The sequence below is a fragment of the Anolis carolinensis genome, chromosome 1 (genome assembly GCF_035594765.1).
Source record: "Anolis carolinensis isolate JA03-04 chromosome 1, rAnoCar3.1.pri, whole genome shotgun sequence".
Classification (NCBI taxonomy): Eukaryota; Metazoa; Chordata; class Lepidosauria; order Squamata; family Dactyloidae; genus Anolis; species Anolis carolinensis.
The window spans coordinates 56407388-56551566 of NC_085841.1; the positions used below are offsets into that span (position 1 = coordinate 56407388).

Genomic DNA, 144179 nt, shown 5'->3' on the forward strand with positions numbered 1-144179 from the left:
AAAGGACTTTGGAGGACAGATCCTCTGTTTGAAAGGCTGTCCATTCCATGGCAGGATTAAAGATAAAGAATAGTTATCAGAAAGACTATTGTAATGAAAATATAAATATGTGAAAGAGTTGTTCCTTAAGGCAGATTTTGTATTTGAAATTCTTCAGGATCACTTTCATGACCATTGTTCAAATGAGAACTTTGGCATCATCAGTTTGCTGTCCAAGTTCATTATTGCTGAAGCACTGTTCCCTTACTTAGTTTACAACAGGGGTCCCCAAACTAAGGCCCGGGGGCCGGATGCGGCCCTCCGAGGTCATTTACCTGGCCCCCGCCCTCAGTTTTATAATATAATATATTGTATATACATATAATATTGATAATAATATTATAATGTAATACAATATAACACTAATAATAATACTATATAATAATATTAATTATATATTCTATATTACATATAATATTACTAATAATATTACAGTATAGTGGTATAGTTCAATATAGTAATATATAATGCTAATATTGTGCTATGCTAATAATATAATATATTGTATGTACATATAATTTGTAAGCCACTCTGAGTCCCCTTTGGGGTGAGAAGGGTGTGATACAAATGTAGTAAATAAATGCAGTAAATAAATAATAAATAAATTTTAGACTTAGGCTCACTCAAAGTCTGAAATGACTTGAAAGCACACAACAACAACAACAACAACAACCCTAATTAACTTGACTATCTCAATGGCCAGAAGCAGGGCCATACTTCCCATTGAAATCCCGATAAATGTATGTTGGTTAAAATTGTTTTTATTTTTAAATATTGTATTGTTCTTTCATTGTTGTTGTTGTTGTTGTTGTTGTTGTTGTTTTTGCACTACAAATAAGACATATGCAGTGTGCATCAGAATTTGTTTGTATTTTTTTTCAAATGATAATCCGGCCCCTCAACAGTCTGAAGGATTGTGGACCGGCCCTCGGCTTAAAAAGTTTGAGGACCCCTGGTTTACAATATGTCACAAGTAAACGTATTGTATTCTAAATAATGGCATCTACAGAGCAAATAACAGATTGTCAATGCAGTCCAGGGCATGCTTATTTCGAAGTAAATCACAATTTTCCTCAAGGAAAAAAAGTTTATAGCAGGCATAGGTAACATTTAGCATTTCAGACATTTGGAAAAAAAAAAACACTTGCTGTGCTTCCTTACTTTTGGTATACAGTAGAGTCGCACTTAACCAACACTCACTTATCCAACGTTCTGGATTATCCAACGCATTTTTGTAGTCAATGTTTTCAATACATTGTGATATTTTGGTGCTAAATACGTAAATACAGTAATTACTACATAGCATTACTGTATATTGAACTACTTTTTCTGTAAAATTTGTTGTACAACATGATGTTTTGGTGTTTAATTTGTAAAATCATAACCTAATTTGATGTTTAATAGGCTTTTCCTTAATGTCTCCTTATTATCCAACATATTCGCTTATCCAACGTTCTGCCAGCCCGTTTACGTTGGATAAGCGAGACTCTACTGTATATGATTCTAGTGCTTAGAAAAATTACTATTTTACTATAAGTCCCAGAATCCTCTAGGCAAATTGGAAACTGCTACACTGCAACAAAGCTTGAAGGACTCTGGAAGCTGTAGTCCCTGAAGCAACTTTTTCAAGTTCTAAAAATATCAGCATAATGTGTTGTAAATCAGTGCTACTCAGCATTCGCTTGGTAGTTTTTGTGTGTGTGGTGTGTTGTCAATGGGCACAAATGATCTCTTTGGCCTCTTTAAACAACAAACTCCAGAATTCCACCGATGATGATGATGATGATGATGATAAAGTTTATTTATATCCCACTTTTTCTCTCCATAAGGAGCAGCTAACATTAAAGGCATTACAGTACAATTTAAAATATACAAATATACAAATATTAAAACAATATTAAGCATCATTAGTATTAAATAACAGTGCTATAACAGTGTGACGGGGCTCCAAGTAATGGCTTCTGATAACCCCCACCCCCCAAGAGGAAGCATTTAGATTGGGCAAAGTTTGTCCATTTAACTTTCAATTGGTATATTAGGAGAATGATTTGACACCCCTCTGGCCTGTGAGCAAAGCTGCAACAAGGACTTGTGACAGGGCTCCTGCTTTGGATTGTCACAGCCTCAATTGCTGGAAGGAACGGAATGGAAACACCCTCCTCTTAGCACCCCAATCAGAAGCAATGGAAGTCCTTCTCCTGATTCAATTGCTGGCTGTTAATGTGGGCTAGGTTGACATTTATGTTATTGTACTAAATGTAGACCAGTTGTGGATCCATAACTCTAGCTTACAAATCTGTAAGTGCAGTACTGAATACTTATTTTTCCATCTGTTTACTTCTTCTTAGGCGATCCCTCGTAGTTCGAGGATGATGGTCCTCCATTTCTTGGAAGACGCCTGTGCGTGATTTTTTTTTAATGTGTGGAGGTCGGTGCACGGCCTGTCAACACACAGTCTTCACAGATTGAGGTCCCAGCAGTGGTGTGATTAACACAACGGGAGTGGCTTCTCAGTCTGTTGCAGCCTTCTTCTGCCTTCACAGCCCTTGTAACATTGTACCATGTTATCCTCCGCCTGCTCCACCGTTGAGGTCTTTGGGTCTTCGGATTGTCCTTGGTCTGGATCCTCCCCTGTGGCCATTCCTGGGAGTGTGTGACTCCAGTGGTTGTGCCCTCAGGTTCATTGGAACATGCAAGCCACCTCACCACGTCAAGGTGACAATCCATCGAGGGGGAGAACACAATGGGTAGAACACAAAACAGCAGATCACAAAACCAGATCACAGCAATTAGATTTTGACAAGGGTATTTTGGTGCAATTCTTTTTGCAGTTTTAAATTGCAGGATAGTTCACCTAAGACCTCATCACGTGGAAGTCCTTGATGCGGGGGACAGTGGGGGGGATCCATAGGGTAGCAGGGCAAATTGTGGGGTAGCAAGGCAAACCAGTCGCCCAGGGCCCCATACCGCCCATATCACCCACTTGCGTACCTTTCCAGCATGCTCCTGTGCTGTCCCCAGCACTTTAAATCTAAACACTGATAATTTCCTGTGTTCAGAAATTCCCATTGTAGACATTTTACCGACGAAGTGATCACGGAGCCCTACTGAAAGTAGCTGTATGTCACATGATGAGATCCGGCAGGCTCCGTGCTGCCTGCATCAGTGAAGTGTTCTATGGCAGGGAATTTTCCAGATGTGATGAGGTTCATACATACATTACATCAGATCCAAGTTAAATTTCCTGGCTATAACCCATTCTGCAAAAAGATTGTGTGATTACATTTGTATTTCAAATACCAAATAAAGATTTCTCAAAGAATGTTTAAGTTGCATCCGTAAAACACCGCTCTGTATTTGAAGAATGTGAGAATTCACATCTCATCAGCATCGCAATACATTTTTCATACTGTGTTTTTTTTCCTCCTCTCCCCCCCCCCCCCCCCCCATCCTAAATCAAGTGCTGGAATGCTCAATAGAATTTCATTTATTTGTCAGATCACGAAGTTCTAATAACATTTCTCAGCCTTAATAACACATCTGCTCTTAAAATGTGGTCTCTTGGTAATAGCTGGCTGAAAGTGTCTGAATTTAGGGATTATTTGAGACAACAGATTTCCTTCTATTTGGAATTGAATGAGGCATCTGCTCCCTCACCGTTGGCTTTGTGGGATATTCTCAAGGCAATCATAAAAGGGCAGATCATTTTGTACATTATAGGGAGGGAAAAAAGACCTCTGCTGGTAATTATGAGATTTGGAAGAGTATACTGGGGACTTGCAAAAATATGACTTAATGGTTTAAAAAACTGGTTACTTCATAGCCCCAATTTCAGAAAGAAGGTACAAATTCAGATTCATGAAAAATGGAGAACAGCAAGAAAGGAGAACATATCAAGGTAAGCAAGTGAAAAGAACAAGTGAGGACTGGACTCTATTTACATTGCATCACAGGAGGAGAAAAATCCTAAAGATGATTGACTCATTCTGGAATGAAGAGTTAGTCACAATTTCTTGGAAAATGAACAGGTTATCTGCAAATACTTGCTACAACTATGCATATTGAGTGTATGGTGAAGAGGTTTTAAAATAGTATTACACAGCTCAAAATTTTATGGAGTTGTCTATTTATTAAAATTGAAATTTGAAGACAAAACAAAAAGGAATCTCGAGACAATTTGGGAATCATGATTCAGAAAGGCAGTGAAAGAAATCATAATTTACTTTACTGATTTACAGTGTTTAATCAAAGCCTTTCCTGTTAGCTTCCAAACTAATGACTAATTCCTACTTTCATTCCTGTACTATGGCTGGAAGGAGGCAAGGCAATTGAGGTATGGTCTACACATGTAGTAGGGAGAACCAGTTGAGTCTTAAATGAACAAAGTGAATGGTTTCCCTTGTAAATTACACATATGAGGGCGCTTCCGGACAGTGCCAAAATGCGGATTTTAAAGGGGGGGATAAAAAAACCCGAGACCTCAGAGTACCGGGCTTTCTTCCCCCATCATCATCATAGCGCTTCTGTGTCTCAGGATAAAACGGAGGGCTGTCACGCCCAGGGCAACGAGAGCACTAAGAACCGACACACAGAGGCCAAAAACTATCTAATATCTTTATTAAGGAAATATATAAGAATAATAAAAACAAGTAGGAAATATAGTCCAATAAAAGACCTTTCAGGAAAGGTTAGAAATAGTCCAAAATTATATTGTCCAATATTTTATATTAGAGTCCAAAGTTGCAAATCCAAACCGAAACACACTCTATTTGCAAGCAATAGAGTGGGGAAGCGTCCAACTTCTCTCCAAAGTTCAAAGTAAGTCCACAGCAAGAACTGGAAATAAGGCTTGATACTAGGAACAAGGTCCAAGGCTGGAAACAAGGCAAGATAGTTCTTGAATACTTGGCTAGACAAGGCAAGGCAAAGGAACTGGAGTTGTGGACTTTGCGAAGGCTCGAGGTTGATCTGTTGACTCCACACGGAATTCTTCATGTCGGGCACTTTTAACTCAGTCTCATTTCTTTGCAAAGCAGGTGTCCTGAGCTTCCTTTCCCAAGGGAAAGGAGAGCGAAACACATCTCCCTCCAGATGCGTTCCTCCCTAGAATTTCCCAGGGGAACATGGCTAATTAATGTCTTGGTTAGCTGCTAATCTCAAGCTCCTCCGAACCTGCTCTTTCTCACCCCTGCCCGCCGCATAGAACTGTTTCCTAGGAAAAGGAGGGGAAGCAGTGGGAAAGGCCCGTTCAAGGTCTTCCGTAATGGGCTCTCGGGTAGAATCATCAACAACAGGCATCTGGAAAGATTCCGGCTCTTGCTGAGCCGGCAAAAATCCCCTGCTTTCGTCCTCATCAGCCACAATGGCGCCGGGATCAGGACTCCATGGTCCATGAGACATCACAAGGGCAGGAGGGAACATCTGAAAGAATTTTTTTTTAAAATCACTCAATGATGAGCTGATATTCATATACACACTTATTTATTTATTTATTTACATTATTTCTATTCCGCCCTTCTCACCCTGAAGGGGACTTAGGACGGATCACAATGTACATATACATGGAAAACATTCAATGCCATTAGACAAACGATATATATAGACAACCACATATAGACAGACACAGAGGCAAATTAACATTCCAGCTTCTGGCTTTTCATGAGGGTATGCTCGAATCTGGACACAGGGGGAGCTGCTGCTTCATCATCCACTGCGACACTGAGTCCTTGATTGAGTATTTCCTCATTTTCCACACACTGCTGGAGATTTTATGGTGTCGTAAATTAGTTAAATTAGCCTCCCCGCATAAGCAGTACCTAAATTCCTACTTGACAGATGCAACTGTCTTTCAGCTACATAAGTCAACAGCAAGCTGGCCTATTAATCATCAGGAGCTTACCCTGACCTGGGTTGACTTTGAACTCATGACCTCTCAGTCAGTAGTGGCTACTAACCAGCTGCACCTCAGCCTGGTTCTTGTGAATATCTCAATGTAAAAACATAAATATTCCCATGTGCACATAGAAGCATCAGTGGGAATTTTTAAAATATATATATATAGATATACCAGATTTCCCTCTTTTCCCAATCTATTTAATATTATAAAGATTAAAATACTTTCACAGACCTCTAATAGCTTTTGCTTCTCCTCTCTTTAAACCATCTGAAAATTAGCTGTGCCTTCGTAAAAACCCAAACAACTGACTCCCCCCCCACACCATTTAACCCATTCTCTCTTGGATTATAGCTACTCTGGGTGCTTCCAGACTTCACTTAAATGCATGCAAAAGCGAGTTTAAGAAACACAGTCCTCAGTCCCAATACACACCGGACCCATACCTGGAAAGACCCGGATCCCTATTCTGTCCCGGTCATCCCCCTTTAGGTAAATACACTTGAACACTGTTGACTATGTGATGGGGAACCTGGTCAGGGGAATGGAATCACAATAGACCACTGCAACTTCACCTCCCCGCCACCCAGGCCTTGCCTGCTGCAGCACAGAGAATCCTAGTGAGCATAGCTGAGAAATTAACCCCCTAGTCTCATCCAGCCAGGTCTCTGTGATACAAACCAGGTCAGCATGCTTATCCAGAATCCTAGATGGCAGTAGTTTTCCCATTTACTAACCTGGTAATCAACAGCAGCATTTTCAACCTAGGGTATTGTTCCCCAGGTTATCCAGGTTATTGGATATAGAAAACAGTTTGTGGGCAATGAGCACTCTATTTCACTCCCCCTTTTGTTGGTGCTGAATCTGTCTCCCCCTTCTGCATCTCCTCCTGCCCTGTATGACTCCAATGTCTGTCCCGCAAATTGGGAAACTCCCTTCATCCTTAGAAAAACACATCTTTCCTGTATGGGGCAGTCCACCAGATGATAAATAAAACCTTATATAAATCAGCCAAGCAGGCGGGCAGGCAGCAGTAGCAAAAGTAGCTATTCTTCAGAAGGCATTGACTCTCTCCGCCCTGGTAGACTCCAACAGCTGGGGTAGATGGCACTGGCTGGCAGAATCTATTGAGCCAGGGCAAGTGATGGGCCTGAGTCTGGGAAGGGGCAGGAACAATTGATCTTCCCTCCACAGCCCCACACTGGAGACCCTCTGGAGGCCTCTAGAGAGAACGCCCCCTCCCCACGCTGCAGCCCAGTCAGGCAAAGCAGTAACGCTGAACGCAAAAATTCCAACCCCCTGGGCCAGCCCCACAACCAACCAGAGCAGGCCTCCACAGACTTTTGCTGCCCCCTTCCTCCAAGAGCTAGAGGCTAAATTGTTCCGGCAGGAGTTATAAAGGAGCCACACCCAGTTTTCTGGCTAAGATGGACCAAAGCAGAAGTCCCCAAAAGTAGGGCAGAAGGTAGACAAGCAGAAACGCGGAGTATAAAACTTTAACTTTCTAGGCTGTATCTGCAACCAAGCACAGCAGGCTCTTGTAGGCTTTTGATGCTTTTTCTGCTGCTCTTTTCAGCTGAGAATTGAAAGCTGAGTTGTTCCAGCAGAAGTTATACAGGAGCCTCACCCAGTTTGCTGGCCAAGATGGTCCAAAGCAGAAGTTCTTATACGTTGCAAAGTAGTCAAAAGAATTAGGAAGAAGAATACTGAGAAGCACAACAAAGCAGCATGATTTCAAATGTACATAAAGATAGGCCACATTACACAGCTGTTATCATAATGACTAAAACATCACAGTGAATTCTTCTGTGTTATCCAATGTCAACCCTGTATTAGACTATTATAATTTACCTGGATAATTATGAATGTGTGTGTACATACATTCACACACATACATACATGTGGGAAGCCTCATCAAACCCAGTTACCAAATGTGGGATAGACATGGAGAACCTCTGACTCATAGTCTGAATATGGCCTATAGGGAAACCTTATGCATGTTGGTAGTTGCTCTCCATCTTCCTCCCCAAGTAGCGAAACACTGTTAACTTTGACAAATTCTATTGACATAAGATTACAGCTTTTCTGTCCTGTGGGTGTGCTTCCCTTCTTGCTGTATGTTAACGAAAGTGTCAAATGTTCCATCAAGAATGTGTGTGAATAAACAAAATTTTGCATATGTCTAAGGGGGTATCTTTCAACAAGAATGAAGAGACATCCATGCCAGAAATGAAAGTAGTCCTGCCCAGTGAGATTGTGTACCAGCACTGGGAAATAAGACTTGTGGGAGCAGCTCTATTCCCTCAGACATTAATTCGCTGCCTGGGTGTGTTGGCCGAAAAGGTTTTCTCAGCCTTGGTGTGGAACAAACAGTATTGCTATTTTTACATTCACAATGTTTCATCTTCTATGTAGGTTGCGTGGTCAAGCAGGCATTTCCATAATAACCTACATGTGCTATACTGACACAAGCAGAGGTTATTATAGACTATATTTTCCTAGACATCATTATATGAGAGGTATTATTTCACAGCTCATGATGTTCTACCATGTCTTGGTCATTCATTTATGTCAGGAACCACTTCCTGGATCTGCTGACAACATGTCTTTGCTCAGTGAAGCTATTCAACATGTTCCCGACCTGTTTGGTTGGAGGGATAGAGGAGAGGGATTTCATGTAATTTTTAAGTAAAGCTAAGAAAAATATTTCTTTGAGTAGCTGAAAAGTTAGACTTACCATGTATTATTCATTTCGGTCCTGGCAACAAAGTATTCGATGCTACAGAGATTGCCTCCCTGTTGACAAAGATGGACTATTTTCTGACAAGGTTAAGAAAATTATTGCTCTCTCGCTCTCTCTGATTTGCTGTAGTCACCCTGTTGATGTTGGACACTACTATCTGAGTAAGGTTAATACACAAGTTAACACTTATGTCCAAGGCTTTTTCTTCATGATTGCTTATTGGGAGATCTTGATATTAAACTGTCCCCCACTGGATTCTTTCCCCACTTCCTAACATAATGGCATACATTCACTGTTGTTGTGAAAGAGAGCTAATTAAACATAGCCTATACATCTGAATCCTAGAAGTAAGATTATCTTGTCATTTTGAATCCAGCAAAGAGTTTGAAAGATAAACCAACTATAAAAACTGAAACAATCACATGTCCATGTGACATCTAAAGCTACCTCCTCTTGAGCATATTGGTGTAATGTTTTGGGAAGACCTCTTGCCCTTTGACTATGCTTGTGCAGATATTGTTAGTTCATATGATGATACCTTGGCTACTGGTGCTACTGGAATGTCATTTTTAGAATATTACAACAAAACAAATGACAATACCAACAATTCTTGTTTCATGATAGAAGTTAACCCTTTGTGTATTATCCCAAACTCAAATGCTATTCCCATTTAAAAATTCTCAAGAGTTTGATAAGCAAAACAATTTGTCATTCTGTCAAGATCTATTCTAGATACATCTTGAAGATCAGATAGTTTCAAGAACATGTTAATTTTGCAGGTTCAGTTACAATCTTTGTTTACCGGTTATATGACCAACCATTTTTATTTGCTTCTCCATGTTCACATTTCTCATTTGGAGGAGAGTCCAGTTTATTTGAAATGTCAAAATGGCATGTAATGCCTAATCATGGTCTTGCTCACTTTAGCCTTTTTTTCGTGTCAGGAGCAACTTGAGAAACCGCAAGTCGCTTCTGGTGTTAGAGAATTGGCCGTCTGCAAGGACATTGCCCAGGGGATGCCCGGATGTTTTTTGATGTTTTTACCATCCTTGTGGGAGGCTTCTCTCATGTCCCCGCATGGAGCTGGAGCTGATAGAGGGAGCTCATCCACGCTCTCCCCAGGTTGGATTCAAACCTGGCAGCCTTCAGGTCAGCAACCCAACCTTCAAGTAATGAGGCTTTAACCCACTATGCCATCGGGGGCTCCACTTTAGCCTGAAACGACCCATTATCTGCACAATCTGCTGGAAAACCTTTGTCAAAGCAGTCCTTCTGAGTCTAGATTTTTTAAAAAAAATTTTTTGCAAGGGGGACTTGCTGGAAGTCAGACTGGCTCCACGTAACTGATCAACTGCTGGAGACATATATCATTCTTTTCAAGCACTTTTGTAAAGTTGGGTATTTTCCTATTTGTTTAGGCATAATACGGACAATAACCTTCAAACATCAAAATGCATAGTGTTGCTTCTTCATGAATTTCATAGTAATCTCTGAAAACATATTGTTTTGTGACAGCTCAGATGCAATGGATTAGAAGCCATGGAGTCAACTCACAACTAATGACCCTACAAACATACCTAATTTCTCTTGGGCATATTAACTCTATGAAAGCAGATAAGGCCTTTGGAATATTTTCTAGCATCAGTAGTTCTTTAGAAATTATTCCACATCTAGTTGCCAGTTTAGAGACAGTAAGGGTAGTTAAGAATCCATTTAGTATGCATTATTCTGCTTGTGTTTATAAATGTCTAATTAAAATAGGTCATTTTGCTGTGCAGAGAGTTATGTCTGTTAACAAATTGTAGCAATTTGCAGTACAATATCTTTCTTAGACTATTTGACAAAAATAAAATAAAGATGGAGCCATTTATTTGTATATTTTTGGTTGCTATCTTCTGTGTTCCAGAACTTTCATTTCATTTCTTTCTCCAAAGAACCTCCAGGTATTTCGAGTGATGCAAAGGACTGCAACGCACCACATGGCTTGGCAAAAGATTTCCATAAAGTTCTGTCCTGTAGCCGTAGATACAAACTCAAGCTGGTCGCACACAGAACTCCGGCATATTCAGCCCACTACCCCTCGGCACAACCAAATGTTTCAGCAGCTGCCCTTTTGTCCTGTTTCTTAAATAAACAAAGAACAGATACAAATTAATGACCTAAATTTATGGCAAAGCACACTGCTTTCCCAGAGCTAACTGCCTTAAAAGAACAGATGTTAAAATAACATTTTGGATTTGCACAAATGCAAGTTAAATTTTGTGTGTGTGTGTGTGTGAACATGTAGATTTGGAATCATATACAAAAAATAACGTCTTAAAAATAAGTCTGCATCTGACTGTTACTATTACACCATGGAATGTGTAACCTTCACATCCTGATCCTAAGTGGTGTGTAAAAATTATTCAGCACATTGCATTTCATAACCATCCTCTCATCTCCTCTTAGATGTCTATGTTTTATCATCAATTTGGAAGAAGGACAAGAAGAATATTATAATTTTTCCACCTCATCCATCAGATGCTGTTAGAATTAGATCTGTAATATATATCCATATCCATATCTATATCTACACACACACACACACACACACACACATCCTTTTTGTACCATCCAAGAGGAGTCAGTCTTTAGTCAGGAAGAATGCATTATTGGTCAAATTTGCCAAGTCTTAAGTAAGCAGATTCTTACGAATGGTAATTATATTCAGGTGTGAAGAAATAATTAAAAGAGAGAAACCTTTAACAGAGACAGTGAGGAAATTTGATATAGGAAAAAAGATCAGATTTGTTAAAAAAAATCACATGGCTAGAAAAGTAGCATGCAGAGTTATATTAAAACAGGGAGCACTGTTATCAAAGAAAGCCATGATGGGCTGCTATCTGTGGACATGACCTAACTCTTCAAAACATCCCAAAGCCCTCTAATATTTTAGGTTGTCAGTTCCAAATTTGGGGTGCAGTGTTGCTGGATTACATGGAACTGTTATTCATTTAAATTAATGTATAGACCACCTTTCTTGTATCCTTAGGCAATTTAGTTAATAAACTAGTAAAAAATAATTACATATACAACACCAAATGCAGTTACTAAGAACTCCTCTTTAACCACCAAATGCAATATAAATGGCATCCAAATCCTTTGGGGGTAACCACCGCTGACAGGGAACTCTGGTGTGGGCTGGTCCATGAGGTCACAAAGAGTCGGAAGTGATTGATTGAATGAATAAACAACAACAAAAGTTTTTTAATTCTTCAAAAAACCTATGGCAAAAAGGGAGGAGCAACTTCACTCCATAGAGTAGGGAAGTGTGTGTTCCTCACTTCCCTGAGTGACAAGAAGTCCAAAGACAATGCTAGAAGATATAGATTCCCAAGGATGAGAAGAATCACTGTAGATTTAATTGTATTTTAGTAATATTCGTGTTTTTGAAATACCCAAGTGGAAGGTAGTAAATTCAATTCCTGAAGCAGCCAAGGCAAAGAGTAACTTTACATCAGAGTCAGAAATCATTCCAAGATGTTGCTGATTCTTCAGGTATTTCCCTCCATTTCTGCCCACATTCGAACAGTCAAAGTTTCTAGTTGTTTCTCTTTTTCTTTTCTAACCTCTTGTTGATGTCACATTCCCAAGGCTACAGAGAGATTCTTGATACTTGGGTGGAAGACCACCAACAAATATAAGATGCTGTAGGCTACATTTCAGAGGAAGGGACTGGCAAAACCATCTCTGAGTATTCCTTGCCTAAGAAAACCTTATGAAATACATAGGGTCACCATAAGTCAACAGGTGACTTGAAGGCACACACTCACACAACTTTGGAAGAGATCTTCTTGCATTCACAAATGACACAGCCTGAAGCCAGGTTAGCAAACTTCCAATCAACTTCAGCTGATACTTGTCATATACCAAGTTCTTTTTGTTTAAATCACAGCACTCCATTTCCCCTCTTCCCTTCTTCCGCAGTCTCATATACATTTTCTTGTCAAGCGTCTTGGCAGTCAGTTCCACGGCTTGCAAGATGGACTGAGAATTCCACAGGTGGACTGATTAGTGGGTGGCATTTTTTAGTTCTAACAAGCTGTTAGCATTATGTCTGTTTGCTTTAGGTACAGATGTGAAGTGATTTGACAGTCAGTTTCAGAAGTGTGTGAATTTTTTTAATGTCAAACTCCTCTTTATAAATACAGTCTCTTATCTGCCTGGCTGTCCATTGGAGGAGGGGCAGGGAGGCTCAATCTGGAAGTGCAGGGAAAAATCCAAATCATTTGTAAGTGACAAGATGGGCTTTGAATTGCCAGGCTCGGTGTGGAGGAAAGACGTAATCTGATTTAGGGACCCAGTTCTCATGACTAAAATCCCCCGGCAGATGCAAAAGATCTGTCTCTAGGAAGTCAATTTTCTGTTTGCTTCACACAACTAAGCTGAACACAAGGTTGCATAACAAAAGCCATAGATTTGCCGGCAAGTGTTGTTTGACAAGTGGAATTCTCTGTTGACTTGTTCGTTACATTTCCTCCTTTTGACAGAAACATTTGGAATGTGATTTTTCTTGCAGTTACTCTGAGCCGAAAATAACAACTCCAGAATCAACACTTTGGAGGTGGAAAGGTACAACAAAAACACTTACAGTCAGAGCAACATGGAGGATGTGAGTTGACATGCAGAATAACCACACATGGTATATGATTTATTGATTGCATCTTGTCATATGAAAGAGGCACTCTCAGATCTTGACATCATGCTTTCATGTGTCTCACAACTCCAGGGGGATTTTTAAAAAGTATTATCTGTACAAGTTGTTAGTTAATGGAAAAAGCAAAATTCCCTTTCCCATTGTGCAATACTATCTAGAATCCGATGAACCAACACCTGAATACAGGTAGACCACAATTTTGTTAAGAAACAGACTGGGGTCTTTAAGTATATACTAACAACATGATTTCCCCCAGTATAGGTAGTAAGATATGTGTAAAATTGGAATAATGTTCTTTACAGTCTTCACATATACATGGGTGAGCATTCCACTAGGAGCCTGGGAGACCAGGATTTGAATACTCCCTTGGCCATGGAAACCTATCAGTTACCCGTGGTCAAACCACACTCTCCCAGCATCAGAAGAAGGCAATGGCAAATCTGTTCTGAATGAATCCTGCCAAGAAAGCCCTATGATATGATTGCCATGAGTCTGAATTACCCAACAAGCTGATGGACAATTGTTTTTTGCTTTTCTAGAACAGATACAACAGTGGAGAAACATTTACATGAAATATCATGTATTATTCTCCAAAAGCCAAAGAGAAATGCAATGTTCTTAGCTCTTTAATATATATAATTGGTCTTCTGTATCCATGGATTTTGTGTCAACGGGCTAAACTTATCCATAATTTGAAAGTATTTCTCTTCAAAATCCCAAAAAGCACATCTTGATTTTGCCATTTTTATAAAGAACACCATTTTACTATATTGCTTTATACAATGGAACTTGAGTGTACATAGATTTCTGGATCCACAGAGGGTCCTGGAGCCAACCAATCAATGGCTCACTGTACAACTTTTGTGAACGAACTCTCTTTTCCTTACAATGCAGAGAAAGGTCATTCCACCAGAGCTGTCTACAAATTTCATTTAATACATTTATTTATTGTGTCAGAAGCAACTGGGAGGTACAGTTGCAATGTATTTAAAAACACAAAGTTTCAAACTTGGCATTATACTAAATGTCCTTTGAGCAGAAGCTGGCCACTTGGAAGGCCTCTGGTGTTGCTATAAGAAGGTCCTCCATTGTGCATGTGGCAGGACTTTGACTGCATTGTAGATGGATACTCTGCATTTAATCCATGGATACTCTGATGTGCTCAATGGTTTTCACATTGGTCAGAGAGATGGAGAAATATAATGGTGGGCAAATCTGCCAGCTTTTTATCAAGACAATAAAATTGGTTTCAAGCCAAGGATAGGATGATGTTTTTCAACAACCATCCAGGACAGGGGAAGAATCATAATTTCTTCCAGTTCTTCTTTAAATACAAAAAAAACCCACTTGTGGGACATATTTGTTAAGGCAATGAAGAAAGTTTTCACAATGCAGGCAATGGCAATAATACAGTATGTACGCTACCATCTGTACACATCCTCTGTTGATTGGAATTATTTTTCTGCAAGTAGTTGGAGTATAAATATATGAAGGAATATTCAAATTTCAGTTAATACAATCTCTTCTAATTCCAGAATGTCTATTACTACCAATAATGGAAAAACAAGAACACTGCTTCATGTAGGTAAAGGTAAAGGTTTTTCCCTGACATTAAGTCTAGTCATGTCTGGGAGTTAGTGCTCATTTCCATTTCTAAGCCGAAGAGCTGGCGTTATCCGTAGACATCTCCAAGGTCATGTAGCCGGCATGACTGCATGGAGCACCGTTACCTTCCCACTGGAGCAGTACCTATTGATCTACTCACTTTTGCATGTTTTCAAACTGTTAGGTTGGCATAAACTGGAGCTGACAGCGGGAGCTCACGCCACTCTCCAGTTTTGAACCGCCGACCTTTTGGTCAGCAAGTTCAGCAGCTCAGTGGTTTAACCCGCTGCGCCACTGGGGGCTCCTACTGTTCCATGTAGCCAACAAAATAAGATTTATTTATTTACATAATTATTCACTATAGCTGAAAAATGTATCCTCCCCTTAAGGTGATAGAACTCAGTGAGGACTTTGCTAGAAAGCAACAAGGCAGCATCCATTATCTATTCAAAGAAATTGTAATCCAGTATATAGTGACCTCCTCTCTCTGAATGTTGAAGCTGAACTAAAAAAGGAAATCCGAGGGTTTTTTCACGGATTGTGTTCCTCCGTCTCCTCCCTCCCCATTTTGAAAAGTGTTCCCCACACCTTTCGGCTACACTTTAAGTGTATCTAGGCTTTTGACTCTGAAGCAGTTTGGATCTAGTTCCTTTCCTTTTCTTTTTTAGCTTTAGTTTGACACTCCAATGAAGCTGTTAATTTGCTTTGGCTTTTTTTCTCCCTTTTACACTTATAAATAAAAACATTTGTTCCAATTTTTTTAAAAGTGTGAAAAGCTGCAGCAGAAGCCATCAATTAACACAAGCAGACAGGGCCAAAGTCCTTCCTTCCCTCTTCCTCCCCCACAGCACTGCAAAGATAACTCTGCTGCACTGAACCAACTTGGAAGCGGCTGCTCAGGAGGGCAGGTTACATTGGATGGTCCTATTATCCTTCCTTTGCATCTGCTGTTTCTTTCTTTTTTCTTTTTTTTTTGGGGGGGGGGGGGGGGAAGCAGCAAGATCAGTCCAAGACCAACAAAACAGTGCTTTCTAAGCAACTGCACTTCGAAGAAAAAGAATAAGAAAGAGAGTTTTTTTCCGTTCCTTTTTTGTTTCTTCCAAAGAGCCTTCCAAAACTGACCAAGGTTGGCCAGCTGTTGCCTGTATCTTTCCAAGTACCACTTTCCCTTTCTCCCATTTCCGAATTTGCAAAAAAGCAACCCCCTCTTTTTATTTTCCCTCTCATCTGCCACTTGGCTCAATTAGCCCAATCTTTTGAATTGTTAAAAGAATATTTTGTAAGACTGAGCATAAGTGCCAGACAATGGTGGTCTGCATTGAGTTTTAGAAGTAGGCTGGCATCCCACCTCTAACACCAAACGTGAGCATTACCTTGGGACCTAGTCTTCCATTTAAAATCACAGGAAGGGATACAGCTATGATATTCCACACTTGAAGCAGGAGGCGGTGACCTTCTGGAAATATGATTTCTTCCTTTGGAGAATATCTTCGTCATGTCTTCTAATCTTTTTATTATAACAATATAAAGAACTGGGCATGTTTAGCCTCAGAAGAGAAGGCTGAGAGGAGACATGATAGCCATGTATAAATATGTGAGGGGAAGTCATAGGGAGGAGGGAGCTAGCTTGTTTTCTGCTGCCCTGCAGACTAGGATGGGGAACAACGGCTTCAAACTACAGGAAAGGAGATTCCATGGAACATCAGGAAGAACTTCCTCACTGTGAGAGCTGTTCAGCAGTGGAACCCTCTGCCCCAGAGAGTGGTGGAGGCTCCTCCTTTGGAGGCTTTTAAGCAGAGGCTGGATGGCCATCTGTCGGGGGTGCTTTGAATATGATTTTCCTGCTTCTTGACAGGGGGTTGGACTGGATGGCCCATGAGGTCCATGATTCTATGATTCTATCAAAGGCCCAGGACAAGAGGTAGCTTAATAACAATAGCAGTACTTCTAAGCAGCACTCAGTAAAAATGTACAAAAATAACCAAGAATTATAAGAAAATCTCAACAGTGGACAACTATTATCTTGCTGGGCTGTCCTGATGTGTCATATTGAAGGCAGGAAGAATTATAACAATTCTTTCCATTACTGGAACCATTATTGGAATGTTTTGGTTTGGCAGTAATGAAAGGGTGAATGGTTTAGGATAGGAGTATAATCTGAGCTAAGACCCCTTCCTCAATGCTCATTCCAGATCCTACACTTAAGATCCATATCTCGATCAAACTATCCAGTCATTATGAAGCAGTGATGTGGATAGAAGATGCAATGTGTGGGTTCATAGCAGCTCAGGTACCAAGAGCTCATAAATACCCCTCTCTCCCAATCTTTATTTGGAGGAAAAATAATTTTTAAGCTCTGGGAGTGCCTCCCAGTTTAAGAAAAGCATAGTTAAAGCTCAGTTTCAGTAGCTAGATCTTCCTTGCCACTTTGTTATTGTCAAAATATGGAGAAAATTGTCCTGAAACACCGCAGTTACTCAAGCAACCTCTAGGAATGGTTTTTAGTCCGTGATACCACTGATCTATGAATATCATTTCCCAGAGAACTCTGGCAGAAACATCCCCATATATAGGCATTGCACTGATGACATCTCATAACCACCTTAGCTGTGAAATTTCCTCCACAGTACTGCCGTTCGGTGAGCTATGGCTAGTCCTGGTGACATGGGGTATGGCTAGCTGGAGAAGGAAGATAGCAAGACTGCCATGGAAAATATTTTTCATTTCCATGTTAGTCTTTTCCGCTGTAAATGCCAAGTTCATGCAGCTATATAACTGGCACAATTTTTGCAAAGCCTCCTGTAGAGTCACACCAGATTTACCCTCCAGGGCATAAGAGTTCATTTAAAATTGGCCTGTGTTTATATTAGCTTATGCACTCCCCGTATTGTGTGTGTGTGTGTGTGTGTGTGTGTGTCAGGGGAGGGCATTTATTTCAAGCACATGGAATATGTTAATCACTGGACCATTGCCATTTGCACTTTTCCAGCCCTCTCTGTTATTGCATCTGATCATATTTACTTGGCCAGTTAAATGCATTTTACTCTAAATCTCACAAAAAATATATGTTGCGCTTATAACTGTGGCACAAGCTAAATTGTGTTGAGAAGATAGGCTACCACAGTCTACGGAAGCATCTAACAAATTATCAAGTATACGCCTGTGGCATATATTTGCTTCATTTTGTTAGAGCTATTGTTCCTGTTAAATCTAGATCAGACTCAGGAATTATGCAATGTTTTGGACTTCAGATTCCAGAATCTCCGTTCACTGGCCAAGGCTTCTGGGAATTGAAGTCCAAATCACCTGAAAGACTAGAGTTTGGGTATCATCAGTCTAGATCAGTGGTTCCCAACCTTTGGGCCTCCAGGTATTTTGGATTTCAACTCCCAGAAATCCCAGCCAACTTACCAGCTGTTAGGAACTGTGGGAGCTGAAGTCTAAAACACCTGGAGGCCCAAAGGTTGGGAACCACTGGTCTAGATGGGCCTAGTGAAAAGATTCTTGCCTGGAAAAAAAGATTTATGAAGACTGAACTCAACTTAATGAAAACAGAGATCTCCCTTCTTACCTCGTCCAGTGTGTCCAAAATGCTGCTGGTACTAGAATTATATAAGGCCTTAAATTAAAGATGAACAACTGCACAAGGGTCGAAAGCCAATTTCCATCTTTATGACTCCCCAGAGGCCACACTCACATTTTCCAGGCCTTCTGTAAGTGACGTGACATCATTTCCAGCTATCATTTTCAGATTTTGGGCAATTTTGGAGCACATGGGGCTGGAAAGAGGGTTATAGGAGGGTGGGAGAGTTAAACTGGAGGGTTTTTTTTGGTTGGTTTGGACCATTTTGAGATAAAAACATCATTGGATAATCAGCCTAAATATTCATTTGGTGGACTTGGAGGTTCCCATGGGGCTTTGCGGTTTGCAAAAGTAGGATTCTGGGGCTGCATGCATTCCATGGCTCACATTTTTTCACTCCTTCTTTAAATCTTCTATCAAAATGAATATTATGTCACTCCAAAAACATGGAACCTATTATGGTAAAAGACATGAAATATAACCCATGAAATCAATATTCTGACATAGAGGTACAGAAACACTGCAGGAAAATATATCGGAATCTCCTTGACCTGTTGTCTCATGCTTACGGTTTAAAAAACGGTAAGCATGAGACAACAGGTCAAACTACTCTCTACCTCAAGCTGGGAAAGCACACAAGCTTCTTCTCTTATTAATACAAATTTATTTCAAACAACGCGTACACGAAAATACTTCAGCACTTCAAGGAGAATTTCAGTTTCATGTTAATTACTTTTGATGGTATTTGAAGTTATCTATGCCGTAATCTTCTCAAACTGTGAGATAGGGCAGGATCTGTGTTTCCTAACAGGTAGATTTGGAAACAAAAAGAAAGGGAGCATATTAAGAGTCCAACTAAAGTTTGGGATTATATTGGAATTTTAACCTAAACAGCTTAGATCCAGGTTCAGGCATTTGCCTAGGGTTGCCGTTCCCAAACCCTTTCGGTCATGAAACACCTCAGGAAAATTCTCCCCCCTGCAGAACAATAACTCTGTCCCTAAGCAATGTGAACCCACAAAGTCCTTCTTTCTTTCATCTACTCTTATTGGCCAAGTGTTTTATATCATGTTGTAGGTTTAGAAATAAAAGAAAAAAAACATTTTAAATATAACAAGTTTTTATTTTTGTGGAACAAGAAAATATTGGATATAACCACAAACATTTATTTTGGTACAGAAAAATCTTGGATTCACACCTAAAATGATGAAATTGTTTCATTTTTGTACTTAAAATAGTTTTGAAATTGGGCTTTATGTCCAACAGCTGAGTTTATAAATCCAGCTTACTCCAAAATTTGTTTCTGGTGTTAGTTTAAGCTAAAATGTCACATTCACATGGCTAGGGGAGCATTGCTTAGATAGCCCTCCCTGTGCCGTCCGCCGGACAATAAAAAACTATAAAACTGAAACGTGCTGTCCTTTATCCGGGCGAACTGCAAATCCCTATAAGCTGTCCTATAGATATTGAACGACTGAGTCTGGATAACTTCAAAAAAGGATGTTTATTCATACAAGGTTGTAAACCTGGCACAGATCTTAAAGTTGCAGAAAATGAAACAAATTTCTATAGGTTTTAGGTACAGAATTATCCCTGGTTCCAGAAAGCAAAGGTGATTATAAAACCACTATACCCTAATCACGCTGCCTATATTAGAAGGAGAAACTCTTTCCTTCCCTATCTTTACAGCAAAGATTAGTTCTAGAAGCGACAGAATAACCCTGCTCCTCTAACTAGATTTCCTATTCCAGATCAATATAATTCAATACTTATCTAATTTGGATAGGCTTAGATTGGCCTGGTTTTGAGGATGATTTGTCCCAGTTAGCCTTGCACAGCTCCAGCACGTTGGAAGACTATAGCCAGAATGAAGCTCCAAAATGGAGACTAGACCCTGGTAAAAAGGGCGGTCCTAAGATGTTGCATTCTTTGACCAATCACTGCAAAGAAAACTGCAGCCAGCTCTTGCAGATTCCAAGCCACTTTTCCTAGGCTTTTGCAGCCAGAGGCTCAAACAAAATGTAAAGGAGGGAAAACAAACAAACGACCAATAGGTAAGGCAAACCATCGTCCTGGGGGACGGAACACTCCCCAATGGTCATTAAGTGACACAGATTCGAATTTTGTTTTTAATGAAGAGGTACATTGATTTTCAGTAAGTTTGGTGCAGACTTTTATGAAAGATTAAACAAATTTTTGCAGAATTCCCAGATTGCTAGGCTTCTGCGGAACGAATTTTGGGAATTACTGGTCTAGAGGACTATAGTATAATTCTACTGGTGAATTATCATGTGAACTGGATAAAGTTATACCCAGACTTCCCAATATTTCTAGTTAATTCTCACTATGCTACCCCATATCCTATCTCCATCTGTCTGATTAACACTCTTTACGAATCTGCAGATTTATTCCCAAGCCCTTATCTTATATCAAGTTATTTATACATGTTAACTGATGCCTCCAAGATATTTTCAGTATTAGAAATATCCACAGGAGTTTCCAAGAAATAATGGAAATCTGTATAATACAGTTTAATTGTTTAGATTTTTTAGAGCTATGTTTTACCAAAAAAAATGCTAAAAAGAGGCAAATTACGGGTCTAGTAATAATTGGTGCGTGGCGTGTGGGCAGTGGAAGATAACCCAGAATGCTTCTGATTTTCTGGAAAGGGAACTAAAGTGCTATTTGAATTTAGGAGAACTTCCTCTCCTAAAAGATGTATCCACAAAGTTTTAACTAAATCTGGAATGTGGCAAGCTGAGAAAATAATGTTAGCAGACAGAGAAGCCAAAACAAACCTTTTCATGGAACACCTCATTCTCTTGAAATGAAAATACTGCCAATTTATTACCTTCCCCACTAGCTGGATGTGCATCAGAAAATTCTTAATCTTCAAAAGGTTGCTATAAAACAAGAATGGAGAAAGAGTATCTCATGGATCAAATATGGCCTCAAGGCCATTTTGAGAGCCCCAAGCAAATCCCCAAATAATGCTGCCTTGGACACTAGGACATGGAGCAATGGATTAAAATTGCAGGAAAAAAGATTCCACCTACATACTTGGAAGAACTTCCTGAGAGTCAAAGCTGTTTGAAAGTGGAATATACTCCCTTGGAGTGTGGAGGAGTCCCCTTCTCTGGAGGGTTTTAAGCAGAGGCTGGATGGCCAGCAGTTGGGGGTGCTTTGGTTGTGTGTTCCTGCATGGCAGGGGATTAGACTGGATGGCCCTTGTGGTCTCTTCCAGCTATAAGATCACCACCAGCATCAGGAAAAATTAGAAGTTAGATCTGGTTTGCTGGGCAGATTTGTGCTGGGTATCACATTGGCCGTAGAATATACTACAAAACCATTGTTGCATAATGCATCTGACTGAACTTCCAAAGTCACTTTTCATCTTCGACAAGCAGACGAGTGGGATATAGTAAATTAAACCAACCAACAAATAAAAGATTTCAGCACTGAGATCCACAGGGGTCTTCTGGAGTTCTCTGTGTTTCTGCAATCATTTGCGTCTGTCTAGCTTTGGACAAGGGGAATTGTCCACCACTGCCTCTCATATTACAGCACAGAGTGACTGTATAAAGTGATTTTGGAGCATTTAAGTCAGGAGAGGTCATATGGCATTTCAAGTAGAGGATGGGAATACCAACTCCTACAGTGCTTGAAAAATCATATCCATAAAAGGGACATCTATGAGTGTAAATATCCCAACATGAATTCTAGAAATAGTCTGTCCTCTAAAAGCCACCAGTAGGCTCTTTTAGGACCTCATCACATGGAGGTCCTTTATGCAGGAAATCCGTAGGTCAGTGGGGGAAATCGTGGGGCAGTAAAGTGAATCTATTGCCCAGCACCCCACATCAGCCACATCACCTGCTTGCCCATGACCTGCTGGAAAGTGTACCTTTCTGGCTTGGTCCCGTAATGTCCCCAGTATTTCAGTCTGAACACAGGTAGTCTCCCATGTTCAAAGTTCCTCATTGCAGAACACTTTGCTGACGCAGCCAGTATAGAGACCCACTGGAAGTAGCTGTGCATCATGTTTTTAAAAAATAACAAATAACAAAGGTGATGTATACATTGTGTGTGTGTGTGTGTGTGTGTCCGAGTTCCGCTTATTCAACACTCCCCTGCTCGCTCACTCTCTCACTCACCTCGCCAGGTCCAGGTGCTGCCGGAACCCAGTCGGGTGAATGAGCGAGGGACAGAGGGCGGGCGAGTGAAGGAGGGTAGCAAAGGCCCTTGCTCACTCCTTCGCCAGGCTGGTCCCCGGTGCTGCCGGGACCCGGCATGGTGAAGGAGCTGAGGGACGGAGGGCAGGCAAGCGAAGGAGGGCGGCAGAGGCCCTCCCTCGCTTTCTCTCTCACTTACTCACCCACCAGGTCCTGGTGCTGCCGTCGCCGCTGCTGGGACCCAGCCTGGTGAGTGAGTGAGGGAGGGAAGGTGGCTGAGCGAGCACCCGCCCTGTTATCCATCAGTTTCGCTTATCCGTCAATCTGCCCGCAAGTTTATGATGGATAAGCGGGACTCTACTGTATGTATATATGTGTGTGTGTGTGTGTGTGTGTGTGTGTATCTCCAATTTAGCTAAGAAAGAAAGAAAAAAACTTCCATATATATTGTTTACACCTTATTAGTCCCGTTCTCATTCCCTACTTGTATCCATCCCTTCTCTACTGCTTTCCCCCTCCCTCTCCTGTTCAGCCCCCCTCTGTGTGCCATGTGATGAGATCTGACAGGCTCCATGATGGCTGCATCAGTGAAGTGTTTTACAATAGGGAAATTTGGCAATGTGATGAGATCTTTAGTCTTCTTCTATTTCCCATTGTGTCACTTATGGTAGGAATGTTGTGAATGGGATAACAGTTTTAAGCTCCTCGGGTGAACTGGAGAGGAAAATTCTTCAATGTCTTTTAAAACAATCACCCCACCCGCTCCCTCTGCAAGATAAGCTGAGTTTCTGATTAATACAAAACCAGGAGCTCATGAAAACCACATGGGTTCTTGGGAAAGAGACATGACGCTACTGAGAAAAGGTAGCTGCTGCGAACCTATTCCTGTTACAGATTACAAATGAGGACCAAGTAGGTAGTCCAGGGCCTATTCTTCTTGACTGATGAAAATTACTATCTACACATCAATGGGGGGAGGGTGGAGAGTAAAGGCATACAAGGGATAAGAAATCCACTGTTCATTAACATCCTTTTAGACTTAGTCGTGATTACAATATGTCAAGCCGAGAAGTGTTTAAGTAATCAAATAGATTCCTATGGTTAAGAAAGTCACCCAAACTCTGCTGAAATAATCCCTCATCGAGGTGTCTCAGAAATGACAGTTCGGAAATTAGTGTTCCTGAATAGATGAAAAGTACAATTGAACTGTGTTTGGACTGTTACGGGGAGAAAGTCTCATGATAACGACATGCTTCTTGCTCAAAGGAATGCTGTGCTGTGTTGACGTCCTCACGTAACCTTTGCCATATCCAGCAGCACATTTCTAATGAGAAGCAACAGACCACCAAGAAAGAGAGGACCTAATTCCAGCCACAGAGGTAACGTTGACAACTGTAGAGTATTCTCTGAAACCAAGAAAGTAATGTATTTTGTGAAATATATTAGATTGCACTAGATATGAACTTTGACTAAATAAGAAAGCTTTGATTTTTTCCCCTCTTGCTTTGAAACTTGGCCATCTGTCTGTGTTATCATGGTGCTTTGCTACAGAGCAAGCAATGGTGCAATTCTACAGAGCAAGAAATCCTATCCTTGAAACAAGGAAGCAGTAGCATTCAGATAAAAGACTGGCTTGGAAGTTACAAAAGATTAGAAGGTCCACATGCAGTGAGAAGGGCATCAAAGATCTTGCAGGGCTGGCTGTTTACATAAGATTACATCTTGCTCATGTTTTGTAAGCAGCCGAAAGCAATAGAACATGGAAGCAACATGGAAAAGGCATTGTTAACTTTGTTTACCAGCAAGTAGTGTGGCACTGAATGGAGTAAAAAATAAAACAAAGTGTGCAACATCATACATTATTATTTATATATTAAATAATAAGATTTTGTTAGGCAGGGAATACTCAAAAGTGGTTTTGCCAGTTCCTTCCTTTGAAAAATAGTGTATAGCATTAGTGGTATTCATTGGTGGTCTCCCATCTAAGTGCTAACCAGGGCTGACTTTGTCTAGCTTTCACGATCACAGTGGGATCTGATACTTTTAGCATATATAGGTGGACATTAAAATATTAAAATTAATTTAAAGATTATATGTGCGTGCGTATGTGCTTCAAGTAATCTGTTAATTTATGGAAGCCCCATGAATTTCACAGGTTTCTCTTAGGCAAGGAATACTCAGAGGTAGTTTGACTAGTTCCTTCTTCTGAAATGTAGCCTACCTTCTGTTGGCTGACAATCTCCTGTCCTTTATTATAAGATATCTGGGCAGCATAGAATATGAATAATTAATTTCCAGATTAAAAATTTAAATAATTTGAAGAAGAAAGCATTAGTAAAGGTAAAGGTTTTCCCTTGATATTAAATCTAGTCGTGTCCAACTATGGGGGTTGGTGCTTATCTCCATTTCTAAGCGTTGTCTGTAGACACCTCCAAGGTCATGTGGCCGGCATGACTGCATGGAGCATTATAAACATAATTACAGCAGTTTAAAATCATATAATGTATATTAGAAATAAATTACTCCCAGAAGGTTTTGGTAAAATGCTATGTTTTGGTTTGATACCTGAACGAAATCAATGTTGGTGCCAGTCAGACTTACAACAGGAAGGCATTCCACAGTCAAAGCCCCATAGATGAGAAAGGCTCTCCTGTGTCCTTATACTTTGTATGTCCTCTTTTGCAGATCGCATTTCTCAGCTAGATATATAGGGAAGGGTTCTCCTTCAGATACTGAGTTCCCAAGCCTTTTAGAGCTTTCAATTCCGTCATGAATAATTTGAATTCAGAGTGGAAGCAAATTGGCAGCTAGCATAGGTACTTTAAGACTGGCATTACATGTTGGTAGAAACACAAGTTGGAAATGTTACTTTCTAGACAACAATGATCAGCATTCTACCCATGTGGGTTGGATGGTTTTGGGAACGGTTGTCTCAAAAGTAATTTTTTCAAGCTCTGGACAACAAATTCTAATTAAGCATACTCTTTTTTCTTTTTCTTTTTGCTACTTGGATTATATCTTTTATATCTTGGCCCAGATAGAGTCCAAAGGTCATTATAAGCAGCAGACAAGTTTGATCAACTCACGAATAAATGTAATGTGCAATTGCTGACAATCATGGTTTATCCAGGAATGAAAGAAAAGTCTCTGGAAGTATTATGCCTTCGCTATTCTTTCTGTTTTGATTTTACCTATTATTCCCTGGTCTGTACCCAAACACTTGTATCCTGGAAACAATAACTATGTGTTAATGCCAACAACCATTTTAGCTAGTTCTGGACGGATATAGACTGTCAGTGAAGAAAGATGCATTTCATTTTGTAAAATACAGGGTTAATTTTATATGATCTGGGAAGAAGGATTAAAAGAAAACCTTTGATAATGCTGGGTAGCCCCAGGAAATACTTTAGGATAAGGAAAAAATAATGTGGTATGTACAGGAGCAAAATCTGGGAGTTTCAGATATTTTTTCCTGTCTGGAGAAGCTCTGAGATAAGATTGGTGCCTGATGCTGATCATTCAGATTACAACAGGACAGCAGATTGAAATATGAAGGGTACCAGAACTTTATAAGTGAGGACCTTGAAATGGATTCAGGAAGCAAGAGGAAGCCAATCTAGACCCCACAAGACTGATGGGAGATCTTTTTTTTTGGAAGACTTATTAATGTTCAGACATGGCAGGAATTTTGAAAAGACATGAGCTGGAATCCTCTGTAGATGAACATATGTTGGCAAGAATTAGAATTGGGCAGTTTCATAATGTCCATATCAAAGTGGTAATACACAAAGGGATCTGATGTTTATCAGGATGGATGCACAATAGGACCCAATACAGAATAGAACCAATGCAAAACAGGCTGATGCACAATGGTCCCAAGATGCATGTGAACCGATGCACAACAGGACTGAATATGCATCAGGATACTGGCTAAAGATTATCCCCTTATGCATTTCTGCAATTCACTAACAGGGTTTTGTACGCTACTAAACATATGCTAGATAGTTTTATACCATGCTATGTACTGTAAGTGGAGCCCCCAGTGGTGCAGCAGATTAAACCACTGAGCTGCTGAACTTGCCGACCAAAAGGTCAGCGGTTCAAATCTGGGGAGCAGGATGAGCTCCTGCTGTTAGCTCCAGCTTCTGCCAACCTAGCAGTTCAAAAACATGCTCCGGTGGGAATGTAATGGCGCTCCATTTAGTCATGCTGACCACATGACCTTGGAGGTGTCTACGGGCAACGCCGGCTCTTTGGCTTAAAAATAGAGATGAGCACCAACCCCCAGAGTCAGACACGACTAGACTTCATGTCAGAGGAAAACCTTTACCTTTACCTTATGTACTGTAAACCTTGAGATAACAGCCGCTATCTCCAATTTGTACAGTGTGGTATTTTGGTTATAACCATATTGCACAGAAGTCAGGGACATACTCATAAAATCACAGAGACCACAAGGGCTGTCAGGTCCAACCCAGTGTTGCACAGGAACATACAATAAAAGCATTCCCAACAGATGGCCACCCACCCTCATTAAAAACCTCCAAAGGAGGAGACTCTTTCAACTTCCACCAATTATTTGATTTCTCCCCTCCCCACAAATGTATGTTCACTAGGAGTTTCCATACAATCTTATGAATGGGCAGCAAAATACCCAGATGAAGTCTTCTTCACATCTGCCTATATGTGCATAGTTGACTCTGGGCAGGATGTGTATAAGGATGCCAGGCCTGTATTGACATTTTGATGACATATGGGAAGCTGCATTATATTTTATTCAGTGGTATGTGAATACAATGAGACCCCACTAACCATATTCTGTCCCGCTTTATGCAACTAGAATTAGATCAAGAAAGTCTTTAAGCATCATGCTGGTAGAGAGTGAATCCATCAGTTCGGCACAGCAAGGGAGCGAGCTTGAGCCCTGTTTCCTGAGTAATGAGGAAACATTCCCTCTGCCTTCCACTTTCAGAATGAGGGCAGCAGGAGGGCCTCCTTGGCTTTCAGCAATGTCATCACATAGGCCAATTTGATATGAGATTGTAACATCAATATAGTCACCATGTGGCTTCTGATTGGCCGGGAGCGTGCTCTGAAACAGCCTTTTCAAGCAAAAATAGGTACAGAGGTGGCAGTGGATTATGCACATAGTGACCGCAAAGAAATGTGAGAAAGAAAGATGACAAGAGTGAAAAGTAGAGTTTTTAAAATGGATCCTTAAGCACTAGAATAGGGGCGGGGGGGGGGGGGGGGGAGACAGTTGTTTTTGGATTCCAACATGTTTCAGCCCCAGCCAGGCGAAGGATAATGGGAACTGGAAAAAAGGCTTCCCATTCTTTTTTTCACACCTTCCCTCAAACCACTTTCACAGATATATATTAAAGATAAAACATCTAGTACAGCGGTAGTCATTATCCTTACTGTAACTAGTACTTAGCGTGTATCCTGATGACCGTTTGTTAAATGGTGGTATGTTGCATGCCAGTTTATTATACAAACAGTTTTTGTGCTGTGGTGAGGAGACACAAAGTGTTCAGATGAAATCTCCCCAAGGCAAGTATATCTTTTTTTTCTCCCTTACATAGTTTTAGAAGCCACTCTAAAGAAATAATTTTAATCCCATTGTGGGGTTTTGTGTTTATTGGCGAGACAGAAGACTCCCTGAGATAGCCAAGAAGAATAAACGCCTGTCAGCTCGTTTAACCCTCATGTGCCGTCTCCTACAGCCTTAAATGATACGGCAGCCTGGATGGTCTCAGTCAGAGTCCTTGTAAATGAAAGAGAAATCAGGGAAGAGAAAACGGAATCAAAGCTGATACTGCATTTATGGCACAAAGATTTCACTCTCCTTTTAATCCACTTCAATGTATATGTTTATAATATCTTCAATAATAATTATTAAATATAGAGGGGAAAAATACCTCCACACTTGGCTCCTAGTATAATTGTACTTCTAGTGAGAAGGAAGGAAAAATTCTGAAGTTTTGACAGCATGCCACATCCTCCTCCCCCAGCTTTTAACAGAATCAGCCTCCAGTGAAATAATCCAAGCTGTGTTCAAGAAGTTGGCAAGTGGGTCCAATTAAATGTGGTTTTAGTGTATTCTGGCATTTGCATATCTACTGTGCCAAGATGTAATGTCTGAAAAAAAAAGTCCTGCTTTTGTCCAGACACAGTCGAACAGATAATAGTGCATATTCAAAAATATGACATGAAAGCTTCAATCCTGAACACATTGACTGGGGAAACAATCCCATTGATACAGTCAGATGTACTTCTGAGGATGCGAGCTTAATATTCCACAAGAAGTCCCATTTATCCCATTCACAATTTTCATATGCTGCATACATTACATGTCAATCAATGAGATACGATAAACCAAGACACAAGTTCTAATTCTCCAGTTCATCTGTTTTGGAAAGCATATATCTAAGGATGTTTCAAAATTCTTTTGTAACCTGGTCCCATCATTATTGAATAAATTAATGCATGCCCTTTACAATACTCTTTGTTTGAGATGGTTATTTGTTCAGGATTTAGATACAATCACTATTGTTATGTGTGTTAAAAAGATGTCCATTTTCTCCTTGGAGAGTGACTTGTATAATCTTGATTTCTGTGCCACAGAGAACACATCTTTCATTCAACTATTGCCCAGTTAAATAAAGAATCTCATTAACTGTCCCCTTTTTAAAACATGAAAAGACAAAGCACACTATAATATCACTTCTGGAAATCAATGAAAAATTATCCAGCATTTCCACGAGCAAAAATATCATCTCCACAAGTGTGATCATTTGAAACGAATGCAGGTTCCCCACACACCGAATCCCCATACCTTTTATTAAATTAGCAGCGTATTAACAAGAGCAATTCCTCTGTAAAACTCCCCAACTCCAATCTGTGCAATGGAGCAGCTAATTTCTTTTGGACTGAGGCGATGGCATCAAGCTGCTTTTTCTCCCTGTTTAAGAATGAAACCTTCACCCAAACAAACAATTAAATAATCAACAAATAAGAATATTTAACCAAAAATAAACACAGGGAACAACCAGAAACTGAAAGGCTACAAATTAAATTCGCCCAGACACAAAAGAAGGTTGAGTCACACACTAAGCAAAGGAGAGTTGAAATGCATTCGTTTGTGTGTGCACGCAAGTGTGCTTAAATTGGCTACAACAGAAATACTGAATGAACGCACATTATGGTCAAGAGTCAGAATTTCTCGTGGACATTCATTTAATTAAATGCAACAGGTCAATTTCTTAATATGTTTTTAAAAGCAGATTGTATTTGCTAGTGTCTTCAGCTGATGGGAGGTTTGTTTCCATTAGACGCAGTGGTTCCCAATGTTTTGGTCCTTCAGTTGTTTTGGACTTCATCTCCCAAAAATCCCAGCAAGGTTACCAACTGTTAGGAATTGTGGGAGCTGAAATCCAAAACACCTGGAGGACCAAAGGTTTGGAACCACTGCTAGAGCGAAGAGAAAAGTCACTTTCCACACTCACCCATTCCCACGATCATTTGCTTACTTGGATAATTGATAATTCCTCAAAAACAGCTCATATGGATGACCAACCCATTGAGTTTATTGCAGGAGGGAGGCTTGAGACAGTAGTTCATTTGGCATAGAGTGCTGCAGGGGGCATGGGAATAAGTGGAAATAGTCCCCTTTTTTCACTGACAGCTGCTCCTACTTACTCATAGGAGGGACACCCCTTGATACAAGAAAGTAGGAGCTGACAACCATTTTTTAGTGCTTCAAGATACAAAGCTAATAATGCATTCTGTTTGGAAGTGTATAACTTGAGAAGGCAAGGAAAAAAGAAAAAACTGTTTTAAAACCAAATATGCTTTTTTTTTCATTAACAGATTTAAGACATGCAAAAGAAACCCTTCCCACAAAGCATCTTAAAATCGTGAGCCCTCCCCCCCTTTTTTTAAATTTTATTTAAGAAAACCGGGCTACCTGATGAACTTTGGCCTTAAAGGAACTACTTTTTTGAGCAAAATTTCATAATGGCAGATATGTATGCATCATATAATTATAAACATGGACAAGCACAGTGAAACACATGGCTAACAAAACTCCGTTGACTGATATTCGCCATAATTGAATCACAGATAGCTGCCTTCTGATTGGCAACCCTTTATAACATGAATTTCACACACACAGTCAAGTATGAATTGTCCAGTGGAATGTCTGGCCACTGGGGAAAGTTACACTGAAAGTGCTAGAGATGTACAAGAAACTTTTATTTTGTTATTCATTTTGATTTAGCTCATTAAAAAGATCTTTTGCTCATTCTTTTTTGTTGATTTATCTTGCTTGCTTAATTTTGGTTTTCCTAGTGGTGAGCTTGCCTGCAACAGAGTACATGTGAACAACCATTGCCTGATAGCTGCTAACTTTTACCCATCATGTCTTGCATGTTGTGCTATTCCAGCATATTATGAAGGCCATCTCCAGAAAATAAACAATTATAGAATGCCCAAAATAAGCATTCTGTGACAACAAAATACTAGCTACAGGAAGCAGCAGCTACTACTGAAGAGAGGTATAAACTGCAAATGAATGATGAACAGGTTAATGAAAGTGAAACCATTTGTTGCTTATGTCATTGGTTTTGGAACAAGTAAACATTGGACCAAATGGGCTGCTTCCTGTTGTTTACCCACAGTCTCTTACTTGCAAATACCCTAAGTACTAACACAATGGCATTGTATAGTCTTATGCCACCCTTCAGATGTTGTTTGAACTTTAACCCTGAGCAGCATTAGCCAGCATATCTAATAGTGAGGGATGCTGTGAGAGATAGTTTAACAGTCGCTGGAGGACAACAGGGTTCCTAGGTTTGCATTACCCTAATTGTATAGAGACCGCTTGACATAACCCAGGCTCCACTAGACCCCAGTATAACCTAAAATCTACCCTCTGGTGAAGGCTCTTGGTGCAACAGACAGCTGCAGAAAATCTGCTTGTGTATAGTGATGTTTTGCAAATGAATTACACTATGTAACAAAATTTGGAAAACAAATATATTCCTGGTTTGAAAGTGTTATTTCCTGTTTAAGCGTGTGGTACTTACATTGAAAGCAGTTGTTATACTCCAGAAATTTCGTTTTTGTGGCTGCCACAAACTATGTTGAATTGGTTGGGACTCTAAGAGATATTCATTGAAAAACTATAGCAAAATGTGCTGCATGATGTCCCGCAAAAACTACATTTTTGCAGTTTAATAAACTTTCCCCATGTTTTTATGATAAAACCAATTAAAGAGACATTTATAACCCAGGAACAAAAATTGTGTTACACAGTGTTATCAAACCCAGTTCATCATTAAATAAGGATATCAGGTGTAGAGTTTCTCTGTGCTCATGCCACATGTTCCTGAGCACAGCTTAAACTGGTCCATTTTTTATTTATTGTGTCAGAAACGAATAGAGAATATAGTTACAATGTATAGAAAAACCACAAAGTTAAAAACTTGGCATTATACCAAATTTCCTTTGACCAGAAGCTGGCCACTTGGAGTGCCTCTACTGTTGCTGTAAGGTCCTCCATTGTGCATGTGGCAGGGCTCAGACTGCATTGTAGTAAATGGTCTGTGGTTTGCTTTTCTTCACATTCGCATGTTGTGGATTTGTAGCCCCATTTCTTAAAGTTAGCTCTGCATGTCGTGGTGCCAGAGCAGTCTATTCAGTGCCTTCCAAGTCACCCAGTCTTTTGTGTGCCGGGGGGGGGGGGGTCTCATCTGGTATCAGCCAGTGATTGAGGTTCTGGATTTTAATGTGCCACTTTGGACTCACGCTTGCTGAGGTGTTCCTGCGAGTATCTCTGTAGAGCTTAGGAAGCTATTTCTTGATTTGAGGCATTGGCTTGCTGGCTAATATCTGAACAGAGGATACGCCAGAGATGTCAGTGCCTTGTTCCTTTCATTACAGAATGCTATTTCCCGATGGATGTCAGGTGGTGCAATATCAGCTAAACCTGTGGTTCTCAACCTTCCTAATGCCGTGACCCCTCAATACAGTTCCTCATGTTGTGGAGACGCCCAACCATAAAATTATTTTTTGTTGCTACTTCATAACTGTAATTTTGCTACTGTTATGAATCGTAATGTAAATATCTGATATGCAGGATGTATTTTCATTCACTGGACCAGATTTGGCACAAATACCCAATACGCCCAAATTTGAATACTGGTGGAGTTGAGAGGGGGAAAACTGATTTTGTCATTTGGCAGTTATAGTTGCTGGGATTTATAGTTAATTTACAATCAAAGAGCAGTCTTAACTCCACCAAGGATGGAATTGAACCAATCTTGGCACACAAAATTCCCATGAGCAACAGAAAATACTGGAAGGGTTTGGTGGGCACTGACCTTGAGTTTCGAAGTTTTCTGATGGTCTTTGGGGACCCCTTTGACACTCCCTTGTGACTCCCTCCCAGGGGTCCCAATCCCTAGATTGAGAAATGCTGGGCTAACCAGTATAACCTTTCCAGTGGTGTAGGGCGTAGACATCCTGTGATAATGCAGCATGCCTCATTAAGAGCCACATCCAGAGCTAGTCCATTATAGGGGCCATCAAAATACTAAATGGCGTCCCCAAGGCAAATGCGATGTAGATTGACCCAGGAAGAAAATTGAAATATCCTGCTGATCAGAAGAAACTGATATCCAAATACAAGAACTCTATTTTGATATTCTGGAGGTTTTTCATGCCATGCCTGGCATGCAGAGAGTAATTTTTCAGTTCTAGGATGCACTTTTTTTCCTAGATAAAAACCTCTAAAAATGGGGTGCATCTTAGAATTGCAGATGCAGCTTATGTATTTTTGTTGGTGGTCATGGTATTGAAATTAGAGTGTGTCTTACAATTGATGGTGTCTTGCAATTGAAGTAATACATTAGGTACTTTTATGTAGTAATCTCACACTTAGGCGAGCTCCACTCTACTTTTATTAAGAAAAGTGACATGTGCCTCCATCTGAATCAGGGGTGTACTAGTCACTTGGTTGGAAGAACCAGTGAGCTTGCCAGACATATGGCTACTCTTTAAGAATCCTCCAGATAAAATAGGGAATTGGTGCTCTCCTCTCCATTCCTTACATGGCTGTCTTGAGTATTAGGGACCATAACCACATATAAGTGTTCTTACAAAATGCAGTAGTCAGATTATCCTATCAGAAAAATTAGCATTTTGGCCCTGTCACCAAAGAAAATGTTAAGATGTGAATGATAAAAAGGCATCGCCTTCACGCCTTGATGGGAACATAGGAGACAACCTTCTTGGTTGCTGCTTCCAGGTTATGGGGATCTTTAACCCAGGGGACCAGACTGGCCCCCTCCATTAGAAAGCATAGACTTTTATTCGAACAAGCATTTTGTAGCTAAGTCGTAATGTGGAAAAAAGGAATGGGGTGGGCAAACTGCATTATTTGCAAATTGTGAGGTGTCCTGGACCCCATTCAGTAGAATGATGAGATATACAGTAGAGTCTCACTTATCCAACATAAACGGGCCAGCAGAATGTTGGATAAGCGAATATGTTGGATAATAAGGAGGCATTAAGGAAAAGCCTATTAAACATCAAATTAGGTTATGATTTTACAAATGAAGCACCAAAACATCATGTTAGACAACAAATTTGGCAGAAAAAGTAGTTCAATACGCAGTAATGCTATGTAGTAATTACTGTATTTATGAATTTAGCACCAAAATATCACGATGTATTGAAAACATTGACTACAAAAATGTGTTGGATAATCCAGAACGTTGGATAAGCGAGTGTTGGATAAGTGAGACTCTACTGTAAGTAAAACAAATAAACCCTAAAAACATAAGAGAAATTATCACTCAGCTGTGGGTTGGGATATAGTCGTTTCCTTTCTCTGTCAAGGTCAATAAGTATAGACTGTGAGATATTACACTGATGTAACTATATTCACATTGTTAGGGAACTAAATGAAGTTGACTCTCAGGATTAGCGGACTGTAGATTTGTTAAAATGCACCATAATGCACCAGAAGCCCCAGTCAGCATGGCTAAAGAGCAGGAATTATGGGATCTGAAGTCCCAACATCTGTAGGAACAAAGATTATGAGCTACCGCCATAAAGTGATGTTAAGCTTCTGAGCTCTCTAGACATCCCATGAATCTCTTTTTCATGAAAATAAATATTGCTATGGAGTAGGTGGCAAGAAGGCAGATTTAATGTAAAGAAATGGCAGGTTAAGCACCCCTCCACCCACAGTTGCTTTCTCTGAATGCATCTAAAAGAGCCCTTCAGGCAGCTACAGCTGCATGTATTTATGCTCAACCTTTAACAATGACTTGTAGGGATACCGTATCTTGTTATTTTATTTTCTCCTGTTATTTCAAGCATCTCTTTCTTGAGATTGCCTCTGTTCCAATTGCTGCCAGTTATAGAAACTGAACATAGGAGGGTACATCAGGAGTGGGAATGGTATGTCCCACCAGATGGCACTGAGCTGCAACTCCTAGCATTCTTCAGCACTCAATATGCTGGTTCCAATTGATGAGAGTTGCAGCACAATAACTGAAGAATTGCCAGTTCCCACTTCTGCAGTAAAGGCTTAAATAGGTCGTGTTCTTGTTGATATGACAAACCCAGGTTTCTAGGGAGAACATGTGAAAAGAATATATATTCCTGTTACCTGGAACTGCCTATCTTTAGCGAAATATCTCCATAGAATCTCTCTCTCTGTTACAAAGTAGATAACTTATGAGTCTGAATTGTATCCCCACTATATAATTACAGAATGCTTTGATCATACCTTCCTCAATGGGGTTACTTCCAAATATTTTGGACTAGAAACTCATAATGCTAATCATTGGCCATGCTGGCTGGAGCTTGCAGGAGATAAAGTCCAAAATATCTAGATAGGGCTGCACCAGGAAAGGCTGCCCCCAACAGATGATATCATTGTATTTTTTTTTTCCAAAGTGCATATCTATCTGTTTTGTGAATGATTAAGTCAATTACTTGGAAAGAATTTCTGTCACTACTGACATGGTTACTTGAAGCTCCATAAATAAGCTACTACTTTTAGCTGACTTGTAAAAATTTTGTTATATGCCACCTTAGGTCTCATTTTAGAAGACAAGCGGAATCTAGGAAAAAATAAATACTATGCAAAATAATCCATGTAATACTTAAGTAGAAAACACAGAATGTTTCAGACTGTATCTATTTATCTAACATACAGCATTTATGTTTTAATATATCAGAAGGAACCAATCTTTATTAAACTATAAATGTTAAAACTGCTTCTATAGATGATTGTTTATTGCATTGTATCTTTGCTATTTTTTCTTTGCGCGTAACACCACTATGACTAAAGCAAGAAATTAATTCACTTGAAAATCTGGTTTTGTCAGGGGGAAATAACCAAGGAATTCTTTCTCACTCTTAATAGTGAGTTGAAAAATAAAGAATGTAGCCATTAAAACAGTAGTATACTTAAATTATATCTCAAACCCATTCTCCCTTTAGTAGATTGCTATAAGCATCAACAGAAAATATATCAACTCAGTATTTATTGGTAAGCAACACTACAATAAAGTCCTTAAATGAGAATATAATTATTTGACAGGCATAGTCCACATAGAGTATATATTTATTTCTAATTGGAAGCCATAGCCATTCCGAAATGTCTTGATCTTTTAAACTGCTATACAGTTATCTTTGAATATGAGCCATCATTCTAGAATTAAGATTAAAATGATATGCAATGTCCAATCAGTTCATAAGCAGGAAAAGAAATAGCGTATACATTCAAAGTTATATTGCAATTACTCCAATGAAATAAAGATCATTTTAAGCATGTAAAAGTACTTTTCAGGTAACTAGTTTCTCCTAAAATGTTAAAATTATAGTTGTACTTCTTTCTTTGGATAATGCATATTCAATAGTCTTGGCTATAAAACATGGTTCTAAAATTTCTGAATGGTAAAAATGAAGATTTATCTCAGAATGAGGCCACTAAAACAAATGAGAATTTAATCAGTCAAGACTAAATACTATTCCATTAGTTTCAGTGGATCTACTCAAATTATGGCCGAGTTTAACACTAAAAATAGAAACAATTTAAGATGATGCAAAATGATTAAAAACAAGCTAACCTGCCTTTAGTGTCTGGCCATAAAAAATCAAGACATGTTTAATGATGAATGAAAGTGCTGCTAGGAGGTTTGAGGACATTTTGCGTAGAAATTTAGATTTTTAAATGGTGGAACTTGTTTTGGCTATGCCATTTCATGTAATTTAATAGCCAAGATAAGTTCCATCATTCAAAAAACTTTTTTCTTTTTAGCTAAGGTAAAGTATATTTTTTCTGTTCTTTAAATTAAAATGATAACCTGGAGTAAATGTTTCCATGACTGAAAAATGGATTTCATGCACTATTGTGTTATGATTAAAAGATGAGTCACATTAGTGCATACTTGTACACATGTACATTCTGAACTAAATAAATCCATAAATCATACAATCAAAATGTATTCATTATTGGAAAGCTTGTCTCTTTATGGTAAGAGATTATATTTTAAAGCATTACCTCATGTATTAACAGCACAATCCTATGCATGTCTACTCATAAGAAAATCTCACTAAGTTCATAGATACGTAGGTATAGGATTTTAAAGAAAATATCTCTCAGCTATAAATTTGTGCTGGAGCTCCATGCATCAAATGCTATACTAGTAATCCATTAAGATGGCTTCAAAATGGCTTGAATATTTGCAAATTTGTATTATAATTTTGCTTACATTCACAGAATAACTACATTAAATTTTGTGTGATCCTAGGGAGCCGTTACGTTTCTAAGAGCCAAAGAATTGTAATGAAGCAGGATTGAGAAGTGCTTTAAGACTTCACAACAAGATTTTATTGAATGCTGGCTGCTCTCCTTTGAGACATTTTTAGATGCTGATAACAAAGTTCAACTACCTCATGACTTAAGCATCTCACAGGTTAGTTTGCTCGCTAGAGAAAGGAGGATCTTCAGCATATCTCAGAATGTAAAACAGTAAAGACATAAATTAATCAAAGTACAATTCAAATAACATTTTCCTAACTTAAAATGGGAGGGGGTATCAAGGAATGAGAATTACACACAGATTTGCAACATTGATTGGTATGTCAGTATATTGATAAAACTTATACATCTCCATTATTCATTTGGCTTTTTACAGATATTATTCAAAACTAATTCCCATTGAGTTCAATAAGAATTTACTTATAGGTAAATGGGTGTAGATTGCATCCTAATGTGGAGGTGCAAATTTTGTTTGATAGCCACTTTTCAGCAGTCAAAAGCAATGGTTTTTTTCAAAGTGATAATGATAAAAATGGATAATCTTTTTTAAAAAAAATACCCACAGACAATCTGTCATCAGTAAGACCCTTTAACAGGTTTAGTTGGATTTTATCACTATAGAATGATCTTCTAGCTCTAGGCTTTAACCATACAGCATTCTTTTTGGCCCGGCAGTTGTAATGTAATGACAGAATATATGTTAACTTTTTATTAAAGATTTAAAGAAGGGGTTTTAGAATTGAAGTGCAAGTGCCAGTCTTGTTTTGTAAAGGAGCTACAACTGACAAAATGCATATGACAAATCTGAGGTTTGGCTCAGTGAAATTTACTAGCATTTACTATATCCTCTTATTCATCATTTATTACAGGGCAATTTTACACCAATATTTTATACATTCAATAAAAACAAACAATCATAGTTGAATTAGTAGTCTAAGAAAGCTTCATTAAGATGGGCCATGCATGCTTTGATGTTTAAAAGGTATTTATTGTATCCATTTAAATTTTGAAACAGTTTGATTTGTTCAGCTGTGAGTTGGCAGAACCATTATTTTAAAGGAGGAAAAATCAAGCATCTGAATATGTGCACTATTGTACATAAAAGCATTAAAACAGGATTTTGTGCCTTAAAAAATAAAAAGATAGGTGATGCAACAAAAAGAAGAAAAATTAGCTGTGTATTAAGCTGATAAAAAGTACATAACTTTTAATGCAACACTCTGTGTACCAAAGACTGCTTTGGCAGCCAAGTATATGTTTTAATTCAGCCAAAAAAAAATGAATCCGAGTGTACATCACGAACAGGTGAACAAATGCAGCTGCTACTAGGAAAAGCAAAGGAAGAGCATAGTACAGAGATTGTTTTTTCAATTACACAATAATTCTACAGTATCTGAAACCTGTTTCATCCTGCCTGACTGCTTAGCAATTTCTTGCTATCTTTTCCTAAATGTTGCTTGTGTATGCATCTCAGTTACCCCTGTACTAAAGTTTAAAATGCTACTTTTTAAACATTACAAGTAATGTGTATATGCTGCACATAAAATCAAGGCTTTGATGCTCAGTTGCAATTTATATGTTTTTAATATGAACAAAACAAGGTGAATTCACCAAGAGCCATTTCAAATAATCATCACATCCCAGTGAGGTTTTGCCACACGCTAAATGTGCTTTTAAGTTTATGGTCCTAAGATACCATGTGCCAGGATTTTATTTTGATATTTTGATATGGAAAGACTAATGAGAAAGGAAATAAATTGGCATTTACATAGCATTTATATACAATTGTATACATATCGATACATAAAGCTAAGCATTTCATTTTAATATTATAGCAGCTTACCCAAACTCACTTCAAATGAGATACTGAAGAACAGCATAGTCATTTTAATCACAACTTCTTACAGACTTTCAAAAATTCCGCATGGGTTCCTACAGCACTTTCAAATCTAATGGAGGGGGAAAAAACTAGTATTGTTAAGTTTATTGAAACTGTTACTATAAGTTAAAAACTCAACATTCCTTGACTGATATGTAATTTGCAAATACTCATGCCATAAAATATCTTAAAGTCCCAAAGATGTGGCTATGACTATACAAACCCTTGTGAAATCATACAATTCATAAAATGCAACTTTGTTAACTTATGTTGAAGCTATCTGGTCATATATTTGGAATACTAGACTGTGAGGTGCTAAGCTTTGTGAAACTGCATATAATCAAATGTTAAGAGATTTTTCTTTTGTTTTTCTATTATTATAATCTGAGACATAGCATAGGTTTTTTAAGGAGTTAAGACACTAATTAGGACCGTACCACCATTCATTAGTGTAATGGTCAAATATTAGAATAGATAACCAGTAAAATAGTTCTGTTTGAAATATTTATTTCGGAATGTTTATTTACCAATTACTCTGATGAATACAACCTTTTATACTCTCAGGCTAAAAATTTTATTTGCGCATAATTTGAGTGAAAACTATGAGCTAACTGATATTTCTGTTTGTAGATTCAAATTACTAATCAATCATTCCTTCAAACTGCCAGTTTTCCCCTAGTCTTGTCCAATCCTGCATTCTTGTTACTATAGATCTGTTACAAGGATTTAATGCTTAGCGCTATCACCGAACTTGGAATGGCGATGTATGATGAACACAATACTTTCTCTATTATCATCCAGTAGAGATTGTCTTAATTGATTGTAATGCACAAATGCCCCAGTGCTTTTTAGTATGGAACACCTTAGAACTAGAAACCACTTTTATTTTACAGCTACTCCATACAGCAAGCCGATAATTTAATAAAGCTATACAAATCTGTACAAAAAGGTAATACATTATCAAAAGGTAGGGCATTATCAAAAACACTCTGGAATTTCAATGTTTAATAAGGGGAGAAGACTACTAATTGATTTCTCAGTATGTATAATTTATTGCAGTTAGCACACAGTTTAAAAATTCACCAACACACCAATAGTACAAAACTAAACAGCGTTATAAGTTATTCCCCCTCCCTTTCAGGAAAATAAAACATACTATGATTGTCAAAGCTAGATGTCAGTCTAATTTTTAGAACCGAAAAAGAATGTGAAACTAAAGGGCACCCCCAAAAACAATCACTCACATTCACAAAAATAATAATTCAAAAGTAGTCCATTTTTCCAGACATTGATTGTCTTTTCTAAAATTAATAAAAAGAATGTATTTTAAAAACCTAGCAACTATTCAAGTAACTAAAAATAATGCTCCAAGGCCATTTTCACAGCTTTTTTTGTTTTAAATGCCATTACAGCCAAATTAACATACATTTGACCAAAGTATTTCCAAAACAGTCCAGCAATACACAATGGAGTTTTCCATTCAGTTTCTTAAGCACAAAAATAGGCTATGTTTACAGTAGTTAAGGCGATCAAATTCTAAACAAAGCAGAAAGAAGAAGAAAAACAATTTTCCATGCTACTCCCATAGACCTTATTTGTAAGTGCAAGACAGGAAAACAAACACTGTGCAAAACGCTCTTGCCCTGTGTGTTGATCATTAAAACCACACGTCAGGCCACAGTCTTTGCTGCTTGGATACACAGTTCACAAACCCTCCCCCAACTTTTCTCCCGTCGTTCCCCCACCCCACGTCAATCAAGGTTTTCTAGTCCTTTCAGCCTGGGGCTTTTTCACTCCATAGAATCTTTTCAAGGGGCGAAAAATGAATGACCTATTGTCAATTTGTGCATCAGGAATTCTAAAAATGCTCATATGGGTAATGTATGCATCAAAAGTTGGCGCTGGCATGAGTTCTGTGCAATCAGATTTTTTTTCCTTGATAAATGTACACTGCACATGCAAATCTCTAAGCCTGTTTGTAAACATTACTATCTTCCTTTACATAGCTAAAATCAACATGTAGCTTTTGTTCAACTTAAAGACAGTGGGCAATTAATTTAACTTATATAAAATAAAAAACAGTGCATTTATGTTCTTCATAACACCAATTTTTCCAGTGGTGTTTTTTTCCCTACAAAAAATTAAATAAGTTTAAAAACTCACTCATTAAAGTTATACAATGCAAACAAAGACAAAAATATACTGAAACGCATGCATTTCCGTAGCGTTAATATTTACTTTTCAAGACTCAATGGAGAGCATTAACACAACTTGTCAATTTCCTTGACACCCCCCCCCAGCCCATTTAATCAATTACAGTATACAACAGTAATTCACATTTTTAAATGCAGTTTGCAACTGTTGAAGTCGCAACATCCTTTTACATCCCAAGCATACCTTCACAGAGTCCCAGCAATTCCAGTGTATTTTCAAAAATCTGTGATGGTCATTTTTTTAAAAAAATTGGGAACTGTTGTAATCCACAAATTACAATAGTATCTCAACCACTTGTTTAAAAATAGATACTCCAGCATTTCAGAAATGTATCACTTGGGTCTAAAAGCATTCAGGTTTCCCACAGCTAGAAAAGTTGCATGCAGTTTTTAAAATGTAACCAAATTGATAAAACACTGGAAGGGAGTACTCTTTTCATTTTAATTGAAGTTTGAAATAATGCAGTGTTGCAAGTAAGGTTTAAATAAAACCTAAAATCACATTTGTTCATTTGCAGCTTTATTTAAAAGAAGTACTTATTTTTAGGGGAAATAGGGGTAAATTAATTAAATTTATTAGTCTTATTTCTATAGTTCATATTATCAGAGCACTAAATAGTGAAATGTTCATGCCGCCTTAAAGTGCATAAAACAAGCTAATGGCCAAACTTTCAATTCATGGAAACAAGACTGCTTTTAGACTGTACCACAACTATATAGATTTATATATATATATATTAATTATATATATAAAAATTCTATTTCCAAAGTTCTTGTGAGCTATCTTCTAGTGTCCAGTCTCTGACAGTAGGTAAGCTCAGTGCTTCGCTTTTGACAGACAACGAGTTCACCAACTCACAGTGAAACTTCCGAATATGTCTGTAAAGGTCTCCAGACTGTGTGAACCTGCGCTCACACCACTTACAAGCATGCGGCTTCTCCCGAGTGTGAACTACAGCATGGCGGCTCAGATTGTGGGAGTACTGGAAGCTCTTTCCACACTGGGTGCAAGTGTAGGGTTTTTCCCCTGAATGAGTCCTCTCGTGTCGTTTCAAGGTGTACATGCAAGAAAAAGTCTTACCACACAAGGAGCAGGTTGGGACATTGACATCAGTGGCAGGCTTGCTGCGGATCCCATCCTGCTCTCGAAAGTGCGTACTTAAATGTATCTGAAGAATGTGGGGACTAGGAAAGACTTTGTTGCAGAGGGGGCACATGAAAATCTGGCCTGCAGGGTTAAGTATGTTGGAGACATAAGGAAGCAGACTGCTGTCCATATTCCCTTCCACCTGAACCCTCTCATTCTCTGGAGTTATCATCTCATCGTCACTTGCTTTGTCCTCTCTATCTAGCTCCCTCAAAACAGAATCTTCCCTCATAGGAGCCAGATGGGCTGGCTCATACGGTACCCTGTTATTAGTGCTCACACTTTCTTTCACAGTGCTATGTTCCATGTCATAGTCATTAGTGCCAACATCACTCTCATCACAGGAAGCTTCTTTCTCCACCTTCACCTGTACCAGGTTGTTTCTAATCATGTCCTGTGGAGAAAAATAAGAATTGTTCAGATTCTCAACTCCGGAAAGGCTTGACTTGACAGACAAGTCCAGGACACAGTCAACATCTGCTGAATCCCTCATGGAGGTGACAGACCTCTGGGACAAAGACTCTGTTGAGCTGCAGGGGCTGGCTACTGTTTTTCCAGCTGCTGTTGCGTGTGTCTCTGCCTCTCCGCCACTCTGGGGAATGCCTGCTGAGTCCGAGGGCAATCTCATCCACATGTTCCCAGGCTCAGCCGCCAAGTCCCTTTTGCTAGGCAGAATGCTCAATTTTTCATCCTCCCCTTCATCTTCATCACTGGGTATATCTCCCGCAATGTGGCTGCTGCCATCGGAAAGGCTCTCTACTTTGTCTGAACAACTCGAAGCGTCTTCTTCCTTTTTAGTACTGTCTGCTTCTGTGGTGGCTTTTTCTTTCAGCTTCTTTTTACAGACTTTGACAATATCATACATGTGGAGATAACTGGCAGCTGCTAGCACATCTTCAATGGGCAAGTCTTTGAACTGGAGTTTCCCTTCATACATGAATTCAAGCAGGAGAGCGAAAGCTGGGGCTGTAACAATGTCGCTGTTCAGATGAACAATGTCTCTTTTGTCCAGCTGGTCCTTGTAAAATAGGTGGAAATACATGCTGCACGAAGCCAGTACAGCTCTATGTGCTCGGAACTGGGCATCTCCTACCAGAACGGTACAGTCACAAAGAAATCCCTGATGTCTCTGCTCACTCAAACACTGTAGTAAATGTCTACTATGGTCAGGAAACTCCATGCTGTCTTCATAACCTAGGAGCAAAAAAGATTTAGTTAAACATTAGAAGCAATCAATCACAAGCTTATATAAGATTACACTTGACAAGATTCCCATAAGATGTACCAATTTTAATGAACCATCTTAGTGGCATGCAACAATTTTGAACAGTCAACTTTTCATGACATTTCTCTTCAGCTATCTTTTGTGGTTTGCCGAGTTATATTAACAATGGTAAAGAAGTTGAAAAGGATTGGGGTAGTAAAATCAAGGATTCGACAAGTTAAATGTTAAAACACATCTTACTACACACAAAGGCAATAACATAGATAATCCTGTGAATATGGGATTAAAATTGTATTTAATTTATCAAAACAATGAAGGCTTATAAAATACTTTGTCAGAGATAAAGTGGCCTCATCAGCGAATGATTGCCTTTTCAGTATTCTTTGTCTGGCAAAATAAAATAAAATAAACAAACATCAAGACAAAACTTTGTGAGAATACACAAAAATGCAAACAAGTGCAATTATACAGAAGAGATTGCTCTTCTGTTAATGATTATATATATATGGAGAACATTTCAGTTGGTTGGCAGTAATCATGAAAAAATATTTCAGTAAGTTTTAGCACAATTTCCTTTCTCTTGTGGGAACTATTTTAATATTTTTATTTGTGTAATTGTATTCTTTAGAAGGATTTTTTAAAAATTGCTGAAATTTTCTAGATAAAAACTTTAAATATTTCCTCTTTTCTATTAGTTGAAATCAAAGTTGGGGTAAACTAGTTACACACAACAGCTGTGCCTTTGGACAAAGATATACGTTCCTGAAGTTACAATCCTATCCCAAGTATATTCTACAAAATACTACTGTCAGAATAAAGCAAGAAGATTTACAATACAATCACTTTAAGTGCCCCACAACCAACATCAATCCTAATCCTTAAGAGGGCTAAAAATAAAGATTGGAGGGCAGCTCACAAGGTAGCTGTGATCAAATTAGGAGGCTGAAAGGACAGAGAGGGACGAAGAAGGAAGCTTATAAACATCTGATCCAGCTGACTGTGGCCATATGGCAGCTGCTGCCCAGATAAAGAGATTAAGAATAGAGGAGTGCGATTACAGCTGTCTGGCCAATTCAGGCAGCTCAAATCTACAAGTTCTAAATTAGTCGTGAACACAGAAACCTTCCCTCAAACAATTCCTGTTGTACTAAATAAACTTCTTTAACACACACTGCTGAATCAAAAAGACAAAGAAAAAAAAGAAAAGAAAGGGAAAAACGAGAGGGACTAGCAAATTATCCCCAAGAGAGAAAGGATCCATAAGTTTAATATATACATGGTTTCTATTGTTTCCCCTCAAAAGAAGAGAAGTCTAAAGTTCAGTGATTTGAACTGCAAGCACAAAGTTTAATAGCAGTTATCATCATGCACAATATTCATATGTCCTGCTGTCTCTATCACACATGCCATTTATACCTCTTCGCTTCTTTCATCCTTAGGAAGCAGTACCATTAGAACGGCTGAAAATACTATATTGCGCCAATAATCCCAAACTACAATACTCAATGCTGAAGAGAACAAAAATAGGGGAACTGCATCATTTAAAATACTTCTGGTACAAGCAGACAGGAACTGAACAATGCACGCCTTCACTATTACCCCCCTTTCACTGTATTTTACTTATTTCTGTTAAACCTCATTAAACCAGGAATAGGATATTCTAACATTAAATAAACACCAAGAGAAAAATGCACTGTATAGCTAGCCTACTACTCTTCCTACCTTTAGCACACATAAACCTGATTAAGTCCTTTTGTCCGAGTCTTGCTGGCTCCAGGTCTGTTAGATCGGTGGAAAAAAGCAGACTAAGAGAGAGACAGATGCAAAGTGGAGATGATGTTAGAGAGGAATGAGATACCTTCCTTACACACAGATCTGCAAACACACTCACTCCCTGTCTGTGTGTTAGAATAAAAGGCTGAGGGATGGCAGGCTGTCAGCTGCTCTGACATCATGTTCAGATGGAAATGCTACCTCCAGCTGTGCTCCTTTTAATGCCATATGCTACTCCTCTACACTCCTGCCACCAGCTTTTTCTTAGGAGAACTTTTCTTGTCTGTTAGTATAAACAAAATACTTCAAAGTCTTTTTTCATAACTTTCTAACAGAGGAAAGTAAAAAACCCTTAAACATATGGGGCTTCACTGCATGTATAGTATAACAACCCTTCTGCCATAAGTTTGTAGAGCATTTTATACACTGTGAACTCCCTCAAGTCAAGATAATCAATTTTTACTGAAACCAGAGATTCGTTTTAAAAGAGATTTCCTGTTTGAATTCAGTACACAATTTCTTCGCTTCTACAGATTCAGACTTATTTTCTCTATCAGATCCAGTATGTACAGATATAAGTATACAAATATTAATATCTTGTCTAAAAACTTGAGTCATGTCTTTTAAAAACTCAGAACAATTGACTGCTTAGGAATTTATAAACAATAATGAACAATGGTCTTTCAAAAGACCAATTGTAAAATAAAAGAGGGCTTAAAAACTCAAACTGCACTGAAGATGTACTACCTGCAAACTTGTTGTTCCATGCAAGGCCAGGAATAATAACACACAGAGAGACACTTCTCCTCTGTTATATTTCATCCTCTGTCCTGCAATCCTATAGTTGAAGATAGTCGAGTAAAATGTATTTAAGTCTGTCTTAGGAAATATTCAAAACTATTTTTTGTGTTTCTTATTAAACAGAAGTACTATCATCTTCTTATTACTTCCTGTACTATGAATACATAAACAGAAGTCAGTCATGTAAATTACAAAGATGTAATCCCACTTTTTACCCAGAAGGAAAGTTTTCTAAGGGCAAAATAAGGTAAAACTAAGCAGCTGTTTAAAAACATTATAGTTAAGCTAACTTTATGCTAAGTTAAATAAGTTCTCCACTTTATGTGCTGATCACTTCCATTTAACTATAATAGCTATCAGCTAATTCAAGACCAATACCACAATACTTGGCAACATAAAAAATTTCTGAAGCGTGGACATGGTACACAAACTGGGAGTAAGTTGAACAATTTAACCTACAATGTATTTCCCCTTTGCTCTTCTTAAAGAGACACAAAGTTGAAGGCTCATCCAAATTATAATTTATTTTACACTGTAAAGGGCACAGGGAACAAATCAAGCACAGAAGAGAAAAGTGGGAGAAGAACAGCCGGAAAGAAGGAAACAACAGCCCAACACAGGAACTGTCCAGACCATGACCATAGGTGCTCAAGCAACAACAAAAGGAAAGCAGCTAGGAAAAAGATCAACAGGGGAGTCCTGGGAGGAGCAGAGCCCTCTCTTCACTCTCTTCAACCCCCTCCACAGCTGCATTACGCCCCACATCATTTCCCCTCCTCACCTTCAGAGCCACAAGACCAGAGACACTCACAGACTCCCTCTGCTCCTGCCACACACAAAGGACTCCCTCTCCGCTCCCCACATCTGCTCCTGATCCCAGCCCACGCCAGGCAAGCCCCCCTCTCCTTGCAAGAGAGGCTGCAAATTCAGAAGCCTGCCACACTCTCCCTGGTGAAAGAAAAGAAGGGGGCTGCTGTCTTCTGTCCTGAAATCACAACCTGTGCCCAATTCTTCCCCATTTCCTTCCCTGCTGCTAAGGGACACACACCTGCTCCCCATTAACCCTTCAGAGGCTCCTCTCCTCCCACCCATTTGACACCTGACCTCTCTTCCTGACCCCAATCCAATGCCAGTCCTAGAGAGCAGAGGAAGCAGAGCCCTTCCACTCCACCTGCTTGCCCCTCTCCCCTCACTGATCCCAACTCACTTTGGAGCCCCACTTCTTCCTCAAGCCCTCCTCCCCACACCAGTATACCCCTTAAGGAGCCCTCTCCCCCCTCAAAGGAAGACTCATCTCTCCGCTCTCCCACTTGTTAGCCCCTCATCCCAACTCACTTTAAGCCTGGGACCCTCTGAACACCTTGGAGCCCTCTTTCGTCCCCTCTCCCTTCAATGATCCCAGAATCCTTTATGCTTTCTATCCCTCAGCTTCACCCTCCATAAGATAAACTTTCTCCCTCTACCTGGTCTCTCCCCTCATTGATCAAAGTTCACTTTAAGCCAGGGAACCTCTTCTGGGCATCTGGGAGCCCCCTTTCTTCCTCTCTCCCTTGAAGTTAAGGGACCCCAACCCAATGCCAGTCCTAAGAGCAAGAGGAAGGGGAGCCCCTTAACTCCAAGAAGACCCCTTCTTGCCCCCCCCAAGCCTCTCCCAAACTGTTGCCCCCTTCCCTCATTGCTCCTAGCTTCCTTGAAGCCAAAGACCCAACTGGGAGCCCACTTTCCTTTCCTCTCTCTGCATGTACCCCAACTCATTTTATCCCAGCACACCTGGGAGCCCCTGCCTTATGCCCATCCCATAAGATACCCTCTCTCCCTCAACCCTCTCATCCCCCAGCTCCCTTGAAGCCAGCGACCCCGACGCAATGCCAATTTAGGGAGAGAGGAAGCGCTTCATGAAGCCCCCTCCTGCCCCTTCCTGGTCACCTCTTTCCCCTCATTGATCAAAGCTCACTTTAGCCCAGGGAGCCTCTCCGGGACACCTGGGAGCTGCCTTTCTTCCCCTCTCCCTTGAAGTCTAGGGACCCCAACTTAATGCCAGTCCTAGGAGCAAGAGGACTCCAAGGAGACCTTTCTTGTCCCCCAAGCCCCTTCCAACCTGTTGCTCCTAGAGCCCTTGAAGCCAAGGACCCCTTTTCTCCCCTCTTTCTGCATGTACCACAACTCACTTCATGTTGCATGTTATATGGGCACCCTGGAGTGCCTTTGTAAGCCGCCCCGAGTCCTTTCGGGGAGATGGTGGCGGGACATAAAGTTTATTATTATTAATTATTATTATTATTACAATCCCAGCTCACCTGAGAGCTCCTGCCTCTCTTCCCCTGCCTCATGCCCGCCCCATAAGAAACCCTCTCTCCCTCACAAGAAGACCCTCCCTCTCCTGTCCCGCAACTCCCTTGAAGCCAGAGACCCGAGGCAATGCCAATCTTAGGGGGAGAGAAACCCCCCCCCAAGACCCCCTCCCTCCTCACTCCTTCCAACCTGTTGGCCCCCTCCCCCCATTTATCCCGACTAACTTTGAGGCAGGGACCCTCGGAACTGCCTTCCGTGGACGCCTCACGGGGGCCTCCTCCCCCCTCACAAGGAGACCCTTCCCCTCAGGTTCCCTTCTCTCCCTCCTCGCCCAAGGCCAGCCCCGCTCCCCTCAGGGCTCCCAGCTCACTTTCAGCCTCGGCCTTCCCCATCGCAGAGGGTCCCTTTCCCCTCAAAAAAGCGCCCCCTGAACAAGGCCACCCTCCCCTTCAAGACCACCCCCGGCGAGCAACCTGCTGCTCCAGAAGCCACAGTCCCAGGACTCACACTCTGGAGGGCCCCACGTCCCAGCTGCCGCTTCCTCCTCCTCCTCTTCCTCCTCCGGCCGCCGCGGCCCCCTTCCGCCTCCCCTCCCTCCCTCCCTCTTTCCTTGGCCGGGCGCGTGAGGGAGTAAGTGCGCGCGGGACCTCCGGGAGGGGAGGGGGGAAACCGTTGAGGGGGGGCCTCCCGCGCGCTCTCAAAGGCGGCCCCCCCACAGAGCAGCAGAAGCAGCAACGGGCGAGCGCGAGGGCGAGGGGGGCGGGGAGCCAGGCGCACGCAGCGCGAGAGGGAGGGAGGGGGGAGGAGGCACGCGCGGCGGCGGCGGCGGCACAGACGGGGCCCAGGCTGCGGCAGCCAGATGTTTCCTCCCTCCTCTCCCCTCCCTCTCCCTGTTTCCCCCTTTCTCTTCCTTCCCCCGGCCCGCTTCCCTCCTGACTGACTGACAGCCAGGACGGCCCCCCGAGCGTTCCCGTCCAATCGGAAGGGGAGAGGGCTGCTGAGCGACAAGGCGAGACCGCCCAATGGGAAAGGGAGGAAGCCTAGGAAAACTCCAGGCTACGGCTAATCAGGGCTCTGGAGGGCGGGGCCAGCGAGGGGGCGGGGCCGGAGGAGGGGGCGGGGCCTGGGAGTCCCGGCTCAGCCAGCCCGCGCCTCCCTCCTTTCGCCTCCTCTTTCTCTTTCTTTCTTCCCGGGGCGCGGTGCATGCCGGGGGAATAGAGGTGCCCCAACTTCATTGGGTTCATGGGGTGCTGAAGAGAGGAGGGCTCTTTTGCGGCTTACCTTTTCTTCATGGGAGGGAGGGAGGAAGGGACCCACGCCTGCCTTTATTGGCGAGACACCTCCTTTCTTGCGGGGAGGTGGCCTTGCCCAGTTCAAAAAGAAAGTTCTTCAGAGCGATCTGTAGGACAGGGCAGTAAAGAAAGAACACCACTCAGAAAACAGGAATTCCAGACATGAATTGCTGTGAGTTTTCCGGGCTGTAGGGCCATGTTCCAGAAGCATTTTCTCCTGACGTTTCGCCCATATCTATGGCAGGCATCCTCAGAGGTTATGAGGTCTGTTGGAAACTAGGCAAGTGAGGGTCATATCTGTGGAATGCCCAGGGTTGGAGAAAAAACTCTTGTCTGCCTTAGGCCAGGTGCATGTTGCAATTGGCCACCTTGATTAGCATTGATTAGCCTTTCAGTTTCAAGGTCTGGATGTTTACTGCCTGAGGGAATCCTTTTGTGGCCCTGATTGAATCATGTCTGCTTTCAGAGTGCTGTTCTTTATTTACTGTCTTGATTTTAGAGTTTTTTTAATACTGGTCGCCAGATTTTGTTCATTTTCATGGTTTCCTCCTTTCTGTTGAAATTGTCCACATGCATGTGGATTTCAAGGGCTTCTCTGTGTAGTCTGACATGGTAGTTGTTAGAGTGGTCCAGCATTTCTGTGTCCTCAAATAATATGCTGTGTCCAGGTTGGTTCCTCAAGTGCCCTGCTATGGCTGACTTCTCTGATTGGATTAGTCTGCAGTGCCTTTCATGTTCCTTGATTCATGTTTGGGCAATGCTGCCTTTGGTGGTCCCTATGTAGACTTGTCCACAGCTGCATGGTATACGGTAGACTCCTGCAGAGGTGAGAGGATCCCTCTTGTCCTTTGCTGAACATAGCAGTTGTTGGATTTTCTTAGAGGGTCTGTAGATAGTTTGCAGGTTATGTTTCTTCATCAGCTTCCCTATGTGGTTCCCTTGATATATGGTAAGAACCCGTTTCCTCTGGGTCGATCTTTGTCTTTACTCTCGTGGCTTGTTCTTGGTCTTGCAACTCCTTTGATGTCTGCTCTACATTGACCTGTAGAGACCTGTAGTTCCCCTTGGAGGAGGTGGAATTCACATATTCTTTTTGCACGGTCTGCCAAGGCTTTAACTGTGCTTCTTTTTTTGACTTAGGTGTAAGTTGGAGTTTTTATGTAGGTATCTTTTCAATGTGTGTAGGTTTCCAGACATAAAACAATCAGGGCCAGTGATGCTGGTGTCAGAACTGCGTTAATTCTACAGTGTGGATCAGGCAAATGTTGGCCCTCCACCTGAAGGGCTAAAGTTTGCCTATACCTGGTGTGGGTGCACCCTTGGTTTGGGACTCTTTTTAGAGAGCAAAAGCAGGATATAAATTATTATTATTGTTGCTATTATTTGTTTTCTGCAGCTTATTGAAGCTTTGTTATTGGTGTACTTTCAAGTCTACTTATAGCAATCCCATGAATTTCTTAGCGTTTTCCTAGGTAAGGAATATTCAGAGCTTTTTGGCAGGGCAATGAATTGTTTTGTATCAAACAGGAACTTTCCATTTTTGATGCAGAACAATTCATTGCCCCTAATACTCAAAAGTTATTTTGTAACTTAACTGTAGCGGGGACATGAGAGAAGCCTCCCACAAGGATGGAAAAACATCAAAACATCCGGGCGTCCCCTGGGCAACGTCCTTGCAGACGGCCAATTCTCTCACTCCAGAAGCAACTCCGGTTGCTCCTGACACGAAAAAACAAAACAAAAACTTAACTGTGCTATAAATGCACCTCCAGTCAGGACTGTCTAATAATAACAACAACAACAACAACAACAACAACAACAACAACAACACTTTGGTGGTCTTAGCATGAGCAATCTTGATGTGATCCTTCATTACTTAGTCAAAACAGCCACAAAATGGTACTGATATTTTTCAGTAGCCTTGTTTAGTATTTGACCTTCTTGCTTTTCTTTCCACTGCTTGTGTGTTTACAGAAAGTTCATGCCAGTAGTCATTGGTGAATTTATTCTTGTTTTTAATCTGAACTTTAAAGGAGTTACTTGAGCAGCTGAATTGTTCCGGCAATATGATCGAGCACTCTCAACTGCTCGATCCAATCAAAAATGTATACTAAAGAGTGGATTTATCACCCCATTGACATAAAAGAATGTCTTCTAATAATGTTTGGTTTTTACAACACTTTATTATCTGTAGATGTCACTATTTTCTCCTCTTGTACTTTATGTGTATATGAGTTCAAGTTACCTTTTGAACTCTTATATTTAATAGGCCTTTCTTAGACAAGGCATTCTACAGCACCTCATATTTGTACTAAACAGAGTTGACACTGCATAGTTTCCAAGATCAGATGGGTTCTGATGCCTTTAAACTCAAGGCCTGTGGGCCAAATACAGCCCTCCATGTCATTTTATGTGGCTCTCCAGATACTGGACTACAACTCTTGTATTCTTCATCATTAGACATCTTGACTGGAGTTGATGGGAGTTGTGTTACAGTAACATCTGGAAGGCTGCAGCTTGTTCTGTTTAGTCAGGATAATAGGGTTTGGATTTAGACAAAAGCATGCGGATATGATGTCTTGATATAAAAATGTCCTTTACCCTTTCCCCAACCTCAGAGCCACAAATACTGTTGGGTTGCAATCCCCATTGTCCCCAGTACGCATGGCGGATAATCAAAAGTGATGGGAGTTGTCGTTTTCTAACATCTGGGGACCCAAACTGGGTAAAAATAGAACAAATCTTTCAGGCACCCCAAAAATGGAGCCTTTTGGGATGATGAAGTTCTAAAAAACCACAATGGCCTGGATGTGGCAGTATACACACAGTATGGCCCCCGTATTGTGTGTGTTAACACAATATTACAGTCATAGTATTAAAGACAAAGGCTTCAGATTCCATCTGATCTTGGAAACTTATCAGGTTCAGATCTGGTTAGTACTTGGATGGGAATCTACCAATGAATACCAGGTGCTGTGGGCTACATTTTCATAGGAAGCAACTGGCAAAATCACATTGGAGCATTCCCCATCTAAGAAAACCCAATGAAAGTCATAGGGTCACCATAAGTTGATTAGTGACTTGGAGACTTGTACAAGCACACATTAGGGATGAGAAGATAAGAGCTTCCTCTTTGAATTGTGCCAAAGCTAGCAGGTATCTTCTCCTCAGATGCCTAGATCAAGAAAATTGTCTTCTCTTTTCATATGTCCCAGAAAAAGGGTATTGCTATGGAAGTGTTATGTCTTGTCTGAATAATAATACAAAATAATATTTTGTATTTTTTACCTGCCTCTCTTCATGGGGCACCACATAATTAAAACACCATAGAATTAAAACTCATCACCATAAAATAAATATATTAAAATACATAGTGCAAAGATTAAAATACAATACAAACACATATATTAAAATACAAATAGAATGTACATTTAAAATTCACTGTTTAAAATTAACTGTGTAGGCTTGCCAGAAGAGATAGGTCTTCAGTCTTTCCTAAACTAAGTTTAGGGAGACAGCATCATTTATATTTTTTAATCTCAACATATTTACTGATCCAGATTGGAGAAATACACTGTTAAGATGTGAATGAAAAGAATGGAGAGCATCTTGAATTATAATAGATTTTCTTTCATAATAATAAATTTACAACCGTTCTCTACACAGTTGCACATGCTTAGGTTCCATTGAAGCATGAGTAAATGGTTTCAGTTGCAGTCACAGTGAAGTGGAAACACCTCACAACATAAAATTATAACTCTTAACATTAGTTTACTTTCTTCAGAACAGTTCTGATTTTTTGTGACCATGGTAACAAGTAAAAGCTCTGGGATTTTTGAAAAGACAAAAGAGGGGCAGCTGGACAATATTGGCTTGCCACTGCTATCATCATCTATGTGTCAATTCCCTTTTAAGTAATTCTTTATTTGTATATTTTCATTGGTTGTGCCATTAATATATCGATAATAGTGACATAATAATGTTCAAACCGATATGAAGATAAGCCAAGAGCTAATAGATATGTTAGCAATGGAAAAGGATTTTGGGACAAGGTGCAGAGGGCATGGGGGAGAAATGTTTTCTGCTTCCCAGACTTCAATTCCTGATTTTTAAGTTTTAATTAGAATTTGTTCTCATGCACAGCCTTTAAAATAGTGACAATAGTTGAAAACAATATTTAAAATTAGTTACATGTAGTTTTTTTTAAAAAAAACAACAACAAAAATTTATGTAATAATACTGGAATTTGGAAATCATCATATTTGGATGCCTGGAAAAAAGCCAATGATGAATAATATAAGATTAAGTTTATAAATATTTGATTCATTGTTTCAATACATGTTATAGAATATATTGCTTTGTTTGGGATTTAAGCACCATCAAAGAAATGGTAAATCCAATTAAAATCTCTGCATTTCAAAACACTTATGTTTAAACGTAATACACTGTTAGCAACAAGAACACATTTGTTTTTGTAGTCTCTAAGAATGCAGCACAAGTGGAAACTGCATTGTATTTTCCCCCTTGCACATAGTTTTCAATGCATTATTATTTGTTTTAGCAGAAGGGCCCCATAGCCCAAAGGTGCAATAGTACTAGACCAGGTAGCAGTAATTACACTGGATCTTATTTATAAGACAGGTTGCATATTCAGGAGTATCCACACTGGCAATACAGCAAAAAAAAAAAAAAACTACATCCATGAAAATGCACAAAACTTCATGCGATTGGCTTTTTCATAATGCAGAAGATGTTTTTAAAAATCATACTGAAGAAAAGAGATGGGTTGCAGGCTTATATTTGATATTAGATGTTGTTCTGTTGGTTGCTTTGGATCTCCATCAAGAGAAACGTGGGGCAATCCTCATCATTTCAATGCAGGCAGAGGGCAGCTCCTTTTGCCCAGGTGGGGAATTAAGGCACAGACAGGGAGCTGACCCTTTAGCAGCCCACACAAACTATTTTTAAAAGCCGTTTCAGATCTGCTAGGGATGGTTTGCTGTTGCAGAGTACATTCAGATAGAAAGCAGCTAAAAATTGGTTTGGGAAAAAGCATGAATAGAGAACGCAGCTTCCTATCCTGTGCCCACACACGCTGCACTTAAATTGAACACTCAAGGCATCATTATAGGGATTTGCTTGCATACTAGATTCTACGGGAGTTTGCTGCTGTCATGTCTTTGGCCCTAAGCCTTTGTGTGGGGAAAAAATGAAATACAAACAGGAACTGTTTAGCTGGAGTGCATTTTTTCTGTGCAACATCTGGCAATGCATCTGGCCTCTACATACATTTATAAAACACCTTTCATGTCAGGCGTCCCTAGGTAATACTCAAAACAAGCAAAAATTTGAAAGATGATTTTTATGAGCCAGAGAGAACAGGAATGTTTCTCATTGACTGTAAAACAAGTCAATCCAGTATATTCCAAAAATTAAAAATACTGTTTGGAGGAATATATTACAGTGAATCAAGCACTGTTGCACTGTTAAATAAGCCAGCGTCAGTTTATAACTCCCAAGCAAGACTAAGCTTGATTGCTGCTGGCTCAGACTTTATGCTGATGTTGTAACATTGAACTGTACTTTGTGGGGAGAAGGAACGAGCAATGCATAAGTAGTACAGGTCTTTAACACACTGAGATACTGTCTTTCAGTTTTAAGTAGTTTTATATACAGAAGCCTTAAGGCTGCATCTTGTTATTTTGAGTGGAAGTGAACGTTCCATCTATATAGTCTACTAGCTGTACTCGGCCACACGTTGCTGTGGCGAAGTATAGTGGTATGGGAAATAAAGTATTGAGGAATTGGTGGTAGTTAGAATATGTTATTTCCTAAAGCTTGTGAATATACAATATTTCTGGTTGTTCCTTTTTTGTCTGTTGGAGGCAAGTATGAATGCTGCAATTAGCCAGAATGATTAGCTAATTAGCATGTAATGGCCTTTCAGCTTCAAAGCCTGGCTGCTTCCTCCCTAGGGGAATTTTTTGTTGGGAGGTGTTAGCTGGCCCTGATTGTTTCATGTCTGGAATTCCCATTTTCCAAGTGTTGTTCTTTGCAATATTTTCTGTTCTTCTACTGTCTGTATAGATGAAGAAGTACCCATATGCAGTGCTTGAGCGCACACACTCAAATAGAAAAGTTTTAGCCCTCAGGATTTGCCAGGATTTGATGGTGCAAGGCTATTCAGTGCTATTCATGCTCGCCAACAATGGATTCCCATAGGTAGAAACCAGCAAGGCAAGTGGGATTTATATCCCTGTGGAGGCAAGTATGAATGCTGCAATTAGCCAGAATGATTAGCATTTAATAGCCTTTCAGCTTCAAAGCCTTTGTTGGGAGGTGTTAGCTGGCCCTGATTCTTTCCTATCTGGAATTCCCCTGTTTTCTGTGTTGTTCTTTATTTACTGTCCTGATTTTAGAGAATATATTGTTCTGTTTTATTATACCACCATAATTTTTATATATTATATTTATAATCTTATATTATTTGCTTTGAATTGGATTATATGAAGCCCCTTCTACACAACTGTATAAAATCCACACTGAACTGGATTATATGGCAATGTGGACTCAAGATAATCCAGTTCAAAGCAAATACTGTGGATTATCTGTCTTGGCATTCTGGCTTATATAACTGTGTGGAAGGGCCTTGAATCTACACTGCCATATCCAGTTCAAGTCAGATAATCTGTATTTTATAGGCAGCGTGGAAGAGGCCTAAGTGAACCCTGCCTGTGCCCCAAGCACCATTGTGGCTGAAGGGGTTGCTATGACATGAAGGGGGCGGGGCCTAAAGGGGCAGAGCCTAACCTACTGACTGGCAGCCAGGGGGAGAACGGCTCTTCCTCATCCTCTGTAATTTAGACTTTATATTTCTAGGTTTATTTGATTGAAAGACAGATTGGATGAGTATGTCTTTTGTGGCCAAATTTGGTGTGATTTGGTTCAGTAGTTTTGTTGTTTACTCCATGGGAAAAATGCACATTACATTTATATATATATAAATTGATGAGGCCAAAGGAAATATTATCCAAGACAATAAATTATTCTCTTTGCATCTCATTGTAGCATGGGGTCATTTTCACCACACAACTTAGTTCTAACTATGTTTACTTTGATGGGTTTAATGAAGCTTATCTCTCAAGTACGGATATTTAAAACTGCAACTTGAAAAGATGCTCATGAGATTTGGCTTTTGAAAGGAACTTCTACATTCATAAATATCTGAACAAAGTGCCCAGAAAGCACAGTAAGCCTTCCATTTTCATAGGAATAGGAGCACACCAATGCAAGTGGAAAAATTGTGAGTTATTTTTTTAATCTGAGAGAACATCTCTATTTGCATCTGTACATCCTCTAGCATGACTAAGACCAACATCTTCTGAAGTCATTTCTGGAGAACCTGGATATTCCTGGGAAATATATATTAATCATATCCATGAAAGTTAAACCTGTAAACGGGGAGGCCTTTTTTGCTTATACTTCTGTTAATTTTGTGTGTGTGTATATATATATCTTTATATATCTTTATATATCTTTGCCTATGGTGTAGGGTGGAAATCTTTAACAGATTCTTGCTTCTCCCACTCACTGCCAAGGCAGGCCTTTCAGTGGATTTTCTAGGCGCCCTAAGAATGAGAGAGCTGTCTTAGCTGACTCAAGATAGGCCTTTTGCTTTATTTTAACAATTTACAAAGGAATTAGAGGTCTTTAATATCCTATACCATTCAGAGCAAGGGATCTTGCAGTGGCACATGGAAACTCAAAATAGTCCTGAACTTTCCCAGAGCTATTCGGAGGCAGAGCATGGAAAATGAGGATAGTCCTGAACTTTCCCATAGCTCTTTCAAGGATAAAATCGCGGGGGGGGGGGGGGGGGGGTAATGCCCCCTTCCCACATTGGTTTATTTCTATGGCAAGCACAACTACTTCAGTGGAGGAATGTTCTGCCACCTTGCTTGTAGGAGCCATGGAAGAAGGATGTCCTGTGATATGGGCCCAAAAAGCAACTGTGCTGGAGATGAGTACTAAAGAGCTTCCTCTGCTCTCCTACTGGCTCTCCACCCAATCATTTTGGATTGAAGAAAGACTAAAAATCCAACTGTTCTTCTGCTCAAAGTGTAAAAAAAAAAAGAAACCTATATATACGTACTATCTTGGTCTCGGGATTCTGAAATCCATTGAGTCTGCCTTTCTCCAGACTCCCTTCATAAAGAGAAGAAGGGAGGAGAGCAGAATAGAGGAAAGAAGAAAGGAATGCAAAAAAAAAAAAAAAAGATTTGAAGGGAGCACCCCAACCTGGGCATTTTACCTCTGGTCATTTCCACATCCTACTTAGAAAACCTGGCAAGTGCTTAATTTATTAACTGAAACAGTTGATAAGGTGCCTGAAATCTGATCCAAATCTAAACTGGATGCTTGTACTAACTTCTCCCCAGAAATAGCAGAGGCTATCAGTTCCTTTAATATGTGCTCCAGTAGCAGCATTGGTTTGGGAGCCACTTTTTCCAAGGATGGGGATGATATTTATAAAAATAAGGTCAGCAGAGAGAGGAGAAACCGATTTTGGGGAGGATGTCGTTCATAAGGCTTTTACAGTAGCAATTAGAATAGTACTTGCCACTTCCTTATTTATCGAGACACTGATCTGGTAGGTTAAGGGTCTTGTGGAGGTTCCTCCAAAGAATGCATGCTTATAGCAAGCATTAAACACTGTCTAAAAGATCTCATTATTACTATTGTTATTATATTTATTTGTATTCTGTTATTTCTCTCTTAAAAGAGACTTGAAGTGGCTAACAATGCTAAAAACAATACAATGAACAATTTAAAACCTACAATATATAAAGACAAAAATAGAATTAAATATAAACCTATTAAAAATAAATAATTAATTCCCTGCTGGAATAGAAAAAAATTAGCCTGCCGTCAGAAGGACAGCAGGGAGGGGGGCATCCTGTCTTCCCTTGGAAGGGAGTTCCAGAGTCCCGCTCTCATGTCCCTGCCAACTGTGACTGTGATGGTTGTGGGACTAAAAGAAGGGCCTCTCCTAAGAACCTCAAGGTCCAGGTTGGTTCATACCAGGAGAAAATGCATCCAAGAATAATGCAGGAAACAAAATCGGCCTCTGAAAGTCTTTCGTTGACTTTGCAAACACATTCGACACAGCGAATCACAGTGCTCTCTGTACCATCCTCCAAAAGATCTGATGCCCTGACAAATTTGTGAACACCCTGCGGCTCCTCCATGACATGATGGCAACAGTCCTGGACAGCGATAGCTCCCAAAGTGGAATCGGGTATTAAACAGGGATGTGTTATTTCCCCAATCTTGTTGATGGGAACCTATCCACCAGCATGAAAATCATCTTATCGGACCGATGGCAACCTATTTCACCTCAGCAGACTGAAGGCCCAAACCAAGGTTACAACATCTGTCATAGAACGCCAATATGCTGATGAAAATGTAGTTATTCAGAAGAAGACCTACAAGCCACTCTAAACACCTTTGCAGAAGCATACAAAAAGCTTGGCTTCTCACTGAGCATTGATGAAACCAAAGTGCTCTCTTGGCAGGCACCAACCAATTCTTCTGCATTGCCAGAAATACAGCTTTAGGGTGTAACATTAAAAAATGTTGATGATTTCCGCTACCTTGGCAGCCACCTCCACACAAAAATCAACATCAGTACTGAAATACAACACCATCTGAGCTCTGCGAGTGCAGCATTTTTCCGAATGAAGCAGAAGTGTTTGAAGATTGGAACGTTTATAGGGAGATCAAGATGCTTGTTTATAAAGCTATTGTCCTCCCAGCCCTGTTATACACCTGCAAAACTTGGACCATCTACAGATGACACACTCAACCCCTGAAACGATTCCATCAGCGTTCCTTCTGAAAAATCCTGCAAATAAGACAGACGGACAAATGCCAAAGTGCTGGAAGAAGCAAAGACCACCAGCACTGAAGTGATGATCTTTTGCCATTAACTTCGCTGGACTGATCACGTGGTCCAAATACCCGATCATCGTCTTCCAAAGCAATTACTATACGCTCAACTCAAGAACAGAAAACAAAATGTTGGTGGACAGGAAAAGAGATTTAAAGATGAGCTTAAAGCTAACTTTAAAAACTGTAGCATAGACATCAAGAACCGGGAAGTCCCAGATTTACAGAGAGGGTTGAAGGCTGCATACTTCTGGCAGAAAGACAGCTATGTTGAATGCAGCCAAAGTGGCTGTACTTCTGATGAAACGTGCCTTTAAATCCAGAGCTACAGCAAAGCTCAATTTAGTTCCTGATCCACCTAGCTAGGGGAGCTATAGGCTGGATCTATACTGCCATATAATCCAGTTCAATGCAGTTAATCTGCATTCTGAAACTACATTATATGGCAGTGTAGATCCAGCTGTAGACAGGGCCGGCCGGAGATATTTTTTGATGTAAAGCGGGGGTGCTGAAAAGCGCCCCCGCCACCGGCGCCCTGGCCCCGCCCAGCGTGCCCTGGCCCCGCCTCCCACGCTGCGTGGGAGGCGGGGCCAGGGCGAATAGTGAGGGGGCGGGGCCAGAGTTGGCCCCGCCCCCGTGCCCTGGCCCCGCCTCCCACGCAGCGTGGGAGGCGGGGCCAGGGCACGCTGGGCGGGGGGGCGGGGCCAGAGTTGGCCCCGCCTCCCACGCTACCCCCGCTCACCCGTCTGGCCTTTTGTAGCAGGCCAGACTCAGCGGAGGTTTCTCCAGGCCGCGATTGCGGCCTGGAGGAACCTCCGCTGAGTCTGGCCTGCTACAAAAGGCCAGACGGGCGAGCGGGGGTAACGTGGGAGGCGGGGCCAGCTCTGACGCCGCTCCCCCCCCCCCGCCCAGCGTGCCTTGGCCCTGCCTCCCACGCAACGTGGGAGGCGGGGCCAGGGCACGCTGGGCGGGGGGGGCGGCGTCAGAGCTGGCCCCGCCTCCCACGTTACCCCCCGCTCGCCCGTCTGGCCTTGTGTAGCAGGCCAGACTCAGCGGAGGTTTCTCCAGGCCGCGGCCTGGAGGAACCTCCGCTGAGTCTGGCCTGCTACACAAGGCCAGACGGGCGAGCGGGGGTAACGTGGGAGGCGGGGCCAGCTCTGACGCCGCTCCCCCCCCCCCCGCCCAGCGTGCCTTGGCCCTGCCTCCCACGCAACGTGGGAGGCGGGGCCAGGGCACGCTGGGCGGGGGGGGCGGCGTCAGAGCTGGCCCCGCCTCCCACGTTACCCCCGCTCGCCCGTCTGGCCTTGTGTAGCAGGCCAGACTCAGCGGAGGTTTCTCCAGGCCGCGATTGCGGCCTGGAGGAACCTCCGCTGAGTCTGGCCTGCTACACAAGGCCAGACGGGCGAGCGGGGGTAACGTGGGAGGCGGGGCCAGCTCTGACGCCGCTCCCCCCCCCCCCGCCCAGCGTGCCTTGGCCCTGCCTCCCACGCAACGTGGGAGGCGGGGCCAGGGCACGCTGGGCGGGGGGGGCGGCGTCAGAGCTGGCCCCGCCTCCCACGTTACCCCCGCTCGCCCGTCTGGCCTTTTCTAGCAGGCCAGACGGGCCAGGGCGCACTGGGCGGGAGGCGGGGCACCGTCAGGGCGGTGCCCCGCCTCCCGCCCAGCCTGACGGCGCCCCCCCGGGCCTGCGCCCGAGGCGGCGGCGTCAGCTGCCGCATGAGTGGGGCCGGCCCTGGCTGTAGACACACTCTGTCCCAAGGTTGCTGACTAAAATGAAACAATCTGATTTTATAAAAGGAGCCATATGATCCACATAAAATTTTAGTGCTTTGTCTGGAGCCAATTTTTTTCTGCTTGTGCCAAAAAACAAGGGGTGACTGCAAAAGAGAGCCCTCTTGAAGAAAATAAAATAAAAACCCTAACATGTGCATGTTTGGAAATAAGACAGCTGTCCTTTTACTGTGCTGAGATTTTGCATTTCAGCGTGTTAGGACTCAAACACCCTTCCAATCCAGATTGTAAGAAATCAAAATAGATTTGACAGAAGTCTTCTGAGGGCAAACCCTGCAAAAGGATCACTATGTTACTGCATATAGCCTATGAACGAAAGCTTTTGTAGCTGAAAACATTGTGTGACTGACCTTATCAGAGTAACCCTTGGTCTTCAATTGCCTTGGTTTGTTCAAGGAACCAGGTTGAAGGCAATCCCCATCAAATCTGAATAAATTTTAGTATAAGGATTGTGATGGAATAAGTAATCCTATTGAGACCGTTGTGTAATTCGCTGTGAATGGCGTAAAACAAAAAAATAGCATTTTGGGGGGGAAACATTTCAACAATATTGAGCCACGGTGGCACAATGGGTCAAACCTTTGTGCTGGCTGAACTGCTGACCTGAAGGTTGGGTTGCTGACCTGAAGGTTGGCGGTTTGAATTCGCAATATGGGGTGAGCTCCCGTCTGTCAGCTCTAGCTTGCGGGGACATGAGAGAAGCCTCCCAGCAGGATGGCAACAATTCGGGCATCCCCTGGGCAACGTCTTTCTAGATGGCCAATTCTCTCACACCAGAAGCAACTTGCAGTATGTTCTCAAGTTGCTTCTGACACAATAAAAAAATTCAGCAATGTACAGGGTGGTTACGATGGCAGTTCTATGAGTCTGAAGTGGTTTTTTTTTCTTGTGCCTCCTTTGAAAATCTTTAAAACTGAAGTGGAGATGGCAAAACTGAGTAGAAATATTTGCAGAATTCTTAATGCTGAATAGTTGCACTGCATAGAAGCTGTGCTGCAAAACTGCAAACAGCAATAAATTATTGGTTGGTTAGCAAAGCTTGGAATTTAGATGCCTAAAGTATCCATGTGAAAAAGTAGTCTGTGGGCTCTATGCAATCTCTCAGCTGTTTTGTGGTCATCAGGATCTCCAATACCTTCCTGTGAGAAAAACTAGAAAAAGTGGTTTTCTGTTCTTGCACACTTTCAGGAACAGTGGTTTTGTGTTTAAACAAAATGCAGGGCGTTTCAACATTCCCTGCCTCCTGCTCCCCCAGCAACCATGATAAAAAAATCAGAAATTGCCTTCAAATCCATTTAGTTTGTAGTTTTGGTTTTTTTTGTTTGTTTTTTTTTTAAAAAAAAAAACATGTTAAAAGTAATTCTGGTACAGCCCACAGTGGTTTTTCGGAACCCAGAAATAGCCCCTGGACTCTAGAAGTTGTTCACCCCGGCCTAAATCAATTAGTCTTTCCAAGTGTTTCACTCTAATGTGCCACTCTCCTGTTAGATACTTTTATTGACCGTTTTAATTGACACCAGGGGACACACTACCACCAGTGGCATCGAAAGAAAGAAACAGAAATTATAACTCACGTATCTATGACAAATCTTACCAAGGAAGCCCTGTGATGGCTTGTTATAATTCAGAGATTTACAACAATAATAACCCACATTCTGCTGTTATTTCTTTAGAAAGGTGGGTGTGCAGGTTAGCCAAACAAACATGGCAAGTCAGTGTCTCTCTACTAAAGAATACATATTACAGTAATCAACCATTCATTGAAGGAAGTTTCAATCTATAGTTCCTGATTATTTCATTTTTCTCTCCTGGCTCTTGTGCTTAAAGTAATTGGTTTTCAAGGTTGTAACTGTCTATTTTTATACTGTTAAATGTTTAAATCTATTTAAATGTTTGTATTTTTTTAAGGTTTTGAGATGTATTGGCTTTATTGTGAGCCACTTTGAGTCTGAGTAGCTGAGATTTTTCCAGGCTGTATGGCCATGTTCCAGAAGCATTGTCTCCTTATATTTCGCCTACATCTATGCAGGCATCCCCAGAGGTTGAGGGGTCTGTTGGAAACTAAGTAAGTGAGGTTTATATATCTGTGGAATATCCAAGGTGGGAGAAAGGACTCTTATCTGAGGTACATCTGAATGTTGCAACTTGCCACATTGATTAGCATTTTTATGGCCCGCAGATTCAAGGCCTGGCCCGTAGCTGCCTGTTGGGAGGTGTTAGCTGGCCCTGATTGATTCTTGTCAGCAATTCCCCTTCTTTTTTTAGTCTTACTCTTTATTTACTGTGAACAAGTCTACATAGGGATCACCAAACATACCGCCCAAACATGAATCAAGGGACATGAAAGGCACTGCAGACTAATTCAACCAGAGAAGTCAGCCATAGCAGAGCACTTGAGGAACCAACCTGGACACAGCATATTATTTGAGGACACAGAAATGCTGGACCACTCTCACAACCACCATGTCAGACTGCACAGAGAAGCCACTGAAATCCACAAGCATGTGGACAATTTCAATAGAAAGGAAGATGCCATGAAAATGAATGAAATCTGGATACCAGTATTTATTTATTTATTTATTTTTTTAAAAACCTCTAAAATCAGAACAGCAAATAAAGAGCAAGGCTCAAAAAGTAGGGGAATTCCAGACAAGAATCAGTCAGGACCAGCTCCCAACAAAGGATTCCGCCAGGCAGCTACCAGCCAGGCCTTGAAACTGCAAGCCATTAAAATGCTAATCAAGGTGGCTAATTGCAACATTCACAAGCAGACAAGAGTTTTTTCCCCCACCCTGGATCTTCTACAGATATATAAACCTCACTTACCTAGTTCCCAACAAACCTCACAACCTCTGAGGATACTTGCTGCCATAGATGTGGGTGAAACATCAGGAGAGAATGTTTCTGGAACATGGCCATGCAGCCTGGAAAACTCACAACAACCCAGTGATTCTGGCCATGAAAGCTTTTGATAATGCTTTGAGTCTTTTTTAAGAGAGAAAAAGTGGTATACAAATAACAATAGTAGTAGTAGTAGTAGTAGTAGTAGTAGTAGTAGTAAGAAGAAGAAGAAGAAGAAGAAGAAGAATCCAAAACTATGGGGTTTTTTAGCATCACTGCCAGTACTTTGAGCAGAGGGCATAGCATCCATAAACAAGATGGCCATTTTTGGTGTTGGGTGTGTGCTTTTTATGGTCAACAGAAATCCCTTAGTGCAGGAGTCCCCAAACTAAGGGCCAGGGCCAGATACTGCCCTCCAAGGTCATTTACCTAGCTCATGACTAAATTTTAGACTTAGGATCACTCTTAAGTCTGAAACGACTTGAAGGCACACAACAATTCTCATTATCTTGACTACTTCATCAGCCAAAAGCAGGCCCCCACTTCCCACTGAAATACTGGTAAGTTTATGTTGGTTAAAATTTTTCTTCATTTTAAATATTGTCTTGTTCTTTCATATTTTTTGTGCATAGGAATTCGTCCATGTTCCCCCCCCCCCCCCCCCCAAACTATAGCCTGGCCCCTCAACACTCTGAAGAACTGTGAACCGGCCCTCAGCTTAAAAAGTGCCAATAACATGGTGATATAGTGTCTCTAGGTGTTATTACATGTTGAATAAAGACTTATTATTAATTTTATCCAATATTTTTCTGAGTTTGGGACTCAGCCCAATTTACAGTAGTTAAACCGATTACAGCTAAACATTCCAGACATATAAAACTATATAAAGTGTATTTAAACTATAACATAATTGAAACTAGTTAAAAGCAATCAGGTAAAAGGAAAACAGTAAGTAGGATATTCAGCACATTATACAAGGCTCTTTCCCCTTAAGCAATCTTTCTTCAAAACAAAGTCTTTACTTGTCTTTGGAAACATAGGAAGGAGGCCAGTCTAAACTCTCTGGAAAGAAAGTTCCAAGGCCAAGGGCAGCCACTGAGAAGGTCCTCTCCTGCTTTCCCAGCATACACACTTGTGAGAACAGGGGAACAAAGAAAAAGGCTCCTCTAGAGGATCTCAGGCCCCTTCCACACAGCTGTATAAAATTCACATTGAACTGGATTATATGGCAATGTGGACTCAGATAACCCAGTTCAAAGCAGATATTGTGGATTATCTGCTTTGATATTCTGGGTTGTCCGGCTATGTGGAAGGGCCCTCAGAACACAGGCAATTTGTTGAAACAGGACATCAATTAGAGTGGGCCAGGTCATGTTTGGCTGTTTATACATCCATTTACTTTAGAATCAAGACAAGTCTTGCATTGATATACGAACTGTAAACTCCGCTTGAGTCTACACTACAGTGTCACTGGTGATGTGGCAGATCCACTCTCATGGCTGGTGGAGGAAAGAGGAGGTGTGGATATAGCTCTTAGCTTTCCATTGACTGCACTGGGTATATCTTTGTTTGGAAATCTGTTTTGACACCAAATATTTCACTGGCAGGAATATGAAACTTTGTGAGGATAGGAAGCAAATCAATCAGATCATTCCTCTGATCTTTGCACACTATTCCTCCAAATCCATCAATTTCTTCTTTACACCATTGTAGTTTCACTACCACAAAGCTTAGAAAGGGTGAAGTTAATGTTAGCAAAACAATGACACTGAATGAAGTAATCTTAAAAGTTGTGCAAAAATAGGAAATGTAAGTGCCATCCTATACTTACGTAGTTTTTATTAAAACCGATACCACATGTTAATTTTGTTCACTTCACTGACCTCCTGGTGTATAACTGTGTGAGTCAATTTTTAAAGATCAGTTTTGAATTCCAAATTCCCTGAAACTACCTAATGTTTTTTCTGCATTTCATCTGCTGCTGGGGCTGATTACAGAGACAGAAGCTGTCTTCTCCCAATCAGTATGTCTGTGCTACTCAGTTCATTCACCAACTTGTCTAATTGCATGCTGCCATATGTTATCATCTTGTGTAAAAAGGTAGGGAGAAAGAGAGGGCACATACAAAAATGCACAAAAGTGGCAGAACTCAACCACAGAGTTCCCATAAGAAAAAACTACAATAGAGTCATCTCTATTTGCATGTTTTGGGAGAAATGGAACTATTTGTAATTTAAAATGGCAGGAACAGAAGAAGAGGACAAAATAAAAAGGAAGACCATGAGCCAAGAGAACCCAGGATTTAATTCAATAAATTCAGCAGCAAGGCTTGAAAAGTTTAGAGAATTCTGTTCTCAATAAGTATTGGTCTTGAGTCCAGATTCCCCTTCTACACTATCCCAGGATCTAATCCCAGATTATTTGATTTAAACTGGATTATATGAGTCTCCACTGCCAGATAATCTGGAATAAGATAATCTGGAATCAGATCCTGGGATATAGGGGCAGTGTGGAAGGGGCCTGAGTATTCCTTGCCAATAGCATACCAGGCTGGTTATCAGATCAGAGCTGGTTATGGGCAACATACAACTTCCCTGTTACAACAGGTTCACTAGCTATCAGTTTGTTTCTAGGCACACATTAAAGTATTGTTTATGACTTCTCCAGACAACATAAAAGACTGTATCTGCCTATTTATGATGATGACATGTCAGAAAGCTTTCTCAGTGGCTGCTCCTTCCCATAGAAAGCTAGGCTGGACCTTTTCTGCTCTCTTTCCACCACCAAATACTTTAAAAAATGTATACAGACATTTGGCTATGAATTAATTGCTGCAGAAAGGTATTTTAATAGGAAGTTTTCTTTGTTCACATAGTCGCATTTTTAAGGCTTTTATATTATTTTAAATCAATGTTTTTACAGTTGATTTAAGGAGCCACTGGTGGCGCAGTGTGTTAAAGCGCTGAGCTGCTGAACTTGCAGACCGAAAGGTCGCAAGTTCAAATCCGGGGAGCGGAGTGAGCGCCCACTGTTAGCTCCAGCTTCTGCCAACCTAGGAGTTTGAAAACATGCACATCTGAGTAGATAGGTATCGCTCTGGCGGGAAGGTAACAGCGCCCCATGCTGTCATGCCAGCCACATGACCTTGGAGGTATCTACGGACAATGCCGGCTCTTCAGCTTAGAAATGGAGATGAGCACCAACCCCCCCCCCCCCCCCGAGTCAGGCACGACTGGACTTAACATCAGGGGAAACCTTTACCTTTACCATATAGCTGATTTAATTGTTTAAAATGTTTTGTAATAGTTTTGTTGTTAGTTGTACTGTGTTATCTGAGGGACCAAGCTTTTCCCAGTCAACAGGCCCATAGCCAAGATTTTGATTTGGGGGGAGGGGCTGAGTCTGAGTGAGAGACGATCTACCCTAGCAAACCTTTTGTATCGTTAGCCCAATACCCCCATGCATCAAGGAAAATTTTTATTGTCAGCTGGACACCATCCTGTCAGAGATACCTAAGGAGAACAAAATCATCCTCCTGGGGGACTTTAATGCAAGAGTCAGACAGGACTCCGACCTGTGGCCAGGAATCATAGGAAAAGACGGTGTCGGAAACAGCAACTCGAATGGCATCTTGCTTCTCACCAAATGCAGAGAGCACAACCTTGTCATCACCAACATGTTCTTCTGCCAGAAAAACAAGCTCAAGACATCATGGAAGCACCCCCGGTCAAAGCATTGGAACCTCTTGGACTATGTAATTACATGTGCTGGACACCGCCACGATGTGCTTCTCACAAGAACCATGACAGGTGCTGATGACTGGTAGACAGAATAATAATAATAATAATAATAATAATAATAATAATAATAACAACTGTGCGGTTTTCTGGCATTGTATATTTTTGCCGCTTCTGTGACTGTTCATTTGGGTTTTGATGATTCCGTAGCCCACTTGTCGATGGATGTCCAGAATCAGCAGCATCCACCGCGGTCCTTTTTATCCTGGGCGACGACCGAGCCAGTATAGACTTCGTTTGGGTTTGATTCTCCATAATGCTAATGGGTTAGGTGCTCTTGGTTGTGCTCCTCAGCTGAGGCCTCTCTGGCTTGGTTGGACCTGCCGGTAGTTACACTATGTCAGTTACACTATTGCACAGTTACACTATTGCACAGCCCTCAGTCATCATTGGAGCAGCTAAGCCCCCCCACCACGTCAAGGTGGCACCTGCGGGGGGGTCACGCAAAGATACTGTGGGACTTCCGAATCCAGACTGACAAAGTTCTGGAACACAACACACCAGACATCACAGTTGTGGAAAAGAACAAGGTTTGGATCATTGATGTTGCCATCCCAGGTGACAGTCGCATAGATGAAAAACAACAGGAAAAACTCAGCCGCTATCAGGACCTCAAGATTGAACTTCAAAGACTCTGGCAGAAACCAGTACAGGTGGTCCCGGTGGTGATGGGCACACTGGGTGCTGTGCCAAAAGATCTCAGCCGGCATTTGGAAACAATAGACATTGACAAAATCACCATCTGCCAACTGCAAAAGGCCACCCTACTGGGATCTGCACACATCATCAGAAAATACATCACACAGTCCTAGACACTTGGGAAGTGTTCGACTTGTGGTTTTGCGAAACGAAATCCAGCATATCTATCTTGTTTGCTGTGCCATACAACGTCGTTGTGTTGATAATAATAATAATAATAATAATAATAATAATAATAATAATAATAATAATACAATAATACAGACCACAGGTTAATATGATCCACGATGGCTATCAAGATCGCCCCCAAACGCAGACTCTGAGGAAGAAAAATAAGGCACAAAATGAACACCCAAGCCCTTCAGGAGCCCTCCAAACGAGCCCTTCTCCAAACAACACTCAAGGATCATCTACCCACAGAACACCCCAAAAATGTTGAGGAACATTGGAACAAACTGAAGACCTCCATCATCACAGCCTGCGAAGAAACCATTGGATATCAAACTAAGAAGCATCGAGACTGGTTTGACAATAATGACAAAGAGATCCAACAGCTAATTGATAACAAAAGGAAAACCTTCCAAACATGGCAGAGAGACACCAACTGTGCTGCTAAGAAAAAGATCTATGCCAGTGCAAAAGCTGAGGTCCAAAGAAGGACCAGAGAACTCAAGAACATCTGGTGGACAAAGAAGGCTGAAGAAATCCAATACTTTGCAGATATCCATGATGCTCAGGGATTTTTCAAAGCCACAAAGATCATTTGCGGACCAAGAAACCATGGCATACAGCCTCTACACTCATCAGATGGAACCAAACTTCTGAAGGACAAAACATCAATTGCACTATGTTGGAAAGAGCACTACCAGAACCTGCTGAATCGCAACTCCAATGTGGCCGAAGAGGTTTTCTCACAAATCCCGCAACAACAAAGCAGGGATGAGCTTGCAACACTGCCTAGTTTGGAAGAAGTCAGCAATGCCATCAGCCAACAAAAAACAACAACAACAAAGCCAGCGGACCTGATGGGATCCCTGCTGAAATCTTCAAAGAGGGTGGACCTGAGCTGATACAACAACTCCACCAGCTCATTGAAAAGATGTGGGTGACCAAGAAAATCCCAGCAGACTTCAAGGATGCCAACATCATCACCCTTTTCAAGAAAGGGGACAGAACAGACTGCGGGAACTATCGTGGTATCTCCCATCTAACTTCCGCTGGGAAAATCCTTGCAAGAATCCTTGCAAACCGCCTTCTCCCTGTTTCAGAAGACACCCTCCCAGAATCCCAGAACGGCTTCCGGCCCTCCAGAGGAACAGTGGACATGATCTTCACTGCACGACAGCTCCAAGAAAAATGCAGGGAACAAAATCAACCTCTGTATATGGCATTCATTGACCTTGCAAAGGCATTCGACACAGTGAATCGCAGTGCTCTCTGGACCATCCTCCAAAAAATTGGGTGCCCTGACAAATTTGTGAATATCCTGCGGCTCCTCCATGATGGCATGATGGCAACAGTCTTGGACAGCAACGGCTCCCAAAGTGACGCATTTAAGGTAGAATCAAGTGTCAAGCAGGGATGTGTTATTGCCCCTACCTTATTTTCCATCTTCATCACTATGATACTTCACCTTGTTGTTGGGAAGCTTCCCACCGGAGTGGAAATCATCTATTGGACAGATGGCAAGCTATTTTACCTCAGCAGACTGAAAGCCAAAACCAAGGTCACCACAACATCTATTATAGAACTCCAGTATGCTGATGACAACGTAGTCTGTGCGCACTCAGAAGAAGACCTACAAGCCACTCTAAACACCTTCACAGAAGCATACAAGAAGCTCGGCCTCTCATTGAACATCGAGAAAACCAAAGTGCTCTTCCAACAGACACCAGCTAATCCCTCTGCAAAGCCAGGAATACAACTTAATGGTGTAACATTAGAAAACGTTGACCATTTCCGCTACCTTGGCAGCCACCTCTCCACAAAAGTCAACATCGACACTGAAATACAACACTGCCTGAGCTCTGCGAGTGCAGCATTTTTCAGAATGAAGCAGAGAGTGTTTGATGATTGGGACATCCATAGAGATACCAAGGTGCTTGTTTATAAAGCCATTGTCCTCCCAACCCTGCTCTATGCCTGCGAAACGTGGACAGACTACAAATGTCACACTCAACTCCTGGAGCGTTTACATCAGCGTTGCCTCAGAAAAGTCCTACAAATCTCTTGGGAAGATAGGCGGACAAATGTCAGCGTGCTGGAAGAAGCAAACACCACCAGCATTGAAGCGATGCTCCTATGCCATCAACTCCGTTGGACTGGCCACATTGTCCAAATGCCCAACCACCGTCTCCCAAAGCAGTTACTCTATTCCGAACTCAAGAACGGGAAATGTAATGTTGGTGAGCAGGAAAAGAGATTTAAAGATGGCCTTAAAGCCAACCTTAAAAATTGTGGCATAGACACTGCGAACTGGGAAGCCCTGGCCCTTGAGCGCTCTAATTGGAGGTCAGCTGTGACCAGCAGTACTGCGAAGTTCGAAGAGGCATGAATGGAGGGCTTAAGGGAGAAACATGCCAAGAGTAAGGCCCGTCAAGCCAACCCTGACCGAGACCGCCTTCCACCTGGAAACAGATGTCCTCACTGCGGTAGAACATGCAGATCAAGAATAGGTCTCTTCAGCCACCTATGGACACACCCCCAAAACCCCACAGATCGAAGACCATCATCGTCGAACTACGAGGGATCGCCTAAGTAAGTACCCCCATGCATATGGGATATATTGACTATGGTGATCAGATCATGATATGAATAAACGTAACAGTTTAAATAATAAATGTAAGGCCTTCTCATGGACCACCCTGAGAATTTCAGGGGGGGGGCTGAAGCCCCTCATCCCCCCCCCCCCCGGGCTACATGCCAGTAAATAGTGTGCAGCAAGTAAGTCAATTCAGTGTGCGATGTCTATCTTTTCGCTTCCTCTAGTTACTTTAATGTCCCTGTTTTCGTCCACTAGTGGCACTCTTACCAAATTGTGGAAGGGTAGTGAGTGCATTGCTGCATGCCAGGGATGTGACCATCTCTGGACCTTATCAGATGCAGTCTTCTCTGCGTCTTCTCCCCGTTGCCTTTTGGTCAGCAAGTTCAGCAGCTCAACAGTTTAACCTGCTGCATCACCAGGGGCTCCTCTCTTATTCATAGGGTCACCATAAATCAAATCAAATCAATGAAAGTTTTTCATCTTTCTAAAAAATAAACATTGGAAGTATGAGGAATGGTTGGAAACAGATGTAATATTCCATGGTTATTCCAAGATATAGGATCTATTTGAAGAATTAATGCAGTTTTATATCACTTTCATGCCATCGTTCAATGCTGTGGAATCCTGGGAGTTGTAGTTTGGTGAGATACCAGCAGCCTTGGCAGAGAAGACTAAAGACCTTGTAAATCTACAACTCTCATGCTTCCATAGCCTTGAACCATGACATTTAAAGAAGTGCTAAAATGCATTACTTCTTCAGTATAGATGCACTCTGAGTTAAAGAGTTAATACTCTGAAAAAGGATGTTTCAGGTATATCTTCCCTAGCTTTTGAGCAGAAATGCTTTCCATCACACCTAATCCATCCTGACAAAGAAATGTGTGGGCTAACTCTATGGGAGCTAGTATACAACACATTATCAAAATGATGGTTAGGTACATTAGGAAGGAAATAAAAGTAAATAAAAAGATAACACCTCTAAAATGGATGCTGTTGCCTCCCACTAATTTGTATGCTATTGGCATTGAATTGATGGGACTGTTTACTCTTCTATTCAGTTTCTTCAGTCCATAATTGTGGCTGCCAATATATTTTAATTTTAATGTATTATTGCAAAGCTCTCGGTTTTCCTTATTTTCTCTTCTATAACATTAACACATTTTAGTGTTAAAAAATGTGTGAAAGATTAATTTGTAGAATGACGGAATATGTGGGAGCACAGCAGGGGACAGATGGAGGGGGTGTAACATGTTGGTTGGTTTTCTTCTGCAGCATCATTTTTTGTTTTTGCAATTGCAAGAATGCAGAATATATTCGAAATTGCCCTTTCTCCTCTGGGCAGGGCACAAAGAGCAGCAGGTTGACCTTTCTTTCTCCAGCATCATGTGGTTACATCAACTTAAGGCTAAAGAGTTGGATCCCTGGATGAAAAAAAAACCTTGCATGTATTATTTCACAATTTGAACTGTGAAGAGACATTTCCATCATGTGAATAAACACAGCCCACTGTGCAAACTAGATAGATAGAAGTAAACCATAGTTACTTAGGTCAGATTGAATTCTAAGAGGCTGTTTTTAAGTAGATATGTGAAATTGCACCCTAATAGTCTGACCTTATGCAAGTTTTCACTTCCACCAAGAACAAATAAAACAGTGAGCCTTAGTCTGAAAGAAATAAGCGTCACATAATAGCCATCATCATTTATCATTTTTCCTCTTGATATGTTAATCATGTTCCTTTCTGTATTGTATATCTGCAAGTAGAAGAAGTCAAAGATCACTTAATCGTTGCTTACACGGTGCCTACATAAGGAATAATTGTCTGAATGGCATGTGAAAGATGGCAGTGGTGATCTGTGTGCCCAAATTTTAAATTCACACATACGTATGGTAGGAGTTTAGTACCATAAATGTCCCTTTCAGAGAATAAAGCAATTAGCATAGCGACTCGCATTCATCTGGTACACAGAGCCATTCCAAGAAAAAGTATAACTTTGGAGAGAAAGTTAGGACAGCATGTGGAAGAAAAATATGGAGGCGCCTTTTATGCCACTTTGTGAAAAACAGAAATGACAAACAGAATGATTAATTTTTTTAATTGATTTCTTTTGCTCATTTTTTTTAAACGAGCTGACTGGTAATTTCTACAACAAAGATGCTCAGCTTCCTCCTCATCTCTGTACATGTACTATAGAGGAAGGATTTGAGCTGGTGGGCAGTATAGCTAACCCATTCCTCTGAAATCAAAAGCAAAACATAGATGGTTCATAGACAGCCAGTAAAAAGCACCCTGAAGTTTGATGACGATGCTTGACTTTGACATTTTGCGTGAAAAATAGAACTAAAACAATAACATTTTAGCCAAAGAAAAAGAAGCTGAAACCAAGAATATTTTGCTTGGCTTCTAAAGGATCTGGATCATAGATCCTGTTGATTGCCTTCACCTAATTCATCCTATACATTGAGGTCCTCTGGGACTTCATCAGACGGGCAAGGGGAAAATGGGGGAAAGTGAAGGCAACTGTTTTACCCAGTTCTCTACTGACTTTCTTTTCTTTTTTTGGGATGGCAAACCATCCCACATCCTGAGCTTTTCCCGCCTTCTCCCCGCTTTTTCTAGTTTGGAATTGGATAAGACCTGACTCCTGAAGATAGTCTTCAGACTCTGTTTCCTTGCGCTTAGGAAACAGTGCTACGGACTCCGACCGGAAGTGCCCTTATGTCATGTGATGATCTCTGTGGCACTCCAGTGGGGCTCTGTTTGCTAAGCGCATGGAAATGGACCAGAAAGACCGTCTAATGAAGCCAGTAGAGACATCTCAGCAGACTGTTAACCAGTGAACATTTTCTTCAATCATTCGTAAACTGTGGAATAACCTGCTGGAAGAGATTTCTCCGCTTCAGAGATAGACTGAAGTTTAAATCAACAGTCTCTTCTGGAAAGCTGATCCAGCTCATTATTAAATTATTATTTTTAAAGTATTTGTTGATCAATTGTATAATAAGCATTGGTTTTATATGCTCCTTTAATTGATGTTATGTGTTCTGGTTTTTTTAATCCACCTTGATCCACAGTGAGAGATGGGTAAGAGATCATCATCAACATCATCATCATCATCATCATACAATAGTTTTTAAAACTTCCAGCAAAGTTGTCATAAAAGTTTTACCTATAATTCCTGACCAGGGTATAGGAACATGAGTGATAGGCATTGGCCCTGCTTCCTACGTTCTCATGCATGGCACCACTGTCCATCCTCTCTGTCGATCTGAAGGCTTCTTTCAATAGACACACATAGAAGTCTCTGCACAACAAGTATTCATATGTTACCAAGGTTCCTGACTGTCAAAAGAATTCTACTCATGTTCAAAGCCCTCTTCAGACATCCCTGCTCAACATAAGGAGAGGGGTGGGTTAGGGTCAAGTTAGACCATATGTCTGATCCACATTTAGAAAAGATATATCCTCAGATGGTGAAAGATATCTGTTTTTTATAGCATGAGATTTATCTCACCTCTTTTCTGTGTTCAACACATTTTCTTTTCAGGTTGGTCATTAGAAAGTTTTCAAGTCTAATTACCTCAACTACTTCAACCTTGCTTTCTATGATAGCTACTCCACTTTCCTTCATTTTGGTTCTAACAATCATGTCAGAAGTCTACACACAGAGAGCATGCTTCCCAATTCAGGCATATCTCAATATTATTATTATTATTATTATTATTATTATTATTATTATTATTATTATTTATACCCCGCCACCATCTCCCCACGGGGACTTGGGGCGGCTCACATGGGGCAAGGTCCGACCAGCATAATTTACAAAACAACAAAATAAATACATTGCACAATATACAAAAAATAAAACAGGAGTTAATACAGCAGTAATAATATCAATCAACCACCAAGTACAATTCAGTCGACTTCATTGGTGGGGGGACTGCAGCAGCAATATAAAAATAACATCAGTTAAAATAATATATATAAAGGTTAGTATGGTTGGTCTATAGGAAATATCATGGAGAGGCTCAGGCTAGGGAAGATACACTCCCCATCACAAAATGAGCAATACCTGAGTGAAAACATAGTAATAGAAAAAAAATAGCAATAGACTTTTTTCAGAATGGGACTGAAAATAATAAAGTCAGCATTGGGAATATGTTCAATTGTTTCTGCCTTGTTTCCAGAAAGGATATCAGTGATCTGGAGAAACTACAGAAATTGTCAACTGAAATGATGGGAGTTAGAGCAGCTGCCATGGAAAGAAAGGACGAAGCATGTGAGGCATTTAAATTAGAGAACTACCATGGTATCAGAGGGACATAAGTGGCTAATAAAGCTATGTGTTGTAGGGTGGGGATAGAAAGGAAGATTTCTCTCCATCTTTCAGTAATTCCTTTATTTGAGATCCCACAATAAAATTAATTGGGAATTGATTCAGACAAATGGAGACTAGCACGCAGAACAATGGCTTCAAACTACAGGAAAGGAGATTCCACTTGAACATTAGGAAGACCTTCCAACTGTGCAAGCTGTTCAACAGTGGAACTCTCTGCCCAGGACTGTGGTGGAGGCTCATTCTTTGGAGGCTTTTAAGCAGAGGTTGGATGGCTATCTGTCGGGGGTGCTTTGAATGTGATTTTCCTGTTTCTTTGCAGGGATTGGACTGGATGGCTCATGAGGTCTTTTCCAACACCAGGATTCTATGATTCACGCATTGAATACCTGATTCTTGGAAGTTAATGATATAAGATGGAATACTGACTGATCCATTAAACAGAAATTATATAAAATTCTGCAGAGATTTATCAACAGCTAAACAAAAGCTTCATATTCAGAAGCAGTGTACCTCTGATGACCAATTGCTGGAGGAGGGGGCTGGTATTGTGCCCAGCTTTGTGAGGGCTTTTGAAAATCCATGCTGACTGAAGGATTCTGGGAAGCAGTTCAGAAATTATTTTTCTTCATCTACATGTCCATCATTGGTAACCTAAATAAATGGAACTTTGGGCAGTCTGGCTGGACAATCCTGAACTTGTGTTTTGTAATGTAAGATGGCATGAATAAACTTCCTTTGTTCTTTGGAATGGCTGATGTACGGATAGCTGGAATCTAAAGTACATATAAAACCCTTCTGATGTTGGCTAATTATTATATTTCCCAACCTTATCTATTTCAATCCACACATCCATCTTACTATATTCTCTGTATATCCAACTATTACTCCAAGAAGTTCTGTTTTGCAGATATAAATTTGAAGAGAAGTGGGGAGAAAAATCCACTCTAAAGCTAAACTTGCTGTCATCTGCCTACGTTGGTTGGATATTGACGTTTCAGTATAGTATATTGCTGCGTTTTTCTGCTGCTGTTGTTTGGACTTCAAGTCATTTCCAGCCTAAGGCAAACTAATCACAGGATTTTCCTGGCAAGATTTGTTCAGACGGGGCTTACATTTGCCTTCCTCTGGGGCTGAAAGGGTGTAGCTTATCCAAAGTCAGCAAGTGAGACTCTGTGGCCAAACAGGGAATCAAACTATATTCCCTTCAGTCCTGGTCCCATGCTCAAACCACTACTCCATATTGGTTCTTGTACTTTGTTCTAACTGCTAGTGTTAGCTTCAGCTAGAGAAGGCTTACCGAATCAATTGTAACTTCGTAAACCAACAGTAATTAATTTCCATTGATTCAGTGAGTTTATTCTTGCTGGACAGGATTCATTCCTTCGATTTGGGGTCCTGTACTCCTGGTTTTCTCAGTAGTCCAAAACAATTCCTAAAGCCCTTCGGCTGGCATGAAAAAGCACTGTAGTGGCTTGGAGATTCCAAAATGAGTCTCCCCAAAATGTAATTTGCCCAGTTCTGCCTTTCACCTTGTAGGATGCCAATTCCCTTGCCATGTTTCAAACCTGGCATTAGATTATTGTACCCATATTTTGGGATTTTCTAAACCTAAAAAATGTTCTTCACTCAAAGGATACCATTTTCTCTGATGTTAATTCTTGCTCATTCATACATTTTCTTGTTAGTGTGCAAGGACCCGTACACTAGTTCTCTACCCACTCTCTCCACCCATTTGCCATATGCTTATTGTGACTATTCAAGGGAGACTGAAGGAGGTTTTTCATATCTCAACTGTCTGCCGAAAATAGTATTAACAATTAGTTCTGTGAAACCGTCTCTAAATACTACAAGGGAGGGGGTGTCTTCTTTGGCTGCTGCTTCTAAGAATGTGTAGGATCTACCATTCATAAATTGTAACAGAGCCAGTGATTGACATAAAGATCTTGTTGTCAACAGCTTTCTTTTGTATTCTCATCACAAGGAATAATAGCAACATGAACAATAAAAATGTGTGAGAGTATAAATCCCGTGGGAGAAGTCATCTGGACCAAAGGGAATTCATTCAGATTTTGAGACCATCCTACCAGTCCAAAAGCAATTCCAATAAAACCACCAACCTCAGCAGATAGACCAGTCTGAGTAAAGGGCCAGCTGCAAAACAGTTAGGTAAATCCAGTGGGTAGTAATTGAGGTTATGGTCAAATAACAATCCAGGGTCTAACCCAGGGCATGGGCAAACTTGGGTCCTCCAGGTGTTTTGGATTTCAACTCCCACCATTCCTAACAGCCTCAGGCCCTTTCCTTTTAAGAGGCTGAGAGGGAAAAGGAAAGGGCCTGAGGCTGTTAGGAATGGTGGGAGTTGAAGTCCAAAACACCTGGAGGACCCAAGTTTGCCCATGCCTGGTCTAACCAGGCCAATTCAAAATAGAAAGCCAGCAGAAATGTTACAGAAGGCAAACACAGTTCAAGATCAGGCATGAGTAGATCAACCACAACAAAGCTAAAAATACACAGATTACAGGAACAGCAAGTAGAATCTAAAAATCAAGAACAGCATTGTTTCCAGCAATTTGATTGAGCAAGCGCTGAAGCTTTTATGGCTGGGCTTTCTGAACCATGTCCAGAACTCAGCTACAGATATTCCTGCATTAAGTCCCCAGAGAGGAGGGAACTATGCTTGATGAGATTTCTTACTCCTAAGAAGTTTCCTGTTCTTGAAGAGCTCTCCCATATAGCTGAGTTTTTCTTCTAGGAGCACTGAGCCAAACCCAAGTCTTCATGTGGTATCATTTCAGTGGACTACCATGACTTGTTCATCTCTGGGGTGATGCTGCCAGGAATGGTGGCTTGTTCCTCACGATCCACAAATGGAGGCGTTGTATTCTTCCATACTAAAGGAGTCCTCTGGTGAGGTCATTTTACTATTTATCTGGAGAAATCCATGCCTGGCCTTTTCAGTTTGCTAACATGAACCCGAAGATTGAGTTGGATTGAAAGCATTTTGTTTCACATTTGTGTAGCAATCAAAGTTATTAAAAATCTGGCCCACCCTTGTATCCTATTACCATACCACCTTCTCTGCTTTTCAGATCTTGCACATGCGTGCCTGCGCTGCTTCACTGCAGTCCTCAGGAGCGAGATCTGAAAGGCGGAGAAGGAGCTACAGTCAAACCAGTTCTTAGGTAATTTTTGAGAGTAGGCAATCAGAATTTTACCCCCCCCCCCCAAATTTGCCCCCCAAAAAACCGGGGGGGGGGGCTGAGCAGCAGGGAGAAGAGGGGTCTGCAAAGTGCCAAGAAACAAGAAAGAAGGTGTTTCTCAGCGGTTTGCAGACCAGAGAAGCGATGCCTGATTCTCTGGTCTGCAAAGCTCCGAAAAACGGCTTCCTTCTTGCCAGGAATCTGGTCTGCACAGCGCAGAACGCCTTCCTGGTGGAGCCAGGATTTGCCTGTGGTGCCCACAACAAGATGGTGCCACAGGCAAATACCTAGTTTGCCTGGCAGGTGAACCGCCCCTGGATACAGTAATAGGATACAAGGGCGGGCCAAACAGGTGAAAGTATGGTCTGTGCTGTGGGGATGATAGATGATATAATGCAACTTATCTCTGTAACAGAATGCATATAGTATCCAATTCCATGTGCATCATTTCTTTCTTTACTGCAATTTTTACAAACCTCTGTCTGTTGGCACCAAAATACAGGCAGTGCCCAAGCTACAAACATCTGACTTACAAACAACTCATAGTTAAGAACGGGGGTGAAACAACAGGAAGTGAGAGAAATCTATCTCTAGGAAGGGAAATTCACTTCTGAAAAGAGTTATCCTGAGGAAAAGGTGCTCCACTGAAGCTTTATCGCCAATCCTTATTTCCACAACAAGGCACATTTTTCAATAATTTCAGGGACAGAAAGTGAGGTGAAATCTTTTGAACAGGGGCACAGATAGCAAAACAAATACCAGAGAGCTGTTCACACTTCCCTATGCTATCCAAAACGTATATTTATTTAAACTTGAAACTTGTAGACTCCCTTTACTGGAGTAATACTTTATAACATTCTGATAGCCACACAATGTTTGAGTGTTATTAGAATGTATTGATCTTTGCAAAATGCTCAGACATTACAGAAATAAGCACAACAAAAAATCCCAGAGATGCATAACATTTATGAACATTCTAGTCTCCCTGAAACACGGAGATCTGCCAACACTAATCCAAAAGAATTACACACTTTAGGCCTGAACATAACATACTGTATGCAGTAACTCATATCAGATCAACCCATATGCTACTGTTAATGTGCCAACTGACACATGTTAAGCCACAAACAGAGGGAAGGATTGGAATTAAACTGAATTTTTATATTCTGCTTATTCCTGAGGTCCATATATTAAATTTTATTTAAACACCACCATATTTCCCTCTTTCTTCAGGAAACATTCTGTTCCAGCTACTGCACCTTTTACACCCCCTAGTGGATTTCCTTCAGGATAAATGTTGTCTCCTGAGGATTGCATGCTCTAAATGAGTTAACATGACCTCATAGATCAAAAAATGAATGTGTGCAGACCAGCTTCCTGTAATAACTATCTAGGTCACTTTCACTCCAGTTCTAATAATTACTGCGCCAGAAGACCAGTGCTTAGGATGGACCACACTTAACTATTGCATCAGCACAAAATATGAAGCAGACAATGATATCATTCTGATCACTGAAATACTGATCTGAGTTTGTTGTTTGTTGTGTTTGAAGTGATTCACTATTGGTTTTCCAAATTGGGGAGAGTGGAGCCAATATTTGATAAATGAAGAACTGTTGATCATTTAATGTAAATTGCAGCTTCCCAGACACTGTTGAAATGGTACTCCCATCATCTCTTAAATTCGCTATCCTAATAAGGACTGCTGGAAGTTGCAATCTAACAATATCTGGAAGGTTACAAGTTTCTACTCTGTAGTGTGATGGCTACAGTGAGGAACTGAGTAGGGAAATCACTCTCATAGGTGAATGTTTGGTATCCTGGGTCTCCTACACCCAATGCCCACTTCACACACACACACACACCCAGATACATTCTTATGTATTGACATGGCTCCATTCTTTTTCTCACATGCAACACAATAGTTGCGGTGAATGAATGAACTGTGTATAAACTGGGTATATGTCACAGATTAAGACAAATCAGAGGAAAACCTGAATCCTGACCCAGGATTCGGGCTTTCCACCAATATTAGGGCTGTCAAGACAGCCGGACTGGTTACTAACCTGAACCAACAGCAGTTGTCTTTACTGCCATTTCGCATTCCCAGGTTCAGACAGTGCAGAGACATGGGGTAGCAGTGTCCTGTCATCCTCCCATGTTACGGTTGCCCCTGCCATGACATCCCATCCACATTATCCTAGGTGCTCTGGCAGGCATCATTCAGAGTCAATTGAGGAACTCCCTATCTGGATGTCATTTGGGCCCAGCCAGCATCCAGGACACTGGATCAGACTCACATTAGTGATCAGTGTGAAAAGGGCCTAGTGTTTTAGCAATGGAGAGGGGGACAAAGTGAGAGCGTTGCCCCTCAAAATAGAAAATATTGTCCCCAAATGAAACATTCCTTCAGTCCCAAAACTTCAAACTTTGTAGTTACAGTAGTGTCTCGCTTATCCAACCTTCACTTATCCAACGTTCTGTATCATCCAACACTGTCTGCCTTTTAGTAGTCAATGTTTTTGTAGTCAATGTTTTCAATCCATTGCGATGTTTTGGTGCTAAATTCATAAATACAGTAATTACTACATAATGTTACCATGTATTGAACAGCTTTTTCTGTCAATTTGTTGTAAAACATGATGTTTTGGTGCTTAATTTGTAAAATTGATAACATAATTTGCTGTTTTATATGCTTTTCCTTAATCCCTCCTTATTATCCAACATTTTTGCTTATCCAACGTTCTGCCAGCCCATTTATGTTGGATAAGTGAGACTCTACTGTATTTAATTCTACAGTTAAGCATTTAAGACAATTAGTTTAAGCTTCCAAAGCAAAGGGGTAGGTAAAGTGACCAAGTGCCTCTGAACACAGTAAATACAAGGGTATCAGGATGATTTTCAGTGTTTTACCTTCTACAATGCTCAGATTTTGGAGATTAAAGGAAAGTTTTATTAAGAGAAGAATTCTTACTAGGGCCAAAGCCTTGCTTTCCACGCACAATTCCACTTCTTGGTTTCAGCACCTTCGATAGCTCCTTAGCACCAATAGTTAAGAGACTGTATACAGAAGTAATATGTTTTCTATGCAGAATGTTGTCCATTCACTCCCTGGCATTTCTAGTTAGAACTGGAAAGGATTCCTGATCTAAACCCTGGAAAATTGCTTCCAGTTTGTGTAAACATGAGCTAGATGAAGTTGTCTAAGTATTGGGAAGCTTGCTATGCTCCAAGACATAAAATGCAAAACAACAGGTGTATTATAGCAGATATGTTATACAGTGTAAGAAGAAGCATTTTGTAGTGTTTTGAGGACTGGACACTGAGGATAAGAATTAAACTCTTTCTTGGACATGGAAACCCACTGAATGTCTTTGGACAAATCCCATTCTGTCAGACTCAGTAGAGTACAAAGGCAAACTTTTGTGAATACATCTTACCAAAGAAATGTTGTACTAGGTTTGCCTTAGGGCTGCCATAAGTCAGAAACAACGAGAAGGCACACAACAGGACACAGAATATTAAACAATACAAAGTGAACCAAGGTCAAACACTTATAATGATAGGGAAAACAAGGAAGACAATAAGGCAGGGATCAATATAGAACTAGTTCTGGAGAACTGAAGCTTCCTAAGTCTCCAACATGGTCTTCAGGTATGTTTATAGGCTGAGTTTGATCACCTTTGAAAATGGTACATAGTCAGGTACTGGGAGAAACAAATGTTTCTTACAGGAGGGATTTTGGATATATATATATACTAGCTGTGCCCGGCCACGCGTTGCTGTGGGTTAGTCTGGTGGTGCTGGTCAGTCTACATTAGGTTGTATTTATGCTGTGAGCTCCACCTTCTTTATACTCACATTAGTAGTAGTATTTGAAGTCTGTTACCTTCTTCAATTTTTGTGTTGATTGATAATTGCTTGAGATCCCTGTTGTCTTTTGTTTGTTGTTAGTTGTAATGTCTGATTCTGCTGAGTGCGGTTTATATTTTTATTGTGGTACAATAGTCTTTTTTTTGTTTTGCCTGTGTAGGTGTTTATTATTATTGTTGTTGTAGTGGTCATGAAGGTTGGATAAGTTAGATGCTACTGTATTGTTTTTTGGAGGCCCAGTGTAGCACTGACTGGCCTCTCAGCCTCAGTGCCTGGCTGTTTCTTGCCTGTGATGGTGTTGATTCTTATTGTTGTTGTTGTTGTCATTGTTATTATTGTAATTGTTTTTTTGGAGGCCAAGTGTGAATGTAGGGATTGGGGAGGTGGATGAGTTGTGTTGTCAAATTTTGTATTTGTTATAGTCACAATGCGTTGTTGTGAGTTTTGTCGGTCCGGATTGTGGTTTTGTGGTGTGGTTGTGTTGTTACAACTGAGAGGCAAGGCTTTTGTGTTGTGTTGCCAAGTTTTGTATTTCTGGGGCGTTTAGTTGTGTGCCAAGTTTTGTATTTCTGGGGCGTTTAGTTGTGTTGATATAGTCACGATGCACTGTTGTGAGTTTTGTGGGTCCGGATTGTGGTTTTGTGGTGTGGTTGTGTTGTTACAATTGGGAGGGAATGCTTTTGTGTTGTGTTGCCAAGTTTCGTATTTCTGGGGCGTTTAGTTGTGTTGTTATAGTCATGATGCGTTGTTGTGAGTTTTGTGGGTCCAGTGTGGTTTTGTGGTGTGGTTGTGTTGTTACAAATGGGAGGCAAGGCTTTTGCATTGTGTTGTCAAGTTTTGTATTTCTGGGGCGTTTAGTTGTGTGCCAGGTTTCGTATTTCTGGGACGTTTAGTTGTGTTGTTATAGTCATGATGCATTGTTGTGAGTTTTGTGGGTCCGGATTGTGGTTTTGTGGTGTGGTTGTGTTGTTACAACCGGGAGGCAAGGCTTTTGCATTGTGTTGTCAAGTTTCGTATTTCTGGGGCGTTTAGTTGTGTTGTTATAGTCATGATGCGTTGTTGTGAGTTTTGTGGGTCCTGTGTGGTTTTGTGGTGTGGTTGTGTTGTTACAACTGGGAGGCAAGGCTTTTGCATTGTGTTGCCAAGTTTTGTATTTCTGGGGCGTTTAGTTGTGTTGTTATCGCATGATGCGTTGTTGTGAGTTTTGTGGGTCTGGATTGTGGTTTTGTGGTGTGGTTGTGTTGTTGTAACCTGGAGGCAAGCCTTTTGCATTGTGTTGCCAAATTTCGTATTTCTGGGATGTTTAGTTTTGTTGTTATAGTCACTGCGCAAACAACTTTATCATTTTATATATATAGATACACACACACACACACACACACACACACACACACACATACAGTACAGTGCTTGGAATACAGTGTGATTAATTAAGATATAGTAAGTTTAACTTAAATAGTCCCAAATCTGAAAAATACTTTTTACAGAAATGTTGAAATAACATCCCTTGAAAAAGAAGATCAATAATTCATCCACCTCATTTCCTGTTAGGTACAGTCAGGCTTGCACCTTTCCTGCCTTACTCCTTGTCCTCATGGGACTTTATAACACAATAAAGAAAAGCCATGCACTAAATTCATGTGACCTACATCATTTCAGTATATTTTAAACCTGTTCCTATTGTCCTCATTTCTAGGGACCACTTAAGTAGAAAACAAATATCCTTGTCAGATGAATGTTTTAAATATCACCTATCATATATGGCAGTGGTTCTCAACTTGTGGGCCTCCAGATGTTTTGGCCTTCAACTCCCATAAATCGTAACAGCTGGTAAACTGGCTGGGATTTCTGGGAGTTGTAGGCCAAAAACACCTGGGGACCCACAGGTTGAGAACCACTGATATATGGGATCCAAAGAGATGACACCCAGAAGAGCAGTTGTGATGGTTTGCAATAACAAAACAAAAACGAAAAACCCAAGAGAGACATTAAATCTGTTTTTAAATATACTCTTTAAACATATTTAACATCATGGTGTTTAATACAACTTGAGGCCTAAAACATTCCATTGTTTTAACTATGCACTCTAGAAAAAAATATTGCATTTTGCCTATTCTGAATGTTCTACTTTCAAAGTTGATTGGACAACTCCAGGTTCCAGAGCCAAGAGGGAGAAAAACCTATCCTCTGTTTCATTGATACACATCATTTTATGAATTTCTGGTATATCTGATTCATCTTTTTCTACAATAAATAGCTACATTTATTTTACATTTCCTCACAGGAATTGATTTAAGCCCCCTGGTAATTTTGGTAACCCCTGGTTGGATGTGTTCCAGCTGTAAAATATCCTCCTTTAGATGCAATACCACAACTATATACATTGTTCCAAATGTGATCCTCCATACATTTATACAATGATGCTACACTACTAATAATTTCATTTTTGATCTCTTTTCTAACAATTTCTGTCAAAGAATTCATCTTTCACAACTCTTATGCAATGTGTCAGCTTTTTCCTTCCAACAGTAGGCACTGGCAGGCTTTTAAAGATCAAGTCAGGGGGTGCTATTGTTTTAGCTTTGAAAATGTTGTTAATCAGTTTTTAAGGATTTTAACTGTTTACTTTCTAATATTTAATTCTATTGTAATTTTTGTATAGTGTTAGGTTTTCAGTTGTATTTCATTTGGTTTTACTGTAAGCCGCTTTGAGTCTCTTTTGTAGAGAGAGAAAACGGGGCATAAATGAACATCATCATCATTACACTAACACTATAGACTGGTACAGAAGAATTACTTTTAAAATGTCTGAGGGTATAAAAAGTTTTTATTTTTACCCCAAAAAGTCCAGTACTGAGATAAATGACTCCCATGGGAAGGTATTGCAAGTTGGGGGACCACGGATATCACCCTCTTTTGTAGTTGCCTCGTGCACTTCTGAATACATGGGCAGGATGAGCCGCGGTGGTGCAATGGGCTAAACCCTTGTGCCGGCTGGACTGCCAACCTAAAGGTTGGGTTGCTGACCTGATGATTGCTGGTTCGAATCCGTGAGACAGAGTGAGCTCCCGTCTGTCAGCTCTAGCTTGAGGGGAAATGAGAGGAGCCTCCCAGCAGGATGGTAACACATCCAGGTGTCCCCTGGGCAAAGTATCTTACACCAGAAGCGACTTGCAATATGTTCTCAAGTCGCTTCTGACACGATAATAAATAATGTGCAGGCTGATACAGGAAGAATATTATATGGTTTTATTCAGAAGTGAATTCACTTATGGTCAATGTAATTTGCTCCCAAAGAATACACAAGAGCCTTTCTTGTAGAAATAGACGGGTTCTCACTCTAATTCCATTCCCTCTTATAATCCTTATTGAAACGAGTAGTTTGGAAATGCTGTATCCACAAGCAGAATTTGGCCTCTTGACTGTTGTGGATTTAGACCTTAATGCTGTATTAACACAGTTTTCAGCATTAGAGGTGGACTGCGGGATCAAGACATCAGCCAGAAACATTCCTTTAGATGTATTAACGTGACACTGCAAACAATCGTACTGGGTTGTCTAATATTTTGGAACCTAACAGGTGGAATCGAGTAAATGCCCACTTTTCTGAGGCTATTTTTGAGAGAGTCTCTCTCTCTCTCTCTCTCTCTCTCTCTCTCTCTCTCTCTCTCTCTCTCTCTCTCTGTCAAAGACCAACCAATGATGGTTGCTACTTTTTAAATTTAGTGATAAACAGTTGGACTTTTGAACCAAATGCAATGAACACATACATTTTGAAAGGATTGCTTCCAGTTAATGGGCTGCCAATTTATTTTTGCAATCTACCACTCCAACTTATTGTTACTTTACAGTTTTATGCGTTGGAGCATTATCAAGTTCAATGCTGTTTTAAATAAACTGGCACTACGAAAATGCAGCAAGCTGGCATTTGTACTGCATGCACCTATATAATCATTATGGCAAAGCAGATGCGGAACGTAAGACTGTTTGAACAATCAACATTGCAATTGCACAGCAACATTGTTTTAGACCTAATTAGTGTGTATGCCGATCCCTTACAAAAATATGAAAACTACACCAGGACGTAATTGTTTAATGAATTTTGTGCAAAGCTCATCTGCATGAAATTACATTTCGGCAGAAAGAAAAAGCCCTAAGTTCAAATGCTATCTGCTTAAGAGCCAAAACACTGAATTTCTCCCACTCTGTTTTAGCCTTGGTGGGCTGGCTTTGAGATTTCAAATAAATACTATAAAGTTAAAGCCTCCAGCTGCAGAACAACCCATCTGTAGATGTTGTTTGCTATATTTGGCAGTTTTGAAACATGATTTCCTCTTCTGCTGAAAATAGCCCTGAAAAAGAAGAGCATTCTATCAGCAAAAAACCCAATTATCCTAAACTGAAGTATGTGTGAGCCAAAACATATATATGAAGCTTTAAAAGGACTCTACAGTGGTCAATAGCAGAACTCTTATAAAAGACTTTCCTGCTGGCCTCATACCCAAGGGCATTTCAATATGGTGCCATTTTCCAATTGCACTGGAACTACCTGAGCACTATGGCTGTTATGCACCAATTGAAAGAGCAGAACCATCCCATTAAAATCAACATGGCATCATATCTTGAAACTGATGCCACGGGTGGAAATTTTTCCATCTACATAGGTATATACAGTATAAACGAGGCTTTCCAATTCAACCAAGGTTTCTCCCCCACAAGACACAAACAAGCACTTTATTTATATAGAGTCATGTCCAGAGCATCAAAGCCGTGTACATGGCGTGACATGGATTCTATTTTACTTTACAGCCTTTTTCTTGCCTGATTCCTTTTCCCTCTCATTCCATCCAAAAGCACTGGGCAGCTTCAATGAATTAATTCTCCCTGCCTTGTTACATATGATAGCCAAATGGTTTTGAGCACAAAGTTCTTTCCTTAGCAGTCAATTCTTGTATGTTTGACCGACTTACCAAATAAATGTATCCATCTGTTCGGCCAGGCCACTTTCTTGCCTTCACCCTTTTGCAACTACCAATCACATCTCCCTTCAAACACATACATGCACATGCACACACATACACACCACCCCCATCAAATTGCTCTGGCTCATATCTAGGACCGGATTTTTGTTCTGTTTTGGTTTGTGCTTTTTTGGCATACGTTTGCCTACATTAGGAAAGAGAAAAGGGATGGAAACTTTAAGCAAAAATTGTGGCTACTGTGAAAAGGGAACAAAAGGACATCTGTGAAGTGGGCCACAACTGGCAGAAGAGCTATTTTACCTCCAGTGCCAGCTGCGCGGGGAATGTGTGCTGTTCACCACCCTCACAAAGACTGCTTTGTTCTGCTGGTGCATAGACCCCGGAGTGGATGGAAACTTTTTAAGTGATATGATCTGAAGGCTGGAGGCTGCCGATATTTATTTATTTATTTGCTCTGTTTTGAAATCTATTGGTGCGGTTCAGTGTTACTTCTACTTAGCAAAACCCATTCAGATTAATAGGGCTTCTTACAAGTTGTTTGAATGGGTCTGCAGATTCAGCTCCATGTGGTTGCTGTTTTATTTTATTTGACCAAATGGGTAGAGCTTTAAAAGGGGAAGTTTTCTTATCACAAGGTAGAAGCTCTGGCCACTAAATTTCTTGTCAAACCAGTGATCACATTCAATTTGGCAATTGATTTGGCTTGCTGTGGAACAGAAATTTGATCACATTCAGTTTGTCAATTAATTTGGCTTGCTGGGGAAGGAAGTTTGACTTAAACAAGTGTGGCGTTTCTCTGTTATTGGCGTCATTGGTGTGTTCTTATTGGTGGCTCTTTCATTTTTCAGGGTGTTATTATTTTAATTTTATTATTGTTTTGATTCTTTTATTTGAAGTGTTTCATTGTGAGCTGCCTTTAGTGCCGTTCATGGGGGGAAGTGAGATAGAAATAGAATAAATAATAAAATGTATACATCAATTTATATAGCAAAACTATCTTTTCTTGAAACTAAGGATTGGTAGCCCATAACTGCCTTATATTCTGTGGTTATGCTTGGAGTGTGTAAAAATAAATGAAGGCTCTTTCTGTTTAATTCCCTATTATGTAGAAATCCATCTCTGAGCACTGTCCATGCTGATTCAAGCTGCCACATGCTGAATTTAAAGTCAAATGTACAAACAGGTACTAGATACAGTCTCCTCTGTGACCCATAAATGGGTCCCGCTGCAAGGAAGCTATTTCAGATAGTGGCACCACCAGGTTCAATACGCTCCTGCCTCAGCTGCTCCTCTTTCCCCAAATCTGTTGATAGTCTAATTCAGTTGCCCTCTTTGATTGCTTGTCCTTTCACAACTTTTCAATTGTAACTAGTAAGAACAAAAACATGGCTCACCCTTTCAAAAATCGTTCCACAGAGGTCCTTGGTCATATTATTCTGTCAATCTCTCTTTTCCATTGAAAGAACTTATTTTATGTTCTTTATCATAATATTCCAACGGCTATTGAGTGGGAAGGAGGCAGCCGGCCAGATACAGCTATATCATGTCATATGCATTAGATCAGTGATTCCCAACCTTTGGGTCTCCAGATATTTTGGACTTCAACTTCCAGAACTCCCAGCCAGCTTACCAGCTGTTAGGAACTGTCTACATAACTGGGAAGGACAATGCAAAAATGCCAGTATGTTTCTAACTTACCTAAATTAACTACCTTCCAGAAACTTCTAAAATCTGTTAGCTTATCATCCCTTTGATCATTGAGCCAGTGTCTAATTGACTCAAAAAATCCAAGGGTGGACATGAAGAAAGAAATCAACACAAAATTGCTCAACAAAGCTAAGTGCGTATATACTTGAGTATAAGCCAAGTTTTTTCAGAAAAAGCTCAGCTCAGCTTAGACTCAAGTGAGGGTCCTAGTCAGTTTATATTTGAATCGGCTTATACTTGCGTATATAGGTAATCAGAGTTAGACAGTCTTATCTTAAATTACAGTTTTATGTAAACATTCAAAAACATTTAGCCTACTGATGCCTCAATTAATGTAATTTTATTGGTACAGTAGAGTCTCACTTATCCAAGCCTCGCTTATCCAAGCCTCTGGATAATCCAAGCCATTTTTGTAGTCAATGTTTTCAATATATCGTGATATTTTGGTGCTAAATTCATAAATACAGTAATTACAACATAGCATTACTGCATATTGAACTGCTTTTTCTGTTAAATTTGTTGTAAAACATGATGTTTTGGTGCTTAATTTGTAAAATTATAACCTAATTTGATGTTGAGTTGGAAGAGACCACATGGGCCATCCAGTCCAACCCCCTGCTAAGAAGCAGGAAAATCCCTCCTTATTATCCAAGATATTCGCTTATCCAAGCTTCTGCCGGCCCGTTTAGCTTGGATAAGTGAGACTCTACTGTATTGAAATTTACTAATAGCTGCTGCATTTCCCACCCCCATCTTATACTCGAGTCAATAAGTTCTCTCAGTTTTTTGTGGTAAAATTAGGTGCCTCGGCTTATATCCGAGTTGGTTTATACTCGAGTATATATGGTACATCATTTTCTGTCCATTTGGCTATGGAACTGTTCAGTATTTCCATAGATTAAATACACACTCAAGCAGCTGTGCTAGATGTTGTACCATAGGTGAAGATAAAGGTCTTCTTGGGGGTTGGTGCTCATCTCAATTTCTAAGCTGAAGAGCCGGTATTGTCCATAGACTCCTCCAAGGTCATGTGACTGGCATGACTGCATGGAGCGCTGTTACCTTCCCGCCAGAGTAGTACCTATTAATCTACTCACATTTGCATGCTGCATGCTAGGTTGGCAGAAGCTGGGGTTAATAGCAGGAGTTCACCCCATTCCCCAGAATCGAATCACCAACCTTTCGGTCAGCAAGTTCAGCAGCTCAGCGGTTTAATCTGCTGCACCACTGAGGGCTCCTGGTGTTGTACGAGTAAAGAAATTAACAGAAACCTACAGCCTGTGATTCCTATAACTCAACTGTTTACAGTTAGGATCTTGTCCTTGTTAGTGTTCACCATGTATATCCTTTGAGAAATGCAAATGTTGACTAAACTACCAAATATACTAATGTATAAGTCTACCTCATGTAAATGTTGAGGGTAGGCTTGGGGGCAAAAATTATGGATTTTGAATTGATTGTGTATTGGAAAGGTTATTCCAGAGATGGGAAAGCACCCATTCCACCTCAGGTCCTCAGGCCCTGTCTGCCATTGCAGTCATTTTCATGCCCAGGCATTCAAAGGGCCTTTTTGCCAATCTCCTCAGGGAATAGGATGGCTCATTTTTTGATAAAACCTAAGGCATAGTGTTACGTCTTATAAAAATCCCCTTCTCTGAGTTGGAAGAACCTAAAACAGGAATATCAAACTTGTGGCCCTCCAGATGTTTCAGATTCCAAGTCCTTTTTAAATAAGAGTTAAGGTCCATCACAACAGGAGTTATATTAATGCAATGCATGACAAGACTCTGGACTGTATCTGCATATGGGCTTCCTGAATAGGCACCCAAAAGCTAGTTGGATGATGAGAAATGAAAACTGTTATTTCCTGCATGCCATTATCTTGAACATATATCTGTACAAAACTTAAATACGGCTATTTTATACGTATGTGTGCAAGAGAATGGGGGTTGCTGGGTTTATATTTGTGCCATTGCTAAAAGAGATGATAATACCCAGCCTAAACCTGCCTCTCTTTCTCCCAGGAGCTACTTGACTTATTGAAGCGCAAACATATTTGGGGGGGGGGGGGTATTGAACTACAGTGTTCCCTCTCTTATCGTGGGGGTTACATTCCAGGACAACCTTTTCAAATAAGTGAAAATCTGCGAAGTAGGGACACTATATTTATTTTAATATTTATACATTATTTTAGTAGTTATACACTATTTTAAGTCCTTATCAACCAATTGTGTGTTGATAAATCGCCTCCATCTCCTCCCTTTGCTGCTTGGGCTCCTTTTCTCTCCCTTTGGCTTCTCCTTCCTCCCTTCCTTAGGCTGTAAATTGTAATTTTTTATGATTTCTAATAGTCTTTTAGAGTTTATTGAAACAGCGAATCTGTGAAAAGTGAACCACGAAGTAGTGAGGGAACACTGTATTTTGCTCTTTGGATCTTTATATTGTTTATGGCCATCAGTATGTATGACCTTGTAGAAGGCTGTAGCTCATTTACATTCCTTCCTGAAACACTTTTGAAGAAGAGGCAGCAAACTGACCAGTTGGTGAATGGGATTAGGGGGATATTCCTGAGCCAGCTGCTGGTGTTCAGTCCCTTTCTAAAACTTCTGTGCCTAGTGATTGCTAGTGAGACAGCTGTTTTATCTGAATGCCTTTGGGAATTATCTTCAAGCTTTGGCTTCTCTCCTCTGGGCTGTAGAAAACTGAACATCTCCCATTGATATGCAAGCAAGGAAGGTAATTATCTTAGTTCTGCTATTGGAGCCTGGGACAAACGATGAGCTGCTTTTCAGTGGTTTAGGAAATTTCTCAAATTAGTGTGAAATGCAGTTATTGGAGTTACTGATTTTTTTCATTCTTTGGTGAACAGCATTACAAATCTCACAGTAGATCTTATTTAAGCAAATGAAAGCCTTCCATGTAACAGAATGATAGAACCATAGAAACAGAGCATATCTGTAAGTCAGCTTGTCCAAAGTGCAGATCACATCTGTAAGGAAAAAGTAACAATGTCCCACTTATTCAGTCCCTTCAGCAGCTACCCTGCTTAAATGTCAAAAGCCTACCTGAATAAAGATGTATCTGCCTATGGGACACCATAGAAGTACATATTACTAGTCAATCTGGCCTCCATTGGCAAGATGCTTAGTGGGGGGCCCAAGAAGACCTTCTTCCATGTCATAGAATCACAGCATTGGCAGGTCATCTGGTTCAGCCCCACTTGCTGGAGCCAGAATCTCCTACTCAAGGATCCCTGGCAGATGGCTATCTAACCTTTTCTTTAAAAGTTTCCTTTAAGCCAGTGGTTCTCAATCTGTGGGTCCCGAAGTGTTTTTGGCCTACAACTCCCAGAATTCCCAGCCAATTTACCAGCTGTTAGGATTTCTGGGAGCTGATGGCCAAAACATCTGGGGACCCACAGGTTGAGAACCACTTCTTTAAGCTTATCCAATTCTGAAGTTGTCAGTTGAAAAGGTTTTACTGCCATTAAATTATTCCCAATGTTTCAGAAGTATGAAGGATGTAAAAACATCCCTGGCAGCCATATGCCATCTATGGACTATTGGTTTTTTCTGAGCTAAAGGTTGATGGATATAATACAATACATGTATGGTTATATCATACTGGCTACCAGTATTTAAAAAAACTCTAAAATCAAAACAGTAGATGGGAACCAACACTCTGAGGGCAGAGGAGCCCCGAGGACGGCTATTGACTGAATAAAGGATGCCCCCCAGGCAAGAGACAAACCTTTCCAATGCTAATTAGGGTGATGAACTGAAACATTAATGCTGGCTTCCAACTGACAAAGGACTCTTGCCACACCCTGGACTCTCCATAGATATATATTTTTTTCCTTTCTTTGCCTAGTTTATCCATGCCTCACACCTCTGAGGATGCCTACCATAGATGTGGGCAAAACGTCAGGAGAGAATGCTTCTGGAACATGGCAACACAGCCCGAAAGACAACCCAGGTTTGGATTTGATTTCCACATCTAACATTAACTAGTTTGGGAACTTGAGAGTTATCACAATTTCAAACCCTCAGTTCCCCTGTCAATCGTTGGATCATAACTGTGACATATACCAATGCTTCTTGGGTTATCTGGTGTGGGGAACTAGGAATTATTTATTTCCAGCGTGCTCCTGGCTGATAACTTTTTGTGCCAATTGGCTAGTATGGTTTTATTCTTTTTGGAAAATTCATCGAAGAGTAGCAGTTGATGGTTCAGGGACCCATGTCAGTCTAGGAAACATCACATTGAGTAGCACTAACCTATATAATAAAGCTATGGTGAGGAAAAGCCCTTTATATATGACAAGTGCTGTATTAGATAAATATAGTCGTATAATACTAGCACTGCGGACTATCCAGGTCTCAACAATCGCATTAAATTTTTCTTTTTATATATGTTGGTTTTGCCGAATGTTAGTAAACAGACAGCATTTGATTTTAAGGTTGAGGTTTCCTGAATCAGTGTGACAATAAAAGTAGCTTGGGAATTCAAGTGAAATATGGCCAGGGTTAAACCCTGTCTAGTGATATGACAATTACTGTGTGAGGGGTCTTGGAAGTTCACAGACTATCTGACCAGAGCACTCCTCCAGGTTTGCGGCTTGTGATATGCTGTTCTCTCTGTGTATGGAGAACTTTGTTCACCCCCTCCTTTTTTGGCTGGGTCTTCTGCTGCCCAAGTGGAGGAAATTCTTACATTAGAGCAGTTGTAAGACATTCCTTTGATAATTAAACAGAGATTAGGGAGTTACATGTTCAAAGAGAACATGATGCACTGATTATTTTTGAAATGAAACTGCCCTATTGAAGTGTTCCACGTTAAGAACTAAGTGCTACCAAGTCAAATGCCCATCACTATGACTACACATACTGAAGATACACATACTGAATAAGCTTTTGAAATGAGCCAGTACCTTTTTGTACACTTGGAAAACATTAGATTCATGTCAGAGGAGGATTGGAAAGGTGGGATTAAATCTCTTTTCCTTCCAGGTGATTCACATGGATTACAGTCAGGAAGCTGGTTTCACTTTAAAAAAACTTGAATGGCCAAATTATTGACTTTGATCAGAGGAAAAAAATGTGACATTTATAGAAGACTGGCAACACTTGATTGCATTTTCACAGAGAAAAGAGAAGAATATAATTAATGATAGATTTTGATAATTAGTAGGCTTGAATTATTAGAAATGTTTGTATTATTTTTTCACTAGCTGGATATATTGAATTTCAGATTTTGAGATAACTTGGAGATCGAACCCAAGTCTAAACAAGACATTCTTATACAGAATTCAGTTCTGTTCTGTCTTTTAGATGCTTATCGAAGGCACCCTATTTTGTTCAGGCTTGACCCTAATATTTGTGTAATTTTTTATGCTTTTACATAGCTCTTTTTGTTATGTGCCTTCAAATCGATTCTAGCTTATGGCAACCCTAAGGCGATCCTATCATGGATGCCTCTTAGCAAGATTGGTTCAGAGACGGTTTGCCCTTGCCTCCTTCTATGGTTGAGACAGTGTGACTTGCGGTCACCCAGAGAGTTTCCATGGCTGAATGGAGATTCAAACCCTGGTACCCATAGCTCTAGTCCAGCACTCAGACTACTACATCATATATACTCTTTAATGTTTTAAAGACAAATTTTATTCTATTGCTATACACCACATAAATACTATATATGACAAACTGTCTAGAAACTGTGCTAAATAAATAAATAAACAAATAACAGTTCTCACTGAACCCTTTCATCAAACAAAAGATCCATATGTCATTCTGTAGACAAATTGTTGGGCCACCTCACACTATAAACAAGGTTCAAGGCACAGTAAGAAGAAAAAATAGGAGAAATATTTGAAAAGGTGTAATTTTAATAGATAGATGGTATAATTTCACAAAATCTAAAATGCCTGATATATGATAAATATCTTTATCTGATACTGAACAGATAACAATGTGGACAAAGCTTAGGAACACTAGGTTTTTGAACTTCCAGAAAACCTGCATCAAGCCCCACTACTATGGGATTGTGGTCCATCCTAACTAGTCCTGGCTCGTCCAATGAAGTAATGTTTCTGTACTTCAAATGTGTGTCTAACCAAAAGCAGGCATCCCTTTAAAATCAAATGGAAGTCTTTTATTTTTAAGCACACCCACGTAATATGGAGAAACTTTACTCAGCCACATAGGCTGGGTCCCATTTACTGTGTGTAATATGCTTACATCTTGCTACTACCCAGTCACATGGCTTTGGATCTAAACTAAACTGGTGTTGTTTTAGTTCTATTGAAATGAATGGACAGCTTTATGTCTTAGTGCTTTCAGAAAGGTTACAGTTTGTCCAAACTAGTCTGAGTCCAATCTAAGGATTACAAATGCTGCAGCATGCTAGAAAGTGATGGGATCCTGAGAACCGCCTCTTATGTGTACTAAAGAGTACACTTTTATCTCATTTATCTCATACTGCTTATGAGAGTTACTTGAAAGCTGTAAGTAGCCTAAGTGTTTTTCAAATGGAAAAGGATTCTAGGTTTACATAAGAAAAATATACAACTCCTTTTCTAAGCAAACAAGGTAACACATTGTTTGGCAGAACTAACCCAACACCATTCTTTTTGGATTGGTGTTTATCAGCCACCATTTCACCGTGGAACATTGCATTAGGAGAATATAGGAGAGTATAACCCACCATTTTGATAGTAAATAAGCTTTGGCTTTAAGACAAAGCTTGCTTTAATCTCTGCAGTCGGGATACAGATCTGAACATGTTTTTCAACAAATCTCTTCTGAAGAAATCCTATTCATGATTATTATCTATATGAGAATTAAAAATGCCTAATTGCCTTCTATTAAATCTGTATTTATCAATTTCGGCTTTCTCTGGGAAATTATAATTTGCAAAAATGTTCTGCATTCCAAGCTTTAACAGTTGGAGGTGGATGTCCTTAAGGATAGGGAGGTGGGGGGGAGTTCCTTTTTAAATGGCACATTTACTAATTATAAAATGCTCTTATCTCTCTGCAGCCAAAGCCAAAATGAACATGTGCCTTGCACTAAGAAATCCCAGGATTGTCACAACTTGTGCCAGCTGTTGAGGTTATGACACCTGTGCCAACATCGCCAGCTCTGCCCACTGTCATCTGTTCCAACTGTTCCATCTGCACTGTTTGTACCAATTCTCCCATTTCTGCATCTGTACCTTCTGCAGAAACAGTTCCAACAATGCCAGCTGTGTCATTGGTGCCAAATATGCCAGATGTTCTATTTGTCCATCCTGGGCCAAATCAATGTAGTTTTGTGCTCATTAGTTTTAGCTGGTAGATTCTATTTCACATTTTTTAAAGGCAGAATCATTACTAAATCACAAACACAACTGCTTAACATCTATTTAGTCATCCATCTATCTGTAAACACAACTTTGTCACTGCACAGGCTGTCAGTGTTGTTTTGATCACATTAAACCATGCGTGATAAGTGCAAGTTCTGTCTCAGTGACAATATTTTTCCTTTCATGAAGAATCCATTGCTCAGCGGGCAAAACACCCAACAATGATAATGAAATGAAGTTATGGAATGTAACCTACACTGTGCCTTAAGAAGGATAACAAATATTTCGCTAGTACAAGGATACTGAGATACTTATAGTAACCATGAAACTATCCTGAGATTATTGGTTCATCAAAATCAGGAGAATCCTCATTGAAGTCCCTGGAGTTGGTTACTCTGCTGAATTACTCATAAAACATCACACAGTTACTGTTTTTATATTATAGTAGGTAGTCGAAGATGGGCTTCCTACTGTATTATCAAAAACAGCCAAAGAAAAGCCATGAAGAAGAATGATTGTGCTGATCCCAACCTCTCCAAATCCCCTTGATTATATCTTTTCTAGCCAAAACAATAGGTTTTTATTGACACCTTAGATTTTAAATAGGCGTTAGGCTCTCCCTTACTGCTTATTTTTTAAATGAAACTGGATATCATTGAATAGAAAGCTGACCCCCAGACCCATGACTATTGCCTATCCTTGCTTTCAATCAAGAAGGAACATCTCAAATGTGATCTAGACAAATTGAAGCCTTTTTGAAAAGCCTTCACCCAATGGACTGCCCTTACTTCAGCAACAGAAGTGTGTGGGCCAAGTGCTCCTAAAGCTACTTCATTAATTGAGAGATATCTCCAAAACAGACTGAAAGTCTTGTTATACCCAGTCCAGTCAAATTGCTGTATTGGGAGTCAAGAAGACAGCATCTCCCTTAGCAACTGCATATCCTCTTATGGAGTTCTGCCTCACAGTGCTTCACGAACTGTTTTTATGGCATTTTCCCAAGGGTAAACTAGTTTTAAGTTAGCTGCCATCTGTTTTTTCATTATAAGGTTTACATATCCCCCCCCCCCCCCGATCCAGTAGATCCATCCTCAGTGAACATTTCTAAAATGCTACGGATATATTCAAACTTAAATGAGTTTAAAGTAGTTTAACTATTATTCCCACTTCCATCTACAATTCTGAAATAAGGCATTTTGAATATATGAATATGGCAAAAAAAAACAAAACTCTACAATGAGAGCCAGGCAGCCCAACCCTACCTATGTTTACTGAGTTGAGTGGGATTTCTTCTCAAACAAGTATCCTTACAGAATTCAGTTGCTGCTTCTGACTGCTGTGTCACTGGAGTGGTAAATCTATTGTGAGTTTTAGCCTCAAATTTAAAGGAGTTATCCAGGGTGCTGAACCAATGCCTTATAAGATGTTAATTGTCTTGGATAGCTTCTTTCAAGTTCAGCATGCAAAGTAAGTTTACTACTACAATGACATGGAAGACGCCAGCTAACACTACCAAAAGTGTAGGTATCATCATCATCATCATCATCATCATCATCATCATCATCATCATCATCATACAAGAACAACAAGAACTAATTATTACCTGCCTCTCATTGCGGCTTGAGTCAGTTTACAACAAAAGTATGCTTAAATGGTGCATGTTTTAAACTTTCCAATGCATATTTATAAGTAAAGGGTTGTAATTTAAACGAATGATGATAGTGATATGGATCTAAAAGATAATAGGGTAATTTTTTTTCTAAATTATCAAATTTGTCTCTATTCCACAGCCAACAAGTAACCAGGGAGTCAAGTGGTTGTAAGGCTACAGGGTACTTAATCCAGTCCGTGTCATAGGTTTTTCAGCAAAATAAAGAGATGAGCAAAAGCAAAGTCATCAGCCAGTCCAGAAATTATTACATGAAGCAAGCAATCCAGCTCAATGAAGCAAACAAGGAATAAAATGGAGTCATAAATCAGAACCGGTCCAAGGTCAAGAGCACAGAACGCTGAGGGTACCACCAGTCACCAAGAAAGAATGGCTGAAAGCAACAAAGACACAAGGGAGTTGCTGGGAAATTAATAGGCAGCTGTCTCTAGACACCAGATGCTGAATGAGTCAGTGTTTCCTACTGAACAGATGCAGAGGCCTAAAAAGTCTCTCCTTATCTTTTCTACAATCTTTAAAGGAAGGTGGTGCGGTCTTCTTCAGACTCAGAGAGCCCACAACCATAAACTGCTGGCAATCTGATTCCTTTCTGTCCAGTTCTCCAGATTCCAGGGGGAGAGTGGCAATAAACCTGAGTAAAACAGCACTGGATCGTAGAGAACATTTAAGAGTTTTCACAAGGCAACACATTCAAAAAAAAAAAAATCTTGAAGACAAACTGTGGTTCTCACACTGTCTTCAAAACAATTGGGGTTAGATATTGACTTGGTGCAGGCTTTCATCTATCAAAGGATAAAGGCAATCAAGGGGTAAAACATCTGCACTGGGTAATTCAAACACCTGAGTAGTGTCCTCAAAGTCAACAAGGTTTGGTTTTACTGGAACTGGTGCACAGCGCAAATACTGAAGAATCATGCCCTATGAAGTTGTTTGGCACAATCCTTAAGCCCTTTTTATTCCCATTTTAATCTCTCTCTTGTTTGACAAATTCTCTCACATAGTTCAGTGAGCAAATCCCGTGATCTGATGAGCATCTGAACAATTTATTTATGCAAAGATGTAAGCAAAAACAAAGACATATTGGCAAATATGTCCTCACACACCATGTTGGTCTGACCAGGAAGAAGCTCATTACTGTCAAGATTGGGGTGAGCCTTTATACAGCCTAGACTCATCACAGTTATTTTTTTATGGCTGCAGCTGACCCAGGTCAGTTGTTGGCCATCAAACAGATGGCAATAGGATCCCAGCTGTACAGTACCTGGAGCACTTCTGAATAATTTATCAGTTTTAATACAGTTTTTGGGACAGAGGAAAGTGCTATCCCAAATTTATAAATGGGTTACCAGGGCAAAGCAAAAATTAATCACCTCCTTCAAGCTAGAGATTTTATTCTAAAATGTGAGGGTTATTTATTTGCACAGGGACTAAAATGCATTGGACACATAAAGATTATGAACAGCACTCTGTCTTGGCAGCTCATAGCCTAGAGAAAGAATGAAGCAAAATCAGAGAGGCAAAAATATTGTAGAATCACCTGAACAGCATGGTACAACATAATATAAACCACAGGTTGTAAAATGATTTGTTGCAAAGAAATATTAACTTGTTTCTCAGGGAGATCAGCTTGTTTATGTATACGTTTATCTACCATTTTTCACCATAACAAGTATCCCCAAAGTAGGGATGGGAAACACAGCAAAATAAAATCCTAAAATAATCCAAGTCTTAAAAATTAGGAGACGCAAAACCTTCCATTACATATTAAATGCCATCAACATTGAATCAGAATATCATTGCCATCTCCAGCACCATTGGAGGTTGTCTTATTTCTTTTGGAAGGTATCCAAGAACAAGGATGTTGCCACATCAAGGGCTTTTTCTGATCTTATTACTGTTGAAACCTCTTTTGGAGGCAGAATTTAGACCCTTAGGTAGCCTCAGTCTCCATCCAACCACGTTCTACTCTTGATTATCCCATTTGTCTGTCCTCATAGTGGCCACAGTAGCCCTTTGTCTGATGCAGTGAGGTCCTTCTTATGTCAAACAAGGTCTCACTTGCAAGATTAGGTTCCTGTTGTAGAATTTGTTACCAAATAGTGAAGAATACATGTCAGTTTGAAGCCCTGCCACCAACCTAACGTGGGGACATTCATGGTTTTTTCTCTCCCCCTCTTTCTCTCTCACACACATATACTCTAGACATCTCCCCTCTATTTAGTTACTTCTAAAGCAGGGGTCCTCAAACTTTTGAGGCAGGGGGCCGGTCCACAATCCTTCAGACTGTTGAGGGGCCAAATTATCATTTGAAAAAAAATACAAACAAATTCCTATGCATACTGCACATGTCTTCTTTGTAGTGCAACAATAACGAAAGAACAATACAATATTTAAAAATGAAAACAATTTTAACCAACACAAACCTATCAGGATTTCAATGGAAAGTGTGGGCCTGCTACTGGCCAATGAGATAGTCAAGTTAATTAGAATTGTTGTTGTGTGCCTTCAAGTCATTTCAGACTTTGGCCGAGCCTAAGTCTAAAATTAATTATTTATTTACTGCATTTATTTACTACATTTATATCCCACCCTTCTCACCCCGAAGGGGACTCATAGCAGCTGTATGTAGAAACAATATATTATATTATTAGCATAGCACAATATTAGCATTATATATTACTATATTGAACTATACCACTATACTATTATATAATATGTAATATATAACATATAATTAATATTATTATATGGTATTGTTATTAGTATTATATTGTATAACATAATATTATTATCAATATTATATGTATATACAATGTATTATATTATTAAAACTGATATAAAATATTATATTATAAAACTGAGGGTGGGGGCCAGGTAAATGACCTTGGAGGGCTGCACCCGGCCCCCGGGCCTTAGTTTGGGGACCCCTGTTCTAAAGGAAGAAATGGGATGAAAAAAAGATTATGCACATTTTATACCAGCAAGGAATAAGCTAACCATCATCTTTTTGCATGATTTTTTTTTACCAACAGGCTATAATAACTTAACAGGCTGGATGATCCATGAGATCAAACTATAAAGTAGTTCCTTTGTAGAGGCAAGGGGCGTATCCAAACTCCACAATTACAGGGCTGGGGTACCACTCTAACAGTCATGAGGTAAAGAACCCCTGGGATTTGTAGTCTGGTGAGGTACCTGGCATGTTGAACTATCTGCCAATGGAGCTCTAGTCCACTTTGCTGAACTACAGCACTAGAGTTTTCTAGTGAAGAATCCTAAGAGCTTCATGAAACTTCAGATCCCAATGTTCTGTAGGAGGGAATCATGCTAGTTAAATTGATATGAAACTGCTATGGTTGTGGTTGAGGATTGCTCATATGTTTGCGTAAATTCATATAAGAAGAGTTATATTTCTGCCCAGTAATAAGCCAAATTAAGTTTAGTGGGCATATTCCTAAGTATGCACAGGACTGTAGCTTTAGAGGAGTAGTGTAGCATTGATAGACTTGAACTAGAAGATCTTGCTTCATGTCTTCATTCAGCCACTATGTCCACTGGAAAGCCTTGAGGGGGAAATTCTCTTTTGGCTGAAACAAGTTCTTGGGATTAGTGTGTGGATTAATAATGCTTCTTAGAGAAAGTGTAATCTAATAATATGATAAACTATTTGAAGCCCTAGAAACAAAAGCTGCATTAATTACTAAACAATGATTAATCATAGTACATGAAAACCAAAAACATGGACACGTACAAACTTATCTTGGCAAGTTATAGGTTGAATGAAGGGATGAACATGAGCCCTCATTTACTTTCCCATTCCCTAGCACATGGTTAGAATCAGCCAGGTCTTGTATTGCCTAATGAGAGGAAATGGCATTTCCCCAGAAACGTCATATTGTGGTTTGAGTGCTGGCAACATGTGATATCTCTGTGACAGAAGGGAGTGAAGGCATAAAGCTTGTCTACAAAAAAAGGGCAACAAGTGTGCATTTATTTGTGCAAAAATACAATGATTTGTGGAGGCCTTGCAAAACTTTGCGTCCCCTTCCTACTCAACAGCTTTTAATATTTGAGCAATTATAGTGGAGGTTAATCGAGTGTTTTTATCCAAGTTCCACATTGCCATGCAGACAAACAGCATGTCACTGTAGAGACAGGATACTGTGTGGTGAATGAACAAATGGCTTGCACAAATGCACACTGCAACTGTCTCTAACCCATTGGAATCAATAGAGCTGACAACTCATCATCCAAGACGGGTACAAATGGAAGAGAACAAAACAGGGTGGTGGTGGGTGAGGAGGAGGGGGAGTTAACCAAGGACAGATTTTTGAGAGCTAATAAAGGAACTGGAAGTTGAAAGACAGAAAGTGAAGTTGTGTTCTGTTTCTGGGAAAATGCACGGCTCATTTCTTGAAGTAGTGGTGCTAAAAAAAACCAGAGACAAAAGTGCCAGAAATGTCTACTTCTTTGTCTCTTTTCAAATATGCCAGATTACTTTAACTGAATACATTTCATCCCTGTCTTTTGCAGTTCTCCAGCTTTATTACATCCAGGCAGGACAACTTTTCCAATCTTCAATTTCATTTCAGACTTATTTCAGAAAATTGTTAGGTCATGGTCCATAGCAGTTTTTCTTGGTGGCATCCATTGTCAACTGCAGAAGGGCTAAAACCCATTGGCAGAACCAATGTTTTACATGCAGAAGATTTCAGGTTGCACCTTTGTCATCTCCAGAGAGATGGCTCAACCAGAAGACCGTTGAAGGTCACTGCCACAGGCTGCAGATGCCAGGGGCAGTTTCCTCCTCTAATACAGTGATTCCTATTTTATTTTATTTATTCCTGTCTTTTCCCCAACACAGTACTCAAGGAGACTTATAGTAAATTAGTATAACTATCCCCACCCCACACAAACCTATGTGCACAAACGTTTTCAAATACAACTAACAATTCTATTAAAAGTTAAAGCTGTTTCCAGCACATTCAAAACATATTTTTAAAGATACAAGCACCATACACATCATTATTTTTATTCTATGTTTGTATACACGGCATCAAATTGTTGCCTACTTGTAGGCCACTTTGAGTCCCCTTCGGGGTGAGAACAGCGGATCATCAAGTTTGCAGATGACACCAAAATGGGAGGGATAGCTAATACTCCAGAAGACAGGAGCAGAATTCAAAACGATCTTAACAGATTAGAGAGATGGGCCGAAACTAACAAAATGAAGTTCAACAGGGACAAATGCAAGATACTTCACTTCGGCAGAAAAAATTGAATGTAAAGATACAGAATGGGGGATGCCTGGCTCGACAGCAGTACGTGTGAAAAAGATCTTGGAGTCCTTGTGGACAACAAGTTAAACATGAGCCTACAATGTGATGCGGCGGCGAAAAAAGCCAACGGGATTCTGGCCTGCATAAATAGGGGTATAGCATCTAGATCCAGGGAAGTCATGCTACCCCTCTATTCTGCCTTGGTCAGGCCACACCTGGAATACTGTGTCCAATTCTGGGCACCGCAATTGAAGGGAGATGTTGACAAGCTGGAAAGCATCCAGAGGAGGGCAACTAAAATGATCAAGAGTCTGGAGAACAAGCCCTATGAGGAGCGGCTTAAAGAGCAGGGTATGTTTAGCCTGCAGAAGAGAAGGTTGAGAGGAGACATGATAGCCATATACAAATATGTGAGGGCAAGTCATAGGGAGGAGGGAGCAAGCTTGTTTTCTGCTGCCCTGGAGACTAGGACGCGGAACATTGGCTTCAAACTACAGGAAAGAAGATTCCACCTGAACATCAGGAAGAACTTCCTCACTGTGAGAGCTGTTCGGCAGTGGAATTCTCTGCCCCAGACAGTGGTGGAGGCTTCTTCTTTGGAGGCTTTTAAGCAGAGGCTGGATGGCCATCTGTCAGGGGTGCTTTGAATGAGATTTTCCTGCTTCTTGCAGGGGGTTGGACTGGATGGCTCGTGAGGTCTCTTCCAACTCTACGATTCTATGATTCTATGATTCTATGTTTCTATGAGTATAAATAAAGCAAATGAATAAAATAAATAAAGGCCCCTTCTGCCATATGAACCCAAAGGCCTACCTTTAAAAAGGCCTTTGCCTTGAGGTAGAAAGGGAGTAAAGAAAGGAGCAGCCACTGAGGAAATTCTCTTCTTGTGTTTTCCTTGAACCTGCTTATGAGGTAAGTGGGACCGAGAGAAAGTCCTCTTCTGAAACTTTTAAAATTTGGTTTGGCTCATGTTGGGCAATACAGTGTTTCAGATAGTTTGGACCAAGCTGCATAAGGTTTCAAATGTCATGGCCAGTACTTCCTTCTGAGCCTCTGATCATTTCTTCCTCTTGGGACATAGACTGTATGGCAAACATTCGCATGCAGGGCCGGTCCAACAATGGAGGCCGTTTAAGCGGCCGCTTCGGGCGCACGTCAAGGGGGGCGCAGTTGAGGCTCCCTCTCGCACTCCTCGGCCCACTCGCGCATCTCTCGCACTCGGCCCACTCGCGGCCCTCTCGCACTCGGCTCAATCGCGCCCCTCTGGCCCACTCACGCCTCTCTCGCACTCGGCCCACTCACGCATCTCTCTCACTCGGCCCACTCGCGCCCCTCTCGCACTCGGCCCACTCACACATCTCTCTCACTCGGCCCACTCACGCCCCTCTCGCACTCGGCCCACTCACGCCTCTCTCGCACTCGGCCCACTCGCGCCTCTCTCTCACTCGGCCCACTCGCGCCTCTCTCGCACTCGGCCCACTCACACCCCTCTTGCACTCGGCCCACTCATGCCCCTCTCGCACTCGGCCCACTCACGCCTCTCTCGCACTCGGCCCACTCACGCCCCTCTCGCACTCGGCCCACTCACGCATCTCTCTCACTCGGCCCACTCACGCCCCTCTCGCACTCGGCCCACTCACGCATCTCTCTCACTCGGCCTACTCACGCCCCTCTCGCACTCGGCCCACTCACGCCCCTCTCGCACTCGGCCCACTCACGCCTCTCTCGCACTCGGCCCACTCACGCCCCTCTCGCACTCGGCCCACTCACGCATCTCTCTCACTCGGCCCACTCGCGCCCCTCTCGCACTCGGCCCACTCACGCATCTCTCTCACTCTGAGGCGGGGGGGGTTAAGGAACCCCAGGAAATACCATATATGGGCAGAGATGGCGACAGCTAGCGACCCGGGTGCATAAACTCACAGAAACATGTGACTTCTGGGAAATCATGTGTTTCTGAAGAAATGAAAGCTAAAGAAAAACAAACAGAGCATGCGTACGCAGGCGCTCTGAAAGATTTGTGAGCACGGCACAAAAAGGGTGCAGCCGGCCTGCTAGTCAGCACCGATTGGGCAGCGTCACAACTCTAAGCCAATGAATTTGCTTGTGGGCGGGCATAACCCGAACCCTGTAGTGTGTATAAATGTTCACTCAGCATGCCACTGGGCGGTTCCCCTGGAGAAGCACTTACTTTGTGCTAGGGGGACCCCTAGTGGCCATTAGCGAAATAAAACTGCTTTCTGGGAAATTCCTTCAGTTGTCCGTCTTCAAATTCCTCCACTGCGCCAACAAGAACCGTAGCACGAAGGTTCCGCTACATTTTCTGGTGACCCCGACGTGATTTTTTCCTATAAGACGGGCCAGGAGATTTGGAGACGGATCCCGTTGGCGGGACGGCCTCAACTCAGCGGTGGGGGCCTGAGGCAACTACCGTGAGACGAGAAGGGGCCCCTGAATACTACACGACCGGCTGCGGTGCTTGCCTCTGATGCCAACGCCGACTGACGGTGAGAGCTGCAACATCAGCGAGGTTCCACAGAAACCGGCTAGGAGGAAAAGGATCCAGGGGAAAAAGCCCAGGGGCGAAGGTTGGTCCGACGTCTACAGAAATCTGGCAAGTATAGGGGTTTGCATGAGATATTAAGGGAACGCCAGCGCTGGGAGGGACAAAAAAAAAGTTCCCAGGGAGGTAGAAAGGGGTTCTGTCTTGTGTTTCCTGACGCATGCCGTGAGTGGCCGGGTGCCCAGGCCAGGACAGTCCCCTCTATTAGGCAGGATGGGAGGGAAAAATTCAAAGAGCTCCACTCCCTTACAATGCATCTTAGATAATTTTGGCTCTTTTGCTAGCAGAGCCGTAGCAGGGAATCCAAGGGACCTAAGAGATTATAGGCTGAGAAATTTGTGTCAGGGAGAATGGCCAGATTTTGGTTTAGGTTGGCAAGTAGAAGGAACGTGGGATCTGAAACTGATCCGAACAGTGGAAGAATATTGTGCTGTGAATCATCCGAACCAGTGGGTCTATATTGCTACGTGGGAACGGGTAGTTAGAGAAGATCCAGGTTGGGTTCGACAGTGCAGGAATGGCAAATGTATGGTGGTGAAGAAGGAGGGGAAAAAGAAGGAAGTTTTCCAATCCAATGAGGAGGACTACCCAGATTTACAGTTGAGTGTACAGGCTAGACAACAGGAATTATTGCCGCCACCCTTGCCACCGCCCCCCCCACCCCAGGGAACAGCCCCCGGTGCACCTACACTAGGAACGAGACCCCCACCCTACTCTTCGGAGTCAACCGAAGCGGCCAAGAAACACTATCCTAGCCTAGAAAAATATCAGGAGGAAACAAAGGAAAAGAAGAAGTCACAACGGATGCCCAGTGATGCTTCTCCGGCACAAACTCGGAGACATGGAGCTCCGGTGTGGTCTGGTGATTCACCGACCGGACCGGCCCTCCAGATGCCCTTGAGAACGGTGCCTGTGATAAACAACAGGAATGAGATAGTTCAAGCATACCAGGTAGTGCCTTTTAGTAGTAGTGACATTTTGAATTGGAAAAATAATACTCCACCTTATAGTGAAGAACCCCAAGCTATGGCTAGGCTATTGGAAGGGATTATGGCAACCCATAATCCCACCTGGCAAGATTGCAGACAATTGTTGAATATGTTGTTCACATCAGAGGAGAGAAGAGCAGTGTTGAATAATGGGGTAGCCATAGCCCAGGTTGGTGCCCCACAAGATGGTGATGCAGCCGAGTGGGGAGCACAGAGGTTTCCTGTGGAAATAGATCCCCAATGGGACACCGCAGAAGAAGGACATTTGCAGAGACTGAAAGGATTCCAGCGTATATTGGTAGAAGCGGTAAAGAGGGGCCCGCCGCGACCCGTCAACATTGTAAAAATTCAGGGAGTGGTACAGGAAAAATCTGAGTCACCAACAGCCTTTTTGGAAAGGCTGGAGGCAGCATATAGAAAGTATAGCCCGTATAATTTGGAGGATGAAAACGGTAGGAGGGCGATTCAACAGTCTTTTATCAGTCAAGCGGCTCCTGACATCCGGAGAAAGATTCAAAAGCAACCAGGATTTCTAGGAAAGACTATGAATGAATTGTTGGCACTCGCAGATCAAGTTTATATGGCGAGGGACCAGGTAGAAGAAGAGAAGAAGGACAGGAAGAAGAAGCAGGAATACCAAGCATTAGTTACCATGATGGAACAAAGTGCAAGTGGACAGAGAGGAAGAGGAGGATATGCCAGAGGGGGACAAGGAGGAAGAAGGGGGCCCCCTCGGAGGTTAGGTCGAGACCAATGTGCTAAATGTAAGAAGTTTGGACACTGGAAAGGTGAATGCCCAGAAGGAAGAGAAGGAAGTCAGGAAGGACCGAGAGAAAGAGGAAGGCCTGAGAGAGGAAGAAACCCAGGAAGGGGAAGAGGGCGTGGGAACTACGTACCTTTTCCTGCAAGAGAGGTGATAGCTGCAGCAGCTGTGATGGAAGAAGAATGGGAAGATATGGATGGAGGAGAGGAATGAGGAAGCCAGGCTCTTGTTTTGTTGGACCCCGGGGAGCCGATGGTCACACTTGAAATCGGGGACCAACAATTGGACTTTTTAGTGGACACAGGTGCCGAAAAATCAGTAGTAAATACAAAAATTAGTCCACCAACTCGGGAAACTACGAAAGTAATAGGGGTGTCTGGGAAGACCCAGAAGTGCCCCTTCCTTAAGGAACGCACCTGCAATCTGGCCGGACATCAGGTCAAGCATAAGATGTTATATCTCCCAGACTGCCCAGTCCCTTTATTGGGAAGGGACATTTTATCAAAATTACAAGCACAACTCCAGTTCATGAAGAATGGACAAGTGGAGCTATCATTTCCCATGGAAGAGGAATGGAGACTGTTTCAAGTTAGGATTTTTACTGAAGAAATACAATGGCCATGGCATGAGACTCCTTTAGTGTGGGCAGAAGATAATCCTCCAGGATTAGCTAAATATGTTCCACCGGTGGTGGTGGAAGTGAAAAGAGGAATGGGGCCCATATGCAAGCCACAGTATCCCGTCAGTCGAGAGGCAGTGCAGGGGATCAGAAAGCATCTAGAGCGACTTCTGCAGCATGGGATATTGGTACCATGCAGTTCCCCATGGAACACGCCCCTGCTCCCAGTCAAGAAACCAGGAGGACAAGGAGAATATCGCCCAGTCCAAGATTTGCGGGCTGTAAATCAAGTCACCGTTCCCCTAACCCCGGTAGTGCCAAATCCATACATCATGATGAGTCTAGTACCAGCATTTGCCAAATGGTTTACTGTATTGGATTTAAAGGATGCATTCTTTTGCATTCGATTGGCCCCTGTATCCCAACCGATCTTTGCTTTCCAGTGGGAATCTCAGCAGTCAGGGCAAAGGACCCAGTATGTTTGGACACGCCTTCCTCAGGGGTTCCGGGACAGCCCGACCATTTTTGGTCAAGCCCTGGCCAAAGACTTACAGGATTTTGTAATACCTAAGGAAGAGGGAATTTGGCTTCAATATGCAGATGACCTGCTTATCGCTTGCCGGACACTAGGGGGCTGTAAAGAGCATACTTTGAGATTTCTCAAGACATTGGAAGAAAAGGGTTACAAAGTGTCAAAGAAAAAGGCCCAGTTGTGCTGTCCCACGGTGAAATATTTGGGGTTCCATCTGACCGAAGGAAAGAAGATGTTAGGAGCTGAAAGAAAGGAAGTTGTTTGTGCCATCCCCACTCCCAGTACCCGGCGACAGGTGCGGGAATTTTTGGGATCAGCAGGATATTGTAGACAGTGGATCCCCAACTACGCCGTGTTGGCTAAGCCACTGTACCAGGCTACGAGAGGTGGAAGAGAAGATCCATTTGAGTGGACAGAAGAATGTCAACAGGCATTTAAGGCATTAAAAGAAGCATTGATGTCATCTCCAGCATTAGGAATGCCCGATTTGGAAAAACCATTCACTCTGTTCGCTGCAGAGCGGGAAGGAACAGCGGTTGGAGTATTGACCCAACCACTAGGTTCATGGCAAAGGCCGATTGCCTACTTGTCAAAGCAATTGGACACAGTGGCTCGTGGATTGCCACCTTGCCTGAGGGCTGTGGCAGCATCAGTAGATTTAATCAAAGAAGCGAATAAATTGACCCTAGGACAGCCACTGACAGTTAAGGTGCCCCATAGCGTTAAGGCACTGTTAGACATTAAGGGACCGCGCTGGCTCACAAGTGAGAGGTTAATGAAATATGAGGGATTGTTGTGTGACAACCCACTGGTGACCCTGGAGACTTGCTCCACTCTGAATCCGGCCACCTTGCTCCCGACTCCAGGAGACACCACGATCCATCAGTGTGCCCAGGTGATGGATGAGGTATTCTCCAGTCGACCGGATTTGAAGGATGTGCCACTAACTAAGGTGGACGACACTCTATTCACAGATGGAAGCTCCTTTATGGAAAATAATCAAAGACACTCGGGTTATGCGGTTGTTCGGTGGGGGGGAGAGACGCTGGAAGCAGAGTCACTGCCCCCGGGGACGTCTGCCCAGAAGGCCGAATTGATTGCCCTGACCCGAGCGTTGGAATTGTCAAGCGGAAAGCGGGTTAACGTCTACACAGACTCAAAATATGCCTTCACCACCCTCCACGCACATGGAGCACTGTACAAGGAGCGCGGGCTCCTCACGTCTGGAGGAAAGTGCGTGAAACATGCTGGAGAGATTGTGGATCTCCTGGAGGCGGTTTGGAAGCCAAGGCAGGTGGCTGTGATGCATTGTAAAGGGCACCAACGTGGAGACGATCCCGTAGTGCAAGGAAATAGGCAGGCTGATCTGGCAGCCAAAGAGGCAGCTAGGCTGCCCTATATTGAACATCAGGTAATGGCCCTACAGGTAGAATTAACTGAACATAACATTACATATACACCAGAGGAAGAAGAATGGGCCTTAAAGGAGAAGGGTCAGTGGTCAGGAAAACTCATAGTGATGCCAGACGCCCGTGTCTACGTCCCTAAGGACTTGGCATGGCACTTAGTCCAACACATGCACCAAAACACACATTTAGGAAAAATGGCATTGGCAAATCTGCTAGGACGACAGTTGTATATCGATGGATTACATAGCCTAACGGCAGCAGCAGCCCGAAGATGCTGGACATGTATCAAAAATAACCCCAGAGAAGGACCCCTCAAGCCACCAGGAGTCCAACATGTGGGTGGGGTACCCTTTGAAGCTTTAGTCACTGATTTTACAGAAATGCCCCCATACAAAGGATACAAATATTTACTGGTGTTCGTGGACACATACACAGGATGGGTGGAAGCTTACCCTACAAGAACTGAGAAGGCTGTAGAGGTGTCAAGAGCTCTAATGAAAGATGTTATTCCCAGATTTGGCATACCCTTAGAAATTGGATCAGATAATGGCCCCGCATATATTCAACAGGCTGTGCAAGGATTATGTAGAATTTTGGGCATAAAATGGAAGTTACATTGTGCATATAGACCCCAATCTTCTGGAAAAGTGGAAAGAATGAATAGGACATTAAAGGCTCAGCTTGGGAAACTTTGCCAAGAGACAGGATTGCCGTGGACGGTGGTTTTGCCCATGGCATTATTAGGAATCAGATGTACACCACACAAACGGACAGGACTCTCCCCTTTTGAAAGACTCTATGGACGACCCCCTTTGAACTTGAAGGGAGCTTTAGAGACAGGAGCTGAGCAGCACCTCATAGGAGAGAAACAGACATTGGCCCAGGTTCAGGCTTTGGGCAGACAAATGCAGCAGTTAGAAAAATACATTTCTGAATTGAACCCACCATTCCCTACCACACCTCTACATTGTTTTTCACCAGGTGACGAGGTTCTGGTCAAGGATTGGAAGATTGAGCCATTGGGACCCAAGTGGCGAGGACCCTATGTTGTGCTCCTGTCTACCCCCACTGCAGTGAAGGTGAAGGAGATTAAGCCGTGGATACATTACACCCGTGTAAAACTAGCACCTGAGGAGTGGCGGACGGAGCGAGTTCCTGGTGAGGACCTGAGACTCAGGATCATCCGGCAACTCCCTAAGGGGTCAACAAGGCCATGAAGCTGATCCCTTCGGGTGCAACGGAGCGTCGGTGGTCAAGTATGTCGCAGCATGGCCCAACAAAGGCGCTCTCCGGGAGATGGTGGCTAGACATTTTGAGAGGAAAAAGTGGGAGACAAGCTATGAGGAGGGGAGGAAAGCGCACTGTGTTTGGTATATTATTTGTGCTGAGTTTTATTCTCTCTTTTGGAAAAAGAGCACATGGGAATTGGATAAAAGAACATGCCAATTATATGTTTGAGCAGCACGGGAAAGAGGTAGCATTAATATATGAACACCCCCTCACCGTAGGAGATTTTTCATTTCTTCCCGATTTAATTGATGAACCACAGATTGTGTTGGAGGGATTGTCCAAGGCTCAGGAGGGTCCACCTACCGTGTTTTCTAGCATACCGCAAAGGATAAATAAAACTCGGTTTCGACGGTTTAGATACCATACCTCCACCAGGGGTTTGTGCTTCTGTTGTGGAGGATCGGGAATATGGAATTCTGAGTGGAAACACTGGGGAACTAGGCAGGCGTTCTTTTCCCGATTAGGCAATTATTCCCATTGTCGAGACCGGTTCTATCTACATGGACGATTTAATACATCTTATGTCTCACGATTAAATCTAACCGCAACCGAGTGGGCTAGCATGTATCCAGATTATCCCACATTTAGTGTGAATGATTCTATTGAGGGCCTAAAATCTTATATGAACATACTGCAACAATTAACCCAACTGAGCCTAGGTAAAAGCCTCTGTCCGTTATGGCAAATTAGGGATCCAAATCTATGGTTTTTCTTTGATAAATGGGCCACAAATTATCACCCCGGCAACTACCAGTGTGTCGGTGTGGGTTATTTGACATTCCCAGTTCAGGTCTTACACAAAGGGCATCAGCGCCTGAAACGGGACATTGTGCAAACAGGCCCTCTAGGACCAGAATGCTCGGATGAGGTCATTATCAACAAGGCCCTGTCAGGTTCAGAAGCCTCCCGTGTAGGAGGAGGCCTGATCACAGGCTTGTTGACACTGGGTGCTTACCCAGGGATTGTAGCTCAAGCAAACCGTAGAAGTGTTCTAGGCCTGACTTGCCGCCTTGAAAAGTCCATAAATGCCACTGGTAAAATTTTCCGGGAAATCCAGTCTGAAGTAGAAGAAATCAGCCAGATGGCCCTACAGCATAAGTTGGCCCTTGACTACCTACTGGCGGCCAGGGGGGGGTTATGCGCCATGGTTAGAGGACGTTGTGTAGTGAAATTTCATAACTTGAATAATACTATTGAAGATGACATCGAGTCATTACAAAAGTTAATTTACAATAATGTCCAGGAGATAGAAGGTTGGTCTCCCTTCTCCTGGGTGACTAGCTGGTTACCCTCAATAGAATGGTTGAAGAACATATTGTTGGTAGGGATTTTAGGATTGTTCATTGTTCTCATAGTTATGTGTTGCACTCCAATAATGATGCAAATGTGTACTAGGTGTGTCACACAATCTTTACCTGAAAAAAAGATAGCCATACTCCAAGCCAAGCGGGATTGGATGGAACCATAATGCTTTGCTTCAGCTTTTGTACATGCGCTTCGCAAAAAGAAAATGGGGGAGTGAGGCGGGGGGGGTTAAGGAACCCCAGGAAATACCATATATGGGCAGAGATGGCGACAGCTAGCGACCCGGGTGCATAAACTCACAGAAACATGTGACTTCTGGGAAATCATGTGTTTCTGAAGAAATGAAAGCTAAAGAAAAACAAACAGAGCATGCGTACGCAGGCGCTCTGAAAGATTTGTGAGCACGGCACAAAAAGGGTGCAGCCGGCCTGCTAGTCAGCACCGATTGGGCAGCGTCACAACTCTAAGCCAATGAATTTGCTTGTGGGCGGGCATAACCCGAACCCTGTAGTGTGTATAAATGTTCACTCAGCATGCCACTGGGCGGTTCCCCTGGAGAAGCACTTACTTTGTGCTAGGGGGACCCCTAGTGGCCATTAGCGAAATAAAACTGCTTTCTGGGAAATTCCTTCAGTTGTCCGTCTTCAAATTCCTCCACTGCGCCAACAAGAACCGTAGCACGAAGGTTCCGCTACAACTCGGCCCACTCACGCCCCTCTCGCACTCGGCCCACTCACGCCTCTCTCGCACTCGGCCCACTCACGCCTCTCTCGCACTCGGCCCACTCGCACCTCTCTCTCACTCGGCCCACTCGCGCCTCTCTCGCACTCGGCCCACTCGCACCTCTCTCTCACTCGGCCCACTCACGCCTCTCTCGCACTCGGCCCACTCGCACCTCTCTCTCACTCGGCCCACTCGCGCCTCTCTCGCACTCGGCCCACTCACACCCCTCTCGCACTCGGCCCACTCATGCCCCTCTCGCACTCGGCCCACTCACGCCTCTCTCGCACTCGGCCCACTCACGCCCCTCTCGCACTCGGCCCACTCACGCATCTCTCTCACTCGGCCCACTCACGCCCCTCTCGCACTCGGCCCACTCACGCATCTCTCTCACTCGGCCTACTCACGCCCCTCTCGCACTCGGCCCACTCACGCCCCTCTCGCACTCGGCCCACTCACGCCTGTCTCGCACTCGGCCCACTCACGCCCCTCTCGCACTCGGCCCACTCACGCATCTCTCTCACTCGGCCCACTCGCGCCCCTCTCGCACTCGGCCCACTCACGCATCTCTCTCACTCGGCCCACTCACGCCCCTCTCGCACTCGGCCCACTCACGCCTCTCTCGCACTCGGCCCACTCACGCCTCTCTCGCACTCGGCCCACTCGCACCTCTCTCTCACTCGGCCCACTCGCGCCTCTCTCGCACTCGGCCCACTCACACCCCTCTTGCACTCGGCCCACTCATGCCCCTCTCGCACTCGGCCCACTCAAGCCTCTCTCGCACTCGGCCCACTCACGCCCCTCTCGCACTCGGCCCACTCACGCATCTCTCTCACTCGGCCCACTCACGCCCCTCTCGCACTCGGCCCACTCACGTCTCTCTCGCACTCGGCCCACTCGCACCTCTCTCTCACTCAGCCCACTCGCGCCTCTCTCGCACTCGGCTCACTCACACCCCTCTCGCACTCGGCCCACTCATGCCCCTCTCGCACTCGGCCCACTCACGCCTCTCTCGCACTCGGCCCACTCACGCCCCTCTCGCACTCGGCCCACTCACGCCCCTCTCGCACTCGGCCCACTCACGCCTCTCTCGCACTCGGCCCACTCACGCCCCTCTCGCACTCGGCCCACTCACGCATCTCTCTCACTCGGCCCACTCGCGCCCCTCTCGCACTCGGCCCACTCACGCATCTCTCTCACTCGGCCCACTCACGCCCCTCTCGCACTCGGCCCACTCACGCCTCTCTCGCACTCGGCCCACTCACGCCTCTCTCGCACTCGGCCCACTCGCACCTCTCTCTCACTCGGCCCACTCGCGCCTCTCTCGCACTCGGCCCACTCACACCCCTCTTGCACTCGGCCCACTCATGCCCCTCTCGCACTCGGCCCACTCACGCCTCTCTCGCACTCGGCCCACTCACGCCTCTCTCGCACTCGGCCCACTCGCACCTCTCTCTCACTCGGCCCACTCGCGCCTCTCTCGCACTCGGCCCACTCACACCCCTCTTGCACTCGGCCCACTCATGCCCCTCTCGCACTCGGCCCACTCACGCCTCTCTCGCACTCGGCCCACTCACGCCCCTCTCGCACTCGGCCCACTCACGCATCTCTCTCACTCGGCCCACTCACGCCCCTCTCGCACTCGGCCCACTCACGCCTCTCTCGCACTCGGCCCACTCACGCCCCTCTCGCACTCGGCCCACTCACGCCTCTCTCGCACTCGGCCCACTCACGCCTCTCTCGCACTCGGCCCACTCACGCCTCTCTCGCACTCGGCCCACTCACGCCCCTCTCGCACTCGGCCCACTCACGCCTCTCTCGCACTCGGCCCACTCACGCCTCTCTCGCACTCGGCCCACTCACGCCTCTCTCGCACTCGGCCCACTCACGCCCCTCTTGCACTCGGCCCACTCGCACCTCTCTCTCACTCGGCCCACTCACGCCCCTCTCGCACTCGGCCCACTCACGCCTCTCTCGCACTCGGCCCACTCACGCCTCTCTCGCACTCGGCCCACTCACGCCCCTCTCGCACTCGGCCCACTCACGCCTCTCTCGCACTCGGCCCACTCACGCCTCTCTCGCACTCGGCCCACTCACGCCTCTCTCGCACTCGGCCCACTCACGCCCCTCTCGCACTCGGCCCACTCGCACCTCTCTCTCACTCGGCCCACTCGCGCCTCTCTCGCACTCGGCCCACTCACACCCCTCTTGCACTCGGCCCACTCATGCCCCTCTCGCACTCGGCCCACTCACGCCTCTCTCGCACTCGGCCCACTCACGCCTCTCTCGCACTCGGCCCACTCGCACCTCTCTCTCACTCGGCCCACTCGCGCCTCTCTCGCACTCGGCCCACTCACACCCCTCTTGCACTCGGCCCACTCATGCCCCTCTCGCACTCGGCCCACTCACGCCTCTCTCGCACTCGGCCCACTCACGCCCCTCTCGCACTCGGCCCACTCACGCATCTCTCTCACTCGGCCCACTCACGCCCCTCTCGCACTCGGCCCACTCACGCCTCTCTCGCACTCGGCCCACTCACGCCCCTCTCGCACTCGGCCCACTCACGCCTCTCTCGCACTCAGCCCACTCGCACCTCTCTCTCACTCGGCCCACTCGTGCCTCTCTCGCACTCGGCCCACTCACACCCCTCTTGCACTCGGCCCACTCACTGCCATGAAGGCAGATAATCCAGGTCATATGCACTGAACCGGATTACATGCATCCACACAGCCATATAATCCAGTTCAGAGCAGATAGTCTGGATTTTATATGGCAGGGTATGGGTTCTTCTACATAACCATATAATTGAGATTATGAAGGCAGATAATCCAGGTCATATGCACTGAACCGGATTATATGCATCTACACAGCCATATAATCCAGTTCAAAGCAGATAGTCTGGATCTTATATGGCAGGGTATGGGTTCTTCTACATAACCATATAATTCAGATTATCAACGCAGATAATCCACATTATCTGCCTTGAACTGGGTTATCTGAGTCTACACTGCCATATAATCCAGTTCAAAGCAGATAACCTGCATTTTATATGGCAATACAGAAAGGGCCTAAGAGTATATTGTAGTGTATATTGTAGTGGTGTACTTCAGAGGGATGCATATATCTCACCAAAGGGCAGCTGCACTTTGGAATTAATGCAGTTTGACTCCAATTTCATTGCCATGGCTCAATGCTATGAAACCCTGGGAATTGTAGTTTTATAAGGTCTTTAAACCTTCTCTGCCAAATAGTTTAGATGCCTCACCGAACTATAACTCCCAGGATTCCATAGCATTGAGCCGTGGCAGTGAAAGTGGAGCCAAACTATGTTAATTCCACGGTGCCTCACTTCTTCCAATGGAGAAATAAAGATACAAGTGCCAGTTAAGTCCAGTGGATTTCTTTATTCATACCCCAAACTTTTTAAACAGGGGGCCAGTTCACGATCCTTCGGACCGTTGGAGGGCCAGACTATAGTTGGCCACTGAGCAATAATAAATAAATATATAAATAAATAATAATAACAATAAAAAAGAGGGTTGGAAGACACCCTTTGGGCCATTGGCTTAGAAATGGAGATGAGCACCAACCCCCAGAGTCACCAATCCCCTTCTGCTTTGTGCATCGAAAGCACAAGCAAAGCACCCCTGACAGATGATCACCCAGCGTCAATGTGAAGAAGAAGAAGAAGAAGAAGAAGAAGAAGAAGAAGAAGAAGAAGAAGAAGAAGAAGAAAGAGGTTTGGAAGAGACCCCTTGGGCCATTTAGTCCAACCCCCTTCTGCCTGTGTGCACCAAAAGCACAAGCAAAGCATCCCTGATAGATGGCCACCCAGCCTCAATAATAATAATAATAATAATAATAATAATAATAATAATAATAATAATAATAATAATAATAGGATTGGAAGAGACCCCTTGGGCCATTTAGTTCAACCCCCTTCTGCCTGTGTGCACCAAAAGCACAAGCAAAGCATCCCTGATAGATGGCCACCCAGCCTCAATAATAATAATAATAATAATAATAATAATAATAGGATTGGAAGAGACCCCTTGGGCCATTTAGTCCAACTACCTTCTGCCTCTGTGCACCAAAAGCACAAGCAAAGCATCCCTGATAGATGTCCACCCAGCCTCAATATTAATAATAATAATAATAATAATAATAATAATAATAATAATAATAATAATGGTTGTAAGAGAAGAAGAGACCCCTTGGGTTACTTAGCCCAACCCCCTTCTGCCCTTGTGCCGTGGGGTTGGATAAATGGCTTCGATGGGCCGCATCCGGCCCCCGGGCCTTAGTTTGGGGACCCCTGATTCATACCATATGGAGAGGGGCAGATTTCTCGCCCTTTTCATGACATTGTTTAAACTTCCACTCTATGTCTAATTTTTGTTTTGTGTAAGGTAAAGGTAAAGGTTTCCCCTGACGTTAAGTCCAGTCATGTCTGACTCTGGGGGTTGGTGCTCATCTCCATTTCTAAGCCAAAGAGCCAGTGTTGTCCGTAGACACCTCCAAGGTCATGTGGCCAGCATGACTGCATGGAGCACCGTTACCTTCCCGCCGGAAGTGGTACCTATTGATCTACTCACATTGGCATGTTTTCGAACTACTAGGTTGGCAAAAGCTGGAGCTAACAGCGGGCGCTCATTTCGCTCCCGGGATTTGAACCTGGGACCTTTCGGTCTGCAAGTTCAGCAGCTCAGTGCTTTAACACACTTCGCTACCGGGGCTCCTTTTTGTTTTGTGTATTTTATGGAAATATGTTTCCATATGTATATTTTACGGAGTGTTTTTAAATTATTATGTGTTCTAGCAATGTTGTCAACCGTCTTGAGCGGGTAAGAAATAAAATTATCATTATCATTATCATTATTGAGTTGCTGTGCGTTTTCTGGGCTGTCTGGCCATGCTCCAGAAGCATTCTCTCCTGACATTTCACCCACATCTATGGCAGGCATCCTCAGAGGTTGTGAAGTCTGTTGGAAATTAGGCAAGTGGGGTTTATATATCTGTGGAATGATGTCCAGGGTGGGATAAAGAACTCTTTGAGGCAAGTGTGAATGTTGCAGTTGGCCACCTTGATTAGCATTGAATGTCCCTCACATATTCAAAACCTGGCTGCTTCCTGCCTGAGGGAATCTTTGTTGGGTGGTGTTAGCTGGCCCTGATTGTTTCATGTCTGGAATTCCCCTGTTTTTGAGTGTTCTTTTTTACTGTCCTGATTTTATTTATTTATTTATTTATTTCCCATACTTGTGTCCCGCCCTTCTCACCCTGAAGAGGACTCAGGGTAGCCTCACAACTGCCAACAATTCGATATCCGATTGTTTTGGGGGGGCGCCAAAATTCTGTTCGCTTACACTTGAAAATTACCTTGGGCCGGCCCTGTTCGCATGATTCCCATAAATTAGCCTGGCGACTCAGAAGACTAGAAAATAATGTCTTGTGATCAGTGCTGAAGTAAGATTCCAGGCAAGTTGCTTTAGAACATGCAAGTACCATCTTATGCTTCACCTCCAGCATCAACATGTCTTGTTCCAGCTTTGCCTAAGACAGGTCTGGAATTTACTATCTGGAGAGATCCAGCCAGTTAGGGCTGACAATATGTGCAAGACAGATTTAGTACAAATGCATTTTCCATATACTATCCCAGACCCATGAAGAAGAACCTGTCTTGGTGAATTCTGGAACTTTGCAGAGAGGCAAAGCATTCTGTTAGTTGCTTTCAGGTTAATAGTCCAATTTTAAGTGCAATTTATTAAGTGCCTCTCTTAGAAAAACTCTGGATCCAGAATAATAGTACTTGATTTCAGAGGGTTGGACAGAATTAGACAGCGTAAATTAAACTGAATAGCATTCGTGAAAACAGTATAAATGAAAATGAAAATAGGAGCAATCTTTAATATAAATATCCTAGGCAATTATTTTTTTTTTTAAAAAATGACAATGAGACAGACAACGCTCTAATCAAGAATGCGTTCCAGCTAGTCTAACAAAACACCCATGAATCATTAATTTAAAAAGTAACCCTGTCAATTATGCACACAGCACATCTACATAATCTTATGTTCTTATTACTGCTACACATGTCTTCTCCTCCCTTTCCCTCCTACTGTCATATGCTGCATCCACCTGTTATGTCTTAACTGGTATTTAAATTATGTTCATTTGAAGTAGACACTAGCATTAAAATTTTGAACAGTAGTGCAGTAAATGATGGTACTAATGATGGATTTCAAAGAAACCCATGGGCCTCTAGTGGAGTGCAGGTGTGAGGGCTGGAGCAAGGGCAGCGTTCTGGAGTATAGTCAGAAGCTGGGAACTAAGAGGGAGCAATTAGGATCAGATGACAAGCCAGATCACAAGACCAAAAAACAAGCCAGAACGGAGGAGTAAAGCAAGCACCACAAGACATAGTAGGGCTCAATGACCTTGGGAAAATTACTTTTAATGACAAAGCACATTTCCAGGTTACATTTTCTTGCACTGAATCTTCTGCAGTCCACTTTATCCCTTTACTAGAAACCATCTGGGGTCTCTCAAAGGAAACAAGGAACCTTATCACACACACTTACACCCCGTCTCTGACACTGTTTGCCTACTAGGGCCTATGGGTCCTAACGCAGGAGACAAGGTACCTTTCGTTGGACACTTGTAGGCACTCATAAGCAAACCATCTGCTACAAGTACTTTTTGAACAAACAGGAAACAATAGAATTTAACAGTCTTTAATTTTGCCACATGTTTTAGAAACTCAGTTTTTATGTGTGATGGGTGGACCTATCTGAATCTTGTCTTCTGTGCCAGCCATGTGTCTTTTGGGGTGTGTTTTGGGGACAGTCATTTCATCCTGCTTGATTCTCCTTAGCCAAAATAGCCTGCAGTACACTTTCAGCGACACTGAGAGAAAAACCAAGAGTAAAGCGATAACTGTTTTCTGCTTTGCCATTATTCCCTTTTTTTAAAATTCCACAGGAACAAAAATTTATATTTTACTTTTTGTCTTTAGGATTTGCATGATTGCCCAGGATATGCCATTTTTTAAAGGGAGCAAGTGATGTAGGGGAACATAGCACATATTGGGAGGCGCCATCTTATGGTTGTGTGATAAGACTAACATGCATTAGTTTAGTAGATATGGAAAGGAAACAAGCATGTGAGATGGGATTAGTAGGAATCCAGTCCTCATCTAGCATTCTTAAGCAACAGGTTGCCTTCTTAAAAATGCATTTTGTGTATGAGGTGTGTATGACAAGGTCCAAAAATTCCCAAAAAAAGGAATTAAATGTGAGTTTTTGGTGGTGTATGGCTGAGAGCCCACAATTCCTTGACAAAATAGGCTCAGGCAGGTATACAACAGTGGTTTTATTTGTAAGCCTTCTTTTTAAACATTAGCAATACTATACAAGCACATTACACTCATTTCATATGGTCATAACTGTAACTTTTTTTTCTTTGAACACCATATTTTTCCAAACTTTCCTTCCTGTCTTAGAGTGGATTGCAATTCCCAGAGTAGCCTTGGATGGTTGCAAGGTTCTGGGTTTTTTAAAAATACTTTTCCAGACAAAAATAATTTCTATGACCTGGCATGAAAATGTAATTAGAAATTTCAGGCTAAGTAATCACACTGCGGTTACTTCCAGATGTCCAGATTCATTTCTTGCTGGTTACCCCGCTATGACATCAGAGGCGCAACCACATCAGCTAGGGATTCACACAGAGCTCCATGACTGGCAGGGAGAGCCAAAGGAAACACAGGAATGAGCCATCCCCTTTCCTTGTGCTGGTCAGTAGAGTATCCTCTGATTTTGCCTAAGTGGTGCAAAACTGGGTCAATATTCACTGGAAGTTGATGTACATTGTAAGGACAGCCAAAACGGGCTTCAAGACAAGTTCACTTTTTCTTGCTCATGTAGACATGTCATGAGCCAGAAATTAAAAAAACATGATTTTTTGGACTGCAATTTTCAGATTCTCAGTCAGCATGGAAGATTTTGAGAGCTGCAGTCCCCAAAAAAGCAAATTCTCCAAACTCTGATTGTTGTCTTGGAAGCAGTTGTTTCCACACTGTTGTAGCAAATAATATAATTTCTCAAATAAAAGTTCCTTTATGGGCTGAGAGCTCTGATCATTTTCCATTTATTCTCAGTTATCTACACGGTACTGTCTGCTTCTGAGCAGAATAAAGGATCTGCTCCTGATGTTAATCTCTATGTGGTTTAGGACCAGTGTACCTTGAGAAGTGGTCATTCTTCATAATATTAACAGATGATGAAATCTCCACTAATGTTTTTTGTGGTAAAGTAGTGATATCATCTCAACAGTGGCATCTAGTAACTTTGCACAAGGATAGTTCAATCCCACCAACTCCTTTTTAGTGCAAGATAAGGATTTTTTTTTTCTTTGTCCAGGATTTACTATTATATGGTATTTCATTGTGTGTGTGTGTGTGTGTGTGTGTGTTTTACAATTTTGGGGATTTTTTTAATTTAAAAAAATTGGATTCTAACTTTGGGTTGCAATGAAATTCCAAAGCATTGCTAGGCTACTTGTACCCAGTTCCCTTATGAACATGTGATAGGCCATGAGCAAGAAGTCTCACACTTTATTACATGCCCAGAGGCTGCTGGGTCCTGACTTTGAGGTTTACAGCAGAAAATTTTTTTGTGCGATAGAAATAAGCAATGTACCATTCTCAACAGTCAAAATGCTTCTTTCAGGCTTTATTGCACTTTATTACTCTTGCTCAAGGAATGCATTCCAAGGAAAGCATTGTTTTTCTGTTGTGTCCATTGGCATCAACTTGGGGTGGGGGTGGGTGTCATCATCGGAGAAAGACACAGTTTATTTTGCTTTTCCAATGGTGAGAACATTGCTATATCCCCACACTGTTGATTTCATTCATGGCTGGACTCAGCTGGGAAGTGGGTGGCAATCATGCACAGATGTATAACGTAGACTTCCTAGACCACAAACAAATACTCTGTGTCACTGTAAACCTAGAAACTGTTCCTGTAATTGTGGACAAGAAGCTAAATGTTACAAGAGTGAATTGGTCATGCTGGCTTGTTGTTTCTAGGACCTGTAATCAAAAAAAGTAACTTACCAAATTCTAAGATATGGCCATCTCAGAATTCATTTTTAACTGATTGTCTAAATTAGCTGAAACTGGAAATGATGATAACTTTGTGGTATAAATATGATAAATAAGCAAGTAAGTGTGCAATTATCTGATGATTCATAGCATGAACTCAAGTTTAAATTTTACAAGGGGCCTTCAGTTTCAAACAAAGCCTTGAAAAATATTGAAGATCAATAAAGGCATGGTGAACCTTCTAATTGCAGTCATCTGACTATTTCAGTTATGAAGTACAGCAGCCTCTGGGCATGTAATGAAGTGTGTGACTTCTTGCTCATGATCTATCACATGTTCATAAGGGAACTGGGTACAAGTAGCCTAGCAATTTCATTGCAACCCAGAAATCAGCTGTCATTAAACTAGGGTGTTAGTCATGTCCACTCTGTCATACATTTGCCCACAATGGCCAATGGACATTCTTTCTAAATGCCAGACTTCTATGTGGTGTCAAGTTTTGTAACAGATGGTCTATGTTATGTAAAGATAAAAGACTGATATAGAAAATAAGCATTTCTCTGAAAAACTAATGCCAAGACCAGTATGTTGTTTCTATTACTCTGTAATAGGAATCTATACATGGTAGAGGTCAACTTGGTTTGCTACTTGAAAAGAGCCTGTTGTTCTAGCAAAGAACTGTTTGTATACACTGCTTAAGCAGATAGTTACATTCTGCTAAGCATGTTTTAGTACCTAGTATTATAGTGCTCACTACATTGGCAAGGCATGGAAGAGTAAGAAAGCCACACATTTTACATATGCACCTGGCCCTCTTCTGTTGCTGTAAATGCTGTCTTAAATGGCTAAAATGGAAGCATTTGGTGAACATCCAAATAGCAGAGGAGCCAGGGAAAGGATTGTCCGAGTCTTTGCTTGTAAGGGCCACTCAACACGACTGATCTATGAAAGGCTTACCAAGCAGCAGGTGTGGGATGCCTGTAACTATTCTTGTGTATGGCTCTTGGCATGGTGCATTGTCACATTTTAGACTATCTTCAAAGGAATTAGCAGTTTATTGCAGTGCATTATCAACAGTATATTCAAATTGTCTTCCCCTCCCTTAAAACAATACAACTCCTTGTTTATGAGCAGTAAAATATTTCTCCATCCAGAATTTAAAATCCATTCTGTAAGACTTTCTTCCTGGTCAAAGATACTGCAGGTGAAACTGTATACAAAAATCTCTTGTGGCCTGAAGAAATACAGTATATTGTCTTAAGTATTGTGTCAGCTAGATTTTGGGGCTAAATTAAATAGTTAGTCCATGGCAGGGGTTCTCAAATGTTTTCATACCACTGAACCTTTTTTGAAGCAAACATTTCTCATAGAGCCCCAAGAAATGTTTATATATTCCATTATATATTATACTAGCTGTGCCCGGCCACGCGTTGCTGTGGCAAAATATGGTGGTATGGGAAATAAAGTATTGAGGAACTGGTGGTAGTTAAGGTAAAGGGTAAACGTTTTCCCCAGACATTAAGTCCAGTCATGTCTGACTCAGAGTGTTGGTGCTCATCTCCATTTCTAAGCCGAAGAGCCAGCGTTGTCCATAGACTCCTCCAAGGTCATGTGGGATAACTGCATAGAGCGGCGTTACCTTCCCGCCAGAGCAGTACCTATTGATGCACTCACATTTGCATGTTTTTGAACTTCTGGGTTGGCAGAAGCTGGGGCTAACAGTGGGAGCTCTCCGCTCCCCCAATTCAAACCTGCAGCCTTTCGGTCCAGAAGTTCAGCAGCTCAGCGCTTTAACACGCTGCGCCATCAGGTGATATTATTTCCTAAAGGTTGTGAATATACTTCATACTTGTGAGGCAAGTATGAATGCTGCAATTAGGAAAAATGATTAGGATGTAATGGCCTTGCAGCTTTAAAGCCTGGCTGCTTCCTCCCTGAGTGAATTTTTTGTTGGGAGGTGTTAGCTGGCCCTGATTCTTTCCTGTCTGGAATTCCCTTGCTTTCAGAGTGGTGTTGTTTGCAATATTTTATGTGCGTCTACTGTCTGTGGCCCTGAGAAAACAGAGGATTTGCCAGACTTTGATGATGGGAATACTTTGTTGGGAGGTGTTAGCTGGCCCTGATTGTTTCCTGTGTGGAATTCCCCTGTTTATTTACTGTCCTGGTTTTAGAGATTATATTGTTCTGCATTATTCTATCCCAGTAATTATTTCATATTAAAGTAGAATCTCACTTATCCAACATTCACGTATATAATGTTCTGGATTATCCAACGCAGTCTGCCTTTTCATAATCAATGTTTTTGTAGTCAGTGTTTTAAATTCATTGTGATATTGTAGTGGTAAATTTGTAAATACAGTACAGTAGAGTCTCACTTATCCAACATAAACAGGCTGGCAGAATATTGGATAAGCGAATATGTTGGATAATAAGGAGGCATTAAGGATAAGCCTATTAAACATCAAATTAGGTTATGATTTTACAAATGAAGCACCAAAATATCATCTTAGACAACAAATTTGGCAGAAAAAGTAGTACAATACACAGTAATGCTATGTAGTAATTACTGTATTTATGAATTTAGCACCAAAATATCACAATATATTGAAAACATTGACTACAAAAATGCATTGGATAATCCAGAACATTGGATAAGCGAGTGTTGGATAAGTGAGACTCTACTGTAATTACTACATAGCATTACTGCGCATGGAACTACTTTTTCTGTCAAATTTGTTGTATAACATGATGTTTTGGTGCTTAATTTGTATAACGATTACCTAATTTGATGTTTAATCGGCTTTTCCTGAATCCCTTCTTATTATCCAACATATTCACTTATCCTGCCGGCCTGTTTATGTTGGATAAGTGAGACTCTACTGTATATTGATAATCTTAAATTATCTGCTTAGAACTGGATTATATGAGGCCCCTTCTTCACAGCTGTATAAAATGCACACTGAAGTGGATTATATGGCAGTGTGGAGTCAAGATAATCCAGTGCAAAGCAGATAATGTAAGATTATAAATGGGTTATAGAGCTGTGTAGAAGGGCCTTGAGTCTACACTGCCATATAATCCAGTGCAAATTAGATAATCTGTGGAAGAAGCCTAAGTGAGGCCTAAATCAGCCTGTCCCCTAACTGAAGCCTGGCTGTCCCTTGGCTGGTTGCTAGGCAACCAAGTGGGCAGAGATTAGCCCTCTAAACTGGCAGCAATTGGATAAAAAAAATTATTGCTCTCCCTCTAATTAGGACTTTATTTTTCTTTTCTTTTTGTTGTATCAACCTGGAGGCATGGATGATGGGTTGTGTTGTCAAATTTCGAGGTTGCGGGGCCTGTACTTTTGTTGTTTTGTCCACTGCCCTGATGCCATCACTCTTTTATATATATAGATAGAATGTATATATAACAGGCATGGACAAATTTTTTGACACATTGCATTTTAAAATTTGACAGATGGGCTGAGCCAGTGGCAGATGGATGGAGAGTGTTTGTATGAACTAACTGGAAAAAAATGAACAAATTCCTATACACACTGCACATATATTGTTTGTAGTGCAAAAAAAAAAGGAAAAGGAAAAGGAAAAGGAAAGAAAGAACAATACAATATTTAAAATTAAGAACAATTTAACCAACATAAACTTAACAGTATTTCAGTGGAAGACCTCAGGCGCCATCCAGTCCAACCCTCTTCTGCCATACAGTCAAAGCACAGTCAAAGCACCTCCAATGGATGGCCACCCAACCTTTGTAACAACAACAACAACAACAACAATAACAATAACAACAACAACAACAAAATACAATAGCAGAAACCCTAGGGGCCATCCAGTTCAACTTCCTTCTTCCATGCAGGAAAAGCACAATCAAAGCACCCTATGAGCGATGGGAGGTAAATGGGATTTTGAAAGCAAGCAAGGTGAGGTGGAAAGGATCTGGGCGATGAGGGAGGTGGAAAAAAAGGCTTTTGGAGGCAAGGGAGGTAAGGAAAAGGGCTTTTGGCAGCAAGTAGAGCAATGAAAAAAGACTTTTGGTGGCAACGGAGATGGGGAAAAGGCTTTTGATGGTGAGGAAGGTGGGAAAAAATGTTTTTGGCAGCGAGTGGAGCAAGGAAAAGTACTTTTGGTGCCAAGGGAGGCAGGGAAAGGCTTTTGATGGTGAGGGAGGCAAGGAAAAAGACTTTTGGTGATGAGGGAGGCAAGGAAAAAAGGTTTTTGGATGCAAGGGGAAAAGGCTTTTGGTGGAGAGGGAGGTGGGGAAGGAGGAGTAGCAGGAAAGAGGAGGGAAAACTTGGAGGGGAGGGAGGGGAGGGAAGTGCAGAGTCCCTCAATATGCTTCACGGAGCTCAAGGGCTCCGTGGAGCACACTTTAAGAACACTTGGTCCATGGAATCAGTGATGATTTAGCTAATCAACCTTTCTGTAAGATTCATTGAGTGGATGTGTTTGCTTCAGTTGAGAGTAAATAATTTGATTTAGGCCATGGTTTCTTAGGGAATAGCTCTGCAAAACAGTAACATAGAAATTGTGTCCTATTTGTTAGTCTGCATTGTGTATATTAGTCTGTATCCTCTTTATTAATTTATTTCTTATTTTTTCCCCCTTTTGCTTTGGCATGTGATTTTGTTGAAGTCCTGTTGATCTATGTAAAAAGGAAATGTCCAGGGAAGTGGATAGAATTCCCTCCCCCATTATGAAGTGGATCTAAAACAACCACTGATTCTCTAGGGAGCTGGCAGCAATTAAACAAGTAAGACAAAAGCAATACTGGTGGAAGCAATATTAACTAAAGCAACATTGTCCAAAAACTTGAAATAAGCCAGACAGAACATTGGTTAGGTCCTATTTGAAAGCCTATTTTATGTCAATGCAGTTTGCAAAGATTTTTTGTTTCTTTTTCCCTGCCTGTACTATAATTGAAGACCAATTACATATATATTCACACACAAAATACGTGTGTGTGTGTGTGTGTGTGTGTGTGTGTGTGTCATGCAGTAATGCCGGCCACATGACCTTGGAGGTGTCTACGGACAACGCAGGCTCTTTGGCTTAGAAATGGAGATGAGCACCAACCCCCAGAATCAGACACGACTGGACTTAATGTCAGGGGAAAATCTTTACACACACACACACACACCCATATATATTAAACTTATGTTTACTTTCTTATGTTAGTAAAGATAAAGGTTTTCCCTTGACATCAACGCCAATCGTGTCCGACTCTGGGGGTTGGTGCTCATCTCCATTTTTAAGCTGAAGAGCCAGCATTGTCCGCAGACACCTCCAAGGTCATGTGGCCGGCATGACTGTATGGAGCACTGTTACCTTCCCGCTGGAGCGGTATCTATTGATCTACTCACATTTGCATGTTTTCAAACTGCTAGTTTGGCAGAAGCTTGGGCTGACAGCGGGAGCTCACCCCGCTCCCTGGATTTGAACCACAGACCTTTCGGGTAGCAAGTTCAGCAAGCTCAGTGGTTTAACCTGCTGCACCATGGGGGGGCTCTTTCTCATGTTAGTGGATTTTAAATTGGTGTTCATTCTACAGATTGTCATTTAGCTGGGCCACTAATGTTGTAGAAGCTAAGAGAAGGTTTGTTATAAGATTCCCTCCCATACTTCATGCACGGCATGCGAACTACTGCCTGAAACTGCAATAGGCCTCCAATGTAGCCTGTTACAATAAATGAAAGCAATAGAAGAGGTAGTTTTTGTATATGATACAACTCAAAATATCAGTGTTCCATATTTAAAACATATATATTGCGTATGTAGACAGAAACAACTATGAGAAAAAGATACTAGTCAACATATGATTTGTTCTTGTTATTTTAGAGAAACACCAAATCTTCTGGATTTCAGTTGCTATTACAACGTGCTGTCCAACCAAACTAGAAACATCAGTGAAACCATCAGGGGGCTGCACCAAAACAACTGTTTGTAAAATTTCTGTCTCTGCATCTAACTACAAAAGCAGTTTAAGCAAGCTCAGTTTACATGTACTATATACCTAAAAGGCTAAAATCCTATGCTGATTTACTTCTGAACCTTCTAAAGTGTATGCATTCTAGTCTGCACTATCATTATAATGGTACTTTGAATATATAGTTTATTTGCATGTGCTACAAGGACATGCTGTTGTGTTAGTTGCTGCTGCACTTTTTCAATCATTGCTGATTTTATCAAATGTTCTGGTATTTAGCTACAATATTGTGATACGATCTGCTGTGGGAGGAGGTCCGAGGGTGTGTGTGACACCATGCATTATTACATTGGGGGGGGGGGGGGAACCAACTGAGTCTTGGTAATGTCGCATAGTTTTATTTTCTATAAAACGGCAATTATACCACAATTAATCTCTACTCACATTTATATTTGAAAAACTAGCCTTTACGTTAACCAGTTATTTATTTGTCTGCATTTATCGTTATCTCTCTGCAAATGGCAATGCCTGAACTAGTAAAGAGTATAAAATTTATGGAATGTAATCTTAATGCCTTATTACCATATAATCATATGCTTGCTTCTGCTGTGAGAGAACTGGCCGTCTGCAAGGACGTTGCCCAGGGGACATCCAGATTTTTTAATGTTTTTATCATCCTTGTGGGAGGCTTTTCTCATGTCCCTGCGCAAGGAGCTGGAGTCGATAGAGGGAGTTCATCCACACTCTCCCCAGGTTGGATTCGAACCAGCAACCTTTAGATCAGCAACCCAAACCTCAAGTCATCGGTCCTGCCAGCACAAGGGTTTAACCCACTGCGCCACAAAAAAAAATTTTTTTTTAAATCATATACTGCGATTTTCTGAATCAGATGATAGCATCATAAACATAAGTAAACTTTAACTGGACATTTGTCAATATGCCAAGTACATGGAGTTTAGATAGGGTTCCTGATGGAGCTTGAAAAAGAAAGGGAATCATTATTATGATCTGCAATTGTTTTGCTGTATAGCACTAGTGAGCCATGTTAGCTGCATAATAACTCCTAAAAGCGTCAACCTTTTTATTTTTTTTACTTCATAACATGACTTAGCATTCTCTATGTAAAGCACCCAAGACCTCTAAAAAACATAGAAGTAACTGTAACAGAAATATAAAGTGAATGATGCCAGAGTAGATGTGCCAGGGCAGCTGGCAACTTTAATAACAGTTTGGAAATAATTCTGAACTTTACATGTGCTTTTCAAGGTGTTGAACCTTGTGTTTGAATAGCTGACAACAACAAATGTTTTGTTGATTAAACATAAAGTGTCAAAAATAGCTACATTAGTACTTCATATGCATGTAGTATATATAGTTTTCCTACAGAGAAGTCTTTTCAGTGTGGGCAACTGTTGCTCATGAAGCAGTCCTAAGGATGAAGTTAGATTAAAGTTGTTAGCCTACTCTCATTGGTGAATGTTCAAAAGTTAGTCAGAGTGCTTCTCTGAATGGCATTTTGGTTATCTGATACAAGAATAGGGATGTATTTTTTAAATATAGCCATGTTTAAAGCAAAAGAAAAGGAATTCAGCCATTTGGCTGATTATTAGCGCAGAGGTAGCATCATTCAAATTATACCAGAATCTAGAGTTGAGACATTGAATCAATGGAGTTTACAGAATAACTTTTCTCTTTAGTATATTTTGATAATATTACTTCACTGGAATCTTTGCCATCACAAAATGAATAGTTTTGTTTGATTTGTCATTCCTTATAAATCCAAATGCTTCTAAAACTGCACATGATTAAATCATAGGTTATAGCTCCATCTAATCACTACAAACCCCCCACTTTATCACACAAATGGACACTATGGCATGCTGCAAAACCCCATGTTGATGTCTTTTGTTTTAGATGTCTGCAGAAGAAAGGCATCTAGTGGTGCATGTGTCAGCATGCATGAAAATAAATCTTGGGCTGTTGGAGTCTTGTTTTCCCAAATAAAATGCAAAAATCAAGCACATCTGACTGAAAATATCAACATATGGTTTCAAAACATGTTTCTTTATATGCATTTGTAAGTATACATGTGTAAGTGTAGACACACACATATATACATACTGTAATATAAAGAATATATATTCTTTGTTTATTTTATAAATGAAATATCTCTAAATATTTTCAAGCTATGAAATCTCAGACTTCCTTTGAGTTATTGCAAAAACTTGCTTGAAGTTAAACTTCAGTACAGTCACTTGGTCTCCAAGGAACTGCAACAGTTTTAATTTTGAACTTTTCATTATATAGCAGACTAATCCACCCACCTTGGCAGAGGAAAGGCATTTTAGAAGGTGTCCTCTGGAGATCCCAGATGATGAAATCCAGCTATAAGAATATGCCAGATGCTTCTCTGCTGCCCCCTACTCTCCACTTTCCAATAAATTATTGTGTTGTTTATATGGAGGAAAGGGCTGCAACAAGCAAAAGATTGATTTGTAGACAGAGTTTGGTCATTGTGAGAAGACTGATAGAAAATTCCAGCCTCTGAAATGACCAAAACATGATTTGCAGAACTTTGAGGACACCTAAACTGTAAAATTAATGCAGTTTGGCATCACGTTAATTGGCATGGCTCAATGCTAAGGAATTGTGGGATTTTTAATTTGGTGGGGGCCCCATCACTCTTTGGGCAGAGAAGACTAAAGATATTGTAAAACTACTACTCCCATGATTCCATAGTATTGAGCCATGGAAGTTAAAGTAGTGTCAAACTGCATTAATTCTACAGTGTAACAGCACTCTAAATTTGAACATGGTTTTACCCCACACAAACAAGCATGCCATAGAAAACACTGAACAAACATCTAGTTGGGTAATTTTAGGTATCTCAAGGAAGTCCCAAAGTTTTGTAGAATTCCCATTCATGCAAATGTTGTACTTGCTTGCTTGTATTTACATCTCCACTTCCGTTAAAATCACAGGGATTTTGTGAAGAGAAAAGATGGAGCAATGGGAGGCAAGGAATAAGGCATTCCCCCATTGCATGAAGAATTTCAAGATGCAAAGGCCAAACAGCGCAGGGCCATAGCCAGAAAAAAATTTCGGGAGGGGTTTTGAAAATTTGGGGGGGGGGGGTTGAACTCCTGACCCACCCGCCCCCCGGGTTCAGACCTGTCAATATCTGCTTGAGATAGTGCCTGGAGGGACTCTTAATGTTTTACATCTCATAGACTTAGCATGGGGATTTGGTTAACCAGTTAAAATTCATGAGTAAGCCAGGTTTTTTTTTTACCTGAAAAATTTCGGGGGGGGGGGGTTGAACCCCTAACACACACACCCCCCTCGCTACAGGCCTGCGAACAGGTGATGAGATGTAGGAAGAAACCAATGAAAACTAAAGTTTGGGACAAAAGAAAAGAAAAACAGCACTCAAGTAAAGGAGAAAATGGTATTTCTAATGCAGATGAAACTGGTACAGGCTGGATAATTTCAAGGAAGGAGTGAGAGAGAGAGAGAGAACAGAAGAAGTTTAGAAGAAGAAGGGAAGAAGGTAGGAAAATAGATTTTAACCCAAACAAATCCAATATTTTCACAAATCACATAACATCATATTCACTTGGGAAACAATCTCATGGTGTTCAACAAGATTGTGGTATTCAGTATGAGTATTTATGACTGTAGTTTAATGATACATGCAGTTTCATGCCACTGTATTCATTATGATATATTTGCAGGAAAATATGCATAGGATATACCGTAACTTTTAATGACAGCATTGATTACACCAGTGGTTCTCAACTTGGGGTCCCCAGATTTTTTTTTGCCTTCAGTTCTCAGAAATCCTAACAGCTGGTAAACTGGCTGGGATTCCTGGGAGTTGTAGGCCAAAAACCTCTGGAGACTCCAGGTTGAAAACCACTGGATTACATGGAGATGCCATATCATAACCATGTATACTCATGCACTTGTCAATGTGTTTGTAAATGTTCCGACAGAATGACTGACCACATTTTTCTGAATATGCAGACACTTTCTCACTAGACCTCCAAGTATAGGGCCTAAATACTCTAAAGGCACCAGATCCTGACTGATCTTGAACGTTAAGTAGGGATAAACATGGTTAGGACTTGGATGGGAGACCACCACCAAATACCAGGTGCTGAAGGCTATATTCAGAGGAAGCAACAAGCAAGGGAATGGGGATAATAATAAATGGTGTGGAAATGATAACTTATTCCGTAATGAAGTGCTTAATTTGGTAATATGGACTATTCTGCCAGTAAAGGCAAGAGACAGTGAACCACTTGTAAAGTGGTTCATAACTAATTGAAAGCAATTGAGCCTTTTACTCAAGAATAACTTGCCACAGTGATTTAAACAGGACTTAACTTTATCTGGATCAAGACCCTAGAATGTAAACATCTGTTAAGTAATTCAGGAACAGAAGTCACATTTACTTTTAAGGCCACAATGAAAATGAACAAATATTGTTGTTAGATATCTATTACTACCATAGATTATGTCAGGATGGATACATACATACAGAACAGCAGCACAAAGAATAATCTGTACAGTCTTTGTCAGCCATAATCTTCTCTATGTAAACAAGCTGATCCTATTAAATGTCATCTCAGTTAAGGATGTTTTGATCATGCTTGTATTACTGCACGCCCTGCTAATTAAATCAAGATTATATGGAGAAAGTCAGACCTAAAATACACTTTATTTATTTATTTTAAAAACAGACTTGTGGCCCATTCTTTGGACCACAACAATTGGTTATTTTTCACGTAACAAATTATAATTTCAAATAATGATGAAGTGTCAAAAGAAACAATACAGTGATAGGGATTCTACCAAAGAAAATAAATGTACAGCTGGTGAGCTCATAACAAGCAGTGTTGTTAAAATACAAATACAGAACTTTTCTCCAATTTAATTACAGTTTTGGACACCTGGTCAGAAAACTGGAGAGGAAGGAAGAATTTAATCAGCAAGAAATTATCTGGGTGCTTCATCATCAGGAACAGTTAACAAAGTGGAAAGACATATTTCTGGCCTGAAAGACACATGAGTTCATCATGAAATTAAGTATAATCAGGCCAAAGTGCAATCAAGACATCTATTATAATCAGATGACAAGACAATATGTGTTCCATCAAAAACATAACTACTGTCCTTCTAAAACAAATAAGAGACCAAATATTGTACCCTTTTTTTAGAGCATGACTACTTTGTATGCTAAACCAGATAAAAAGCAAAAACAAAACAAAGTAATGGATTGGGCATTTCAATGAAAACTGAAAACTATTTATTTTAAGAAGAAATGTTTATTACCATGTTAGTGGTATAAATTGTGCCTCTTTTAGAAGTAATAGATGCTTTAATTTTCTTTTACATTTTCATTTCTATTTCACTATGCTTCTTTGGTGAAATCTCTTTTTGAAAACAATAACTATTGAATTATAATTCAAAATGAATGTGCATTTGGAAATACTGTGGGAAGAAACTGTTTGGTGAAGTAGTTACTTTGGTTATTATAGTGCTTCTCAGTCTTTGGTCCTCCCACTGTTTTGAACTTCAACTCCCAGTTGCCCCAACCAAGAATTCTGGGAGCAGAAGTCCCATGAATTAAAGAGAAAAAATAGAGAACCGCTGGTTTAGTTGAGAATCTGAATGAGACTTTTGAAATTCCTTTCCCCAGTTTAATTATTTCTAGAAAATTACATTGAATTATATGTCTGTGTTTTGTAGGCATGTGTTGAAGTGATAAATTTTACACACATGTACATATAAACACTATGGATATTGGGACAAATGTTAGCAGTTTGCACACAATTAAAAGTACAGTGAAGATCACGTACACTCCCCTCATTTGATCCCTTCTTACACCTAAGAAACATTAGAAAGAATGCCTTGAAGATACCTCTCCTGTTTTGTTTTTTTTAAAAAAAAACTTGGATTGCATTTGGTAAGGCTCAAATCTGTATCTAACGTCCCTGTTCTTCTCACCCTTTTTTAAATTTCAGGAATATTGCCAGCAGTACTTCAGAGTGCAATCTCCTTTTTTCCTGATGTTATTTTAACCCCAAGACTAAGTATACCCATCAGTGCCTAAGCCCACTCCTATTTTCTTGCTCTCTTTTCTGCCTCAAGTATACTAGCAGATGTGCATCAAAGGTATGAGAATCCCTCTTTCTTGTTTCTCAGAAGCTCCTTATTTGGGATGTTGACTTGTAACTGGTCACTTGCTGAGCAACAAACAGATAAGGACTGAAGTGTCTACGACAAAATCCGACTATGTTATTGCAATCCTTCTCTTTTTGCTTCTAGGAAGCCTTCCCTTTGGAATATTGGTTTGAAACTGGCTGCCAAAAGCTTGGATGAAAAACAAAATACCATGTCAGATTTGGAGCCATCTACCTCAGTCTTACTGATTAATTTATGCAGGGATGTTCTTTCATATCTAGGAAGATTACCACTTGGAGTTTTGACTTTTTGACTTGAAATTTGGCATTCCAACTTGGATGATATGCCACCCAACACTGTGAAATTTTGAGGTATGTAGCATGATTTCCTGATGAACTATTACTCACTTTTTAAGCTTCCAATGACCTTCCACTCCAATTTTAATTTTAACTTAATTTTAACTTAAAACCTGGCACTGGAACATAGACAAAAGTCCAAACCACTGCCAAACTTTATAGCATTTAACATAATCTGATAACCTGATTACTTATGATTGTCACAAAGAAATAGTTTTGTTTCTATTATAAAACATGGAATGCTGAGAATCCTATTTTTTCATTAAAAATCCACTTCAATCAAAAGGCATGTATATTAAATATTCTTCCATCTTGATCTAGCATCCACACTAATCTAATAAATTCAAAAACTCTAATCTGGTGGCTGTGAGAGAAATGCTTGTAGACAAGCATTTATTTCATAGCCACCAGATTACAGTTCTTGAATTCTAATAGATAGTTCAGGATCTAACATTTAAAAAGACCTAAGGTGGTCCAAAAAAGCACCGTATTTTAAAAGATTCTTTAGGAAAATCTCCAAAAGTGTCTCCAAATGAACAAAATGAAGGAAAAAATTAGAAAGATAGCTTTTATTCTAGGCATCAAAAAAGACTCCAAAGTTAAGCATGTATTAAAAAAACATGGACATCACTCAGTAGACACTGTCTTTTGTTTCAAGCAAAAAGACATAAAACTATCTGTCCTTGGTAATATTCCAAAAATTACATGACTGGATACTATATCACTTTAAAGTTATGTCTATATTGATTTGTTTACTGTACCAAAGCTCTAGTAACTCCTCAAATGTCTCCTTCTAAAATTCTACTATTAAAATTCAAACTAAATAAATTGTATTTTATATTTTTCTGCTATCTAGGCATGTTACTATATATCTGTCATCCAATTTTTAATTAAATTAGCTTTGAAAGTAATCTAAAGCAAAGTGTAATGATTTATCACAGAAGTGGATTATAAGAGCAATACCGATTGACTCACATTTAAAATAGAAATAAATAAAAATGTTTAAAATAAATGTTGGTTGGCATTCTGTTGGGGAGTTAAGAATAATATTATGCACTGCTACATATTCACAATCCCTACATATGTTTATGGGATATGTAGGGACAATGACAGTCCTGCAGTCCTCACTAACAAGGAAGCAGCCAATGTGACTGAACTAGATCCAGAGGAGAATCTAGACTAAGGGATATGATTTGAAATTTTGAATGTTATGCTGTTAAGAATAATACTTTGAAAGTAATACAGGCCCTTCCTAATAATAGACCTACATTCTATTATATCTCTAAAATGGATTTTGAATAATAAACAATCATCTCAATCAATTAGGGAAAAATGAAAAGAAACAAAAATATAGTTCTTGTTTAAAATTACTTGTACAATACAAAAGTAAATAATATTCAGCAAGCAATAAAGCTAGAAATTAAGTACTGAAAACACTGAACATGCAATTGTTGTGATCTTCAAAACATTTAGAAGAGAAAGAAGAAAAAAGTATTTTCAAACATGTGTAGAAGAATGGAGAAGAAGGGATAAGGAGTCAGAAAGCAGACGTACATACAAAACCGAAACTTGTTCAACAACCATGGATCTCCAACTTCACTAAGGAATGTATTTTATCTAAATCATGTATAAAGAACAAGCTGGAAAGAATTGTAAACCTGTTACATAATGTAGACAGGTGGTATACTAATTAGGTATACTTAGGATGGTTTGCTTTAATTTTGTGATTTTTATTTTTATTTTTTAGGATTTTTAATTGGCAGGTTTTATTTTGCTCTTTTTCTGTAAAATGTTGTTATCTTGATAAAATGACAATAGAATTATATCCATAATTTATAATAATTGAAAAGAGAAATGCTAATGCTAATTGTTAAATAACTGTGGGCAAGAATATACTAGAACTGATCTTAGAACGCCACCCAGTTCCTCATGGAACTTAAAACTTAATGGACACATTTTTGTTTAAATGTTATGTGTAATGTGGAATGAGGAGGAAGCAAAAAATTGGACTTGGGATTTTAGTGTTGGCCAGATAAACCACTAAATACTTAATGGGGGGGGGGGGGGGGAGTTGGTGAGCCTCTCTGAGTTTCTCCTGATGTAGAGATCACCTGGCTTGCATCAAAAGGATCAAAATATTTTCAGTACCAAACCCAGATCTGAACCAAGACCAAAATGATTTCAAATAACGTGCCTCATCCTAAGAAAGTACATGTTGAATATCCCTAATTAAAAATGATTAGGACTAGAAGTGTTTGGGATTTTGGATCCCCCCCCCAGATTTTTGAACACTTATATTTGCTTACACTGTACATATATAATGTGATATCATGGAGATATTTACACAAAAGCTGAACATAATTTTATAAACAACATTGGTTTTTTTTTTGTTTTTGGGGGTTTTTTTGTTTTGTTTTTTGCATGAAACAAAGTTTGCGTACATTGAACCATTAGAAAGTAAAGGTGTCACTATCTCAGTCATGCATGTGGATAGTGTAGTGTGTTTTGGATTCTGAAATCCTGGATAAGGGATGCTGAACCTATGGTTTACTCAAGAAATTAATTAATTTTTAAAATTCATTAAAGGGCAACACACTACTCTTGAAAACAACACAGAATTAAAAGCTCACCACAGTCAGTTTCTGAAGGCTTGATGGCATAAAACTGTCCTGACTTGCTTATGAAAAGAGGGGAAGGACCAGACCATTCTGTCCTCCCTAGGGGGGAGTTTAAAAAATGATCAAGAAGGCCCTTTCCCTTGTTTCTAGCAAACAAAGTTGGGGAGTTCATGGGAAAGAGAAAAGAGCCTTTTCAGAGAATGATAGAGCTCTAACAGGCCCTAAAAGGGAAATACAGACCTTCAAATAGCCTGGACCCAAGCCACAAATAGGTTTGTAGGTCATCACCCTTAAAGTTGTTCTCAACCTCAGATCCCAAAGATGTGGGTTACAATCTCTATTGTTCCTGGTCACTGAACCAATTTACTGTGAGTTACAGGAGTTGTAGTCCAACAACATCTAGAAGTTAAAGTTGGAAGCTACTTTCTTAAGCAAGTGATAGGCAACAGAATGATTAGTGAAGTAACAAAATCTATCCTTTATTTGTCCAATACCATTACCAAATTAGGACTCAACCCGAAAGAAGATTCAGTAATGGAAATGAGATCCCTACTGATCTCAGCAACTCTTTTGTAAGTTTTGTTATACAGTGATACCTTGACTTAATTTGTTCCATGACTGAGTTCTAAACTCAAAATGCTCTTATCTCAAAGCAAAATTTCCCATTGAAATGCAATTAATCCGTTCCTGTCCTCTGACTCCCCCTCTCATTTTAATGTGTTTGTAAATAAGAAAATGTACTTTATAAATAACAAATAATGTATAAATGCACATTCATATAAAGGTAAAGGTTTTCCCCTGACGTTAAGTCCAGTCATGTCTGACTCTGGGGGTTGGTGCTCATCTCCATTTCTAAGCCAAAGAGCCGGCGTTGTCTGTAGACACCTCCAAGGTCATGTGGTTGGCATGACTGCATGGAGCGCCGTTACCTTCCTGCCGGAGCAGTACCTATTGATCTACTTACATTGGCATGTTTTCGAACTGCTAGGTTGGCAGAAGCTGGAATTAACAGCGGGCGCTCACTCCGCTCCCGGGATTTGAACCTGGGACCTTTCGGTCTGCAAGTTCAGCAGCTCAGTCCTTTAACACACTTTGCCACCAGGGCTCCTCACATTCATATAGAACAATAAAAAAAGAAATATCAACTTTAAAATGTTAGAAACACAAAGTTGTCCTAAGGAAGCACAAAGTGAAGAGGCAGAAGCATCATTTTCTTCATACTGTACTCATTCCAGCCTCCCTCACTCTCTTGCTTTCCCCCCTCTTTCTCTTCATGAAGCCAAACATACCAGAAATAAAAATCACACAAAATAACTCACCCAAATTTCCTCAAAGTGGACAAGAGCAAAGTGGACAGCAATCTACCAAAGCGGGCAAGAGTACGAGGCATGGAGGCACTAGGCATGGAGGTGTGAGGGATGGAGGCTACTCCCTTTAAGTCCTAAACCTCCACACTCTTGTTCTTAATGCAAAGCACTGCTCTTATGTCAAAGTGAAACCAGAGCTGAGCAACAACTCTGAACTCAAAATTAGGATGCTTTGAAGTAGAAGTTCCACTGTACTAACAATTTTACATGGAAAAAAGAGTGAAATGGAAAGACAAAGAGAGGACTTCCGGTCCACAAAAATTGCTAATGTCTTCCATAGTAGCAGATATAGAATGGCATTTTTGCAATTTCCAAGTCAAGCAAACTTATCATTTGCCCTAAAGTTAAATCCTTGCCCCAGGACTCACAAAGCTGCTACAAATTGCATATTTGAGCTAGTACAGTGAGCTAGCTAGAATGACTGATTCACGGACAAAGGGGCTAACTGTCTGACTTGTCAACGTCCCATTAAAGTTGCTCAGCTAGTTCCTTTACTTAAAAATAAGAAAGTTAAAAAAGCAAAGTAGAACACAATTGCTGATATCAAAATGTTTACCTTTCATTGGAGTTATAGCTAAGAAAATTGCTTGGATCCATTTCAGGAAATTTTTTGAGTTAGGAAATGAAGTAGATATCATGCAATGAAATTCACTATCAAGTGAGGCATATGTAAATACCGTGTTTCCCCGAAAATAAGTCTTATATTATTTTTTACTCCCAAAGATGCGCTAGGTCTTATTTTCAGGGGATGTCTTATTTTTCCATGAAGAAGAATTCACATTTATTGTTGAACACAAAAAATGAACATTTATTCTATACTGTACAGTAGTTGTCATCACAAACCAACATAACCAAACCAGACAAACTGACTTCTGTCAAGAATTTCTTGTTACTAGCATTATTTCCATATACAACTGGTATGTACATTTACCAATCCTGCATGCTATGGTGTTTGTTTGGTGGGCTCCGGGCATGCTTCCAAACAAAAACTTTGCTAGGTCTTACTTTCGGGGGAGGCCTTATATTTAGCAATTCAGCAAAACCTCTCCTAGGTCTTATTTTTTGGGGATGTCTTATTTTAGGGGAAACAGGGTAGCTCTCATTGCATTGAAAGAAGCCAGAGAAATTAGAGAATTAATTCTCTATAACAGAATATATAGAATATCTTTTAAAGATACTATGCACTTATTAAACAATTGTAATGACTGTGTTTATTAAAGATAATATCCACATTTTAAACTAATAGTATTGGATGTTATTTACTTAAATTTATTTTAAGAGTCCCTTGTTTTTGACAATCATCTTAAATCCTAGTAAACTGAAGAATTAATTAGCAAGCACAGAGGATCAGCAAACTAATGCTTTAGTCTGGTAAACCATCTGTTGAGGAGCATCCTACTCAAATCTTGGCATTACCAGAAGATGGGCGAATTCTTGTGCTTCTTATTACTAGTTCCAAGTTGCTATTCATTGCGAAGAACTCCTCTTTTATTTTAAGCTATGGGATAAATATTAAAAAGGTTAATAATTGATCCAGCTTCTTCAGTTTTGCCCAAGGTTTGTGCCAAAGAGACTGATACATGTTGGCAGGCAACTTCATTTTAAATATGACTCACACATTGTGCACCACATTACCATATACAGTACTATGTACAGACAGATATATAGTTGTATAATATATATGTCTCAGTGTGTCAGCACTTCTATTTACGCAAGTTCTACTGCCTCAGAGGTGCTCTGGTGACACAGCACAACTAATGCTATTTATTTATTTGACCAATCATATGACAATTTCAAAGTACAACACAAATAAAAACATAGCAGAAAGGAGGGGAGGACAGCAGATGACCTTCTGTTTGCAGTCAAAATCTTATTTCCCTGATTCTTCTTTCAGGAAATGTGCTCTTTTCTTGATAGCTTTCAGGATAAAAAGGCTTATTCTGATTATGGTGGATCTTTCTTGTCCTTGCAAGAGGAATGTCAGAAGTCAGAAGATCATTTCTGTTGGGGGACCTAAAATTAGATAGTAATGGATGTAAATATCTGTATCGAAGTTCAGTATATGCTGGGCAGTCAACCAAAAATGTTCGATATCTTCCACTATTTGTTTTCCCCAAACACAAAATCTCTCATTTCTTGGGATGTTACAGTAGCGACCAGTTTGCATCATAATACCAGAATCATAGAATCATAGAATCATAGAATAGTAGAGTTGGAAGAGACCTCATGGGCCATCCAGTCCAACCCCCTGCTAAGAAGCAGGAAATCGCATTCAAAGCACTCCCGACAGATGGCCATCCAGCCTCTGCTTAAAAGCCTCCAAAGAAGGAGCCTCCACCACGGCCCGGGGGAGAGAGTTCCACTGTCGAACAGCTCTCACAGTGAGGAAGTTCTTCCTGATGTTCAGGTGGAATCTCCTTTCCTGTAGTTTGAAGCCATTGTTCCGCGTCCTAGTCTGCAGGGCAGCAGAAAACAAGCTTGTTTTCCGAGTTGTTCAAACCTGGCCCTGGTATATATTCTTCTTAAGGGTAACAGAAATAGAATGGTCAGATAGTGTTCTAAATTAATATTCATTTTGTGGGAAGCTAAGAACTTTGTGGCAGAAGACCTATTTATACTTGCTAGGTCCAATTGAGCATAGATATCACAAGTGCGTTGCATGAGCACTTGTTCTGCCCTAGGTCCTAGATTGTTCAGAAATGGTAAAGGAAGGCCAATTTTAGCCATCTCATTATTTAGAGTCACTGCCCGTGATGACTTGTGGTCACGCTGGACTTGCTCATCTAGACATAGGCATGGAAGTCTGCTGGAATTCATCCGATTTATTTTTGACCAGTAATTGAATTACAGCACGACTATAACACTCACTTAAGTGCTCTAAATGATGCAACTCAGTTTAAGCTTCTAAGGCCTCTTCTACACAACTGTATAAAATCCACATTATCTGCTTTGAACTGGATTATATGGCAGTGTAGACTTATGACTTATGAACTCGGTGCCCCACACCCCGCATCACCCGACGCCTCTCCCAGCCTCCCATGTTGCCACAGTGGCGGCATGCACTGGCTTCATCCTCCTTCACCCATGGAGCCTCACCGACATGGTTTGATGGGAGCCAGCAGGCTCCGTGGGTGGCCTGAGCTAAACTGGTGCATGCCACCAAATTCAGCCCTTTGTGATGAGGTCGTAAGATAATCCAGTTCAAATCAGATAATGTGGATTTTCTACTCTGATTATCTGGCAGTGTAGAGAGGTCTAAGATAGCTATCATAACAATTAAAATAAATAGATGGAATCTTATTGTTATGAATTTATACTTTTTCTTTAAAAGGTTTAGTCATGAATACTCCTAATGGAACAGCTAAGTAATGTAGTATTGTAGTATTTTCTTTCAAATTCTAAATGCAATGATTTTCCTTATTTCTTTTATATCCTTCACCCTCCACAGACTTCTCTATTGCCTCATCATTGCAGGGAGGCTCTTGGAGGCTCTATCAGCAGAACACAAGGTTCAGCAGATTCTGCCAAACTGGTAATGGTTAATACTGTGTATGTGCTGTCCAAGGACCAGCCTATTAAGTACAGAGAAACCCATCACCAGAAGTGTGATCAATAGCTACAAAGTGGTAAATTAGTTAAAGCAACAATAAACAACATGATTTTTCACTACGGAGTGTGTTTGTGGTCTATCTAGAAATTTTCTAGGTCCTCCAGGAGAATGTGTAATACAGTGATTCCCAAACTATGTTCTATGGAATCCTAGGATTCCAAAAACATCATAGAGATTCCATGAAAGATCTTAAAAACCAAATTTAAAACTGATCCTAAAATAAAACCACATGAGGTTAACTATTTTATTCACAGTCTCTGTAATAGCTATTTTAGAATACAACTATTGCTATCAGATATGTGCTTAATGGCTTCACATTTCAACATTTTATTTGCCATCTGAACAAGAGTGATTCATCAGTAGTCAATTCTTCGTGTTGATTCCATATCTCT

The 144179-nt window shown here is 41.2% G+C and overlaps 1 protein-coding gene and 1 long non-coding RNA gene across 5 annotated transcripts; one reads left to right on the forward strand and one right to left on the reverse strand.

The window, feature by feature from the left end:
- The first annotated feature begins 24019 nt into the window (after positions 1 to 24019).
- On the forward strand, positions 24020 to 97633 carry LOC134297390 (uncharacterized). Its single transcript, XR_010004115.1, has 3 exons — positions 24020 to 24110; positions 94011 to 94115; positions 97178 to 97633. It is a non-coding gene; the product is annotated as an uncharacterized LOC134297390 (long non-coding RNA).
- On the reverse strand, positions 40484 to 49818 carry zbtb18 (zinc finger and BTB domain containing 18). Of its 4 annotated transcripts, none has more exons than XM_008117451.3 (2): positions 49414 to 49818; positions 40484 to 44009 (listed from the first exon to the last, which is right to left on the reverse strand). In XM_008117451.3, the coding sequence occupies exon 2, from the start codon at positions 43993 to 43995 to the stop codon at positions 42427 to 42429; it is 1569 nt and encodes a 522-aa protein (XP_008115658.1). In that variant the 5' UTR covers positions 43996 to 44009; positions 49414 to 49818; the 3' UTR covers positions 40484 to 42426. The 4 variants fall into 4 exon arrangements, with proteins under 4 accessions (XP_008115658.1, XP_008115655.1, XP_008115654.1 ...); XM_008117448.3 differs by lacking the exon at positions 49414 to 49818 and adding an exon at positions 47396 to 48925; XM_008117447.3 differs by lacking the exon at positions 49414 to 49818 and adding an exon at positions 45763 to 47387.
- Positions 97634 to 144179: the final 46546 nt, after the last annotated feature.